This window comes from Aethalodelphis obliquidens, unplaced genomic scaffold (assembly GCF_003676395.1).
Source record: "Aethalodelphis obliquidens isolate GAN/ISIS:26980383/991018 unplaced genomic scaffold, ASM367639v1 scaffold88, whole genome shotgun sequence".
NCBI lineage: Eukaryota > Metazoa > Chordata > Mammalia > Artiodactyla > Delphinidae > Aethalodelphis > Aethalodelphis obliquidens.
The window spans coordinates 1,480,788-1,624,966 of record NW_020838032.1 but is presented as its reverse complement, the minus strand read 5'-3'; the positions used below and the strand labels follow the sequence as shown (position 1 = coordinate 1,624,966).

Below are 144,179 nucleotides of genomic sequence, written 5' to 3'. Positions count from 1 at the left end.
ACTGGTGGGCTGGGGCGGGGGTGGGAGTGGGGATGGGGGAGGGGAAGAGCATTCTCTCTGCTTGCAGGGGGAAATTCTCCACCAGCTCATTCCCAGCTGAACGCAGAAAGGGGATGCATCCTGATACCCCCTCCAGTTCCCAAGGGAACGGGAGGCAGCTTGAGCCCTCCCCCTCAGTGCCTCTTGGTTCACTGAATGCAGTGGCCTCTTCCCTGGGGCCGGGTGAGAGATCAGGGTGGCCCACCGCACCTGGAAAAACTTGTTTGCTCCTGTCCTGCCCTTCACTGCAGGCGCAGGTGGAGTCTGCTCTGAACCTGAGCTGAGCCCATTTTCCTGATCTTACATAGGGTGTTCAGAGGGAGGGGTGAGGGCGGCAGACTGGGATATGGTACAACCTGGAGTGGGGCACAGAAGACAGGAATGGGAAGGACAGATCCCTGGGCCCCTGTGATGTGCCAGGCCTGTGATAACTGCTTTCCAGCAGTTCTCTCATTTATCCTCATTTTTCGTGGAGGACGTGGGGGCTCGGGGGCAGTAAGCAGTTTGTGGAAGCGAGGTGTCCCATCAGTAGAAAAGTAGGATTGCAGCCTGTGTCTGTCTGAGTGGCACGGTCAGGAGTGTCGCTATCGGCTTTGGCCCAGAAAAGCACCCGCCCTCGGCCTTAGGAAGTAACTCAAGGCTTCAGGTGTGATGGTGTCATTTCCACACAGACAGGGATGATCCTGTCAGGCCTAAAAACCTTAAATGTCAGAATTCTCACCTTCGGCATGAAGGGAGAGGCTGAAGTCTGAAATCAGACTTGGTCCCAGGTTCGGATCCCAGCAGATTTGCATTCCGTGGTTCTGTTGGGGAGAATTCTCGGATCTGCGTCCCTGGAGGAGAAGGGAGGCAAGCAGGACTGCACAGAGGAGGGGATGCGTTGCTAGACAGTCTCAGCAAAGGCCTCAGCCAACCCCAGCAGCTCTGGAGCTGAAAGTGGCCTCCAGGGCTGGTATTTCTCACCCCTGCCCCACTACTTATTAGATGCGAGCTATTCTGGGGGAGGGGCGTGAACTTGGGAAAGGTAGTTCTTCTGAACCAAAGGCAAACCATAAAGAGGGACTCAGGTAAAAGCTGTTGGCAGCCAACACTCAGCACAGCTGAGGGAACCGGGGGGCCTCAGTCCTAGAGGGGCCTCTGGTGATGCATTCACAGTACAGGTGTACCCAAATACCAAAGCCGTCAGGCCAAGAGGGAACAAGACCAAAAAACAGGGCATTTCAAAGTATCCCTCAGTTGAGAGATACACAGTCTTCACATGTTAATATTTCTGAAATTGGGATGCATTTCGCAATTCATGTGAAAGGAGGCTTGCCAACTCTTCCCCACCCTTTCTACTCCAAAGCTGTTATTAAATTGATGGTGGATATTAGAGTAGAAAATCTTAGAATTGAGGAAATACTATGATGAACTGACTGGCTGATAAACAGGACTCTGGGGGCAAAGGGATCTTAGGTCTGCAAATTGCTTGAGAAGAGGGACTCTGGCTCCACTCACAGTCAGGAGGTAAGTGCTCCGATCTTTTCTTTGCTTCTAAGCTACTTTCAAATTTTGTTTGTTTGTTTGTTTACTTGTTTTTAGTCTGAACCTCTGAAAATAAGGAAAGAAATACGTGAGTAAAGAAAAATTGTGGAATCTGTCCTGTGTGTCTGTAAGGCCTCTTGAATTAATAAACCTTATTAAATTGCTTCAGATTTTTTTTCCAAATTGCTCTGGAAATCTCCCTAGAAAGTTGAACTCTACTGCTGGAAAGTAATAATGTTGCCTTGTAAATAGAATTTAAAGTCCACAACAAGTTTTAGGTAATTTTTATTTTGTCAGTGCAGTACATGCACAATATTTATAAAGTGAAATAGTATACAACAGCTTGTGCCAAAACCGTGGTATCTGCTCTCCTCATCCTCCACTCCTGTCCTAGGGACAGCTACTTTTTTTAAGCTATTTTTTCCTGCCAGTTACATGTCCATGATTCTAAGTAATGTATGTATGTACTGAGTGAATTATTTTGACTCATCTGTTTTTTGGGGTTTTTTGGCCGTGCCCCATCACAGCATGTGGGATCTTAGTTCCCCTACCAGGGGTCAAACCCATGCCTCCTGCAGCGGAAGCATGAAGTCTTAACCACTGGACCGCCAGGGAAGTCCCTTGACTCATCTGTTTTATCTACTGACTTCATACTACAGTAGAGGAGCCATCCCCTCAGCCTTCCTTCCTTTGTTCCCCTGATATAATTATGTCACAAATTTTAGAATTAGTTAATATTTAGTGTTTACATTACTATGGCTATGCAAATATTCTCAGCTGAGCATTGTATTCTTCCTTATCTTTTCTCTCCTGAAAGTAATGATTGCCTTTCTTTTTCTTTTGTTTAGTTTTCTTTCCCATACCTATTAATAACCTCCTGGTACAACTTTCCACAAGGAAAGGCCTCAGGCTTCCTCATGAAGGAATCTATGCATTCCATTTATTTTCTTGGAGGTCCTACAGACCTCCACTCTCCCTCTATCTGGGCAAATGGTACAGCTGTCATCCTGCGACTTCTTTTCTGTCATCCTTGTAATTGCCTTGACTTTGTCTGCGATTGTATCCCCTAGTTCCTAGATCTTACATCTTCTCAAGGGAGGAATGGAAAGGAGTGGGGCAAAGCACAGATACATACACATACATTTGTATACACACACATATATCACATGTTAAGTTTATTGAGGTATCATTCACACTCAGTAAAATGCATAGATCTTAATTGTATAGCTCAGTGGGATTTGATAAATGAATATCCCTGAGTAAGATATAGTATATTTCTATACCCCAGAAAGTCCTCTTGTGCCATTTCCCACTTAGTCCCACCCCACACTCCCCAAACAACCATTGATCTGATTCCCATCACAATGATTAGATTTGTTTTGCCAATTCTAGAACTTTATATAAAAAGTATTTTTGAGGGTCTGGCTTCTTTCACTCAGCATAATATTTCTGGGATTTATCTATGTTGTTGCACATAGTTTTGATTGCCAGGACAACTGTATTTTATTAATGCCTTTCAGTACTATTTGGCTTTTAAAGCTATGTGTATGTGTTTGAAGATAACAAGCAAGTCGTACAATGGCAGAGGGCATGGTGATGAGTGTGCTCCCCCGTGCTGTTCCCTGAGCCGTGTTGTCTCTGTCGGGATTGGCTGCACTTGGCCTACAGCTGTATCTTGGGCTCTCTCTTCACAAGCATCCTACACTCCCTTCGATTCTATGCTATGTAGAATTTCCTGTTTTCTCTATCTCTTATCTTCCTCTTTCTTGGTTTACTTCCTCATTGTTGTGAAAGTATCCTCCAGTAGCTTCTTGAGAAATGGTGTGTAGGAGATACATTTTTTGAAACCAGGAATGTCTGAACTTGTCTTTATTTAACTCTCAGTTTTAATTGATAGTTTGTTGTACATAGAATCTAGATTGGAGATCATTTTCCTTCAGACTTTTTTTCTGAGGCATTGCTCCATTACTCTTAGTTTCCAGTGTTATTGTTAAGAAGTCTAAAAGCATTTTCATGTCTATCAGATTGTGACCTTAAAAAATATTCTCTAGAATATTGGAGGTTCTGAATTTCACAGTGATGTGCTTTGGTGTGGGTTAATTTTCATCTGAAGGCCTAAGCCCTTTCCATCCAGAAACTTGTATCCTTCAGTTTTGGGAACGTTTCTTACATTATTTCATTGTTAATTTCCTCCCCTTTATTTTCTCTATTCTTGTCCTGTAGAACAACAATTATTTGAATGTTGGATAACCTGAACTTTTCAAGATCTCTTACCAAAGAATCTAGACTCAATACGATAGCCTGCACAATTGGAAGTGGTCTTTATGGTCTTCTCGGGTGGTTTACTGAAACGTGGACTCAATGGGTCAGCAGGACATCGACGAGGAAAATCTTCCTAGTTTTATGAACTTTAATTGATACAGCTCATTGTTTACTTTTCCTGAAAGGTGAGATTGCCTGAAGTAAGGATCCTTATTGTTTCATAGGCAGTGGCTATCATTTGGACAAATGATCAGAGACTTGGAAGGACCAAGACTGGAGGACTGTAACAAGGAAGCTTGGAGAAGAAGATTTTAAATGGACTTTTTTTGCAATAGTGTGTGACAATATTTTTATCCCATGTGATTGGCCACCCCAAAGCTCCTATCACAGAGGTGGCTACAAATATGCAGGTGGACAAATGACCCACCCTGTGGACATTAGTTAGCCTCTTTCAATAGCCTCCCAATTGCTTGTTCAATGGCCTTTTAAAAAAGTGGCCACAGTAGTAGGAAAGAAGTCTGTCAGTAAACAAAACCATGTCACTTCCCTTCACATCATTCCTGAGTTCCTAACTTGCCAACAGCAGTGACCATGCCTGAAACCCTGCCAAGGTATCATGCCTGGGAGGACAAGCTAGTCACCTGTGGTAGGTGAAGAGGGCATGTAATAGATTTTTTCATTTAAAAAATAGGCTTTATTTTTTAGAGCAGTTGCATGTTCATAGCAAAATTCAGCAGAAGGTAGAGATTTCCCATATACCCCTTCAGCCCATCTATGCCTAGTTTCTCCATAATCAACATCTCCCTCCAGAGTGGTGCACTTATTACAATTGATGAACCTACATTGATACTTATTTGGGGTTTGGCTTTTTTTCCCCTACCCACCATGCTTCTTCCAGCAATGACATTCATGAATTTACTGAATACCTAAGCATCTTTGTGTTTTTGACAAAGAAGCTCACTTCATAAAGAAGTAAGGTAATGGAAAAATAAAAATGGGTTTCACCACCCACATACCCAGAAGCATCTGAATTCATAACAAAATAGCCTATAGAAGATAGGTGTGTTGCTAACAACACCTTGTGACGTTGGCATTTTGTCTCGTGAGACATGCTGTTTGCTTGGAATCAGTGACCAATGTGGTTTCACCCATGGCCAGAATTAATGAGTTGGAGAGGGCATGGCACCTCTTATTATTACATTCAGTCACCTACTTAGAAAATTTTCCCTTCTTGCCCTTGCAAAATTTTTGTTTATTGCCTCTATGACTCTGGTCTCTATTGATTTAGAAGAGATCTTAGAGCCCAAGAGAGAAATGCTTCCCTTGGGCACACAATTACTGAATTGAAAGCTGTGACTTCCACCTTGACTGTTTGAGGCTCTTCATATTATTAAGTGATCAGGCAAAAGTTAGATTAAGTGTTGGTTAGGTTGATTTATACTAATTGTCCAGGGAAATAGGGTTTATGCCACCTAACAAGAACCGGGAGGAGTATGAGTGGAACCCACAAGATCCACCTGCTGGTTTTACCATATTCAGTGATAAAAATTAGTGAGCGACCAAAGCAACCCTGTGCAGTGAGACCAAGGGCTCAGATCCATTTGGGGTTACTCCATTGGATAAATAACTCTGAAATGTAAACCCTGAATTGAAAGGGAACATGGAATGTGTAGTGGAGGGGGGAATCATAAATATCAGTTAAAATCTTTTAACCAGTTACAGACATGAGGATTCTAGCATTTAAGTCTCCTCTTTTATTCTGGGCTGGTAGCACTTTAGCCAGTATAAATATTAAAAAAAAAAAAAAAACTTTGTAGGCTTCTAAGTATTTGATTCCAGTCCACCAATTGCAAAAACCATGCCACGATTCTTACGCCATTCTATCCAGATTTAATTACTGCTAATTGAGACATATTGGGCTGTTGTGAGATCACACACCCCTTAGCTTCTAGGAGCTGTTATACAGCTTAAAGGGTCTCCTAGATGCTAACTTGTGTATCTGCATGGAATAAGAAATTATAAAACATGACAAACATGTATACATATGAAGATGAGTCAAACAAAACCTGTAAAAGTAAAAAATACTTTTATAAAATAAAAAACTAAAAGACTTGTTTAGCAGCAGAAGACAGAACCCATGAACTGCAATACAAATCAGAAGAAATTATTCAGAATGTAACACAAAGAGACAATAAATATGGAAAATACAGAAGAAAAGGTAAGAGCTGTGATGTAGTGAGATAAATATAACAAATACTTGATTTCCAAAAAGGAGAGAAGAGAAAGAAATAGAAAAGGCAATATTTGAAAAGGTAGTGGCTAGGAATTTTCTAGAACTGACCAAAGACATCTGTACACACATTTGAGATGCACACTGAGCCCCAAGCGTGCTGTTTTAGTTTTCTGTGGCTGCTGTAACAAATTACCACAAATGTGGCTTAGAAGAACAACAGAAATTTATTCCTTCACACTTCTGCAGAATAGAAGTCTGAATTCAAGATGGTGCAGAGCTGTACTCTCTCTGGAAGCTCTGGAGAAGAATCCATTCCTTGCCTCTTCTAGCTTCTAGTAGCTGCCAGCATTCTTTGGCTTGTGGCTACATCACTCCAATCTTTGCCTCTGTAGTCACATTGCCTCCTCCTCTGTGTGTCTGTCATATCTCTCTTTACCTACTTCTATGAGGAAATTTGTGGTGGCATTTAGGGCCCACCTATATAATCTTCTCATCTCAAAATCCTTAATTTAACTGCATATGCAAATATTCTTTTTCCAAATAAAGTAAAATTCAGATGTTCCAAAGATTAAGACATGGACATATTTTTTTAGGGGCGAGTTTTCAACCTACCACACATGATAAATGTAAAAAAAAAAAGAAACCCACATGTAGTCACATCAAAATGAAAATGCAGAAAAACAAATTTAAAAAAAGAGAGCAACCACAGAATAAAGATAATTTCTCTTCAATGGATTAGTAGTTAGATTAAAGGCTCATTAGGAATCATGGAAGCCCAAAGTCAGAGAGATGATATTTTCAATGTTTTGCAAGAAGGTAACCATCACCTAGAATTCCATACCCAGGAAAACTATCTTCCAAAAAGGAAGGAGAGAAAAAAATATTCTCAGAGAAAAGAATTAAGAAAGTTTGTAACCAGTGGGTACTTACTGACTTTAATTCTAAAGGATATATATTTTAGGCAATAGGAAATTATTCCCAGATGACAGGTCTAAAATACAAGAAAGAATGAAGAGCAAAGAAAGTGGTAAAAATATGGGCAAATGTAAATGAACACTGACTATTAAAAAACAGTAATAATAATGTCTACTTGCGAAAAAAGAACAAGATAGAACTAAAATAAAGACAGTAATAACATACATTGGAGTAAAAGCTTTCAAAAATTCATGGAGTTAAAGCTTTCAAAAATTCTTGTATTATTCATTCAACAAAAGTTTTGGAGGTTTTGCTATGTACCTGACACTGTTCTAGGCACTGGGAATGCACTGATGAACAAACAGACAAAACCCTTGTTTTTAGAGCTTATTTATATTCTAGTGTGAACAGAGAAAATAAACAACAACAAAAAAAGTTTTTAAAAAGTATTGTATAAAGTGATAAGTACAGAAATAACTAAAACAAGTATGTATGTGTTGGGTGGGGCAGGGAGAGGGGCAGATGGAGAAGGAGAGCATTCCAGGCAGAAAGAAGACTGCAAAGGCTGTGAGGTGAGAACAAGCCTAGAGTGCTCAAAGAACAGGGAGGATGCTAGTGTGGCTAGATCTGAGTAAAAGGGGAGAATAGAAAGAAATGCAATGAGAAAAGGAATAGGGGCCAGATCCTGTGGGCCTTTTATGTCATGGTAAGGACTTGGTAAGTTTCACCGTGAGTAATATGGATGCCTTCAGAGAGTCTGAGCAGAGTGACATGATCTGACTTGAGTTTGAGCAGGATCACTTGGCTCTAAATTGAAAATTCAGGCAAAGGATAATTGTGACTTGAACTAGGATAGTGGTGGTGGGGTGGGGGACAGTGAGAAATTGTCAAATTCTGGATCTATTTAGGAGGGAAGCCAATATGATTTGCTAATGTAATAGATGTGAGGCAAGAGGGGAAAAAAAGGGGTGAAGTATACATCAAGGTCAGGGCTGGTTGCACAATTTGCAGGGCTCAGTGCGAAATGAAATTGTGGGGTTCCCTGTTCAAAATTTGTGAAGAATTTCAAGACAGCTACTGCAGGGCAGTAACTTAGTCTCAAGGCCCTTTGAGTGTGGGATCCTGTGTGACTGCACAGGTTACAAGTCCATGAAGCTTACCCTGATCAAGATTTTAGGCCTGAGCAACTGGAAAAATAGAGTTATCATTAACTGATACTGGGAACTCTGGAGAAGTGATTAGAAAGATATTGATTAACTCTACCTTTCATCAATTAAATATGCATACTGTAATTTTTAAATTAACCATAAAATAGAAACAATATATATAGCTTCTAAGCTAACAGAAGGAGAAAAATGGGATTGATATAAAATAGTCAATGAGAAAAAAAGGAAGAAAGTTTAGGAAGATGTACAGAACAAGTGGGATAAATAGAAGACACATGATAAGGTGGTATATTTAAATGAAAACATACCAAGAATCATATTAAATGTAAATGGACTAATTTCAGATAAAAGATTGTCAGTCTGTCACATATTTTTTAAAAACACTCAACTATATGCTGTTTAGGAGAGACACATATAAACGATGGAAAAAAATACCTGCAAATATTAACCAAGGAAAGTTTGTATACCTTTATGAATATTAGATAAAATGGACTTTGAGGCAAAAGGCAATATAAGAGTTAAAGAGAGCTAGCTCATAATTACACAAGACAGATTTGCAAGAATAATAATTTTAAATTTATATATGCATATATTATTGTTTAGCCTTAATATATTTAAATTAAAAATTCACAACTAAAATGAGAAGTAGACACACTTATGATTATAGGACAAAATTTAACATCATTCCTCTCAGTAGTTGAAAGAAAAATTCATGATAGAGATTTGTGCATGGTTAACAAACTCAACCTAAATTATGTATAGCACCCATGTCCAACAATTGCAAAATACACAGTCTTTTTAAGCAAACAGGGAACATACAAAAACTGATGATCTAGTGAGCCATAAAAGTGAATCTCAATAAATTTTACAGAGGAATGTTCTCTGACCACAATGAAATTATGTTAGAAATCAATCATTAAAAGTTAAATCAATTAAAATAAAACATTTCCATTTGGTTGGAAATGATCAAAGACACTCCTAAAAATGTTACTGGTCAAACAGGAAATCACAATGGAAATTAGAAAATACTTAAACTGAACTAAAATGAAATAGTACATATTAAAACATATAGGACATAAAATATCTTAAAAAAGATAAAAGTCTGAAAATCACAACTGAAGTATACACCTCAAAAATTAGAAAAAGAACAGCAAAATAAACACAAAGAGCATTAAAAAAAGGAAGTAATAAATATAGGAGTAGAAGTTAGTGAAATACAAAACAAACATATAAAATGAGGACCAATAAGGTCAAAAGTTGGTTGTTTAAAAAGATTAATAATTGACAAATTCCTGTCATGACTGATCAAGCAAAAAAGAGAAGGCACAAAAAACTCAAATCAGGAATTTTATGAAAATAGAGACATCACTACAGATGCTGTAGACATTAAAAAGATTATAAGAGAATATTATGGACAACTTTAAGCTAATACATTTGAAAATTAGATAAACTGGGAAAATTTTCTAGGAAAAAATGTAACTACCAATTTTGAATTAAGAAAAAGTAGAAAAACCAGATAGTTCTAGAACTGTGCTTGTCCAAAAGAAATATAATGACAGCCAAAAATATGAGTCATGTGTGTAATTTAAATTTTTCTAGTAGACACATTTTAAAAAGTAGAATAAAAACAGGTATGATTAATTTTAATAATAATGTATTTTATTTAGCCCAATATATTAAAAATATTATCATTTTAACATGTGATCAATATAACAATTATTAACAAATATTTTTCATTCTTTTTGGGTACTGTCTTTGGTGTGTATTTTACACTTACAGCACATCGCAATTTGAACTAGCCACATTTCAAGGGCTCAATAAACACATATAGCTAGTGGCTACTATATTGGACATGCAGATTTAGGCCAAGGTTGGAGAAGCTGCTCTACCAGATATCAAGATTTTATTTTTTAACAATGTAGTCATCAGGACAGTATAGATTTTGTGCAGAGCTAGACAAATACACCAAGGGCTGTGTCATCAATAACCAAGAAATGCAAATTAACACCACTTGATTTTCAGAAGCCTCAGAGATGCAGTGAATAGTCATGTGTGTCGAAATACTAAAACAGTCGAGAAAGCTGAAAGGTCTTAAACATTAACATTTATCAAGAAGGGTTATCTGAGGTAGAGTATGAACACAATGGGAATCTAGATCTAGAATTTTTAAGACTGCTTTATAATGCTTATTGACTTCCATAAAGAGAATAATTTTTTTTGTTGGTAGTTCATGGATATGTTTTGTGTTATTGTTCTTATTTTAAAAGTAATATTTAGAAAACACTAAAAGCATGAAGAACATAAAAATCACTCCAATTCCTATAACTGTATACTTTTAGTATATTTCCTTTCAGTTTTTAGTGTGTGTGTGTTTAAAATAAATTTTGATCATGCGGTTTTGAGAAAAGTAATACACAGGCATTGCAAACAATTTGGAAAATATAGAGAAGTATAAAAAAAATCATCCATAATCTCAACAGCCAGTGGAACCCTTCCAGCTTTAATCATCTTGCTTCTTTATAAACTTTTTTATACAACCCAAGCAAGGCAGCTTTTTAGCTATACATTTAAGATGAGGGATAGTGAAACATTTTTCCACTTCAATGAAGCTAGGAAATCAGACAGGGTCTCCCTCGCCCAGTCATCGAAGGAAGCTGGAGCCGCATAATAAGAGTCTACGGTGCCATGTATAATTAAGGGGGTATGTTGGTAAATGTATTACGAGCAAAGAGAAATGACAAGATCTAAGGACCCAAGCATGATGGATTGCTTCAAAGAAGGCTGCTTACCAAGTGGGGCCTATATCATGATGTGCAAGAGAACACTGCAAAGAAAATCATATTGCTGAGGACCCAGAGGATGTATTTACACACACATATATATATATATATATATTTAAAATCCCTTGGATGGACATTTGACCTGTGTTACCCTCTTTGTCTTTCAGAATTTCCATATGGAATGTTACCTCACCAAACCAAACTACTGTAGGGTCAGTGAGTTTGAAGTCTAATTAATTTTTTTTCCCATTACCAGAAGGCAATCTTGGAATAAGATCTTCAAAAACATTGTAATCTTTCTGTAGGCATATTTATCTCTTTCCATCAAAACAACATACCAGAGTTTACAAAAAATTCTTTCAGATGAAATTCAAAATGCTATGAGTGTTTATGTACTCGTTGACAGACATTCCATTCTAAGCTAGTTAGAAAACTGAATTTTTTTCCAGGCCCATAAAACTGTGGTTGAGCCTGTGATGCATTGAAACAGAGAGATGAAAAGTAAAAATGAAGTCAGATTTGACATTTACCATCCCAATGACAGACACATAAAAATAATGAGTTGCTTCAATGTCTGAATCAAAAATCTAAAGGTATAGACAAAAGGTATAGACATAGACAGTACATTGGACTTTAAACTTTTCATTAAATTTTTTGAGTGTTATGTAGACACAGTAGATGCTCAGAATTGAAATTGGAGGCAGAAGGCAGCAAGGAACTGGGAGTCCAGCTACTTCAGGGCAGAGTCTATGTCAGATTTATTTCTTCTTTCCATAATCTTTGGTCCAGTCCCTGGAGCTTGTGCTCAAAATATTTTTGTTAACTGAGTGACTGACCAACTGACTGAATGAATGAATGAGCATGTGAACATATGGAGTGGTAGTCTGTGCTGTAGATTGTATGTTGTAGCCTGTGTGCTTTACTGAGTCACTGATTCTATGATTGTGTTAAAAAAAAAAAGCTTTTAAAATATAAAATCAAAATCAAATCAATAAATCAGCAACTTTACTCATGAATCTAGGCTAGATATTGTGGTAAACATAAAGATGGTAAATCTTTACATGTGGAACATGTTGGGATGAGATTAAATAACAAACATTAAATACATTTGTGAATCCTGAGAGCCATGGGAACATTGAACAGCTTTTAACTGAGAACTTGCCCTATACTACTGTACACCAAAATTAAAAACAGCTTCAAATTGCTATTATTTTGACATATTTCCCTCCCTTTCCCTCTACCACTGCTACCAAAGGCCAAGTATTTCTGCCTAATTGCTATCCATTGAGGTCAGGCTGACACGAACAGCTGGATGAGACTTAACCTGAAGTTTTGGTTGGATCAATTCACCAGCCCCACTGACCCAGAATTATAGATATGACATTTGCCATTCACCGTATTAATCATTCTGACTAGATATTAAATTTGTGATTTACTTATTGGAGTACACAGACTTAGCCCAAGGGATAAGTCTCACCTGAAGTGAAGTAAAGTGAAAGTTTCACATCTTGTATCAATGTGACATTGAAATAATCAGTGAATATGATAGTAAAAAGTCAAGCCAGAAGGGTTTTCACGTCTGGGGTAATGATGGCTGCCTGAATCCAAATTTCTCTCTACGTATCCTTATACATCTACTTCCCAAATATAAAATCACCAAGTAGTACAAGTAAAACCACACATGGCCCATGCCTTCAGCATTACTAGTAGACAGAGAATACCACAACCCTCAAATTACCTGAAAATAGGGAAATAAACACCAAATTTCAGGAGAGTCCCACTACCACTTCAAGCCTGCGGAAGCTGAGAGTAAAGAGAGGGAGACTTAAGTGACTCACAAAAAAACCCAAGAGACAGAAGTGAAAGATACATGAAGCATAGGCAAAATCACCCCAGAAAAGCCTAACAGTAAGTGTCAAAATATTGAACCCATGTCTGGACTTAGTAGCTCAAAGCATCATCTACAGAAGAGAGGCTTAAAATGAGCAGCCCTGGAAGTGGAAACCTTGAAGAAGCATTGCTGCTTCAGTGGAAAAATCAGATAGGGAAGTGGTTGTGGCCTTGAAGATGTTGCCATGAAGAACCAAAAGGAAATAAGAGAGAAAATTAAAGAATGAAATTAGAACACTCCTTAATACCATACACAAAAATAAACTCAAAATGGATTAAAGACCTAAATGTAAGACCGGACACTATATAAAACTCTTAGAGGAAAACATAGGAAGAACACACTTCGACATAAACCGCAGCAAGATCTTTTTTGACCCACCTCCTAGAGTAATGAAAATAAAAACAAATGGGACCTAATGAAACTTAAAAGTTTTTATAAAACAAAGGAAACCATAAACAAGACAAAAAGCCCTCAGAATGGCAGAAAATATTTGCAAACAAAGCAACAGACAAAGGATTAATCTCCAAAACATACAAACAGCTCATGGAGCTCAATATCAAAAAAACAAACAACCCAATTAAAAAATAGGCAGAAGACCTAAATAGACATTTCACCAAAGAAGACATACAGATGGCCAAGAGGCACATGAAAAGCTGCTCAACATCACTAATTATTAGAGAAATGCAAATCAAAACTACAATGAGGTATCACCTCACACCAGTCAGAATGGGCATCATCAGAAAATCTACAAACAATAAATGCTAGAGAGGGTGTGGAGGAAAGGGAACTCTTTTGCACTGTTGGTGGGAATGTAAATTGATACAGCCGTTGTGGAGAACAGTATGGATGTTCCTTAAAAAACTAGAAATAGAACTACCATATCACCCAGCAATCTTACTACTGGACATATATCCTGAGAAAACCATAATTCAAAAGGACACATGTACCCCAATGTTCACTGCAGCACTATTTACAATAGCCAGGACATGGAAACAACCTAAATGCCCAATTACAGATGAATGGATAAAGAAGATGTGGTACATATATACAATGGAATATTACTTAGCCTAAAAAGGAATGAAAGTGAGTCATTTGTAGAGATGTGGGTGGACATAGAGTCTGTCATACAGACAGAAGTAAGCCAGAAAGAGAAAAACAAATATTGTATATTAAGAAATATATGTGGGATCTACAAAGATGGTACAGATGAACCTACTTGCAGGGCAGGAATAGAGACATAGACGTAGAGAATGGACATGTGGACACAGAGGGGAAAGGGGAGGGTGGGACGAATTGGGAGATTAGGATTGTCATATATACACTACCATGCATGAAATAGCTAGCTAGTGGGAACATGCTATAAAGCACAGGAAGCTCAGCGACGACTTAGATGGGCAGGATGGCGGGGGCGTGGAAGGGAGGTCCAAGAGGGAGGGGATATACATCTAGCTGATTCACTTCATTGTACAGCAGAAACTAATACAACATTGTAAAGCAATTATACTCCAATAAAAACAAAAACAACAACAAAAGAGAAGCATGATGTTTAGGAGATATAATGGCTCACAAGGACTGATAGCATCTCTTCCTAACCCTGTGTTCAATGACATCCCATTATTAGCTTGAAATCCACCATGGAGGCAGTATACATACCACAGAAAGTAGCAAATGCTACAAATCAGGCTACTGATGCCCCTGGAGATCTGGTTGTTAAACACTTATCAGCAAGCTGTTGAACCAATCAATCCCCTTTCTCCACCACCACCACCACCACCACAACAGCCAACAACATCATCCATTAAGGAAATTGCACTTCAATAAACTGGCGTAAGAAGGCACTCCAGGAGCCCTGCCCACAAAATGCCTAGAAATTGAAAAAAGTCAAGCTGATTTCTTAAGGAACAATTGTAACAAGAAAACAAAGTTAAGCTGATGAAAATCCACCCCCAAAACCATTCACAAAGCAGAAGAAAACTTAACACAACCCTGCAAACTGAATTAAGTATCCCAAAGCAAATATGTGGAGATAGATTTTTGTAAATCCTAGAAATCATAAATTAAAAAAACTAAGAATATAAATGGATGCAAAATAGGAAGAAATGCAATATGAGTTGATTAAACTTAAGAAACATATTGAGAAAAAGACTCAGTTCTCTCAGAAATTAAGAATAAATTACAAATCCCAATGGAGAATATATTTCAATAAAACTTTAACAAGTGGTGCTGAAGAAAGCTAGACAACCAACCAAGAGAATTAAAGTGAGACAAATAAGTTAAAAGGGTCCAAGAGAAAGTGGCTGAAATGAAAGGCAGGCAAAAAAGGTCCAACACATGAACAACTGTAGCTCCTGAAGGAGCAAACAAAATACTGGAATGGAACACTAGCATTTAAATGTATATAACTTCCTGGAAATAAAAGAAAAATTCAGTCTATATATAGAACAGCTTACTGTGTAACTATGAAAGTTGACATGAGACAATGATTTCCAAGACATATCCTAGTAAAACTATTAGACTTTAGGACAAAGGAAAGAAATTCTTAGAGTCTCCAGGCAAAAAGACCCAGTTACTCACAGGAAAAAAATCAGGCATGGCATCAGCTTCTCCTGAGCCCCACGCAAATGAAGACAACAGTGAAGCAGCATGTTCATGAAACTCAAGGAAAGTGCTAGTCAAGAATTTTATATCCATCTGAGCTATCCAAACCATGGAATACTTGATACATGGGAGAATATACTAGAGAATGAGCTTCGTTCAACTGAGTGATAATAGAAGAAACTTCAGCAAAATAACCAATGGTGAGTCCTTCAAGTAGTTAATTATAGAACTAGGAGTAAAAAAAAGGGAGGGAACATGAGTGGCAAGCATATAAAAATTGTATTTTCTGATAAAGTAGAAATAATGCGACTAAAAAATGGAGGAGAAAGGACAAAGATAGGGGAAAGCAGAATAAGATCCCTGCCTGTTATAATAACTGGGAGTCACACGATACCACTGAAGGGTCAGATAATAAGAGGTTAAGTAGGAAAAAAGGAGTTAGAGGAACTATAAAATATATAAATCCAAAAGTAATAACTAGAACAAAAAAATTCTTAAATACCAAAAGAAATTTTAAAATGAATATAGATGATATTCTAAATAGGGAAAGAACCACAGTAAATACAATATAATATACACTGTAATTATAACGTAAAATAGTATGATGAAATTGAGACCAAACATATGTCATATTGTTAATACGAATAGCTCTAACTTGTCTATATATTATGACAAGATCTTCAAATTAGATTATATAGCACCACCAACTCTTTGATGTGATCAAAAGACACACCTAAAGCATAATGATTCAAAGAGTAAAAATAAAGAGACGGACAAAGACTTACCAGGCTAATGGAAACAATAAGAATTCAAGGATTGTTATTGTGATATAAGACAAAGTGGAATTTAAGCCAAAAATCATTAAACAAGATAAACACTTATTAAAATTAAAACTATAATTCACAAAGGACTGGAACCTGTGTTGGAAGGGAAAATGCTATAAAGAAAATTATTGGCATAATTGTCAAAACTGCAATATGGACTGTAGTTTAGATAAAAATGTCATAGCAAAGTCATATTTCTTGAGTAAGAGAATGGCCTTGCTCTTAGGAAATATACATAGAATTATTAAGATGTAAAGATACATGATATATGCAACTTGTAAATGGCTAAAAAAAGTAGTGAATCTGGGTAGAGGGTAAATGGGAGAGCTTTGTATCATCCTTGCAACTTTTTGTTAAATTTGAAATTACTTTTTTAAGAAAGCAAATTGTATGCATTTGTTAACACTCATCAAATGAGGTCCACTTTAAATTTGTGCATTTTACCTTAAAAATTCCACAAATCACAAATGAATGTTGAACTCTAATTAATAGATATATGCTAAAGTGTTTGTTTAAGAGTGATGTAAGCAATTTAAAACTCTTAAAAAATAAGATGACTCGATGGACAGGTAAGAGCAATGTATAGATGGTTACTAATGTGAAAAAAGCAAATATAGCAGGTGGTGGGTATATGAGTATTAATTGTATGATTATTGCAGCTTTTTCTGTATGTTTGAAAGTTTTCATAGTAAAATGGGAGAAAAAAAGGTAAATCAGTAGTTTGATGCCATGTAGACTTTATAAATAACTAGAGGACTGACTAGATTTTCCACCTTCCAGCACTTTCTCTTTTTACTCGGCCTCTTTTAGAATCTAACATCCGGTCCAGTCACATAAAGTCTTGGAAACACAGGGAACCACTACCTGTGTCTTACTTGAGTCCTAAAGCTCTATTGGATGGGCAAGTTTGTTCACGAATCGAACCGGCCCTCACAAATCTAACTCCAATTTCCTTTTTCTTTAACTTGGAATAAACTAGGCCAAGGCCCCCTCATACATTGAATTTACTTCCTTTAAAACATACTTTGAATTTGCTTCCTTTGTGGGTACATATGCATCACACACACACACACACACGCACACGCACACACGCACACACACACACACACACACCTGTCTTCGCTGGGTGAGGCAGAGCCAGTTCCCACTGCTGTGGAAGTCTGGTTCTGGTTTATTTTTTAGGGTAAGAAAAAGGCCATTAAAATTCTCTCTGACGGTTGAGTCAGTCCTTGTTGGGGGAGGGGAGGGACAGAACCAAGGGAAGAAATTTCCTGGTAAGCAAAGCCCCACTTAAAAATTTTCCCTTTCTTTTTTTTGTTTCTCCTTTTTTCCCTCTTGAAGCGGCTCTCTCTGGAGTCAAAGCATTTTACAAAAACAAACCACTCCAAAGCTTTCAAGTCCAGGGAAAGCTCAAGCAAAGTTAATTAACATGAAGGTTCTCACAAAAGTTAATTAACATGAAGGGACTCACAAAAGCTGTCTGTTGGCATCTGCTCGCCTCCCATGTGCAGTGGTTCCTTTGTCTGATGGCAGACTCTAGCCCAGCCCTGCCGGCCTTGCAGCATCTCCCAGGGCCCAGGCTGCCTTCATTTCTCCCAAAGCACGTCTGCATCCTCCTCAAAGTTACACGACGTTCTAGGAGGCTCTTTGCTTCCATGATGGATCGTGGCTGCTTTAAGAAACCCCCGAAGAAAGCTAGTTTTAAAAATGCTAGTTTGAAAAGGAAAAAGAGGAAAGAAGGATAGGGAGAGAGGGAAAGAGGAGGGAAAGCAAATGAGAAAGGAAGATTAAAAAAAAGTCCTTGTAACAGAGAGATGATTTTTTGTAGACCTATTAAAGAATACAGATACACGCAAAATATAAATCACTCAAAGAAATAATAATATAATGAAATAAATAACATAATAAGTAATGAATAATGCAAAATATTAAGTAATAATATGTAACTATCAAATAATATTACATTAATATTGATACATAATATTGAATACCATTTGCATGAACACTATAATGAAAATGTACACCCTCTCGGTCTTTGCCTCTGTTCTTTTTTTTTTTAATATAAAAACTCATTAAAATAATTTTATTTCTTTTTTGTGCCTTTACCTGAATGGTTATATTTTCTATAATGAAAATATATTATTTTTTTGCATAAGGACATTTCAATAAAGGTTATTAAAAGATTTAAAGTCTTGGGTTTCATTTCTTTTCCATTTTATTTTTAAAAATTATCTTCATTTTACATATGGTTTTCAGATTGCTGTAATTTAGCTTTTTTTTTTTTAAAACATCTTTGGGTTTTTTTTTGGTTTTATATATTTTATTTTAATTATAAAATAGGTTGACATTCTAATAAGTTTTCTGAAAGTTGTAAAACATTTTGCTTAAACATTTTCTAAAGGTAACTAAAAGTATAAACCCAGACAACTTTAAACTCTTAAAACCAAGTACCAGTATTGATTGCAGGGTTCTCATTTCAGAAGCATCTTATGCATGACAGGGGTGTACAGTCATATAAATCTGTGTTTTTATTGTTGTTCTTTTTGGGATCCTGTATGTAGGCTACATTTTTTTTTTTTTTTTTTTACAGTGGTTTAGCTCACAGTACATTCTGTCCACAAAATACTGTTCAAATTACTGTTGAAGGTGTGTCTGGCCTTATCTGTTTAGTGCTACCCAGAGTATATAAAATCAGAATGAATTTAGTATTTCCTAGTAAATTCTTAGCTGCCTTCTTCTTTTTTTTTTTAAACATCTTTATTGGAGTATAATTGCTTTACAATGGTGTGTTAGTTTCTGCTTTATAACAAAGTGAATCAGTTATACATATACATATATCCCCATATCCCCTCCCTTTTGTGTCTCCCTCCCACCCTCCCTATCCCACTCCTCTAGGTGGTCACAAAGCACCGAGCTGAGCTGATCTCCCTGTGCTATGCGGCTGCTTCCCCCTAGCTATCTATTTTACGTTTGGTAATGTATATATGTCCATGCCACTCTCTCACTTTGTCCTAGCTTACCCTTCCCCCTCCCCGTGTCCTCAAGTCCATTCTCTATGTCTGAATCTTTATTCCTGTCCAGCCCCTAGGTTCTTCAGAACCTTTTTTTTTTTTTGTAGCTTCCACATACATGTGTTAGCATACGGTATTTGTTTTTCTCTTTCTGACTCACTTCACTCTGTATGACAGACTCTAGCTCCAACCACCTCACTACAAATAACTCAGCTTTGTTTTCTTTTCCATTGTATATATGTGTCACTTCTTCTTCCATTCATCTGTTGATGGACACTTAGGTTGCTTCCATGTCCTGGCTATTGTAAAGAGAGCTGCAGTGAACACTGGTACATGACTCTTTTTGAATTATGAGTATATGCTCAGTAGTGGGATTGCTGGGTCATATGGTAGCTCTATTTTTAGTTTTTTAAGGAGCCTCCATACTGTTCTCCATAGTGGCTGTATCAATTTACATTCCCACCAACAGTACAAGAGGGTTCCCTTTTCTCCACACCCTCTCCAGCATTTATTGTTTGTAGATTTTCTGATGATGGCCATTCTGAAGGGTGTGAGGTGATACCTCATTGTGGTTTTGATTTGCATTTCTCTAATGATTAGTGATGTTGAGCATCCTTTCATGTGTTTGTTGGCAATCTGTATATCTTCTTTAGAGAAATGTCTATTTAGGTCTTCTGCCCATTTTTGGATTGGGTTGTTTGTTTTTTAGATATTGAGCTGCATGAGATGCTTGTATATTTTGGAGATTAATCCTTTGTCAGTTGCTTCCTTTGCAAATTTTTTCTCCCATTCTGAGGGCTGTCTTTTCGTCTTGTTTATGGTTTCCTTTGCTGTTCAGAAGCTTCTAAGCTTCATTAGGTCCCATTTGTTTATTTTCATTACGCTAGGATGTGGGTCAAAAAAGATCTTGCTGCAATTTACGTCAAAGAGTGTTCTTCCTATGTTTTCCTCTAAGAGTTTTATAGTGTCTGGCCTTACATTTAGGTCTTTAATCCATTTTGAGTTTATTTTTGTATATGGTGTTAGGGAGTGTTCTAATTTCATTCTTTTACATGTAGCTGTCCAGTTTTCCCAGCACCACTTATTGAAGAGGCTGTCTTTTCTCCATTGTATATTCTTGCCTCCTTTATCAAAGATAAGGTGGCCATTTTTCATCCATGTTCATCAGTGATATTGGCCTGTAGTTTTCTTTCTTTGTGACATCTTTGTCTGGTATTGATATCAGGGTGATGGTGGCCTCATAGAATGAGTTTGGGAGTGTTCCTCCCTCTGCTATATTATGGAAGAGTTTGAGAAGGATAGGTGTTAGCTCTTCTCTAAATGTTTGATAGAATTCACCTGTGAAGCCATCTGGTCCTGGGCTTTTTTTTTGTTGGAAGATTTTTTAGTCACAGTTTCAATTTCAGTGCTTGTGATTGGTCTATTTATATTTTCTATTTCTTCCTGGTTCAGTCTCAGAAGGTTGTGCTTTTCCAAGAATTTGTCCATTTCTTCCAGGTTGTCCCTTTTATTGGCATATAGTTGCTTGTAGTAATCTCTCATGATCCTTTGTATTTCTGCGGTGTCAGTTGTTACTTCTCCTTTTCATTTCTAATTCTGTTGATTTGAGTCTTCTCTCTTTTTTTCTTGATGAGTAGGGCTAATGGTTTTTCAATTTTGTTTATCATCTTCTCAAAGAATCAGTTTTTAGCTTTATTGATCTCTGCTATTTTTTCCTTCATTTCTTTTTCATTTATTTCTGACCTGATCTTTATGATTTCTTTCCGTCTGCTAACTTTGGGGTTTTTTTGTTCTTCTTTCTCTAATTGCTTTAGGTATAAGGTAGGTTGTTTATCTGAGATATTTCTTGTTTCTTGAGGTAAGATTGTACTGCTATAAACTTCCCTCTTAGAACTGCTTTTGCTGCATCCCATAGGTTTTGGGTTGTCGTGTTTTCATTGTGGTTTGTTTCTAGGTACTTTTTGACTTCCTCTTTGATTTCTTCATTGATCTCTTGGTTATTTAGTAGTGTACTGTTTAGCCTCCATGTGTTTGTACTTTTTACAGTTTTTTTCCTGTAATTGATACTTAGTCTCATAGCATGGTGGTTGGAAAAGATACTTGATACAATTTCAATTTTCTTAAATTTATCAGGGCTTGATTTGTCACCCAAGATATGGTCTATCTTGGAGAATGTTCCATGAGCACTTGAGAAGAAAGTGTATTCTGTTGTTTTTGGATGGAATGTCCTATAAATATCAGTTAAGTCCATCTTGTTTAATGTGTCATTTAAAGCTTGTGTTTCCTTACTTATTTTCATTTTGGATGATCTGTCCATTGGTGAAAGTGGGGCATTAAAGTCCCCTACTATTATTGTGTTACCGTCGATTTCCCCTTTATGGCTGTTAGCATTTGTCTTATGTATTGAGGTGCTCCTATGTTGGGTATATAAATATTTACCATGGTTATGTCTTCTTCTTGGATTGATCCCTTGATCATTATGTAGTGTCCTTCTTTGTCTCTTGTAATAGTCTTTATTTTAAAGTCTATTTTGTCTGAAATGAGAATTGCTACTCCAGCTTTCTTTTGATTTCCGTTTGCGTGGAATATATTTTTCCCTCTGCTCATTTTCAGTCTGTATGTTTCCCTAGGTCTGAAGTGGGTCTCTTGTAGACAGCATATATAGAGGTCTTGTTTTTGTATCCATTCAGCCAGTCTATGTCTTTTGGTTGGAGCATGTAATCCATTTACATTTAAGGTAATTATCAATATGTATGCTCCTATTACCATTTTCTTAATTGTTTTGGGTTTGTTTTTGTAGGTCTTTTCCTTCTCTTGTGTTTCCTGCCTAGAGTAGTTCCTTTAGCATTTGTTGTAAAGTTGGTTTAGTGGTCCTGAATTCTCTTAACTTTTGCTTTGTCTGTAAAGGTTTTAATTTCTCCATCGTATCTGAATGAAATCCTTACTGGGTAGAGTAATCTTGGTGGTAGGTTTTTCCCTTTCATCACTTTAAATGTCCTGCCACTCCCTCTTGGTTTGTAGAGTTTCTGCTGAAAGATCAGCTGTTAACTTTACATACTAGGGGATTCCCTCGTATGTTATTTATTGTTTTCCCTTGCTGATTTTAATATTTTTTCTTTGTATTTAATTTTTGATTAATATGTGTCTTATTTGCCTCTGTTCTTATACAAAGATAGCCTTTTTTTTTTTCAGAAACAGGATTATAATATACCTACTTTTGGTAACCTGTTTTTTAATTGATGAATAGATTGTGAACTTTTTCAATGTCAGTAAACATTGGTCTCTGCAGACCCTCAAGGATTTTTCTGATTTCCAGATAATCAAATTGTCCCAAATAAATGTGTATATAGGTTTTGCTATGTCACTTATCAGGCCTCTTATATATACGCATATAGTCAAATATAGAGTGTGTGTGGTATATATTGAACAAATCACATGAAGAAAGGTTATGTCTCTTAAGGGCTTACTGTGGGGATTCTTCCTTAGAAAGAAGTGTACACTTGTTTAGATTTATAAGATTTTGAAGTTATGTATCATTCACCTAGAACTTTGATACTGGGAATGTTTGCAAAGAATGATGATTTGATTCCCTTTAGAGACTTTATAATATCTATTTCCAAGTTCCTAATGGTTATGAAAGAGTCATACTGACCATGTGTAAATCTTTCTTCATTCAGGAACTGCCCAAGTGGACGGTCATGGTCCTTTGACGCTTTGTGCTGCTGCATTGTTGTCCCTGCCCAGGTGTGTTCACTGGGATTTATTTAGGAATTTTGACATGTGGGACTGATGTAACTAAGACCCAAAGGCCGAGGAAGGCTTGATTCCCATTGCAGATATCTCCTATTATCATTGCCAGAAGTCTGTTTTGTTTTTCCAAATACTTTTTATAATTCCAAGCGTCACTAAGACCCCTGGGTTTACACCAGTTACCCCAGTAACTGCTCTGCTAGCTTCCATAAACAGAAGCATTTTGAAGTGACTGGCTCAGGAAGAAAAGAGGGCTGTACATACCACAGCCTTCCCAATGCCTGAGGTGATGTGGACAGGCTAGAAACAGGGTTGATTGCTTTTATTTTCTCCAGTATAGGCTATATCAGAAAAGTCTGCAGCTGATGACAACAATGGAAACTGTGGATATAATAGGTAAATGCAAAATTTAGAGACCAGAAATATTTCTAGACAAGCCCCAGACAGCAGTGAAAGACCATTCTGGATCTTGGGAGGAAGTGTGGGGTTTAAGAGCATGACCTGAGTTTGAATCCTGGCTTTGCTCCCCAGTGGCTGAAGGCGGTGGTGCATATAATGGCTGCATATTATGTGGTGGATTGGTGTCCTGCATCCATTTCAACCATAGTACATTTCAGAGGTGAAGAAATAAAAACACTTCCTAGACTCCCTTGCAGCTAGGGTAACCCTAACGGATGTGGTTTAGTCCCACCCATTAAGTGCAGTCAGAGAAAGCAGAAGTGCATTTGGGGGCCATATTTGTGTTGTTTCTGGTGTTTCTCCTGGGAAGCATGGTTGTGGTGGTGTGGTTCAGAAGCTGCCAAGAACTTTCCAGTTTGACTGGTGGCTTCTTGATCTTAAAAGAGGCAGAAACCCTCTTGGTAGTATGTTTCTGTGGCATTGGCATTGCTCTTCAAAACAGCCCACAGCTTTCCTTCTCCAGCCTTCTCAATAATTCTGTTATTATTCTCAATCATTCATTACCTCGTAATACATCTCTTTTTGCTTAAACCAGCAAAGAATGGATTCTGTTCTTTGTAATGGAGCCAACAGAGCTGCTTAACCTCTCTGCAATGGCTTCTGATCTGTCTCCTTGGCTAGGCTCAATTGCAGTCCCCAGCGTTCTCTTTCCAGTGTATTTCTGGTTAGGGTCATCCTCTTTCCAGACTTGGAGCATGGAAGGGAAGCAGTGGTCCTTTTGTAGCATGCACACACCTTCTCCCAGGTGTTCAATCAAACACTAACATAGGTGCTGCTGTGAAGGAATTTTGCAGATGTGATTAAAATCGCTACTCAGTCACCTTAAGTTCATTAAACTTAACTTCATTAAAAAGAAGATTATCATGGGTGGGCCTGGCCCAATCAGTTAGAAGGCCTTTAAAAGAAGGTACAGGCCTTCCTCAGCTTTAGAAGTTCTCTCCTGTGAACAAGCTTCAGCTCACGCCTGTGGGGTTCCAGGCTGCTCATGTTCCTTTTCTCCTCTCTGCCCAAAGAAGGACCTTGGACTTGCTTAGCCAGCTCCACAATTGCATTTGTCAATTTCCTGTAATAAATCTATCCATCTGTCTATCATCTTCTGTCATCTCTTTTACTTCCTCTGCTTCTCTGGTTGAACCCTAACTGATATGCTCTCTGAGCCTCAGTTTGTTTGACTGCATAATGAGGCTTACTGTCTCGCACTAGGCTTGCTCTCTAAGGGTTACCTAGAGAGTGAATGTGAAGCACAGTACCTGACAAAGATGTAACTCTATTTTGCTCCCATCCAATCCTGGACATTCATTCATAGGGTGGCTATAGCTCTGCCAGGTATGTAATCTCAAAAAGACCAGTCCTCTCTCCGCAGAAATATCAAAATGACTCTGCCAGTTCACAGTGATCCTTCCAGCCTCTGAATTTCTAGGTGTTGCTTACCTCTTCCTGAAGCTTAACCCCTATCTACCTTTTACTATCCTTTTATCATCTGATACACTACACTATGCAATAGTTGTTCCCTCCCTAGCTCCCACTAAGGTACCCAAAAAGATTGGGGTATATACTGGTTAAATTGAATCCAACTGAGACATTTTTGTAAGCTGCATAATACTCTTTGCAAGCAAAATATGTGTGTTATTGGGATCAATGGACCCGACCTATTCTTCCTTTCCTCACCCCACCCCCAACAGGTGGTGATGGGAAAGGGTGGGGATATGGTTAAGTCCGTGGCTACTCTGAGAATGGAATGGGGCCTCCCTTTGGTACTGAAGAATTAGAATCTCAGAGGTTAGATCATTCCTTAGGATGGTCATTTGCTTGGTTTTATTATTACCACATATTTTCACATGGGAAACACTCACACTCATCCTGTGTATCTCTCTCCTCAAATGACTAAACATAGGGTTACCATGTGACCCAGCAATTCTACTCTTAGGTATATACCCAAGAGAAATGAAAAAATATGTCCACACAAAAACTGGTACAAGAATGTTTGTAGCAACAGTATTCCTAATCACCAAAAGGCAGAAACAACCCAAATGTCCCTCAACTGACCAATGATAAACAAAATGCAGTAGAGCCATACACTGGAATTTTATTTGACCATGAAAAGGAATGAAATACCGATACCTGCTACAACATGGATGAACCTTGAAACATTATGCTGAGTGAAAGAAGCCAGTCGCAAAAGACCACATACTATATGATTCCATTCATCTGAAACATCTAAAACAGAGCAGAAGGTAGGCTGGTAGTTGCTTAGGGCTGGGGGAGGGGGAGGGGTGGATAAGGGAATGAAAGCTAAAGGATGACGAAAATGTTCTAAAACTGACTGTGGTGATGGTCGCGTAACTGTGACTATACTAAAAACTATTGGATTGTACACTTTAAATAGGTGAACTGCATGATATGTGAATTATAGCCCAATAAAGCTATTAAAAGAAAAGGAATCCAGAAGGTGGAGATAAAATTTATTCAGCAAACACATGCTATGACTTTTATGTTTTAGTCAGCAAATACACATGCTTCAAGTACACCTGCCTCATGCCCAGATTCCAGATTTAAATGCTGTAATCTAAATGCTCATCAACTGATGGACCCCCACCCAACTCACTGGGCGTCACCTTTTTAAAGGGCCACATCCAGAAATGAATTAATATAAATTAAGAATGCGGAACACAGTAAGTCTTCACGGTCTGGCACAGAGTAAATAGCCTGTATGTATTTGTTATTATGACTGTTATCGTGGAATTTGCAACACTTCCCAGTTTATGCTACTTATTCAACTGCTTATTCCTCCCTTTGTGGGTTTCTTTGCTTCCTCTGCTCCCCAAGTGGGGCGCTCCTCAGGCTCCGTCGTTTTCTATCTACACCCTCTCTCGCCAGGTGCCCGTCAACTACGGTTTCTATTCCAATGGTTCCCAGATTGACATCTTTCTGGACCTCTGGGAACATCTTTTCAAGTGTTTAAATGCTACCAGTTCAAAATTAAATCCATCCTCCCCCTGAGTCCACCTGCCCCTCCTCACTCCCTCATCTCACTTGCAGGCGTCCATGTCCTCATGGCGCTCACTCAGGCAGGAAACCTAGCTGCCATGCCTGCTAGGCTCCACCCATGCCAAACTCAGCATCCTTTCCCCAGCTGCGGGAGTATCGGTGACTGACGTCTCGGCTCAGTCCCTCTTTGGGAGTTGTGCTTGATGGAAGAGAGACACCTGGCCCAAGAGCGTGTCTTTTTCCTCACAGCAGCCTGCATCCGATGACTAGTCAATGTGAGAATGTCAAGCTCTGGCCTCCTTGCCATCATTTGAGCCATCATCTCGGCTCCCCACGGGACCAGCTGCATGACGGTTCAACTTCTCCCTCTGCTCAGTGCTGCTTCTTTCACTTTCCCATAGGTTTTGACCCCGTACACAAATCTCCTTCTCAGAGTCTGCTTCTCTTGGAATCCGACCTTCCGCACTGTCAATCGCTTTTGACTTCCCCAGTCTCTTCTCCTTTTAATGACAATCTAAAGCCTGTCGATGTCCTGTGAATCTGTGACTCCCATATCAAGTCCGATGCCATGGCTGAGTTTAGATCGTTTGGAACAAAAAACCTGATTCCCGTTGGCCTGAGCACAAAAGCCGTTTCAGAATTGAAAATTTCAGTCATAGATGTAGCTTTAGGTACAGCTTGATCCAGGTTTGAAATGATGTAACCAGTCTTGACTTCACCTTCTTTCTTCCTTGGCTCTGCCTTCTGCTCTACTGACTCCTTTCTAAGAAAAACTCTCGAGCTTCCCTGGTGGCGCAGTGGTTTAGAGTCCACCTGCCGATGCAGGGGACACGGGTTCATGCCCCGGTCCGGGAGGATCCCACATGCCGCAGAGCGGCTAAGCCCGTAAGCCATGGCCGCTGAGCCTGTGCGTCCGGAGCCTGTGCTCCGCAGCGGGAGAGGCCACAGCAGTGAGAGGCCTGCGTACCGCAAAAAAATAAATAAATAAAAAATAAAAATAAAAAAATGAAAAACTCTCTACCCCTCAATTTGCAAGGAAGCTCACTTCTCCTCCTCGCTGCCCCACCCCTCTCTCTTCCTCATCTTTTCTGTTTCCTCCTGCATTTTAGTGCCCTTTCCTGCTCATTTTGAGTCTCTGTTAGGGTCATATTTACTGGGTTTATTTGGTGAGTTAAGTTAGGGCCTGACACATATTAAGCAAGAAACTGTGGTTTTTATTGCTAGTAGCACTGCTACCCAGGGTGGAGCTCCACCTTTAGCATCTGTATTTTGGATAGACTTCTGTTGGCGTTGGTGCTGAGAGAGTCTGACTCCACTGAGTATGCGAGAGGACAACCTTCTTGTGGGAGGGAGAATGAGAGGAAGGAATTCAGAAGGGGTCAATGGTGACAGGTCAGGACTTTCTACGCATGTGGGTATGTTTGGGCAAGCACGTGCATGCATGATGTGTGTTTTACAGTCCAGGGTGGATGCAGGCTATGTCCTCAGCAGTGGAAGAAGAATTCATAAATACAGGCATCCTCCCTTACTTACACTTTGAAAAGCCCACCTTAATTGTGTGCGCCTTACGGTTACAGGCCATTAGAGACCATTAGTAGATGAACTCTGAGATTTCAATCATGAAATGCAAACTGTCTTGTGAAATGCAAACCTAGTTTCACGTAGTAATCGCTTCTAATTAAGGAGGAACATTTTAGCCAATTAGCTTTTGGAATTTAAGTGTAATCAGAAGGCTACTTCAGAGATTTGCTAACCGCTTCCCCCCTTGCAGTTGTTTGCATTTAGTGCAGATATATACCCTGTGTACATGATTATGCATGTACCCATGGTGGCCGAGAGGCCCAGAGCTCTTTGGTTATAGTAGTTATGTGGACGGCAGTCACCCATACCTCTGAAACTATCACATAAAACAAATGGGGGAAGGAACGAGGGCAATAAGAGAGAATAACATCTGACTGAACTAGATCCACCTTCTAAATCTGACTTGACCGCTGAAGGTGTTGGCTCGTGTTAGGCACCAGATTTCTTGGATACAAGATGACAACAGTCTCATACAGCTTCAGTCTTCCAGGATTCGTGGCCAACTCCCATGATTCATGATAACCTCCCATGATTCCATGTAAGGCGGGAGCGGTACAGGAAAAGGTAAAGCATCCGCTGATAGAAGGGCCAAGTGAGCTTATTGACACTTCAGCATCTGGCAACTGCTCTTGTAGCCCATGGGTGTTCTGACCATCTCTTGACAATCTGTCTCACTCAATCTTTTTCATGCCTCTTCCTCATTTTAATGGTCTTTTCCATAGTATCGGCCTCACTTTCTGGACATCTGACCATGTCCCCTCTGATGGATAGCTGTTCTCTCTCGCAATCCATAGCAGGGAGCCTCCTGCTTCTCTCTGTTCCTGCCTCATCTCGCTTCTTCTCTTGCTCAAAAGAGGCTCTCACCAGGAGTCTACCTACCACTGCTGCTGCTTGAACTTTGTAATTACAAAGATTATTCTTTTGGCATCTTGGGCTAAATGCTGCAATCCTATTATATAATAACTCACCAGTCAGAACTTGCTCATCAATTTCTCCTCCATCTGTATGATTTTTTTTTCTTTATAAACATAAAACAGGTTCTTTTCTACCACTCCCCCTTCCACAAAAATACAAGCTGTTGTCCACTGTGTACAAAGATGGCGCTACTGCTGACAGAGGTTATTTCCCGGGATTACTTCAGTGTGAACTTTTTTTTTTTTTAAGGAATTTTGCCTTTTTATTTTAAAATTTTATTTATTTATTTATTTATTTATTTATGGCTGTGTTGGCTCTTCGTTACTGTGCGAGGGCTTTCTCTAGTTGCGGCAAGCGGGGGCCACTCTTCATCGTGGTGCGCCGACCTCTCACTATTGCGGCCTCTCTCATTGCGGAGCACAGGCTCCAGACGCGCAGGCTCAGTAATTGTGGCTCACAGGGCTAGTTGCTCTGCGGCATGTGGGACCTTCCCAGACCAGGGCTCGAACCCATGTCCCCTGCATTGTCAGGCAGATTCTCAACCACTGCACCACCAGGGAAGCCCCAGTGTGAACTCTTACCTTTATTCTTTGCCCTGTTGGTAGCTTACATCACACTCCTATACCTTCAAGTTCTGTGGATAGGAAGGAGATGAATGAAGAGGACACTTCCCAGGGAAAAAAGGAATATATATACAGGGGTTTAACTGACTTTGAGAAAGATTTGGCTGCGGTTGCCTCTTCTGATTGCCACTGCTCGCTGGGGTGTGTCTCATTCTCAGAGCAAATGCTACCTCTACAGGCTTTGTTTCCCTTCACAGCATCTTGGCTGAAAGGTCTCCTTCCCTTTGTCCCAAGAAAGGAAATCCCTAAGGGAGAAGGCATACATCAATGATTAGAACACCCTGCCATGTAGAATGTTTTGCTTTGGCCATGGCAAGCTGAGTTTGGGTTATCGCTATCGGTCACTTCTTTTTGTAGCAGAGTTCCCTGTGTCCCTCTGTTTTCCTGAGGTCCACCACGTTCCCGACAGACCAGAATGTCCTTTCAAGATCCTTCTGATGGCAGTTGTAATTTCCTGTCAGGGAACCTATGCAGAAAAGGTGTCCAACATGCCTTCCAACGTGAACAGTTAAACAGATTCATGTTCGAGGCATGTTCTCATTAGGTGCAGGCTTCATTAAAAGTCATTAAAATCGGGCAAATATTCTTGTTGGATGATTAAAAGGTCATCTCCACTTCTCCTTTTGGGAGGTCATTGCCAGTTACCAAAAATGAACACCTGCCTTTACATCAACATGGCTGCTGCCTGCAACTTAGCAGCACACAGCATTCCCGAAGCCGTTAAATATGTCTGTTGTGACAAAAAAAGTGGGGCCTTACGTTTACCTAAGTCCTGAATAAATGTGGTGGATTTTGGGACACAAATCTGATTGTTCTCCTTAGGCCAATATTAAAAACTAAGTTAGCTTACTTAGGTGTATGTAATTTCTAAAGAATATAAAATGGAATGGCAATGAATGGTCATCTTAGTGGTATAAAAAACACACCGAAAAGAAAGTGTCTCTCAAAGTGTCTCTGAATCCCAATTAACGCAATTAGTGTTTTCCAAGCTCAGTTTCAGGGAGTACAGATTCCCCATGACTTCGGAATGAACCAAGAGAGCATTACGGATGAAATTCACCACTGGAGGGCTGAGGAACACGTAGCTGATTATACCAGGAGGTAGGAAGATGAGGTTATATATGATAGAAAACCCTGCTGAATACTTTATCTTTTCCAGGTAAAGTATCCGTTAAGGAGGACATTGTATTACCCGAGCACCTTATTCCTTGGTCGGTGTACTGTATATCCAAAAACCTTCCCCTAGCTACTCTCACGCTTCTGTATGAGGGCCTGTGTTGCCTTGGAGGCTGAGAGGTGGTGATTGAACCAAACTCAGTGCAGGGTCCAGAGGCTCTTCTGAGTCTTTCAGTTGACTCTTCCTATCCCCTCTGGTCCAGACCTCTTCACAACCACCATTGCTTTCAACCTTCAGAAGTCTGCGAGGGACAGGCATCATCTTTAATTTACATACAGATGAGGACACAGAGGCCCCAAGGTTTCAAACGACTTGCCCGAGTCACAGCTGGTCAGCTGGAGCCCTCTCGGTGGGAAGGGTAGAAGAGGGTCTGGCCTGGCATGGACCTCCCCTTCCCCCCCACCCCCACCGGCCTGTTAGGTCATTGGCCCACACCCTCCAATGAGGCCTGCCCCACAGCCGTGGCAGAGCACTAAGAAGGGAATTCCTCTCTCAACTCCCAGGCACAAACGCAGAATTCACGGGTCTCTACTCTCCCACAGATGAACATGTGTTTTTGTGGAAAGACCACACAGAGGAGTTGGGATCTCTATGCTGTTTCCAGATCTGGCCTGCATTGGCTGTGTAGCCCGAGTCAAATTATAGAACCAAGGCCACATTCAGCTGGAAGGAATTTAGAGATTGCCTCTGCTGGTGCGTCAGAACCACCAGGACAGCTCATGGAAGCACAGATTCCTGGGCTTCAGTCCCAGGATTCTGACTCAGTAGGTCTGGGGTGGCACTGAAGATCCTGCTTTTCTAGTAAACTTCCAAAGCATGAGTGCTGCCGATACAGGCACCCCACGTGAGTATCACTGGCCTATGATAACCTTGTCTTAAGATGGGTCAGCAAACATTTTCTTAAGGGCCAGTTAGTAACTATTTTAGGCTTTGCAGGCCGTACAGTCTGTGCTGCAACTGTTCAATTCTGCCGATGTAGCTGGTAAGTGGCCGTGGACGATCTCTACGTGCATATGGGCCTGTCTTCTGATAAATCTTCATATCCACAGGAGGCCCCAGGGCTGTAGTTTGCTGATTCCTCACCCCATGCTGATAGAACCTGACTTCTTCCCCACCACGCCTTGCTTTCAGCTGTAAAATGGGGATGCTATTCCTGGTCTTACTTTTCTCCGTGGCTACGATGAAGACAAGGTACGATAAACACTCAGAAAAAACATTTTGTATCAGGTTCAGTCAGTCCCATATTGTCAGCTATACTGTTTTTAAGCACAACACCTTCCTTTATTTTAATAACCATTGAATTGGACTTATAAATATCCCCCTGAATTATTAGGCATCACATAAAAAGAAACACAAAAAGGCTAAGAGATGACAGAAGGAATCATTTTGAATTTAGGAACTTTGTGTCAGAAAATAAAAATGTAGAACTCTTCCTATGTCAATAATGCCTCCATGAAGGAGAACAAAAAAATGAGTATTTCACAAGGTTAGTCAGACAAAAAACAAAGTTCATGATGGCGTGACGCACGACTACTGCCTTCGTAAAATATTTTAATTAAAAACCATTCCATACACAAAGATGTAACCAACAAGTTATATTATTTTTTATTCATGTTAGAATTTCTATCAGTGTTTGAACATTAATATTTAGAGAGTTTGTACATTTTTGCCTTCTGAGGTTTAAAATGAGAACCACACTAGGTCACAAATGGTAACTAATACACATTCCACAACTGCATGAAGATTCACTCAATCTCACTCTCTTAACACTGTTAAACATTTTCTTCTCCTTGCTGTACTTTACAATGAAAAGTGTGCCCCACTCATGTCTCAGCAAAGTTCCAGACATTATGGATTCATCACATATAAATTCTTTAAAAATATACTTCTGTCAAAAGACTTGATGACTACTATGTACACTACAAAAATAAATTTTCATATAAATAAATTATATGGCATACTTTTATCTTTGTAACTGAAATGACACAAACCCATTTCTGCCCAAATGGGCAGACAATGAGACCCAGTTTGAATATTTCCTTTAAACTCCTTACACTAAAACCTACCATGAGTCCTTAATGAAAATGTTATATACTCTGAACTATTTAACATTAGTAAGCACTCTATACAAATAAAAATTCTGTTCAAAGGTAAAACATAGCTGTAATAGTGTTTCCAATAGAAATAAAATCCCTGCATTTTTCTGTTATAAACTGGCATGACAAATACTGTAGGAAAACATTCTTATGATACAAAATTATAAATATCAGCAAAGATTTTTTTTTTTAAAAATTAAAACATCCAAATGAACAAACAAGACAGACAAAATAAAACTATTTTAAAAAAGAGAGAGAGAAATTCTGGTTGCCTGCCAGCCCCCGAGTTCTCCCTTTGCCAATGTGACTACTGGAGAGAGCTCTACGCTGTGCAGAAAGCAGGGGCCAGCCAAGCAGTCAGGCACCATGCAAGCTGGGCTCAGGAAAGGAGTGAGGGCACTCCTCGAGCCAGAGGGAAGCAGACCTCTGAATTTTGCATCATCTCTCTCCTGAATGCGGGATATTGAGTTTTCTGAGCAGAGCTGAGTGTTAGGTAGACAGACAGTGTGGCTGACAGAGGCACCAAACAGTAGCAGTGGGGCCACTTGGGACCCTGGCATATGAACACACCCATCTGGTAGCCACAGTCTCGCGGCGAGTTTTACAGTCTGAGGTCACTACACTGCTGGTACTATTGTGGGCCGTTGCCTTTCGAATAAGATTTTCCATGTAAAACAGGAGGCATAATGGGAGCTGCCCTTTGTGCACTCCTACAGTAGCTTAGTCTGGGTACCGAGTGCTTCCCCAACATTTGTTGGTCTCTGGCTAAGAGCCTAGGAAGACCAAACCTCAGAGCAAGAAAACAGAATTGATATGGAAGCAGATCTTTAAAAATAACACCTGGTTGAGAGATATGTCTCTATATACATTCTTCAGTGGGGGTTATGCAATTAGCATCTTCCTGCTCTTCAATAAATGTCACATTGAAAGAATACTAATGATGGTGAGAAGAGGGGGATGAGATACTTAGGAAGCGTGCACCCATCATGTTAATATTAACACTTGGAGGATCAGCCTTCTGAAGCTCATATCCTATAGAATTTCTGATTCCGTATCACCATATTGGATGCTCACTATTTTAAAGAGGAGGCAGACAGATCCAGAAAGCCCCAACCGTGCCATTTAGCAAGAGAGGGAGTTTAAATTGTAGGGACTCAAAACATCACCTCTGGGTCTGTTGTGGACCCAGAATTAAGAGGTCATTGTCTCCAGAAGATTTCCAATCCACTCTTAAATTTGGGTGGTGATACTGGTGGTGTGTGTGTGTGTGTGTGTGTGTGTGTGTGTGTGTGTGTGTGTGTGGTGCGTTGGTTACAAGAGAGGTACAATGAAGGCTGCGTACTTTAGAGGATACGCTCACGGCCCAGCTGAGGCTCCCACTGGGCATGTTCTCTAGGTCTTTAATACCAATGAAGTTGAAGAGATGTGAGCTCTGTACCCTGAGGTTCCAACATCCACCACAATGGTCCATGCGAAGGAACTTATCTCCTCTGAGGCACGAGTTGGGGTGTCTGGATGGCAGCCAATAATCTTAAGAGATGCCCTGAACTTGAAGTGAGTCTGGCAAAAGGATAAAGGAGATGTTTAGGGCTAGCCCTCCACCAGCGCTAGCACTAGAGATATCCTGACTCTTCTGGCCTAAGGTAGAGCCCACCACGGGTTCACAGACAGTAAAAAGAAAAAAAAGAAAAAAAATCACAGTACAGTACATTGGGAAATCACACACATGTTCACACACACAGCCAAACAAGAGAATCTCATCCAACTACACCTAGAGAAGCCACCGGGGTTAACGTGCTTTCTTCATATTTGCTCATTAAACAACAACAAAATTATCACGCATAGCGTGTTTGAAAGTTAACAGTAACATTTCATACTACCACAGGGTTGTGATATGCAAATTTAAAATATTTTAAACAGAAACCTTTACAAAATAATCCTATTACATAAGCAATATTTGCATAGAATTATACAGGTAAATTATACAATATTTAAGCAGCAGCAACATATGCTGAAATTTAAGACTAAGTTAAGCTTGGCTGTGGTACAGAGACCAATGTACAAATAGGGAGGGGCTCCGCTGCGGTCTCCCCACCGCCTGCGCTGGAGGCGGGAGTGCAGAAAACCCAGATCACACTACTTTACATCCGTTCCTTCGTATATTACATATGTGTACACCTCTTAAATATTTATAGAAGTATTTCACAAAATAATACAATCAGTTACAGTAACAATGAACTGCTGTCTGGCACAGCACGCCTTTCTAACTCCGCAGCTCTCTTCAAGCAGTTCTGGTGGGGCAGGGTAGGGGTAGGGAGGGGCTTCCAATCTTTGGCCTCTTTGCTTCAGATTTTACTCACCCTTTAAAAGAAAAAAAAAAAAAGGAAGTCAAAGTAACAGGTCTACGAGTCCCTATGTATAAAGCACAAACACAGGCAACACGGGTCTGGGGTACAGAGATCAGGACGGTGGGGGATGGGTGAGGGCATGAGGGGCTTCCAGGGGTGGGTCATGATCTCTCCCTTGACCTGGGGGCTGGTGACAGGGATGCGCTCACTTTGTGACTGTTCACTGAGCTGTGCGTTCATCAGACATACCTGCTATGGCTTTAAAAGACTGAAAAATAGGTGAAAGGGGCAGCTGTCAGTGTCTCTGTTGAGATGCATTAAACCTCCACAGGCTAACTGTGAGGGACAGATCCAATCTGGAACTCAACTGGTTCTCCAAGGATGACGAAGCTTAGACAGGCAACCCTGCCTGTGGGTAAGAGGTCACTGCGGTTCAGTAGGGGACACATGAGTGCCCAGGGCTCCAGGAGGATGCAGCCATCTGCGTCCCTCTAAGTCCCTGAGGGGTCATTGAAGAGCAGCGCCTCAGAGGCCCACCCACCTGCCCACCGGCCCCGCCCACCTCAGTTGGAGCTGCTGCCCCGGCGCCTCTCCTCACATTCCACGTCCTGTAGCTCAATGACCTCCACCTTGGGATCCCTCCTCTCGCAACGGACGTTAAAAGGCACATGGGGGTCCTCAAACAGCCCGTGGTCAGTCTCGGGGTAGTCCTCGTAGCCCGGGCGAAGTCCCCCTCGGGGGTTCCGACTGGGCCCGGGCGGGGGGTGCACTGCAACAGTCACGGACGCTGAGGCCGTCACGGTGGTGATGGGCTGGCAGTAGCTGGGCACGGAGCTGCCCGTGGCAGTGAACGCTGGGTGCCGAGGGTTGTGAGAACGGGTTCCCCGGGGGCCCGTGCGGTCCCTATTGCTAGGGCCAGAATGCCCTTCAGTAGAAATTTCGAAAGCGTCTCTGCGCGGTCTGTAAGGGGGCGGCCTCAAGCATTCTCTGGGGGCCTCTCTTCTGGGCTGCTGGCCTGGCCGTCCGGGTGGCAGGGACCCTGAGTCCAGATGGGGCTGCTGTCGAGGGTTGGAGGGTGGGTGCTGCCTCGGTTCAGGATGGACCACCTGCAGAGGGCAAGGGCAGGCTGAAACAGGCCGGGTGCTAACCCCAGGCTGGGCATCGGCCCCCGCTGCCCCAGCCCTCCCTTCATGGCTCTGACTACCGCCCGGCCACCCACACACAGCTCTTTCTGAACTAGACCTTAGTCAACCCCACAGATGGCCGGGAGCGCCCCAGGGAGCGACCAGGGGCCTTCCACCCACAACGACGTGGCAGAGGTACGCCCTGTTTGGACCCTATGCCTAGGCTTTCTCCAGCACAGCTGGCCGGACACATACGGCTGGCTGCCCATAAATGCAGGGCTGTGGTCTAAGTACCGGAGCTGCCTCTCTCCCACAGTCCGCCACCCCACCCTGCTGGGTAGGATCAGATCTCGAGCTCCCTCTTTCTTCTAAAATGACTAAGTGTCTGGCCCTGGCTCGCCCAAATGCAGGACGTTACCCGGACGTTGCCTACACTGTTGAATACGGTAGCCATGAGGGACACGTGGCTATGTACGTTTAAATTAACTAAAATTCAAAATTCAGTCCCTTAGGTCGCACTAGTCGCATTTCAAATGCTCCACAGCCACATGTTGCAGTGGCTACTGCACTGGAGAGCATTCGCACTGTCACAGAAAGTTCTACCGGGCAGTGCTGCTCTATCCTGTCGTTAGGAATCTGGTTTCTGGGTCTCTGTACAAAGCATGGAGCAACACAGTGGCCACATCAATCAAAAGGACCGTGACCAACTTCAAAGTCGTTCAGCTTGTACCTATTTTTAGGCTCCCGCTGAACAAAACCAGATTCACACTGCAGCTCAGCAGGCATCGTCACGGGGGGTAAGAGGAAGAAAATTTAGGTTATTTGGTTGGCCTCTCTCTCTTTCATGGAAGGGCAGCTCCAGCCTGGGACTGGAATACCCATTTCCTGGAGGGACAGCAGGAGGCCCCCTGTCAGAGCAACAGGAGCCTTAGAACATTCCTTGGGTTTTGTGTGCTGTGCTCCAGGCCTGGGGGGCCGAGGACATCCTGGGGAGCACAGAGAGGGGAGAATGCAGTTGGGGCTCTCAGGGCCTCTGAGAAGAGGCTCCGGGCTGCTCACGGTTTTCCTGAATTACTGAAGGCTGGTTCTCAGCTTCTCTGCTCCTTCCCGCCACCTAGGATACGAGCTTGGAGCCACAAAAGCTTCTGGTGAAGTCTTAGACAATAACGATCGAAAGAATTTTATACCAAGGGTAATTAAAAGGAACAGAAGTGGAAGGGAAAAGAAATCACTTCTGCTGGCAATAAAAATACCATTACATTTTGAAACAGGTATCCTCCTACAATGATACGTAGCTTTTAAAGAAGGGGGGCAGGGGGAGCAAGGCATGCTTTACCTCCGGTCCTTAAGCTCAAACGTGATATATGCTGACGGATGTTCTGTGTAGCCACCAATATTGGTCCCTGCCCTTTTCAATCTGTATGAGATACAGCCACATGAAACTGACATTTTTATAGTTTAAGAAGAGCCAAATATTGGCCATTTCATATGAGTCCACCTAACCTATACATTTTTTGGCATGCTGTCTGTGATTTGCTGTTCAGAGCAGGCAGGGGCTGCCTCCTGGGGTGACTTATGACTTACGGTGGAGCGGGCGAAGACAGGGTTCTCTGTGGCTTCCACGATCACTTGGTGGGAAGGGCCCCCGGCGCCCTGCTGGGCCTCGTAGTGCCGAAGCTCCTCACTGATGCCCGACACCGTCGTCTGAGAACTGTACTCCGAGTCAGAGGAATCAGACCCGTTGTTCGTGTGACCAGGGGGCAGAGCGAACCGGACCACACTGGGGGGCGGCTCAGGGGAAGGGGTGGGCAGCCGGTTCAGCCCGTTGGCTGGAGACACCTATTTAAGGGGATTCAATATTACAGGTGTTATCAACCATCTACCTGGTGGCCACACTTAAGGTTCAAAGCACAATATTGTTCAGGGGTCGCTGCCCCTCCCCCGCCGCCGGCCTCTCACGCTACCCTGTATTCACTTGGCCCAATCCCTGCCACTCTGAAGACCCTTGGGCCTGACGGCTGGAGCAAAAGACCTGCCCTCTGCTTTCACACTCTGGAAAGGCAGGCTGTGCCCCTTTTACTCCTGTTCAAGCCCAGATATTCTTCTTGAGTGGAAAGTGCTTCATTGATAGAGACCTACAAGACTCAGGTTGCCAATCACTAGGTTTCAAAAATAAACAACCTCAACCAAACCAAACCATTCCCCCTACATCCCCTAAGACTATTAAACTGAAGAGAAAAAAAGCCAGAGTTATTTGAGCTGTTTACTGAAAAAGTAAACAACCAGCAAATGTGGATATACTTAAATATCTAAATTAAGAGTGACACCAGGAAAAACAATATTCAGGTGGTCTGAGGGCTGCACATTACACTGGCAACAATTACTGACCTCAGGATACGGTCCGAAGAAGGACAAAAGGACTGGCAGCAAAACCAGTCCATTGAGAACACCCAGGATTGTTAGGATTGCCAGGACAGCAAAGAAATACCTTGAAGATAAAAGGGAAACAGGAACATTTACCATGGCAAAAGTAAATTAAGCTACCCTTCACGTGCCCAAACGTCAGAGCCAAAAATTAACAAAACCCACACCAGTGAAAAGGCTGTTACAACACTGCGTTTCAAATTCAGCACAAGATTAGGTTTTTTTTTCTCTTTTCTTTTAACCTTATGACTTTGAGGACTACATTCTACAACCCAAAGTGTTAGTTCATGAAGGGAAGAAAAAAAATTAGGTTTGTTAATTTGCTGAAATCTCATGGCATGTAATGTTATTTATGAATGTGTTACACAAACACAAAAATATGGAATGTGAACTGAATGGCCGAGCAGACTGAAAGCACAAATACAATGCAGAGGGGCCCCGTTCATGAAAACCCAGCAGAAGCAAACAAATGAAGTGAAGGGTGTAGAATTTAAACAATTTAGCCCAGGAGGAAAAGCAGCCCACTTCTGCAGGCAGCTAATCCACTGTGAAATGCTTCTGCATCTTAGAGCAGAATCTCTAATTAAGTCTCCAGCGTAGCAGGTAAGGCTTTCCCCGGGCTTTCATTAACCGCAACTTTCTGCCCAGAATTCTGTGAGTTCCAGTTTTACCAAACAGTTCCAACTGCAATCTTTTTAGAACACTGGAACCAGCTTTCGGCAAAGAAAACACTGCCCATTCTGTGGTTGCTGGGGCATTTTCGGGGGAGGGCGGTCCACAATGACGGGCTGCTCTGCCGGCCAATCTTTTGTTGAACAATTTAGCATCTCTGAATACTCTTGTTTTGCGTCAGCCAATTCAAACATAAAGGCCGCAGCACCATGAAGAAGAGGAGAGTGCACAAGTGGCCCTGCTTTCCCACCGTTGAGGGCTAAGGTCTGGGATCCTTCACGAATACCAAGGTGAACCTGTCAACCAGGGAGAGTGGCTGGAGGATGTTGCACACAGCTGGAGGCAGCGGGCTCCACGCAAGCATGCGTTTCTGTAACTAACGGTTTCTAGGGCAATTCTGCTGGAAGTGGGCTGGGGTGGGGGAGAGCTCAGGATGTTCTGGGAAGAGGGAGGGCAAGATATCTATCTGCTAATGGTCCTCTTGATCATAAAACGGAACAGGCACCAACCTTTGCTGTGCCTATATATGTTTCAACATTAGATGAAAGGAGAGAGAATCCCTATAAAAATACAAATACCTCGCAGCTATTGTAAACATTAGAAACTTCTGAGCTGCATTAGTAAAGACCAAGCAGCCGATGCCTTGCACTAATGTAAACTGCTGCAACTTTAGGCGGAGGCATATATCAGCAGCAGGCATTAAGACATTTGCATCCCATCCATCTAACTGTAGAATAAACAGACCAATTAGATTTCTGACAGCTTAGTGTATACAACGTCTGCTCATTTAGTCGACCTCGGTGAGGGCTTTATCAGGTTAATCCATCCAGTTCTAGAAAATGGGAAGCCCCTTTAAGTGCTTGAAACAAGAACCCTGATATCTCTGGGAGAGAACAAGACGCCATGGGTTAGATGAGAGAGCTGGGATCCTGCTCTCCACCCAGGTCCCAGATGGTTGTTCTAATTCAGGCTACGTTTCTTCTCTGTGGCTCCCTTGGCAGCCCCCACAAGGCTGAGTTAGATCCTCTGAGATCCCATCACACTCTGTTTCCCATGGTTTTGAATTGCCTGTGACCTTGTCTCTCCCCCCATGTACAGGGGGACGGGGTCTACATTACTTGCAGTTGTGTGAAATGGCACTTATGAGGTGCTCACTACATTGTGTTGAATGAGACATTACACAAAGAAACTCTATTTGACATAGGGTTTTTACATCACAGAGAAACAACTACTCATGCCCGAGTAACGGAAAAGTCAAAATCAAATTAAGAGCTTAAAACAAAACCCAGACCAAAACCTTCATCTAGTTTAGGCATATGTCTACCTGATATTGGCAAACAGGGTGTACTAACTGGGCTTGTTAAGTGATCGGTCATCTGTGCTGAGAGGATCAGCAACGTGGCCATCATCTTGGGAGCTGGCTGGAAACGCAGACTCTGCTCCCCACCCCCAACGAAGTCCGATCTGCACTTACAGAGAGCCCCAGATGACTCACGAGCACGTTACAGCTTGAGAAGGACTGGTCTACACCTCTCCACTCATTCTCTACCCAAGCGCCAGTGAGCCAACCCTGGCACTCATTCTAGCAAGGCTAAATCTCCATGATGCCGACCCGCCCAATGGGGTAACGTCACAGACCCGTGGACTGATCTTTTCTCGTAATAAAGAAACGTTGGCTACAACTTAAAATCCTCTTCTTTTCACTTGGAATTGAAAGGTCTATCGCAACATACACATCAGAAAAGCCTGTTTAGAATCTCTCTCTAGATTATCGAAACGTCCCTAACGATCAAGTCATTTCTCACATTTCATTCTGCTTTGCCATGGTCCTAATTCTGGACTATCTTTTACTTATTGATGATTCTGGCCTCGCCCCTCCACGGAGCAACAGGGTTACATCCAAGGGCAGCTTTGTCAAAAAGCTGCGGAGGCTGTTCAGAGAAGAAAATGGTCTTTCCCTGCAGTTCTCAAATTCTTTTTAAAAGGAAAACTTGCTCTCCTTTTGTACTTCACAAAGTCAAATCCTTAATTAAATTCACCAGAAACTGCTTGCCATGAAATCCAAATTGAAAGATGTATCCAACTAGGCTTGGATCTCAAAAATTTATTGGTGTTAAGTCACACGTTAAATGCTTCTTAAATCTTAGTGGCAACTCAAATGTGAAATCAAGGCATGTCATCTTCACTTCTTAAAAGAATAAAATCTATGTGAAAACTGTAGGTATCTGTACGTTTTCCTTTCTACAGTTTTGAAGGAGAAGTAAAGGTCAAATTCAGTCAATTAATGGGAACCAGGTCATTTCTTTCTGTTGGTATTTCTAACCTCAATAGCAATAACTGGGATATCGGTTTCAAGTTGTAGAGTTGCCTTTGTTGCTAGCCCCAAACCCTCCATCTTTTCTCCCTAAGATATTCCCCAAGACAGCTCTAGAAGGGAGCTTGCTTTTATGCCTCTCAGGATACCTCTGAGTTAATAAACTCAAAAGAGAGTGGAGTCACAGATTGTGGCAATCACTTCACAATGTATGCATATATCAAACCACCATGTTGTACCCCCTTAAATATATACAATTTTTATTTGTCAATTATTCCTCAATGAAGCTACGGGGTTAGGAGCGGGGAGTAGAGTCACAATGAAGACATGCTGCAATCTTCCAGAGGCAGAAGGGAATAAGCAACAGAGGTCCCATTAGAAACGAATGCTTACCTGACAATGAAATCAAACTCGGATCCTGCAAGCATCAGCACTCCTAACAGAGTGGAAACGGCACCGTCCAGAACGGGTGCAAACATGTGCTCCAGGGCGAGCATGGCCCTGCGGTTCTTATCGCCAATGGCTGTTAGAAAGGCCTGCGCAACGAGGAGAGGTCAGATGATCAGATGCCTGGACTTGACTTGGTCAACAGCCAGCTTCGTCTTCAATGCTATTAGCCACTTTCATCTGCCTCCACCGAACCTCTCAGATCCTACCCTCTATCTACTGGCATGTGTAACTGGGGCTGCTCAACTAGCTAAATCTAGGCTTACGCTAAATTGACCTGTTCACGATAATGGGTTGTATTTGGTATTGATGTAAATCTTGAACATCAAGAAGAAAAGAAGAAAAGCATATTTACTTTAAATTTAAAAACCATGCCAAAACTATACAAATGAGCAAAATGTTCCCTTCTTTTCACTGTTACTCACGCTTGAGTTTACTCCCCACACTTAAATGATCTAGCATCATTCACATGGGAGACCTCCAGTTGTGAAAGCGACAGCATTTTGCCCGATTTTTTAAAAGGTCAAGATCTTACTTCCAAAGGGGCTTAGCACCTGGGTGCTAAATACATATTTCCTCACTATTATGCTGAGGTTAGAAATTCTGTCACCGTGTTCCAACTAATGTGTTTGTAGTACATGTAAGTACCATGAAGGTATCACAAGAAAAACACAGGGCTGTAAATTCAGTCAAGCCTGTTCTAAATATGTGTGGATACATCTCACCTCTTATGCATTCTCTAAAGCTCTTCTAGGTCAAGGATACTGTTGATACCAAATGGGACCTTTATGGAGATCTTGGTATATCAGACTATTGGCTTGAGAGTGTGACCCAGGACCATTTTAATGTGGGTTAGTTACTGTTACACCCTGTCTGCTCCCCCAGTGGGGGGAGGGCTGAGCCCGGCAGAAGCTTGCTCTCTGAAAGTTAAGGCTGCTCTAGGATGTGCTGAGAAGAGGGCTTGGGGCCCTTGCAGGTGCACCAGGGAAGGACAGGACGTTATTCTACTTAATGGATGAAGAAATAAAATGACACAGAAGTCTGCAAAGGTGCATTGTGAATTCTCATATTTTTCTCTGAAGTGGGGTCTATGTATGGATGGTCTTTCAGAGCTGGGAGATTTTAGTGTCAGAGTAGTTGTCTTTTTCTCCTGGGAGGAAAGCACCAAGATGGTTTGGAACCATGGTGCTCTGTGCTGTATCTGGGCCGTGAGGCCACAAGGGTCAAAGTTGGGTTGATCTTCTTGCATAGAACCTATGCTACTGAAACAGTAAACTGCCAGGCGCCCATCGATTCCTTGGCGACTTTCACGTACAGGACACGGTAAAAACACCATGTCCTGTGTGTGGGTAGTCTCTTGATGAAGACCTGGGCTAGCAGCACAAAGCCAAGCTGCCTCTTGAGACTCTTTCAATTCTCAGGAGTAAATCTTGCATGAGGAATAGAGGCGTTCCTTCACCGTTTATTCAGCACCGGTATGGATATTTATGTTCATACTACCCCAGAGATCCAAGGGGCCGCTACAGTTTAAAGACTGTCGTTAGCATTTCCACCGCAAAAATCTGTTCTAGGACCACCCTTGTTTGTAATGCTAGCTACCAAGAAGAGTGGTTTTCATTCACATCAGAATGAAATGATTTGTGGATTTTTAACTCGCGGGTAATTTTTCTCCTTTTTAAAAGAAATGATATCGTCATTATGTGTTCTCGAAGCTCTAGGCTCTTCTTTCTAAAAATCCCCTCTCCTTCTTCCCAGCTCAACTGAGGAAAGTAATTAGGGTAGGCTCAAAATGTAGAAAACTGTTTCTATATATTATGGGCTTTTTATTATACATTGGGGGAAAAAACAGGTTAACTGCAACAAAACATTCCTTCTGAAATATAAACATTTATCATCTCTACGCAGCATAAATATGGCCCTGAAAGAAGACAACAGAAGGTAGAAGGCAGAAGCATCTGTCTAGACACCCATGTGTGTAGCTATGCACGTGCCATGTGTTAAGCCCAAAGAAAATCAATGCTAGAGGTGCAAAAGCAAGGCTTTTTGCAAGAGCAAAGGCTTTTACTCAAAGTAACTTGATCCAAGTCAAATGCTTGGTTTCCTAGCTAAGCATTCCAAACATCAGTATTTATTCAGTCAGTAAGTATTTACTGAATGCCTACATAAACCCAAGGACGCAGACTATAAACACAAGTGTGTACGGAACATAATTTACGCATCGCTATAGGGCTTTTGAATGATTCTCTGATAAATGTATACGATGGGTTTGTCTCTTGGGTTAGACTCCTCTTGAAGTTTACTTTTCTCCCACAAAGATTCACAGGACTGTGCATAGAAAGAGCCGGGTGGGCGGGGGGGTGGGGTGGGGGGATTCCTATTGAGAGCAACGCTAGTTCTCCTACTTTCTGCTGTCATGAATTTGGAAGCTGGGAGGTCGAAGGAGCTGGGTGGCCTCAGGTGGGAGAGCTAGTTCATCAGCCCCAGGGTATTTCCTCAGCTGCCAACTCACCTCACCCTCCACTATGCCATCCCCACCAAATCTGTGAGTGTGGTCTCATTTTATCCCTGCTTTATGACTGTGATTTTAAAAATTGTGTGTATTCGTGCACACGTATACACCATCTGTCTTAGGAACAGCAGACGAGTTCAGGACCCGTGGTGACACAACTGACGACACCAAATGAGCAGAATCCTTCCTGGCCCACTCGGACACACCAAAGACACTGCCTACTGCTGATGTGGCCTGGCTTTCACCTTTGACACCCTCTTTCTTAGATTTCCCCCAGAGGGAAAGGAGTCCGGCTGAACTTCAGCCACTCCCAGGGAACGTCTGTGCTCTGAAGCCTTTTTGCCGTGATGTGTGTCAGGTGTGTTCCTTGATGTTGGAGAAAATGAAAAGGTTCCCAACTTGGAAACTAAAAAGAGCTAGAGGAAACAGGTTGCCTTTCTAGTGAATAGCTTTCACTCAAAACGTCTCCCATACCAGAGCAACATGAACGGTGAACTCCACTCCAATGCCGACGGAAGCGATCAAGATGACCACAGGCACGGCACTCAGCTTGATTCCAATGAGGCCCATCATGCCAAAGAGCTCGACCGTCATCAAAGCCAAGACTGTCACCTTGAAAAAGACACACAGGATGAGCGGCTGGGCACAAACACACTCTAGGTGTCGCAAAAATTTTTTCAAAACTGTTCCCCGAGCGCAATCTATAAGGAATTATAGAAACACGCACTCATTGCTGGCTACAAATTTAATACAGTTTAAAACAAGGTGTTTCCTTCTGTTTTGATCTTAACCATCAGAGACCATCCTTCAACTTATAACTGAGTTGCAACTAGAGTTTTTGGTTGCCTTGCCCTCCATCCTTAAGAAAGCTGATCGGACGGGGTGAATAAAAGTTCTTTGACGTAAAAGTAGCTTTGCTTTTGCTTGGAGAGTCCATGGACTGAGTGAGGATGACTTGGGAGAAAGGGGACGTGTGGTCAGCTGATGTGGGTCAGGTTACAGCCCCTTCACTTTGAAGAAATGTGGAGTTACTGGGGTGGACAAAGCAAACAGTCAAATCCAAGGAAAAGCTTTTATTTGCCTTTCTTTCATCTGCCTTGTAAAAATTTCTAGGGGGATGGAAAGAAAATCTGTGTGGCAGACTTTGGAGTTTTTGGGGCCAAAGAGGAGAAAATACAAATAAAACAATGAACTACACAGAGACAAAAGAAGGAGAGAACGATCTTTCCTTCTGGAGGTGGGGGTCAGCAGGCAGTGAAGGGGGGACAGACAAGTACAATAAAAGTTCCCTTTGCTTTCTTTTAATAAGCTAATGAAAGATGGATAACATCAATTGCTTAAGTACCATGAAAACTCCTATAGACTAAACATTTACCTTTAAACATACCTGTTGCACAGACTTATGGTGCAGAAACAAGACCTGGTCTCTGTTTTTATAATTCTGGCATTTTGAAGGCTATACCACAGTTCATGGAATTTAAATACTGCCATGATTTTATTAGACTCTACCCAAAACTTGTTTCAAATCTGAGAGTATTATACTTGGAGAAAGAATGCAAAAAACAGGTTGGTAATACTCGTTTATCAATTCTGCCCAAGAGTTAAAACAAACACACCACACAAAACCATCCCTAAAACCATTTAACCATATACCACCATCCTAACTTCTCGAATTATCGCTCCATTTAGAAGAATCTTCTCTATATTTGGTCCGGGATGTAGTAACAAAATGACACTTGAACTGAAAAAACAGTTACGCTTTGAGTGTTTGCATTTAATAAATGCTCAGCTCTATATTATGGAAAGTGTGCTCAAAAACTCCCCTATCTTTACACAAAAAGTTTAAAGGAGAGGGGACAGAAGATTAAGGCCATTAAAGGCTCTACCTAACCATGAACCTCACCACCTCCAGTAGAATAAATACAGTATGGATGATGCAATCTATACCCTCCTCCAGAGGCCCAGACATAAACAAAACTTCCCGGCTGCAGAAAGAGCTATGCTGAAAGGAATGTGACTTCCACAAAGACCCTTAGAATAAACTCACAATGATCCCGGCCGTCCAGGGGTTCAGGAGGAAGACAGCACACACGAGGAACGTGCAGGCCAGCACCACGCTGATGGACAGGAGAAGCCAGTGGCGGAGGCCGATGTACTGCTCCCAGAAGAGGAAGGGGTAGCCGTTGGGGTAGCTGGAGAGCCCCAGGCTTGTGTAGTTGTTGCAGATCGTTCTGACTTTTTCAATTGCTTCAACGAAGTCTGAGGTGTCACGCAAGCCGTTGAGGTAGAAAGGGAACTGAGCGTATTCGATGGGCTCTGCTGCTGGGACTGGAGAGAGAAGGCAACAGGGAGAGGGCCCATGGATCAGGGGCTCCTGGCAATACTGAGAAAGGCAAACGGACGCCATCCAAGGGTGGAAGAAATGCAACAAGCTCCCACCGTTAGCCATCCCAGACGTGCATCCCCGGGTTCTCCACAATTGCAATGAGAAGAGAAAGAACTCGGCAAGAAAGTCCACTTACTGCACCTCTTTCAACACGAAGGACAAACAATACCAATGATGGTCTTCAGGTCTTTACAGTTTCAATCTTTGGTTTAAGAAATTTTAAACAATGATCAACCTTTGATTTTGGGGTGTGTGTGTGTGTGTGTGTGTGTGGAGGAGGAGCCCGTGATCTCTGTATTGATTTACCCTTAGATTTTAATCTTCTAGAAGCAGTCACTCTTTGGAATGGGTCTAAACAACTTAAGAATTCAATTGTGGGAACATTTTTTTTGTTCAACTGACACAAGTGAAAATACTAAGTTCAAACTGTTTTACTCAATCACTTATGAGAACAAAATAACTCGAAAGTCATGCTTTACTGAGAAAAACGCTTGACTTTCTTATCCTTTTAGTGATCTAACACACTTAAACCTTCCATGCTTCTTTTTTTTAATGCAATGCTAAGTCTTCAGCAGCAGGGGAAGAAATCCTTACACAACAAGCATTTAGTTGCTGCCGTTGTGTGTTCCAGACCCTCTGGGGTCATTCAGTTGACTTGCTAAACATGATTTGCCCTATTATAATCTCAACTATAAATTTTCATTAAGACAAGCCTTGGCTGCTTGCCACAAGGCTCTGAGGTTTAGATACAGGGAAGCACAACCCGCCTGCTCTCCAGCCATGTTCGCAAAGGGACCTGTCTTCTTTCTCACGTCCTCCCTTGGACTCGTACCCAAGGTATACGCTACTAATATCTCTAACCCAAATGCAAATTAAATCCATCCAGAACCACCTTTCAAAGTCGGGGCTGAGAGGTGAAAGGAAGAGGACGCTGTTGTATACAGACTTTTCTGCTCCGGTTTAAACAGCTTTGACAGAGTACAGGTGCTTGGTGGCTTATAGGAATGACCCAACTTGCCAAAAATCCCTTCAACACCAGAGTTGACAAAGTTAAGATAAACATATAATCCCCAGCGATAAAACTCTGCAACAGTAACACAACACTCGACCTGGAGGCGTCCCCAACTTTCACATGGAACAGCTGGCATTAAAGAGAGAGGCCTGGTGGACGTTTTCGAGTCAAAGGCACGAAGGGAGATTACAGACTCTTATTTCTCAGTGTGATAGAGCATGAGTTGCATTCGATTACACATCCTCATCTGTCTCCCAGAGTTTTAAACTAAAAGAAATATATTGTTCTGTTTACACTGTTGAACCCTGCGTAGTGTCGACGGATGAGGGCTGGGACTGAGCCTGGAGGTATGGCGTGTAAGGAGCCCCATAAGCTTGCAGGCCCAGTGGAAGGCTACTTACTTCTCAGCCTGGTTTCTGGCATGTAGTCGGCTTTGTCGTGGACCCACTCAGGACGGTGAGGCCGGATGTTGGCTTGGGAGGCGGCGTACGCCACGGGGTCGTTGCTGACCCAAGCGGTCAGGTAGATGTAGAAAGCGTTGGGATTAATGATGCCGTCTGCATCCACCAGGCGCCGTTTAGTGAGCTGCAAAATGGGCAGAGCAGAAGCCTTTCAGAGGGGTGCTTGGGGTACGCACACTCCTGCCTAGAGAGAATAGGAGCGGAGCTCTGCACCAGCATTTGCAGCAAAGGAGAGAATGCCCACTGTTTGCAAGTACAGAAAATCCCATCAGAACACCTTTGCTTTCTTTCAAAATGCACTTATCGGAGGATGCAATAACCGGCATGTTTATAACACACACACACACAGTTCTGCAGACGGCCCAGGAATGGACTGAACCAATTAAATCTGAATGCTAAAAGACTGTCTGCTGCCAGGGCGGAGAATGAACAATCTGAAGAAACATATTTATAGGAGAGGAAGGGGGAAAAAAACCTGGCAAGAATCCCCATACACGTCTGTGTGCAGTTAACCTCTGCTGTTAACACTAAAGGAAATGCCACCCAGTAAATGGAGGAGAGCTATAAAAATAAAACAACATCTGTATAAATTTTGCTAACACTAGCCTCCTATGACCTGTGTATTCAAAAAATGCCCATCGCCAGAAAGTGGAAGGGACGGGTGCACAGCCTTGGTCTTTCTTGGAATCTTATTCTGAGAGAGGTGGTCACACATAGTACGCCACATCCTGTGAGGATGCCAAATGCTATGCTCCCTCTAAAGTGGGTCTGTGGGCCTTGCATAGGTGAAAGGCATCAGATGACAGATATACAGAGACCCACACGTATGTGTGCATATACGTTTTCCTGTTTACTTTAGATTGAGAAGCGGTTCCAATGCTTTTGGTCTTTTTTAACAAAATGAAAACACCAATGACAGAAGTTAATAGAGAAAGAGTGAAGGAAGAAAGGGGAGGAGAGTGAGAGAACTAAATTTTAGGGATCTGGATTCAATTAATCCACAGGATATGTAACAACTGTACGTCTTCAAGCCGTCTCTGGAATTACATAGTACAGCTCACGGCCTCCGTGCACACAGCACGCCCTTCTCCCTCCCAGGCGGAGGAAATGATGTCCGGGGGCCTGGCCCAATCACATTTGTTCCACAGTGTCCCTGGTCCCTAAAACCCAACCCAGCCCCCCGGGCATCCCCGCTATCTCTCAGACAGACGCCTCTGCCCGCAGCCCTGTCAAACCAGACAGCATGCCCCATGTGGCCATAAAGCACCAAGTTCACACTCCATAATAACTCTGAACAATGTACTTTGTAAATCTGTCACCTTTAATGCCAGCAAAAAAGGGGAGACAATAAACAGAGCTGCTAGGAAGATCATTAGCATGACGGTTTTCTGCCTGCAGTAAGTAAGCAAGTAAGCTACAAGGGGAAGCCAGTAGTGGGGCTGGACTCATTTGAAACCTGAAGGGTCCAAACGCCCTCCCCAGCATGCCCAAGGAATCAAAAGGGATATGCCGGAATCCAAGTGTCACAGCCAAGAGGCAAATGCAGCTGGAGAATATGATTACCAAATAGAAACAGCTCTTCTTACTTAGGGGGTAAGCACAACAGTGAGTCCACTCAGATTCCAAGGATTTCCATCTGCCTCGCTGATGAGAGAGCAATCCGTCTGTCCTCCTCTGCCCCTTAGGCCACAGCAATGCAAAGGAATCAAACACAACAAATCTTCCTATCCTTCTCTCCTTCCCTAACCCATCCATCCACGCCAAATTCTATTCTTTCAAATTCTGCTCCCCAATGGATCCACCTTTCCAAGTTTGGATAAAACCAAGACCGACACGGTAACAAGCACAAGAATTCGAAAGAGAACAACGCAACACAGTATGTCTAACATCTGAAAGAGTCTGCATTGCCTCAACTAGACTTTCTTCTGACAATTGCTCTGAAGGTAAGTAACACACTCGTCCCCACTTGACAGATGAGCAAGGTGAGGCTCTCTGGGTTGCCTGCAGTCATCCGATCTGCTGGTGGAATGAAGAGAATTAGAGCCAACTCAATATTCATTCTTCCAGCCCCCGATGCCTTGGATCTGCAGAGAGCACAGGCTGGGATCGCACGCTGTCAAGCAGTCTTCAGTGGCAGTTGCCCCAAAGCCCTGCTCAACGACGCTCTCCGAAGCTCCCATGGTATAAGGCAGTGAGCGTACCTGGCTGATGTCGATGGGCTTATCACGGCTGCCGGTTTGCACCAGGAGTTTGTAGGCAAGGACCCCGTCATCTGATCCATTTTTGTAATTGTTTGGCATGATTTTCCCAGTTTCCCAGTCACTGTCAAATGCATCCTGAAGTCCTAGAAAAGGCAAATGTGTGTAATACATTATAACTCTTATCCAGAATGATCCTGGTCCTAACAGGGTGCTCTGAGGACAGCGGAGCGTTTGCCATCAACCCCAAACACTCTGTATTCTAGTTGTATTTGACTTCATGTGACACTATTAGATTTTTCGTGAATGAACTTCAAGTTGCTGATAATCACTGCCTCGAAGGCAGAAGGGGAGAGTATTCATTTCTAGGAAACAAATACACATGTTTTACCTCAAAAAGCACCCCCCAAACTCCACTTCTTCTCCCCCATGACAAAAGAAAGCAAGAGGGCTGGGTGAGAAAGACACGCCAGGCCCATTCAGTGTTTCGTGCCACTTCAGGTGCTAAGCCATGGGTTCTTCGATACAACCAGAAATTCCACTCAGAGCAGGAAAAACACATTCAAACTCCCAACTTCAAACAGCAACTCAGTTGCTTCTCCAGCCCTGGGTGAGTGCACATGATTCTGTCAATTTGTTCCATCTGTTCGACTTGTGGAGCTAATACAAGCTGTGGGATCGGCTGCCAGGTTGTGTAAAGATCACAGCCGACACCTATTCACTCTGGACTGTTCTCTTCCTCTCTGCCACCCTTCCTCCAAGAGGGGCTGTGGAGGAGAGAGGAGGAGGGATCTTGTGTGCATGTGTGTGCAGGGAAATACCTCACAGGGTAAATTTGGATCATATTGAGAACAGGAAGCCACAGGCCAATAGAAGGGGGCTCTGTGAGAACAGATGACAAACCGCAAGGCCAAGGAGGGGAAGGAAAGAGCTTTCTGGGCTTGGGGGATGGGCGCGCCCACCAGCCCACCACACACAGCTGCGCTTGGCTTCTGTAATCAAAACCATCATTACAGACCTGACGGTTTGGCTACAGCTGTAAAGAGATAAGCGTGTTGGAAGAGAAAACAGGGCCCTGGTGACCCGGCCCTCGGGTCTGAGCAATTGCTGGCTTGCACACACTCTCCTCTGACACCCCCCCCCCCCGCTCTTCCGTCGCCCTGCTCCCCCAAACCACCTCCCACGTTGAGCTCCCAAGCCCCAGCAGCCCAGGAAGCCACATCTTCTGAACCAGCTGCACGTGCACGGGTTAGACGTGGCCAGTAAGGAGGGAGGAGGGGTTGTTTCATTTCACGACACGCCCCCGTTCCCCACAACACACGGAACTGGTTCCGTTTGTACTCAAAATAGTTAAACTCTTGGGGTTTGAAGTTGGGGGGAGAAGGGAACACAGGACTCTCTCTCTCTCTCTCTTGTTCTCTCTCTCTGTCCCAACTAAACCTTCCTTCCGACGTTGCTGTGGGCGTTGTTTTCACAGGAACAATTTGGGGATGAGGGCCTCGGGCTCGGTGGTGAAAGGCGGCCCTGTTCGGGGAACGTGGAGTGGCCGCGGGGCCGGGCGGGGAGACCACCGGGATGGCTGCGCTCCCCTCTCACACAGACTGTTTTTCATAGCGAGGCATGCATACAACCGTCAGTACTGAACAGATGTTATTTTATTACCTAAAGCCTTTTTTTTTTCCTGTTTTTGAAAAAAATAAACAGGAGAGAAAAAAACAACCCCTACCAGAAAAGAGGCCTGTTTTGTTTTCCTCACTATAATAGAATTTCCATCACTTTGTGGCCTGTAGGCACTTTAACCCTTTCCTCTCGACCTGCTATCCTGAGGAGCAGAGCTCACGCTTATTGTGAGTGTGGGGCTGTCTAAGCATTTTACATTGATCACCCCACGTTCAATTCTTAAAACGACCTCATGAGATAACCTACTGGTATGATGGTTCCCACTTTACAGATGAGGCTTGGGAACGTGAAGTAACTTGAGGAAAGTCACCCAGCGGGTAAGTGCTGGAGCTAAGCTTTGAACCCAGGCAGCCTCTTCCAGGGTCAGCTGGAACCACGAATGCTCTGAATCTCCCTGAATGCACTATGGTGCCCAGGAAACAAACATCTGTTGATAGAGTTAACGTGGACACCAATGACATCTGGTGGCAAATAGAGGGCCCCAAAAATCTGAGTGCGGTTTTATGATATTTATACTCTACGACTCTGGGGACACCCTAGAGTGAAACAAGGAAAGAAAGATCTGATCTGGGGAGGTCAACCCTGTTGGCAATTCCACTCAACTCGTCACCTACGCTGCTGGCCCCCTACTCGCCATTCACTCTGCTGGGGGCTTCACGATGAATGAGAAATAATCATTAACTTCACAGAAAAGTTAAGTTCTTTCATAATTAGTGTATTATTTTCTGATTAATTATCAAAAGGCTCAAGTAACAATGGTTTGGCCTAAGTGCACGCACACTATACGGTCTTGACACAAAACAAGGAACAAGGATTTGCTTCTTCCCTTGGCCAAATATTTCACATTCCAACACATGCATAGTGTAGGAAAGAACTGTGACGTTTCACTTATTTTATGGCAAAACATGAAAGTTTTAGCTAGAACTTTTTCATTTAAAATATTTTATACTAGAAATTATTTTCTAGTGTGAAGTTCTGAGTTAATTATCTCAACTGCCAATTTTTCTTTGATACAGGACGCTAAAAAGAAAATGCTAATCTAAATTTTATTTGCATATTTCAGTGTGTAATATAAACAAATACCATGTGTACAGTGTGGTTTTTATCTCCAGGGTCACCTTATTTGCATGTATGCTTAAAGGTGACATTGGAGATAATTTCTGTATCACCATTATACATTTTTATGAGTAAATCCCTCCCCCCACAAACTACTGGAATGTTGCTAAAGACCAATGGGATGATGTGGTTTGTAATGGTCATTCCATTAAAAACTAATGAGGGTCCCATCACTTAGCAACCACACAAAGTGCTTTGAAGGAAAGCTGACTCAAGGATAACTACTTCCTAAGAGGAAATGTTCAAAGACCAAATCAACCACTCAACAGGCCTGAAAAATGTCTAGGCAGCCGGTGGTCCCAGTATCTGGCCATCCCGTGTACACTGCTCTGCCGGACCTTGGTAGAGTCAGATGCAGAGGCCTAGGGCTGGCTGGGACGCCGACCAGTGGGCATGAATGGATCTTACTTGGTCTAGGTGGGTGCTGTTCACTTAGCAATCAAAACATGATTCAAAGGCACCTTTTAAAAAGATTCCCAAGTCCAACTGCTTTAGGTCTTTAAAGGGATGAAAGCATGGGGATAATTTACAATAGGCTATAAAAAGGTTAGCCCTCTGCACTGCCTGGAGACAATGCCCCTCTACCCTCTTCCAAAGCTCCGCCTAACATGCCATATTGAACATTCAAAGGAATGGCCGAAGACACTGAAATCAATTCCAGGATAACCCTTCTTTGCTCAGATACTGGCAGTGCTCTGCAGATCTCTTTGTTATTTGTGGCAAGTTATTTGCATGTCTTTGGCCAAAGGGGGAAAAATGAAAAGCAGGGAATCTCTCAACTTTCTCGTCTTCTTTTGATTCATCATCTGAAAAAAAAAAAACCCACTGCTTCCCAAACTACTGTAAAAAAATAAGACTGGGAACAAATTCAAGTTAATCTCACGAGCATGTTAAAAAATAATGTTAATGTCATGTAGTTCTCTTCGCCTTCCTCAGAAAAAGAGGTCAAATCTGGTAACACATGCACGAACAAAATTCTAGGAACACGAGTCAAAGACAGAAACCGTACTGAAGAATTTTCAATCAAATTCAAGTTGTTTACCATTTCATGCAAACTCACAGGGAAATTGGCTGCTTAATCTTTACATACAAGTGTATTGACTTAAGACCAAAAAAGGCACTTAAATCTGTGTTTAAACAAGCCTAATTAAGTGGGAAATTAAGACAATCATTTGGATAACTTAAGCCAAAAAATGTTGGGGCCATAATTATTTGGGTATTTCAGTAAGAGTATTTTTGCTTGAATTGTGTAGATAATTATCTTGATTCTCCACTTTACTTTGCATGTGTCAACACAAAATAAATGAACAGATGTTCTTAGAATCACTGAATACATTCATATTCAGTCAGCAGTTAGGAGCAAGTTTAGGCCGTCTTTCTCTCCAGTCGACTACTATTTCCTAGAGATGTTTCTAAGGGCAAGGTCAGAAGCTAAGAAAGCATTTTAAAGCAGAAATTGATTATTTATTATATACTATGAGATGTGATCAAGCGATTAAGCTTACTCCATATGGTAAGTCAAAAGATGGTCAAAAGACGGAATTTTAAATTATATTCACCAATGATGCAAAACTACTGATGTAGTAAGTTACAACTCGGCAGTGAGTCAGCCTAGAAATTCCATTAACACTTGGATTTCACTTGGTCACCAAACTAGCCACCATTAAAAAAAAAAAAAAAAAAAGAGGACTAGAAGCATCGAGCTCCGTCTTTTATAACCTACTTTCCCATTTCCTGCTTTAAAATGCCTTTCTCAGCTTCTCACCTTGCTCTTAGAAACATTTCTAGGAAATAGTAGTCGACTGGAGAGAAAGAAGGCCTAAAGTTGCCCCTAGCTGCTGACTGAATAGGGATGCATTCAGTGATTCTAAGAACATCTGTTCATTTATCCTGTGTACTCATAAATTCTTACAGAAGTTCCTGAATCGGCCATTTGAACTGTTTGCATCGTTTTACAGGTAAAAACCAGATTTGGGAGCTGCCCCAGAAAGAGTCTATATAAGGATTTTCAGCAACAATTAGAAGTCAATGAAACATGTCAGTGTTACATTATCATCTAACACTTTAATAAAGTGAACAAAGGGAACTTGTAGACGCTGAACACACCAAAGACCAAATGGTGAATGTTTACCAAGGACAAGGGCCCTCCAGCAGCATCTTACCTTGGAGCCAGTCTCTGAAGTAGTGCAGCCACATTTTGGGAAGCTGTTTATTTTCTTCCAACATGACATACTTCACATTACTGAAACTCTTATGAAGGTCGTAAAGTAAGTGCTGGATATTGGGGTAGTCTGCCTTCTGAGTGACTATATACATGTTGTAGAAAGAGAAGTATTTGAACTGTGCAGCAATAAAGTCATATTCTCTAGTTTCCCGAGGCACAATGTCTGTAAGATCCAGCCCATCACGCACTCGGGTGGTCCCATAAAGGCTGACCCCCAGCAGGCCCAGGAAAAGGAAGATCACCACAACCTGCAACAGAATAAGGGGCCCGAGATCAGACCCGGAGGAACATAACCGACTCTCCCTTGACAAAGATGAGCTGTTTGGTTTATACCTCACTCTTAAACATCACACTATCCGGATGTACAGTGTAGGGGTCGTTTTCCCAGAGGAAAAAACATAAAATCATGGTAATTTTGCTTTTTTTTTTTTTTTTTGGCGGTACACAGGCCTCTCACTGCTGTGGCCTCTCCCGTTGCGGAGCACAGGCTCCGGGCGTGCAGGCCCAGCGGCCATGGCTCACTGGCCCAGCCGCTGCGCGGCACGAGGGATCTTCCCGGACTGGGGCACGAACCCGTGTCCCCTGCATTGGCAGGCGGACTCTCAACCACTGCGCCACCAGGAAAGCCCGGTAATCGCATTTTTTAAACAAGCTCATTTAGAATAAAATCTTTAAAATGCAAGGAGTTGACGTAAATTGAAAGAAACATTTGCCACATAGAGATGCACTCCTGTAGAAGATGAGCTCATTAAAATGGCCTCGAGCTCTAAATGGACTGACTCGTTAGGAGGCCTGAAATACATCACATCTGAGGAAGCAATCGGATGAATTCCAAAGGTGCCTGCTCTGTTATTTTTTGCAGACAGTAGGAGTCTTCTGTTTTGGTAATTACCTTGGCTTTTGGTTTCAAGAGGAAAGGGGCATAGTGCTTCTCGGCAAAAGATGAGAGTGTCCACCTGCTGCAGGGGGGCTCAAGGCAGTGGAGGCTAGAGTCAGAGAACTGGGAGAGCAGGTCCCTCGTGGAGCTGGTGCTCTCGGGGCTCTGGCAGCTGAGCGTGTCCTGGGCCACGGTGACGGGCTGCACGGAGATCTCGGAGCGCGGCTCGGCAGTGGTGTAGTACACGTGCGTGTGGGGGTCATACTCTGTGCGAAGCTGCACCGTAGACTGCATGGTGATCTGGGTTTCGTGGGCAAAGCTGTGGCTGCTGTAGGGGGGCGGGGGGCTGTAGCGGGTGTTATTGTGAGTCTCTGTGTAGGCCTGGGGTTCAACCTGAATCACTCTGCTGACACAGGGGCTGAAAGAGGGGGAAATATGTTGGAATGGTATACCGAAACAGGGAAACGGTGCTTTCATTTCTGCCAATGACTGACATTATTCACTTTACACAGCTCTGACTTAGGAGCAAAACATAGCACGGAACTCCACAAACACCATCCGGTTTATCTATTCGGACACAGACATGAGTCAATCAAAGGAGGCCAAATGGATGGTTGGTCCTGAATTTGGCTGACAAAAATCAAGTTACATGCCGATGAACCTCTTAATGCATAATTCCTTTAAAAAAAAAACCCAAAACCAAACCACCCAAAGGGTGATATGTTTTCCAGATGGTGGTTTTCAACCTTCGTTCTGCCCTAATCCATAGAGATACAACACATTCCCAACAATCAGCAATACTGGTGTGTGGTAAACAATGATCCTGTGTATCACAACCTCGGGGCTGTAAGAATGTTCAGTTGAGGGAGGGGAGAACCCCAGTGACTCCGATGTCCCCCAGAGGAAGCATCCTCTGTCCGTTATCTCCCCTGCGTTCAGCACACTGTTAACTACGCTTCCTTCTAAGTTCACAGACTGAAAATTTCTCTAAACATGACCACTCTGCTCCCAACAAATAAAGGCCACAGGGGCCAGAAAATGTACCTTGTAAAACAGCAGAAAATATCCAATCTCCTGTCCTCACGTCGATACAAATCCATGCTGAGAATTGCAGGAAAAATCAGCAGAACCATAGCAAAATTGAATACCACTACTACAGCCGCCTGGGAGAAAAAAAAAAAAATGTAGAGGTCACTAATACATTTCCTCCCAGTCAGAGGACTGCTTTGAAAATAAAGATGCTTTAAACAAAATCTTTCTTTCACTTTCCTAACTGAGGTGTTTAAGCCTGAAATAGATGCTGGAGTTTCTCATCACTTTGCTTCTCGTCCTTCATTAAGAGACCATTTGATTAGAATAGAGGCCCCCATCATTCCTTTCCATCTCTAATAATTCCATGAGCCCATAGGGTACAAACACAGGAACTAAACTAAACCAAACTGACAAAAGCAGAACAGAGAATATGCTTGAAATGTTTTACTTTAAGATAAAAAGAAACATTTTCCTCTTAGAACATTTCTAAGAGTTCACGTAGCCCTGATTTTACACTTAGAAAATTTATACATAAAGTGGATCGAGTATATCCAAATGTCACCTTTAAAACACAAAATAAAAATTCAAACACGTCCCCCGAGGTTTTTAATAGGCACATTCCAAATAGCCTCTGGAGTAGCCTGTGGGGTGTGCCAGCGCAGTAACATAAAAGGTCAAGGAGAGTTAAGCAGAAATTCCTGTGTGTGATTCTAGTACGCAGAATAAATAAGTACGGATTCAAAAGTCACTCCATAACCTAGAATAAACACAGGGCTAGATTCTGTAGCGCTTTGGCAAATCTCCTGCTGACCTAGTAAAAATTACACAATTGGGCTGTTAATAGGGGAAAGTCAACAGAGGACAGTTGAAAGGGCTCTCCCGTACAGAAAGGCATGGAAAGCAGCAGCATGATGAAAAATGCAACTGGAGTACTAAGTAACCGAGAAATCATCAGAAAGTTTTTTTGAAAAATAAAAACTCTTACAAGGTTTTTCAAAGAACTGCTTAGTTCTAAAACCTTCTCAAACTGGGTAAACGTTTCAAGGTGAGAAAAGAAAACCCGATTACAACTGGTACCGAACAATACCAGAGGAGAACCTTGCAAAGGTCTCTGGATAGTAATTTGTGAATTTATGCTTGAGGTGAAATAGCAAGCCCAAGTTCCGGAGAGATGCTTTTTTCGATAATTAATTCCCTGTCAAGTCTACAAAACCAAAAAATAACCAAGAGTCTCCTAAAAATGACCCAACCCCTCTCTTCTTCGTCTGCCTTGAAAATTCCTCATCAATTCAAAATATATGAAACATGTTAACTGGCCACTCTAACGTATATAACGTACTTTAAAGACCTGCCTAACATGTTATAAGCAAATCACTATTTCGACTAGAGGATTTATCTAAGAGGCAAATAGAAAAAAGGAAAGTCAGGGCAGCGTATTGGGTACAGAAGACACAAAGATAAATAAGACAAAATCCTGCTCTCAAGGAAAGACACAGCCAGAACTATAAACAAATTACAAGCTAGGCTGACAAATGTAGTAATAGAAGCATGCCAGGGTTCCAGAGCGGCTCAGAGGAGGGGAGCATGCAGGTGGGGGTACACGGGGGTGGGGAGAGTGGCCAGAAAAGGTTTCTTGGGAGATGGAGAAGACAAAAAAGGATTTGGGGAGGACCAGGGAGGAAGGATGCATGGAGGAAATCCGACAGGCCGTGTCTGAGTTTAAAAGCTATGCAGTACTGCTGGGTTTAAAATTCTGTTGAGGGAAGAGAAAGGAGGAGGAGTGATGGGAGGTCAGGTAGTTAAGTTACACACGATCCGTTCGATTCTTACAGCAACCAGGAGGCAGACGTTAGTCCTGCTGTCGACCCTTTACCTAATAAAGACCCGTGGTGCAGAGGAAGGTCACCTGCCTGAGGCTCCCAGTAAATCGGATTCAAACACAGGCTTGATGGCCTAAGCCCCCAGCCCAGCTGGGACCTGGGAGTTCTCGTTAGATCTGATCACCTCCTGAAGGGACAGACACGGGGGGAGGGTTAGGATTCCTGACCAATCGGAACATAGGGGAGAATGCATCTGCTCCTCAAGGGTTTTCCAGGAAAACTTAATCTTGGGGGGTGGAATCCTGTCAGCTTTTCTTTTTATTACAGTCATGCTTAGAATTCAGGAGTATAATTGCAGACAAGAAACTCTGGGCATCTCATTTTGAACAGAAGTTCCTGAGGATGAGGACAGAGACTGTGAAAAGATAAGCCATGCAGGTGTATACAGGTGGCCCAGATGTTGCGGCCAAAACAACACTGATGCTTTCTGCCATGGCTGGGGAATGTATCTGATACCAACCAGCCTCATCCATCAGAGAAATCTGATGGGCATCTTGCTTGGTCTCTTTGTGGTGGAAATGGAGAAACGAAAGAAGAAACCCAAGGTAGCTTCCCATCTAAACTTACTGTCCAACAGCTTATTACATACATAGGTAGGACATTTACTGATAAGAAAGTTGTAAAACTTCAACATCCTCTGAAGTGCACTGAAATAATAAAAACAAACGGCAAGGATTGCTCAGTAAGAGAGAAGTGTCACTGCTAGAGCAAAGAGCACTTTAAGAAATTTCAAGTAAATGTGAAAAGATGATGGGGATGATCCTGCACCGTCAATCAATTCTAATTGCTGTGCTTTAAGGAAACGTCCCATTCCCCTGCAAAGCATCTATGGGTGGCCCCACTGAGACACTTGCAGAGCAGAGAGGAACTGGCCCTGCCTAGAGGGGCCCTCGTCTAAACCCTCTTACCATTTGGAACAATAAGGCATTCTGTTCGGGGACTTTTCATTGAAGAACAAATACCATTCAGTTACCAGCAAAGCCCCAGTGTAGGGCATTCGTTTTCAAAGAATTATAAACAGTGCCACTGCTTTCTGGTATAGAGGTGGCATTTGGACAGATGGATAAAGATTGACAAGGAGGTTTCTTTGGGAAAGAAATTCTATTTATTTTGGCAAGGTTACAAAATTGGAAAGGCTCCACAAGGAAAAATTTTAACGTGGGTTTATCACTGGACAGAACCATTTTGGATATGTCCTTCTGATGCTTAACCTAGAGTATCCTGAAAATACAAATACAAACGAATACCCAAAGTTACAACTTAACACAGTTACTAACGTAAAGAGAAACTATATAATGGTCAATTTCAAACGTCAATACATTTTAAAGGGAACCAAGTGTAAAATTCCTGATGGCTACTGCAAAAATCATGGCATGCTCTTTTTTCTTAAATTTTCTATTCTTCTTTTTTACTTTTTGTGTTTGTTTACTGAGAATGAACCAGTATCACAGGAAGCCATTCTCTAGCAAATGAGCACTTCTAGAAGCTGTAGATGCAATTCCTAAAGTGATACTCCAGTGCCTTGGAATAGAAATGCAAAACCAACAGTATTCATTTCATCTCAGTAAGGTGCTTACCTTGGGAGAACTTAGCGTACTGGATTTTCTAAAAGGCGTAAGGAAAACTCATGTAGCTTTTCAGACCACCACACCATAGGATATCATTAAAGGACAGTATGCCTTGATGAATCATCAGTTTGTACTGAGAGAGGAGAGGAGAAAATGAGAGAGAGGGACAAGAAGAAAAGAAGGAGCGTGAGGTAAAGCAGATAAAGAACAGCGAGGGAAAAGGCAGGCAGAGAAGGACAGAGGAGGAGGGAGGGCCCCACTGTTAAAAGACTCTAGAACAGTTTCTCAGTACCAGAATCTGCTGTATACGAGACAAGAGCAGGCTATCAAAGGGTGCTGCACACGTGCATGGCTGTGCAAAAGGTGTCCTAAAACTTCAGTTGTACCAATAAATTAGTAGGCATCTTTTATTTACCTTCCATATTACTGAGCACTTCTTAGATATATTTTCATTTTCTTTGAACTTTGGTCCCACTTTCAGATTTAATGTATTCATTTATTCACTCACTACTTCCATTTCTACTTTCTATATGTTTATAATAAAATGAAAATAAGCTTTTTTTTTTTAGTATTTTTCTTTTTGGGGGGCCTGGTGGTCATAGTGATGGGTACAAAACCTTACACCAAAGAGTAAACAAGTCTAGTGTCCCAAGTGCAGTAAGATCACTAGTTGCTTAGGCCTTTATCGGTAATTAGTGAAATAAGATTCATATCTGAAGGCTAGAGAAGAGCTGAGTGTGTTGACAAAAATATAAATAGAAACCTAATCTATGACTTGTCAATTTCTCTTCCTGGTCACAATCCTTTGAACCTTTTGGTGATTAAAAGGAGTAAAGCAGTATGAATAAGCTGGATGGATGTAACAAGAGTTTAAAAAGTGACACCGAAAATAGTTTCCTTTAAAAACCTGGCCATCTCAGGAATTACTATCCCATTGTAAGAGAGGAGGAAGAGGGAAAGCCACTGCTCCTTTAGTCTTTCTTGGAAACCAGTTGGAGCTTTAAAATTTGAATTTCATTCACAAAACCTCAATAATATCCTTGAGAAATCAAAACCCTAAACCACTTCAGGCTTAGGAAGACCACGCCACAAACTGGGCAAGGAGCCTCCTTTATCTACTGCGTTGACCAATTTCAGGATTCCCCACGAGTTTCAAGCAGCTGAAGAGCAATGCCAGTACTTTACACCAAGCACAGAACTGACCATAGCTGCATCCCCAGTCGCGGGAACTCTCCATTCTTACAATTCATGTTAGCTGGCTCTTTGGAAACATATCTCAGAGGCCTCTAGATGTGAAAGGGCCTGGTTTGGAAGGAAAGAACAGAACAACGATGGACCAAATTGCTCTGCGCAAGAAAGGGAGAGGAATTCTGTGTTTTCTTGGGCAGCCTCAGGGTCCGATAGGGAACCAAAAGGAAGGAGAAGAGGGGACAGGAAGAACAAGGAAGGAGAGGTGGCAAGTAAGGGCTGGCCAATCCCTCCTCACACAGTGAGGAATCTAACGCTCAATTTTAAGGTATGGCCTGGCGTGGGCTACACTGCAACCTCATCCTCGTGTCCGTGAAGTCTGCTCCGCGCAGCGGCTTTGTGTTGGGGGCTGCTTTAGGGAAATCAAGAGATGGTAGCCAGCAGGGGAAGGGGGTGAGCACAGAAACTGAGAGTGGAGTTTAGAAGCAGGGACAAACAAGAGCTGGCTGCACCAGGGCCCAATCCAAAGGACTCCTGATTATCTGCAGTACGGGCTTACAGGCGTCCCACGTGGAGTGGCCCTGGGCCATGAGGATACCCAGGCCTCAGGCTTCTGAGCTATAGGGCTTTAAAGGAAAGAAAGAACCCTAGAACTTTCTTTCAGAGGGAGCGTCAAGGTTATTGCTTACAGAAGCATCCAGCCAGATGAAAGAGTCCCCAAAGCTGGCATGCGGCTCTACTTCACGGTGGTGGTACTGTAAGCACATCACTGGAGAAAAGTAGACCTGGAAGGCTCGCTGCTGAGCGCAGCGCTCACAGATCCCCCCCGGATCTAGTTACTGGAAACTCACCTGCAGGGAGAACGCCCGCAGAGCGGGAATCGGGATCAACGCAGCCATGAAGAAGGCTGTGACGTTGCTGATGGATGTAAGGGCCACGCTGGCTCCCGTGCGCTTGAGACACTCCCCGGTCCTGTCCTAAGGATGAGAAACCACAGTGCTGAGAGCTGCACAGGGCGGAGTCCCCGCAGACCACAGACTGTGTGAAATAAGACAACTGGTAGTTTACAATGCTGACGTGAGGGGATAAGAAAGGGATATCTCTGCCTTTCCCTCTAACAGCAACACTGAAATTCAAGTTTTCAGTGCTATCTACACAGTCATGTGTTGTTCATGGTTATTACTATCCAAAGCACAAAGCTGCAAGATAATGATTTAAGTACATTTTTAATATGGTTAAAAAGGGGCAAGGAGAAATGAGAACAAAGTAACCAAAAAACCCAAAGAAACAAACGTGCACTTTGGAACAAGTCTCCTGAGATGCTTTTAACTTACTTCACTTATTTAGAGTCAGTCACGTGTCATCTGACTTGGGACTGAAATATTTACTGGGCCAGATAGAGAAAAGTGGAAGGACAAACACTCAGGAACAGAGAGGGGCTTCTGCTGTCCTCAAAGGTTTCTTCTTTTGTTTTTCTATTACCTCAAAAGGGATTCTTTTATTCTGTCCCGTTTCACTAAATGCATGCGCCAGAAGGAAGACATCATCCACACCAACGCCAAGAGCAAGAAATGGCAAAACCTGTAGTGAAGACACAGCACAGTGACATGAGACACGTGAGGTCCAGTTCTGAGAATTCTACAAAGCCATTTAAAACACTGCCACCAGCACCCCAAGGAGCTTACCCAAAGGATGGCTTACATGAACTCATGTGAAAAATTTAGTTTTATCTGATAGTTAGACCCCAAAGTCTAGCAGTTGTGGCTCACAGCAGATCTTGTCCATTACTATGTCTAAGCTCCACGTACAATAATTTTTTTAAGTTAACAAATGAGAAGGAATTATACTCCAATAAAGATGTTAAGAAAAAAAAAGTGAGAAGGAATCCATCTCATTTAAAGCAGTGGTTCTCAGAGCGTGATGCCTAGACCAGCAGTGTTGGGAGCTGGCTAGAAATACAAATTCTCCACCCTCACCCCAGATGGACTGCATTAGAAACTCTGGGGATGGGGCCCAGCAATCAGTTTTCACAAGCCCGCCAGGTGATGCTAACGCACACTCAAGGTTAAGAACCACTACTCGAATAAATGATCTAAATTCCACCGATAAATGAAGCATCTCTAACTAATCAACAAGCCCATTCAGACCTGCCACTGTCAAGTGGTCCACTTAGAGACAGCACCCCCCTGAGAAATGGGGCATCTTAGTGGAAAAGGCTGGAAGACCCTTTAGGTGACATGGACACACTGGAGGCCAACTGGGCAAGCCCGGAGAGGGGTGTTTGTCAATGAACAGCAGACGGATGGCTCCTTTAGTACCTGAGTTGTTGCAGCATTAAAGGAAATCCCGATCAATGAGCACAGGCCCAATCCTGCAGCCACTGACAGTGCAACCAACAGGACACCAGCCAGCCCCACGGCACCCTGGGACTTGGAGCAGTCCCAGCGCAGCATGGTTAAACAGGCATAGGCAAGCTACAAGCAGAACAGTTGGGCAGGGTGGTGGGGAGGTGAAGGAATGAAGGGGAGTTGGAGGAAGGGGGGAAAGGAGGAAGGGGGAGACACAAAACAAAAGCCAAACATTAGAATGTGTAAAGATTCTAATGTTTTCCCCCACCCATCACCCCAAATCAAAAGGTAGAACTTATTAAATCGAACAACAACAAAAATTTACATTACAGACATCATACGAAATGATACGAGTCAAAGGTGGGCAAACTGCAAATGGTAATAAATGCTTTACACGACCACTTTTTAAACCGTTACGAAGCCGAGCTCTCTCTGTCTTGGCTGCAAGTGTGTGTTAAGAGCAGTTAAAAAGCAGGGGCAGTCATGGAAAGGTAAAAACTAAAAAACAAAACAAAAACGCCCCCTGGGAGAACCGAATTGATTGTTACCATCAGTAAATAGCCACTGGCCACTCGGATGACGCTGACATCAGAGAAGGACTTGAGGATGTCGTCCAGGGTCGTCGTGGTAAAGGAAAGCACCTTCTGAGTGGAGTTCTGAGCGACGCTTTGATGAACTACCTGCGGTCACAACGCAAGGATAAATTCCCAGATGGGATTAAAGCTACGGTGAGCTTCAAGAGCACAGACCTCTCAGGTGACATGTCCCCTTTACCCAACCCCCACTTTTTTCTGATGCCTTGAAAAGAGCTCTCCATGATTGGGGTTTGAACTTGGACTAACGTTGAAGGACCTGAGCCTGGGACAATGAAGGCTATTACTAATCAAACGAGAATGTGGTGCTGTGGTGAGCCGGTGAGCCTGCGTAATTGAAGTTTTCTCCGACAGCCTTATTTATGCTATGTCTAAGACTACTATTCTCCTCTCCATAACTCTACAACTGATTTGCGGGCCCATCAGTTCCCCCCTAATCCAAAACAACTCATTCTTAGGGGCACTCCTCCCCCTCTTCATTCGCTGGCCACTTTTAAAAGGTCACATGCAGCTCAGTAGAGGTCACTGCTTGGGAAACAAAGGCCAGCTCCTGTCACATGACCTAACCAAGGGGACTGCAGCTGTGAACAGATTCTATGCCTTGCTAATGTTTTCCAGACACCTTTTTTTCGCTAACCAAGTGTTTTTTTTAAACACTGTTATGCCTTAGCTCTGGGGTTCACAATTGGTTACTCAAAATGTTTCAGGGCATCACAATTAGAATTAGCATCACCCAGATAGTGAGATTTTCAATATAAAGAGAAGGAAGAAGTTTTCATCCCCCCAAGTTCTCAGAATTACAATCAGTTTTGAAAATAAATTCTAACGAAAACAATGCTTTAAAACGTTAAAACGAAGTATTTAGTAACTAAGGGGTTTGTACTCAGGTTCAAAGGGCGTCAGAAGGCCACCCATTTACCTCCACATACGTCCTCTGCCAAGCCTCCAGGATGGCTGCTGCCTTGTCCTCGTTCCAGTTGATGTGCGAGACATACTCATAACCCTTGAAGTGTTCGTACATTTGCTTGGGAGTCATTAACTGAAACATGGTCTGCAAGGCGTGGGCGCTGTGATGGGGTGGAAAAGGCACACCATCAGCCTCTCCAGGAAGCAGCTCTCACTGTGCAAAATCCCCACCGAGCACCCCCGACTCACTCGCAGCCATTCTGTCCTATGTGAGCACATGTTTCCATTAAAACGGGACCTGGATGGTTATTTTATTTAATAGATTGATGTACCATATTAAAGGTGTAACCTTACAAACCTTTTACAGATACACCCCCAAATTAAATTAATAGGCAATTTCCTTTCTCAGTTTCTAGTCAACGAAACAGGAAGGGTAGTGGAGTAGATAGCCTGATCAGATATGCTGGGCTCCGCGCTGCACGCTTGCTTGTGCAGAAATCCCAGACGACAGCTCTCCCAAGGGAGAAATCTCAGACGGAGCGCCTGACACTTGACGGAGCGGAGTCCACAAGTGCACAGAGGATAGTTCTCATTTAGCCCTCAGTCGTTGGTCTTTCCCTTGAACAGTCTGTGATGGAGTTCAGCTCATATCATTTAACTCCACATGGTATGACCGATTCCTCTTGCCTACTTTATAGTTGCCCTGATTTTCTACATCACGGGTAGATCTTCTAAAATCCTACAATCACTAACTACAGTCTCAATGAAAATGATAAATCTTGAAAAATTCCCCATAAGGTGCTTTTCTGAGCCGGTCTAGTCCACTAATATTTCCTAATATTCTATTACACCAGACAGCTAGCTAGGGTAACAGTTAAGTATTAATACAAATACACTTGCAGACGTCAGAAGGGAAGTGGTTTCTGAGGAAAGGACAAAAAATAGACGGCTTGGATTTTCCTCCACGTGTTGGATTACCTGACAAGCTTTCCAGTGCTGTTCTTGACTGTGCCACCCACAATCAGTTCCTCCTGCCAGTGCATATACTTTCTGGATAATCCATGACACCCACCATTCAAAACAAGGGCCATATCAAGAGGCTAAAAATAAAGAGACAGCCTCATAATTACAGGAATTAGTAGGCAGGTCACATGCCTTGTTAAAATCCAGTGCATTAAGGGCTTGTTTGTTTCAGTGAGAACATTAATAACGAGGCTAATGAGAGGCGTATGGCAAATCTTACAGCAAAATTTAGCTCTTTAAACAAACTTAGTTCCATAGACCAAAAAAGTCATCGAGAATGCAATCTTAAAAATAAAAATAATAGAACTAAAAATGGGGGCACATGGCAAGTTTCTCTCCCTTCCCCGCCTGAGGAGCAATCAATGGCTGTACTTACTTTGGTTGCATTTTTGTTGGGGGCTGTGGCAGGGCAGTCCGGATCAGCCGGATTGAGGCAGGGCCGGTCCATGTAACCATGACCAACTTCAGCCTTATTCAGCATTTCCTCCCAGCTGTCCACTTGATAGTTTATTTTCTTTAACTCTTCTAGGAATTCCAAAGGGTCAAAGTTTGTCCACTGCAAAGGAGGCTTACCTCTGTGAAAGAAATTAGGAGGCAAGACGATGAAAGAGAGGCTTCCGAGCCCTTAGTAAAATAACAAGACTGAATCTACTGCATCTGGATTGTAGGATGCTTTTTGGGGAAACAACTGTAATTCTGGGACCTTGGCACAAAACCCAAATGCTCCTTTCCAGTGCACCTATATGCAAACCTAAGTCAGGAAAATAATCCATGAATGAACATGGCGAACAGAGAGCTTATAAATTAACAAAGGTACCAAAGAATCTTAACTTGCTGATATAGTATATTTAATACCTAACACCCAAATTAGCCAAATGGGTGCTTCTAAGCATAAGACTGAGACCCAAAATTAAGGGGTGGGGGGCGCAGAGGAAATCACAATGTCAAATTAGCACTTGCCAGCCTAATAAATGCTTTGTAAATGTCATCAATCAAAATATTTGATCTCCATTACCTTTAATAATCCCATACTTATGAGCTCTCTCTGACAGCCTGGCAGTCAGCCCCACGAGCCCCCTGCTGCCTCTGCCATCACCGCCATCAAGGCCACTTCCCCCCACACTCACTTTTGAATTTGTGCTGCTGACAGACCAGAAAGGCTTTTGGCTGCCTGTTATGTGGTTCAAACCACACTGTAGCTGCTTAACCAGGCTGAAGTCATTATTCAGAATCTCCCAACCAGAAAACACAAAACCCCTTATTTCCCACCTAAAACTGTACACTGAAGGTCAGGGTATGGCCACTGCAAATTGCTTTTGCAGATATGCGTAAGCTAGGAGAGAAACAATAACCCAAGCACTAACTCTTGCATAATTAACTGAAAATGTCTACACTGATTAACAATTATTCCTTAAATGATGCCGTGTACATAATATTCAACTGCTAAACTGCGAAGCATCCCCTACCATGACCTTCACAGATAGTGGATTTCCCTCTTAAATGCCATTAATGTGATCCAAAGAAAGGTCAGCATTTCACTTAACAGGAAGATCTTGAACTTCGACATGTACCCACTAATAAATTCTCTCCTTAAAAAATAAGCTAAACCCACGTTAAGTGCTCGGTGTACAAAACTGCAAATATTTTAAAGAGTTAAAAATCACACATACTCTGAAATAATTTGCATTTTATTTGCATATAAATGGGCTGGTAAAAGTGAATGAAATTTAATGATGCCTACAGAACTTTTTTTGAAAAGAGGAGAAACATTCTGCCGAAGTGCCCTCTCCCCCAACTATTCACTCGAAACATGCACATGGAATTTCAATGTTTTTATTTCTTGTCCAAAACTGAAACAGAATAAACAATGATAAGGTAACATCAGAAACATTCTAGAGTTTAGAAATCACAGACATCAGAAAACAAGATCACACACTTACAGTAGGTATGCTGTCCCAGACTGTAACTTCGCCCCTTCCCAGAAGCAGTCCAAAGGTGTAATAATTAAACAAGGGTAAAGATATTCTATTATCTGTCAAAGTTGAAAAGTATAGGCCACGCATTAGGCTAATGTATACCACTGGGCTATTTGAGAATTTTTGAGAATTTTTTTGCAAACAGAAAGAAAATATACCTGATCCATGTAACCTGTTTCTGTGATAAGTTCTCCAGATTTATAACACAAATGTTCCAATTTCCATTGCCTATTAAAATAAAAAGCAGAGACAAAAGTTTCTTATAGTAATAAAGGAAATGTGTGCAAAATCAGAACTATAGAACATACAGAGAGAACTGCAATTTTGATCACTTTTCAGTATCTGTCAAAATGAGCAGAGCTTTGCCAAATGGATTCAACAAGCTTGCTTTAATGAATAGATAATACTCAACTGTAATTAACATGTGGGGTGTTTATGTAAATGAATGCTACCCAAAGTACTTGAAAAGTCTTGTTTTCTTAAGTGTTCTCCCAATAATCTTGTTTACACCATTAATCTGCTTTTCCACATACATTAAACAACTTCAGGGCAGATAATTCAGAGCTGAATTATCACAAATTCAAAATAGGTGGGGACTAAATTAGTAAGGTTTATAATGTATTAACATATATTGAGGTGGGAAAATATTACTTTTTTTTTTTACTGGTAAATTATGTCCTTATTAACAGAGAGTGTTCAAAACGAACTTTCCTGCTCTTAACCACAAATGCTATAAAGAACATTACCAGGTAGATTGGTTTCCCACTTTACATTCTTCTATTCTTGTCCTACAGAAATTATATCAAATATACTGATCAACAATTACCTATACTATCCATCATCTATTATTATAGCATTTTGTTATCCCTAGAAGAGTGCTGTATAAGCCCAGGCCTTCCCAAGTGTATTAGGGAAATGAGTCTAATTTGAAAAAAGAGAAAATTAGGAAAAGGTGGGGATGGGAACTCCAGGAAAAGAAAAAATATAAAACTCCTTCTAGACTGCTCTGTTTCATTGGTCTACTTTTTCTTTTATTAGTCGCCCAAAAAGAACGTTCTGGACTTCGTCCTCTTCCTTGTGGAACCTTCCCATCCATCCCTCAGTGCCCTGCTGAAATGCCACCTTTTTGCTAAGCTTTCTTTGATCAGTGCTGTTGAAAGTGACCCCTTTCTCTTGAACCCCAGAGCAATGCTGGTTGGCTCTCCTTCTTGACACTGGAGCACCTGTAGGAGGGACTGCCTGTGTTTGGCTTTGTACATGCTTCTCTGTATTGTCTTTCCTCTCCCTAACTTAGGCTGTGGTGGTTTCATTCCAGAACTCCTCCTATGCTTTTACTACATCCACAGCATTGCTAAATTAGCTACAAAGCTAAAGGGTAGTATTTGGTCAAGGTGTGTGAATCCACCTTACTCTGCCTACCTGTCCCCAGGAATTCACCACAGTGGCTCAGCTCAACCCCCTATTTTTTGGTGACACATACCAACCACTAACATCTGTAATGAATAAAGTAATGAGAAGTAACTTCTTTTTCTTTTTTATTCTTTGTGAGGTGACTAAAGGCGATTCAAAATGTAACTGTTCCAAAAACAGGTTAAGCAGTGAAACATCTTCAGAACGGTGGACAGCCATCCAAACGGCTGCTTGAAGGACCATACTCATTTGGGTACAGTGCCAAGATACTCACTGAAAATACATTATAAAGTAATGTAGTTCATACGTTACTAAACTTTAGAGACAAATCAAGATTTTAAAAATCATTTCACGAGAAAACTGTTTGAACTAACACTTCCGCTGTATTTCCAGGGCAACTTTATTTGCTAAAACAAAGGGGTCTAAACCAGCAGCCTCTCCCCACCACCTTACCTGTTATACATATATACATGGACCCGGCTGGCCTGGAGCGCCGAGTCCAGGTGCTGTCGGAGTGCCTCCGTGGTCAGGACATTAGCACCGTCTTCCTTGGGGGTCTGAATCATGAGTTGAGGATTAAACATAGCCTCTTCTCCAATCTTCTGGCGAGTGTAATTTAATTCACGACTTACTCGCCCACCAACTGGTAAACACGTACAGGTTTCAATTAGAACAGCAAAATCCCCACAAATTCACATTCTGTTACCTCACTAACAGGAGCAGGGTACACAATAAATGAACTCTGGTCACAGAAATGTATGGCTGATGTCTAAGGGGTAACATTCACTTTATTATGACTGGCAATGTTAACTCTACCAATAACAAACATATAAAAAATACTCACTAAAACCTATTAACAATGGTCCTGCCTGTCACACACGCAAACCTAATGCATGCGTGCTTTGTGCACCTTCTAACTAACACACCATATGTATAAAGGGGGAGGGGGAAGGAAAACTTGAGACACTTTTCCTTGCAGACCAGACCAAATACCCCGTTACAATTTCTTTCACTTGTATAAACAATGTGCCCCTGTAGCACATTTCAAGATAAATGGCTTCAATTTACACTCTTCTCCTAAATAATCTGGCAAAGGTAACAAGGAAATGTTTCTTCTTGTTGGAAAAAGAAACAAGGAAAGGTGGCAAATGTGTATTTAGCACAAAACTTGCCAGGAGAAGATAAATAATGTGATTTATGTCAGATGCACAAGGGGAAATCCCACTTGAGAAGAACCAAATGTATCAGCCATGGCTGTCTTGGGAGGCCCTGGAACCTGCTCTCTCAGATTCACCTGGTCAGCATCCAGAAAGCACAGGTGCCAGGTTCTGAGTCACCTGGGGGCGGGCTGCCTGTGTTCTGGAAGCTCCCCTGGTGATTCGGAACCCCTGCCCCAGCTTCTCCAGCAGGCGGCCGAAGCTGGGCGTGAGAGAAGCCAGCACAACAAAGCACGAGTAATGTTGTTACTAAAACCTGCTTTTTTGGTCTTCTTCCTCGGGCTCTAAGCTGTATTTCAATTAGGGTTTTAGAACGCGCCAAGCTCAGGATGCTGCACTGTCTGGGACATGTGGAGGGAAAGGAGTTTTACTTCTCAACAGGGCCCTGATGGGAGCTGTGAAACGAAGCTCTGGTGAGGCTGCTTTGATTCAACACGGCGAACGGTAAGGACTTTGAGGGAAGGCCCGCAGGGACAGCTAACAGAAGAGAATCCTCGAGCACCCTCACCCCTACACACTCCAGTTCCAAAAGGCACTGTAAGCTGAATGTTTACTGAAAAGCAGGCCTTCAGTTCTATCTTTTAGAAAGAACCCTCAGGGATCATCTTAGCTTTCCCACGAGGAGAAATCCTTTTTCTTCAAGTTTAGTATTCAAGGACATAAACATTTGGTTTGAGCAAGTAAATAAGTACTGGGAACAGCGGGTTGTTTAGTTCTCTTGGCATATTTTATAAACAAGGGAGCAAGCTAAAAAGCAAATAATGCCCTCATTAGGAAAACTAGTCCAGATTCGCAGACTGGCAGAGTCATCTGTGCAGGTTCACGCAGATGGCCAAGGCCACCGTGGAACTCTGTGAGGTGAGGTTGAACATACTGTGGTGTGTTGGAGAGACAAGAGGAAGAGGGAGGGGAGGGGCAGGGGGAGGGAGGTGTAGGAGGAGAGAGAGGGAAATGATCATTGGCTATAAAAACTATTTAGATGCTGCGGAAAACTTTGGCAGATAGCCCAGGGAACTGCTGAGGCCCCAGTAATCAGTTTGAAGTTAAAGACCATAGGAAAAAATAGGAAACAACTTGCAGCAGAGCCGGCATTTACATAAGGCCATAGGCCTTCTCAGGATGCTACATAAAAGCTGCCTGCAGGCAGGGTCTGGCTCCTTCTGGCAGGAATCACTATGTATTATGTCAACCAATTAGTGAACTGAATTACACTCAATCCACATTCTCTAGAGATAGAAAAGCTGTTTGAGGTCCCCCTCCCAAAAAAAGCCAATTATTAGTCCAGAGGTCACTCCTGAAAAGCTACAGAGCTGCACACCAAGGAGCTCCAAATAGCCTTTTTGAAGAAAAGCTCAACTCCTCCTTTTTTCTGGCTATCAGACATCAATGCCCCGTGCCTATCAGACATCAATGCCCCGTGCCTATCAGTCATCTGTACCTGCCTCCTTAAGCACTGGCATAGCACGTGACTTCTCATGCTGCTTACAAAGTCGGAACGCCAGGTGAATTCAGACCATGAGGTAGAAACAACCACCGCCAAAGCAGGACCATAGACCTCCCCGCGGCCCACTGCCCCCCGGCCCCTGCCTGCCCAGCAGAGCGGCTGCCTACAACTATAACCAATAAGGCGATGACCCAGGAGAGAAGTGCACGCAGAAATAAAAACCAAATGCAAGGTTCATGCTGCTAAGAACTAACTAAACTCTTCTAGACCAATCTCATAATGGTTCGATTCATTTACCTCGGGGGGTTTCAGAAATGATGCTATTTCCTACAAGATATAAGATGTGCCTCAGGGATTCCATACTGTCACCTTTTTAGAGTTTTTAAGATGTGTATTTAAATAAACACCTATATTCTAATAAAGGGGTGCGTTTTCCACATCTCTAGAACTGAAAACCTTCTTGCTCTTCCACCTCTTTACGCTAGAGATCAATGTGAATATTTTGCTGACGTGACAACCAGTTTCAACGAAGACAAGACTATTATCATTCGTCGATCTAGCAACTAGAGTTGAAGGATCCTGAATTCTAGCTCCCACAACCAGCTATGCTGTATCCTACTTTTGAGTACTGTTAAATTAGATTTACTTTTCCATATTACATGACCATATTTTACTTAACACTTCATCTTTTATAAACAAATATGAATGTTTCTGCAAAACTGTTCAGTAACGTTTTAAAAAGTTTAGCTGATATCCACTTTCTCTGATAAATAGTTGTAACATGACTCATTCAGCCAGCAAGCATTTGTGGGGTTCATGCTAGGTGCTGTGTATTGGGGTGTGTGGTAGATTAGACAGCTCCAAGAGGCTCGCTGGCCAGTGAAGCAAACAGGCAGTACACAAACAAACCAATGTGGTAGTTTCATGGCATGACAAGTGCTATGGAGGAAATCAAGGTGGCGGTGCCATGTGAGTTACCGGGTGGTGGGGCAGGGGAAAGGCCACTTCAAATGGAGTTGCCAGGGAAGACCTAAGAGGAAGAGATACTTATGTTGACCCTGAAGACCTGGGGAAACAGCATTCTGGCCAGAGGAACTAGCAACCACAAAGTCCTCAGGTTTGGCTTGCAACAGGGAGAGAAAGAAGGCAAGAGTGGCTGGAGCTGGGTGAGACCATAATCGTGTCATTCACTTGGTTGCACTGGTAGACTTAGCTCCTTCTCAGGTGGACCTGTGTCATAAACTGTACAGCATTCATACGCTCTTACATCAGTATTCACCCAAGTCACTCTAGAACAAGCTACCAGGAACAGAAGTCCTTCTGGACAGGGCAGTTTTACAGATTCACTGACTTTTGCGACTCTAGCAAATGCCTATCCTACATCACAGCTGAGTGACAGGCCCCGAGCTTTCCTTATCTTGCCGTCTTCCTTACCACGCAGGAGTGTGAAGCTATGGTCTCAGGAAGCCCTTTCAAGTACTGAAATTACAGGTGTGGTTTGGGGGAAATGGTTTGCTCCCTTCTCTTTACCATTATCAAGGTCAAAGTCCTTTTTTAATTGAAAAGTAATCTCATATTTATGAAATACCGCGTAGTCATTTTTGACTACTGAGCGGAATGACCTGTAAGGTCCAGCATTTGTGATATAGATGTAGGTATACAGCCATGTGAACAGTGGTCATTACTGTGCAGTGGTTTATGAATAATATTTACTCACTTTACTTCTTGGGGTTTATCTCTATTTCTTAATGCTTCTGCAGTAAACACGTATAATTAAAGACCCCCATGTGACAAAAAGAGAAAAATACGAAAGCTACTTGACAGGTATCTGAATTAAAAACAAACTCAATGCAAAAATATTATGCATCTCTATCATATTCTGAAGTCCTCTGATATTTTTTTCCTTCTTCCAAACCGAACAACTGTAACAACAAAATTAACAACCAAGCTTTGTGAACAACACTCAGGAAAACTGTTACTTAGGATCCTGGACACAAAATAAACGTTTACATGTGTGTGGTGCTTTCCACTTGCAAAGCCCTTCACACTCATTATATACTTATTTTTAAACATTTTGCTTACTGCTACTCCCCAGTCAAGATGGGGCAAGGTGGAATGGACAGGCAATGGGAACAGATATCAGAAGACCTGGGTTCTGAGCCCCAGTCTTGCCACCCGAGGCACTGAAATTTGGGATACAGTTGAGTCTCAGTAACCTTCTGTGTAAAGTGGAATAAAAATGATACCACTAACCTCACAGGATGGTGTGAGCACTGACAATTATATGAAATTTCCCAAACCCTTAACCAGGTGCCGAGCAGACATCCATTCATTTATTTGTTTATTGCAGGGCATGCATCATCGCCCTTATTTTACAGAGCAGGAAACAGAGCTGCAGAGTCTGGGTGACTTGCCCAAGGTTACCAGCTGATACGAGGTGGAATCAACCTTTAACTCTGAGCCCAACTGTCCTGCAAGCCTCAGGGCTTCCGTGCACCAGCTGAGATTATGAGTTCAGGAGCGCCAAATGACACATACCGGACTAAGTAAGCCCACAGATAAAGAGTTTTCAGAATGCACAAAAGTATTGCACAGGACAAATAACTGGTATCTTTATTTAAAGGACAACAATGTTGCTTCTCAGATTGTTCACCACCACTGAAAAGACAGGTTTTTTTTCCATAGGGCCCCATGGGCAGTCGTAGACAGGCCCCGTTTGCCTCTGGTCCTCAGAGGTGCCTGTCTTAGAGGGGGCAGAGAGAATGAGGGCACACGGGGAACAAGCAGCCCTAAGCCTCTTTACCTACAAATTCTGCCATTTTGTTTTCCAGGAATCGGAGGCTTAAACCAATTCTTTGAAAGAGGCAGGGTAAAAAGCATCACTTCTGCTGATCCTTTCCTCTGCAAATCAAACCAAGTATAGTTTTCCAAGGTGAAGAGGGGCCGACATAGGTAGGAAACCATTCCGCTCAGGGGTCCGTACCCCCAGGCCAATGGCATTCCAATCCATGGTAGACACCAGACGGTCCCCATGATGTTCTGCTGGATTGTTCCTCAGCACGGCCTTTCACACAGAGCTTAATAAACATCTGTGGCATTCATGCAAAAAGCTTTTGGCAAAAGCTTATTGTGATTCACATAAAGATGTTCTGAAGGACCAACCAAAGTGTTTTTCACAATAAATTCCAAGTCCTTTCAGGGAGGCACTGTCCGCTGCCCACTCACCTCGGTGCACACTCAGTGTGTCGGATGAATAAATGAATGAACAGCCTCAATACAGAGCCTTGGGAACAGGCAGTCATCTGTATAAGATATTAATTCTCCCCAAAGCCTCAAAAGTCAATCAGTCAAAACAAATGACCCTTTCAGCCTGAAAAGTACCCACTCAGAGTCCAATTAGGAAAATGGGGTCTGTGTATATGCAAGTGGGGCATTTGCATTTGATTAATCCCATGAATTATCTAACAGCCTCTAGACAGATTTTCCCCCCCTTTAGTTGCTTCAGGTCCTTCTTTCAATCTTGTGATTAGTTATTGTGAGCATGAAAAAGTGCAAATCTCTAAAAGGGTGTAACTGTAAAATTATTAGCACCAGCTCATTTTCTAAACTGAAAAAAATGAAGATTCAGTAATTTGGGCAATTGGCTGAGAACTCCTGGGCTGTGAGTTTTAGTCACTCTTCCACCCATCTCTTTTATTCATGACTAGCCAACTGCTGCTTAAGCTTCTGGGCTGTTTTTCTCCTGGTGGGATTGTGCCCTTGGGCGTTGCCATGGGAAAATGCTAGAATCATATAGCCCAAAGAGAATCTGTCTTCATGAAGTGAACCCAGCGCGATGAAGACAGCAAAAACAAGAGCAGGACAGACACACTGCGACGCCTCCCCAGGGACTGTGAGGGGGGAGGAGGGCCAAGCGCAGTGGCAGTAGCGGCTCTGAGCATGTGCCTGCTACTAGCCCCCGCACCAGCTGTTTGCGGTACCATCTGTTCCCACCCGGGCTGCTTCCTCTGAACGGCGTTCCCTGAAGCCGCCAGCTCGCCCTGTCGGACACGATCAGGTCAGCCCAGCACCCTGCCCACACTGGACCTGCTGCCTGCCACAGCTCCCCCGACCCGGTATTTCTCACAGGGCCACCAGCTCCCAACATGACACTGCATCTGTCAGGAGGCCCATTCTTCACTGGTCACTTGCTGCTGTGGCAAATCAGGGCTGGGGTCAACCCCACCTATGACAGGCTGAGTGAAGTCAAGACTGCAGAAGGATGTTGCTGGCTTCCAGCAGAATGTGGCAGCGTAGAGCTCGGCTCTATCCCTAACTGCATACTTGCCCGGCTGTGAACTGTCCCAGGTCCTACCGTGATTGCACCCAATTGCTCAAGTGCTACAGGCAGGCAGCTGCAAACCCCAGACCTGTCCTTCAGCAGGAGCTGAGCAAGCCCAGGAGGGTCCGACAGAGCAGCATGCTTGCTCGGAGGCAATGCTGGACCAGGAAGTAGAACCCAGGGACCAAAGACAGCATGCTGTTATCAAGTTCTAAGTTCTTAGTGAAGGCCTCCTCATGTCTTCATAAGGACACAAAGCAACTGAACGACAACAACAAAACCAAACGCTTGCAAGGGCTGTGGGCTCTCTATCTAGTAGTCAGGCTGTCGGATGACATCAACCCCGGTTCCCTTCTCCCAGCTTCTGTGGGGCGGATATCACCTCTCTGCTCTGAACAGTCTTCTTGCCATGATCCAGCCTGGGCCTCTTTTCACTGGCCTCCTGCTTGAGTGGCCTGGGGAGCGGGGAGACAACGTGAGTCCCCACCTTCGCATACAGGCTCCCTGGCCCCTGCGGAACTCCACGCTGGCCCGATTTATCTCCTGCACCGACCCTTCCCTCTGCATCTGTGTGGGGAGACGCATGTCACTGGTCACTTGGGGCCACTTTCATGATTGTGTGGCCATCAGGATTAGCTGGATTAGGGGCTGATGCATAAGGAGGAAGTTTCGTCACTAGGTCAGCATGGTGTGAACTATGTTCTGTCACCACCACCACTCCTAGAGTCACCAACCGAAGAAAAGTGGGGGTGGGGGGAGGGTGGCAGAAAAAATGCTTCCAGAGCAAAAATGCATGAACTCCTCATAGCAATAAATTCCCCCATCATGCATTTCGAAGGACATGAACGACTGAAGACTGTCTCCCTTTTAATCAAGAAACCTACAGGATTCTTTTCTTACCCATAAAGAATTTCATGGGTCTGAGAGTGGCGGTAGGTGGGATGGTAAGCATAGCTGCCATAAGACACAAGGGAACTTCTATTCTAGCCCTTTGCTAAAGCCAGTCAAGCAGTTTGGGAAGAGAGTCAAACTGTTGGAACCTTATTATGTTCAAGGCGAACTAACACCTCCACAATGGTCAATTCTCATTCTTCTAAAGATGCTTGCACTAGCTCACCTAAGGGGGATTCCCCTGTTTAATTAGAAGGAAAAGAATATGGACAGGAACAGTGGAGGGGATGGGAGGGGGGCAGGGGGAACAAGAGGATGGGGAGAAAACCAGAGGCACAACTCTTAACTCCTTTTAAAAATTCACTAACTGAAAGTTTTCCTCCCAGGAAATCATTTGGCCCATTCACCTACCCCAACCTCCCATCCTGGCCGCCACTCATGTGGACCCTGCATGAAGTAAACACAATTTGTAGAGAAAGTAATGGGATTTCTGCAAGTGTGTGTGAGTGTGTGTGTGTGTGTGTGTGTGTGTGTTTTATAGAATAGTCCCTCTTGCACAGAATCGGGCTGTCCCATCAAAGCCGTATCTGTTATATTTCTGTCTTTCTCTTCTGTTTGGCGTATTCACCAACAAGAGAAAAGGAGGTAAGCTTTGGCGGCCCTGACCTGCAGCTGGAACACAATACTTTCGCACAGCCCTGCCGACCCCTGACATAAATTTTACACCGCAGCTGGCATTTACACACTCAGCATTACCATATGTATAGCTGCTCGGTGCTAATTATGCTAATCACCTGTCTAACTCGCTGCTGCGAAAAATGGTTGTATTTAGCAGTCCAGTGCCTACCAATGCAGCTTACTGTGTGGCTGAAATGTACATTCAGACGGCCCTGAATGGCAAGATTTTTCCACGTTGCTGGCTACATTCAGGCCTCAGAAAAATTTATTCAAGTCAACTGGTTTCGGTCCGCAACAAAAAAGTTACGAGAAAAAAGTGAGTGTGTTCTTGCCCTAACATTCTGGATCTGCTTGCAAGCAAAATGATAAATCAATTGGTGTGGGAAACAAAAAGGGAGAGAGATTTCTTTTGGGAGCCATGTGAAACTGTAGCCTATTTAAAAAAAAAAAAAAGAAAAAAAAAAGGGTCATCCTATTCCCCAAATCTCTAGAAAGAGCAGTTAATAGATATTTAGCCCTAATCCCAATTCTCTCAAATTGCAAGCTTTGTTTGCAATTAAGCCAGGTATTAAACATGTGCAGTTTTTTTCTGGATCATGTGTGACAAAAATGATGGTATCGTTTTTTAACTTATTACAACACTGTATGAACCTCATGGGGAAAAAATCAGGTAAGAGGAAAGGAATGATGGCTTAGGTAGTCTCGGAAAATTATTTCATTACTTTATCTTTTAGAAAGCTTCTACTTAAAAAGACACTGTGTGATATTTACATCTATTTTGTGAAGTTTTCTGGCTTCTCCACTAGAGGAGCAAAAGAAATCAAGGGAATAGGGGTGGGAAAGATGGGAGAATTCAAAATAAGAAAAAAAGTGGTTGGGGAGGGATGGAGGGAGGGAGGGAGGGAGAGAGAGTAAAAAAGTCTACATTTTCCTTAACCTCAAAATTCCTGTTTTTATCATCAATGTTTCTTAAAGCAATTTTCTCAGATCATTCTATAGAATGGATTTCTAAAATCAAGATAATATTATTACAGGTTGTTTTAACAATTCCCCAAGTCCAAACCGAAACCCCATTTCCTCCTAACTCACAAAATACTTCCCTATTAATTTTTAAAAACCCTGAATCTAGTCATCGTAAGGACTGCTTAGTATTTGATTACTTGCGTGTACAGATATGTCTAGGCATTCCAATTTCCACAGCACATAAGACACATTCTACTGGAGGGATGGCCCAAAGTGCTTAGTTACTTTCTCACCTCTAAATGATCATCATTAGATTCTTTATTTAAATTTAGAAACTGGAAGCAAACTGGAAGGCCATTCATTTTGCAGGGTAACTTGGGTTACCCTCCCCCCAATGCTACAAAACACCAGAGCAGCTCTGTGATAAATCTCAGGTTTACACACAGAAGGTGGACCGACCCAGCAGGAAGGGGCTGTGAAAGAAGCTGGCCTCTCCTTGCCTTGCTTCACTCAGCTTTCAATTTAACTCGCAGCTGATAAAAAGGGTGATGCTCATAGTAACTTGAAGATGCCGCTCTGAAGACAACAGCTTTCTTCCTAGCAGCTCACCCCACCATTCTGTTCTACATTTGATAAACTTATCTGACCCAATGAAGCAACATTATCCAAGCCACATCTTGCTCTCTTTGGCATCCCAATTCAAGTTGCTTTTCCTTGCCCGTACAAAGTATTAATTCAACTGGGTTTTTGTAGTTTCAAATCTTGACTATGCAGCCAAAAATACAAATGACACAATCACTACTGTGCTCAATGCAGAGGGCTTACCCCTCTCATTCCCTCTCAATCTCCTGCTCTTCTTAAACAGAAGATGGACCACCCTGCCTCATGGCACAGAGCAGTGTTTACATTGCAGTACTTGACTGTGTAATACATCTGGCATTTTTGGGCAGGATTCCTGAGCTAGGGGCCAGAAGCCCTTAAGCAATGATTTAAGGGGAAAAAATCGTGCATATGTACTTAACAAAGCCCACTTCCAGTTCCTTTTGCTTACTTTCCTACATGTTTCATCAATAACTGAAGACGATCCTGGTTGATGAATTGGGGACGTCTACTGTTTTTCATTTATTTTAACTCTAATAAATAAAGCTTGTGCCGCGGTATGGAGGCTTGCTTCTCACTAGCCTTGCCTTCATAGCCAGTTTTGGGACCCACAGGCAGTGTGGATTATTTGGGCCAACTCACACCTGGGTTTCTGGATTGGTAATAAGGCCCTGCCGCCACATTATAAACCTCTCCAACAACACACTTGTCACTCATTAGCAGGTACCTGACTGCCCACCAACAATACAGTTTCCTTAACACATGACAGCTGTTTTTCCAGCTATGCTCTAAACCCCCAATACAACAAAATGGTCACAGTCCTGAAGGAACTGAGGACAGGATGCATATTTCTGTACATACGACTCCCCAAATCTCCACGATGGTCAAGCAGTTTCTCAATGGCAGCATTCTAATGATTTGAAAGGCTTATTTCTTCTGTCAAACTTAAAGATACATGTAGAAAAACTGAGATATTGCAGTGTAAAGGAAACAACAATCCTAAATCCAGTTTAAGAGGGAAAAAAAAATCTAAGAAGTATTACCATAAAGCACCTAAATTCAGAGTTTGGAAGCAAAGAGTAAAAAAAGTGTTTATATTTTGGTGGCCCTGATGATGTCTCTGTAGTCAACGGAGGTTTTCCACTGAGGAAATCCCAAGGAGCTTCCTTCCCCCTGGACTGCCAGAAACGCCTTCATGAGCAAAGCTGTCTGCTTTCTGGGACGTCAACTGACATTTCTCATGTGGATGGACCATCTAATACTGTGGCATCTGCAAAATTTGGATGTGGAAACCTGTCCTCTTCCATCTCGATCTAAGCTCCATGTTCCCTTTGGTTTTGATGTGGGTTTCACCCAGGGAAAGCCTGAAGGTGGAACACCTGGGCTGGAATGTCACGGTGCACGTTTCACTTACTATCTCAGAAATGCTATGGGGCCCAATTCTTCCACATTTCATATGGTACATTAAGCACAGGGGACCGAGACTTGTTTCACAGTCCACATGTCAATGGATTCTAAAGTTACGTCAAAAGCTCATTAAAATGCCATGACTCTTCAATAGGGGAAGCACATCTGCTGATAAGACCCCATCAAAGAGTATGGTCTTGAAACAAACCCTCACCAACCTACGAACCCCAAGGATGCAAATGGCAGCTCTGCATCTAGAATCTCCTACAGCTGATTTGAAATAATACATTTACTAATTTCTCCCTGTCAGTTTGTGATTAACCAGATTTACTACCATTTCAGATTTCACACTAGTAAATCCAGAGATCCACTGCGAGGAAATGATTTGGGCAGTTTATGAATAGGTGGGTAGAAGGAAGGGTGGGAGGCAGAGGGAGAGAAGAGAGGAGGGGAGATGAGCAAAGGGATATAGGTGAGGGAGGAGGGAAGGAGAATGGAGAAAAGGTTCTGGGAACAGGTGAGCAGCAAAGGAGATAACAGTATTATACTAATAGAAAAACAGTGCTAAGTTAAAATACTGTATTTCTGCAAAGTGGCTTCTATTAAATCTGGTCTCCTTTCAAGTAATTTAAAATATTTCCATACTTGTTTTTAAAGCCAAAAAAATTTTTTTTTTAAATAAAACATCCCCCTCCTCTCAACCAGTTGAATAGACTGCTCCTCAGGGGCTAAATCTGGGCAGATTGCTGGCATGGACAAAGTGTGTGTGAGGGGGGGAGCCATATAAATGGCCCCTTCCACTGCATCATAATTGTGACCCCCCCCCCCAGTAAGAGGAGGAGGGCAGACAAGTTACAGCTCAGCCCGAGTGGACAGAGCTCCAGGGGTCACAGGGAGGTCAACTTTGAAGGAGAAATCCCAACGAAATATAAACATGGCATTGTGGAAACCAGACAAATCTCCCATAGCTTGTCCAGCCTGCGTTAATCTCGCCATCAGCTGTGGCGCATAATGCAAACAAACCGATCCAGCGGTTCATACATCTGGAAACTGTCATCTTCTGGAGCCTCCAAGCAGCGTTCCGTGTATCTGAAACACCCCCTCACCCAACCCGACTTCTAAACTTGTCGGCAGGCAGCAAAGAGATATGATGATTCACAGGGTCAACTACCCTGGGAAGAAGGCATCTGAGGCTACTTGTTATTTTTAAAGCAATTATTGTTGGGCATTAATTTTTTTTATCATTTTTCTCCAGATATGAAAGATATGCCACAATTGCTTCCACCTGTATGTATGTGCCCACTATCAGAATCTAATCGATACCTATCTAAAAAGCATATTCTTGACTTTAAAAAGTGCCTAGGCAACCACGGAGCAGCAAGGAGCTTCTGTATTTCATTCTTTTTGTCCCTTGTGACATGCCCAAAACCCCAAACTGACAGCCCCAGAAAGCAGAAACTGGGTGATAACCTTGGAAAGGGCAGTAAGAGCAGAGCCCACGCACCGCCTGTCTGAGTGACGTGCCTCAGTCCCTCGCTGTCTCTTTGGTTCTGCTGCATAAGAGCAAGCACCTGGGGAAAAGCGGTGTGTGACAGGAACATCTGGAGAACTAGACCACCAAAGAGCCAATGTCCTACGTGGGCTTCGGAAAGGAGCCGTTACTACAGTATGAACAAAGTCCAGTGGTGTCTTTTATCGCTTTTTACAAAGTCACGTTCATGCTAAAAACCTTCAGCCTACTGTGTTTGAAATGCACCGAAGTCTATCTGCAAAATTAAGTTACCTGAAGGAAAAGGAATAAAAAGTATTCGAATATAACACTTCTCCTTTCTTCTATGCCTACCCCCACCCACTCTCTCTCAACTTCATGATGTTTTTATTTGCTATGTAATGTAATTCTACGAATCATCAAAAATTTAAATTATTTGCATGAAAAAAGTTAGTTACCTGGGTCAGTAAATACCGGGATGGGGAGGGAGGGGTATTTTGAAAATAAAACTTTTGCATTTATAGCAATGCTTTAGCAGTCACAACTCTGTCATAATAAAAGCCTTCCATCTGCACAGCATGGGGCTTCCAATTGAAATCTATTATCTAAACCAGTGGTTCTCAACTGGGGCAATTTTGCACTGCCGCCCCCCCACACATTTGACAACGACTAGAACATGCTGTCACAACTGGGAGAGTGCTACTGGCATCTAGTGGGTAGAATCCAGGGATGCTACTAAACATCCTACAATGCACAGGACAGCTCCCACAACAGAGAATTATCCAGCCCAAAATGTCAATAGTGAGAAACCTTGCTCTAAACTGAAAAGGATGGTGAAGCTCAATTATCTCCTCTAACTGCCTGACTTGGAGCCAAGAACACCGAAGGCTTATGTTAGCAACTACAAACTCTAGCTACAAACTCGAGAGCACTTAGAAACATCAAGCATTTTTTAACAAAACTTACCATTTCCCTTAAAAAAACAATCAGTCACAATTTGTGTCCTCTCTTGATACTGGCCTCCAGAGATGTTAATAACCAAACACAAGGCAATATGGATTCATTTCAAGGCTGTTAGTTTTTGCAGTAAAGGAGGCTGGGGGCTGGGCAAGCTTTGAGAATAAAACCAAAAAGCTCAAAAAGATAAATGAACATTCTGTCACTGGAGAATCATGACAATAAACTTGTGTCTGAGAGAGGGCTGGAGTGGGGGGCAGATATTCAGTGAGGCAGAAGCATAAAAGTGCTAAGCAAAAAATGAAAAGCCAACAGAGAAATGGGCAAGGTTAAAAAGAAGGCATTTCCCTTCTATGCCCAAAAGGATGAGAAGCACTCTGGTACCAGGGAGGGCGCTGGAGGCCAAAAACACCAGTGTAAATCTTGAGGCAGACAAAGAATGGCTAAAAGGAAGAGCTGGCAGCCCCCTCAGCCAAACACCCTGCACACATCAGAGACCTTCCTGCTATGCATCTGGACCTTCCAAGCCTCAAGGCTTTCCACATCAAACCTGATGCCCCAACCAAAGGCAAGCACTGGGAGTTCTCCCAGAGGCCACACCCCTGTCCTCTGTGCCTTTGCCCAGGCTGTTCCTTTGGCCTGGAATGCCCCACCACCCTCACCTCTCCAGCCCTGGTCCTGACTCAGTCACCCTCCCTCAGGGCTGTCCTGGAAGGTGCCCCTGCCATCCTGCCACTTGTCTGTGTGTCCGGTGGGTGGAAGTCCTCTGAATGTATCTGGGTATAGATGTACACAGTTGCCTTTGTGTTTGTGTATATGTATGTCAATTTTTTACCCACAGGAGAAATAACATTTTCCAAACTGTCTGTCCCTCAGCATTCTCTCCCCTTAAAATCTCTTATGCTTTCCTTTCTTCTGTTGCTTTTTAACTAAGGAAATATCCAACCTCTATGCATTTGGTTTCTTTAGTGTAGCAACCACACGTGTTTATGTCCAGAACATCTGCAGTCTCTATTAAGAAAAGACCATCTAACAGACTTCTTTGCTGATAGCGATGAAGAATTTATCTGACGTTAAAGTACACAATGAACCTAAATTCCACATTGCTTCTCATTCTACTCTACTAAAGTCTAGGATAGCAGAGCATTCTTACTCTGAAAAGTAAATGCTTCCACTACTTGCTGTTAACAAGAACACTAAGCTCACTATGTCAGGAACAAGACTTCCTCATTGTTACCTCTACTCTGAATTTAAATTAAAATTATAAAATGGTATGGTGGCCTCCCTGGTTGGGTTCACTTGCATTTATAAAACTGTCGCTTCTTCTACAGGGGAAGAACCTAGCATGCAATGAATGAATGAATGAATGAGAAATCAAGGTCAGGGCAACAGGAGACCAGGTTTACTTAAGTCACTAGTAGGCAAAGTGGACATGGAGACATAGAGGATCCATAGCTTCTCATTTGTAAAATGGGACAATAATTCACTTACAAGTTAAAAATGCTACAAAGGTTATCACGTTATAAAAATAAAAATAATAATAGATAGCTACTTTACTGAGTGGTAAGGCATGTCATGATATATAATAAATGGTAAGGGTAGCTGCTCAACAAGTGATAGTATTGAGTAAATAATACTTGGCCAAAGAACCAGTGTGCCACACTGAAACTGGCAAAACAGAACGGGAAGGAAAATAGCTCAGAGGCCCAAAGTAGGCAAAATGAGTCTTATCTCAGGTGTGTCACTCCCCAACACTCAGTCACTAAGCTAGAGCCCAGGTGAGAAAGCTAATAAGCAGGTTTCTCCTTCCGGGACTTGACGTGAGTTGTGTAATGCAAAAACATAGTTAATTCTAGAAATATTTATAAAGTGTTACATAAATAAGTTACATTAGCTCTCTTTTTTTTTTACATTCGTTCTCTTTAAACTTATTAACAATCTACTGAAAAGTCTTGCTCAAAACAAGATACAGTCTTTTGTCATCATCATGACACCCAACAAATCTGTTGGCCCAAGTAGCAGAAAGTGAACATTTGGAGAGAGCTGGGAGCCCCCTTTGCTCATCACCTGCTCTGTCTTAGAACCTGTGGTAGCTCCCCACAGTCTAGTCAATCACATCGTTTCCAAACTGCAGTCCTGCGGTCCAGGGCCCAACCTGCTGCCCAGGGCCCAATGGAGCCACTGCACCCTATCCCTGCCACACTGGGGATCTCCCACTGCCGGCTGTCCACTCAAGCTTGGGCCTTTGCTTGACCCCCTTCCTGAGCTCTTGCCTACAACTCCCTCCCTCCTCCACTCTGTAGGTCGCTCCAATTTGCCTCACCACTTCCATGGAAGCTTCTTCCTTTTTCCATTTAACTTTCATGGCTTACTGCAATTGTGAGCTCAAATTTAGTGCAAGTCTGACATTCAACTCTAGTAGTTTGAAGTGCATGAATTTGTGCGCTTGGAGTGCCTCACATCTTTAGTGTCACTTACAGTGCCTGGACAGTGCTAGGGCCATTATAGATGCTCAGTAAACTTGCAGCTAGGACATCACAGGTGCTTATTAAAACCCTTCCTTATCTATCAATGACAATGAGGTGCTGAGTTGAGGTAAATTACCCCATGGATTCAATCCAAAGAACACTTGTATTAATTACCAAGCTTCTTAAGGCAAGAATGTTTTCTGGTCTTAATTATTTGAACTATTATTTTGTTACTACTCAACGGAAGACACCACCATATTCTTGCAAAACACTGAAAGCTGAATCTTCACAAACAAGGCAAGATTAACAAAATATTCTCCAAGGTTAGTTCTCCAGCAGCATTGAGAGGGATCAATTATGCAATTATGCATGCAACTCTTAGGCTTCCAAATTCTGTCTTAGATAGCTTTCACTAGGAATGCCTCAGATATTCTGGTGTGAAATATCTACATAATTACGGCAATCCTTCCCTCCCAGCTCATCGTAAGAGATTCCCTAAGCAGTGTTTAGGGGTTAAAATGTTTCCAAACAGCAACTCTGCTACTTTCCAAAAACAATAAAAAAACAACGAACAGAAAATAAAAACAACCGCTCCTAAAACAAAACCCCTGAATTAAGAGAGTCACCAGAAAAAAAAAAATGTAAAATGTTTCCGTCTGGGGTGTCAGGGGTGGGAGGTGTGATCTATTTTAAATTTACAACCACTTAAAAAAAGGGTTCAAGAACCCCCAAATTGAGGAATGTGGATAAAAGACTAGCATAACCCCTAGGAGAGCTCCTGCGGCCCCTCCCTCCAAACCCGCTTTCTTAAAACACATTTATTCTTTCAGCCTCTAAAACGCAGCCTTCCCCCAGCATAATTCCATTTTAAAAGCCCCCACCCGCGAGGAAACATTAATCTACTTTGCAAACAAGCGTTCTAGTCTGTGCTTTACTGCTTTTTTTCCAACTCCTTTCCCCCCACCCCCCCTTTTTTTGTACCTTGAGACAAATGTTTTTTTCCCCAAGAGTTGAAAGCTGTCCAAAAACAGGACCACACACGCCGCCGCCTCCGCAGGCCCGCGCTGTGCCCGCCCCCCGCCCTCCGCACGGCGGTCGCGGCCGCCGGGGGCGCGCACACTCCCTCCAGCCGGAGGGGTGGCCTCTCTCTGCCCCCCCCCCCGCCCTCCTTTCTCTTTGGACGCGGTGGGTGGGGGTGGGGGAGGGAAGGAAACCGAGGAGTACAGCCCGGAGTCGAGAGGCCTTCCTCTGGCCGCGTCTCGGCGCGCGGCGGAAGCGAGCGGCGGTGGCGGCGGGACCTGGGGGCCCCCTGGCCTTGCGGAGTGGTCTGTCCCGCGGAGGGGCCCCCGCGCCCCCGCCGGCCCGCCCTCGCCACTCTCTCCCACAACACCTCGCAAAGCGCAGCGCCCCGAGTAGATTACAGCGCGGCCTTTGTCGGGCGGGCCTGGCTCCCGGCCAGGCGCCCAAACAATAAACAATTCCCCCTGTTGCGGGCAGGGGGTTTTCGCTCTTCACAGAAAGGATCTAGGTGTATGCTGGCAAATATCTTCATCAATTGGAAGGAAGGGCAGGGGGCCCGGGGTGGGGGACGAGAGGGCGCTGCGGCGGGCGCTGGATCTCTTACCTTCCACCCACAGCTCCTCCACGTTGGTCTCGAGATTAGCTGCCTTTAATCCCACAGCGAAGGCCCCAAATATGAGGAGGCCTACAACCAAGAACTTGCCGCAGTTTTTTTGAATGTAACAACCCAGTTTAAATAGGAGTCTCTGAAACTTCGCTCTCAGCCACAGCGGCGCTTTCCGGCCAGTAGCTTTCCCCTGAGGATGAAGCAGAAAGGAGGAGTGAGCGCCGGGGAGTCGCGGCCCGCGCGCCCACGCCAGCTTCCGCGCACCCGCCCGGCATCCCGCGACAGCCGTGAGGGGTGCCCTTTGGGCTGGACCCCAGGTCGGCCCAAGGAAACACGAGCGGCGTGGGGGGGCCTGGTCTTAAATCAAAGTCAGGCTGCAGCGTGGCAGCTGCACCTTGGTCACAGCAGGGGCGCCCCCACGCGCGGCCTTCGTAGCATCCCCGAGTGTGACTTGGAGGTCTGGGAGGAGGGGCTGCAAGAACAAGGGGAAGCCGAGGCAAAGAGGAGAGGCACCATTCAACACAGGCAATATTCACACCAACCTGGGAAGGGAGGGTCTGCGTAAACCCCGCGATGGAGCCCAATGTTTAAGAACCAGCAAACCACGGCGCCCTTCCCTGCAAGTCCTGCCCCAGCCTTCACCCTTCTCGGGGTGCTCCGGCGAGGACAGAGGCTGGTGGACGAGAGCACTTTGGGAACAATGTTTGGCGGGCTCCCGCATCCTGATCCCCCGCCCGACGTGGTAGTAAATTGGGATACACGTGGTGAGCGTGGGCGCCGGAGCTCACTCGCGACGTATTTCCATAGCGTTGGGAGACGCCGTGTGAGCTGAATTAGGAAGTGGGGCAGCCATCTGCAACTTACGACAATATTTGTGATCGGAAGAGGGCAGCCACATGGATCTTTCCCTCCTCTCCCTTCCCTTCTGGTTAAACGTGAAAAGCAGCAGAATGCACAGGGGAAGAGCCTGGGCCGACGCAGGCGGGGGTCCTGGCTGGGCGCTGGCTGCTCCCGGCGGTGGCGTTTCCCCGGCGCTGGCCGCGGCCCCGGCCGGCCCCTGTCTGGGTGCTCGCCTTCCCCGGATTCCACACATTTCAGCGAACCTCGTAAACACAATGAACCCGGCCGCTCGGCAGACCCGCACCGCGGATTTAAGGTGGCAATTTGTTTACAACTTTCCCTTTCCCCACAGGCTCTGAGAAGAAGTGGCTCAAAAACTGGAAAAGAAGAGGGGAGATACCCTCTTGCGAGGATAATTTTTAAGGGAGCAGAGATTTCATGCTCAACAAAAGCAAAACCGGCTGCCAAAAAAGGAAACCACCTTTATTTCGGCTCCCTCTCCCCCCGCCTCGCTCCACTCCGCCTCCCCCTCCAAGAGGTCAAGAAATGTGGCAGTATTACAGGGGTTTAGGCTGCAAATAGGGGCAGGGGCGCGGGAGTAGGGGGCTCAGGAGCAGGGGGCACAGGGCAGTGCCGCGCTGCGGCGGCCCTGGAGGTGGTCCACTGTGGACCTCTTCCCAGTGCTCCGGAAAAGGCACGCCGGGGAGGGCGCGTGCACACACACGCACACACACACACACACCCTCCACCCCCCACCCCCTGCGGACTTCAGACAGCCCTTTCCTCCCAGGACCGGAGGGAGGGTTTGAATTTTTCAATCCCCACTTGTCTGGTTTTTTTTCCTGGAAAGGGGTGTGTGTATGTGTGTGTGTGTGTGTGTGTGTGTGTGTGTGTGTGTGTGTGTGGCGGGGACGATCCCAAAGAGGAAGAGGAGGGAAGAGAGAGTGGGAGGAGAGGAGAGAGTCTGAAATGCACCTTGGAAATCTGCTCCAGAGCGAAGGCGGCGTCGCAGTAGCTGGGCCGGTGCAGATAGTCCCAGTCCGGCGCGGCGTTGCGGCGCAGCCCCCCGGTCCTTCTGCGCCTCCCGCCACCGGCCGGCCGGCCCGGGGTCCCGCTGCAGCTGCCGCCGCCGCCGCGGTCCTGGGGCTCGGCAGCGTTACCAGCCGAGGCCATGTTGCCGCCGCCGCCGCCGCCGCCGCCGCCGCCGCCGCCGCGGGAACCGAGGCTTCCCGGGCGGCCCGGCGCGCTCCTGCCGCCGCTGCGGGCTCCTGGCTCGCCTGGGCGCTCGGCTTGCGAGGACGCTGCTGGCCGCCGGCTGTTCGGGCTGGGGCTCCGGTTGACAGACCTGCTGCTGCTGCTGCTGCTGCTGCTGCTGCCGCCGCCGCCGCTGCTGCTGCTCACACTGCGGGCGCTGCTGCCGCTGCGGCCGCGGCCGCTGCCGGGGAGTCAGACCCTGCGCCTTCCATTGCCACATTGCGCGGGGGTCCCGAGGTCTCTGCGGCTGCCGCTGCCCACATCCAGTTCTCCGGAGAGCGAGAGCCGGCGCGTGGAGCCAGCCTGTCCTTCGGGCGCTCGCGCGGCGCTCCTCGCTGTCCCCAACTCCCCCTACCCGTCCCCCGCCCCGCGCCGCGACCCCTTCACTGCAGAAAGCGCCAGCAAATCCCCGCCGCTCCCGCCGGCCTCGCTGACTCTCTCGGCGTCTCACGGGTCGCCCGAGCGGCCGCGGAAGGTAAGCGCAGAGCCGCCGCCGCGGGGTCCGTGGGCGCCCGGTGGGTCTCAGCGCTGCCGGGCCGGGGCAGCCGCCGCCGCCGCCGCTGCTCCTGCGGCAGCTGCTGCTGGCGGTGGCGGCTCCTGAAGCTGCTGCTCGGACTGCTCGGGCTGCTTGGGCTCTGGCTGCTGGGTTCTCGGTAGCTGCTTGGTCCCGGACTCTGCTTTCTTGTGCTCCTCGCTGTCCCGCTGGACCATTCTGCCCCAGTGCAGCGCGCCTCTCTCGCTCCCGGGACCTGGGGACTCCGCTCTGTGTGTGTGCAGCGGGCAGCGGCCGCAGCAGCTCCTTGATTCAATAGATGAGATGGAAGAAGAAAAAAAAGAACTCTCTCCATTTGGAGAAAGAGGAGGAGGAGGGGAGGGGGTGGAGGGGGAGAGAGAGAGCGAAAGAGAAAAAGGCTGGAGCTCCCGCCCCCGGGGCTGTCAGATGGCTTGGGTTTCTGCAACATGATTGGCTCGCGGAGGGCAGAAATTACTCAGCAAACATGACTATTATTAGCTGCTTAGCAACAGCTCACCAAAGTAGAGAGACCACCCAGGTAGGCAACCCCAGTGTGTGCATCCCCGGCTTCGGGGGGAGCCTCCGAGAGCGCCAACCTTCTCGCATGCAATACTTCCATTAAGGAATGCTCCCCCTCCCTTTCTTTCTTATTCCTTTTCTTTTCAACAGTGTCTTCTTTTTGTAAGATGCTTTTTGCGCGCGCACACACACAGACACCCACGAGCATTTGCCTCGCGATAGACACGGGGGAAAATGTAATTTTTTTAAGCGCTTAAACAATTTCAGAAATTCCTCAAAGAAAACCCTTTCAGAGGCACCTTGGCCTCAAGCTGCAGCAAATACTGGGAGGTCCGGCTTGAATTCCCAGGCCTGCACCAATAATGACAGGGTGGTGGATAGTGCGCCAGTGTGTGCCAGATTTTTTTTTTTTTTCCCTTCTCTCTTTTCTTTTATAACCAAAGAGAAGACTTAGGCTCTTGCAGGGAACAACGACTCGCATTAAGATAAACAAAATGGAAAGTTAAAGAGGAAAGTAGGGACATTGGGAAAAGCCACCTTTCTTAAAGTTCGCTCCCCCCCGCCCCGCCCCTTTCCCTCTCAAAACCCCTCGGCAGCACAGCCCTGGTTTGAAGGAGTCAGTGTTTTATAAACGTGGAATCCAGACACCGAAGTAGTCTCGTGGAGGCAGAGGAGTTTTTATTTGAACCTTTAATGCGACATAGGTAAAGGAGAAACAACAGAATCCTTTTAACAACCCGGAGAAACAGAAATGTTTTCTCTAGAAAGAGAAAAGTTTTATTTTGGATTCATTTGGACCCCCCCCCTTTTAATTAACCACAAGTCCCTATTTATTTAAAGTCTGTTTTAAACGTTCCCTCCCCAAACTGGTACGCATCGTGTTATATTTAATAGTAGCGTGACATAAAGGAGAATAAAGGCTTTGATGCTGGATTCATTTGAAACAAATTGTGCGCTGATTGCTAGGACTTGTCCGGACACTGCAGCCAGTGTCACCGAGACATGCCGGGGATTCGCTTCCCCTGGAGAAGAAAACACGCGACTCTGAGGTGGATCCTGGGGCCAGAGACAAATTAAACTGTATACACAGCTCCGACTTTTACGTAAAAAAAATTTTTTTTGAGAGTAATTTTCTTTTGCAAGTTAAGTTCCTCCCTGAGATGGGGACCAGATCCACAAACCCTCGATTCTGTCTCGTTTTAGTATTTTTTTCCTTTTCTTCTTTTTTAAAAATTGGGTTGAACTGCAGAGGGACTCTCGGCAGCAAGTAGCTGACTGAAGCCGTGAAATGGGGCAGTGTGGCTTTAAGATGCACACGGTGTGTGTTCATTGAAAAAAAAGAAAGAAAGGAAAGGAAAGAAAGAAACCCAGATGGAGGGAAAGGGGGAGGAGCGGGGGAGAAGGCGGAGCCCGTGCGACCACGTGACCCAGGGCCCGGCCGGCGCGCGCTCTAGGGCACGGAGGCCTATTAACGCGCGCGCGTGTCCGAGTGCGCCCGCTTGCGCGCGCGCCGGAGCTCCGGACTCCCCACGCCCGCGCAGCCCTGGTCAAGCAGGTAGGGAAGTCGTTGCGCTCGGCTAGCGCCAGGCGGGCTCCAAGTCTCCAGCGCTGGCTCCTGGGAGCCCAGGCGAGGCGCACTCCCCGCCGGCGCGGACGGACGTGCCGGACGCGCCGTAGTACATTCCTGAAGGCGGTCGGCCCCCTTACGTTACCCAATGCCTGCGCGGCCTCCCCGCGGCCGGCCAATCGCTGAGCGCTCGGGTCCCTTACCATTTAGCTGCCCTCTACCGAAAGGGACTGCAGCCGGGCGCGCCGGCCACCCGGGCGACCCACGCGGCTCCCGCAGGGGGTCTGTCGGCCAGCCCTCCCCGCCGCCTTACTTTCTCTTCGGCGGCTTACCCCTGCCTCCTTCTTTCAGTCTCCCCTTTCCTTTCTCCTTCCTCTTTCACCCCTTTTCTCCCCCATCTCTCTCCTCCCTACCAGCCTCGCCACCTTCCCTCTAGCTTTTTCTCCTTCCTGGTTTCACTGGGAGGCCCTGCCCTCTGAATCCCAAACCGGCAAAACGTGTGCAGTACCCTGGGCAGGGTAGGGTGTCCTGCAGAATAAAGAGACAAAGAGAATAGAAGTGTCTGGGGGTGTTCACGAGATCAGGAGGAGGACCGGAGTACCCGGCCAGCGCGGAAATTCAAAACTCAAACTACGAAGGAGCACGTGATTTTGTGCGCGGCTCTGGGAAGGGCTGCGAAAATGCAGAAGGGAAGACAAGCAGCGTGCATTTAAAATGACAGTAGGTTAATAAATAATATCGCAGGAATATTGGGCTCGACACAGAGCAAGCTTAATCTTTGAGCAATATCCTGGTCTTCATTATGTTTGGTAAATAGTATAAATCAGGAAACGTGATTTTTTATTCTGGTTTTTCTCACTGAAAGGTTCTACAGACGTTTCAAGTCAAACCATTTTGTGCTTTGCCGCTGGAAATTAATTTTTAAAGATTGGGGGTGGAATCCCTAAAAAGACACGTCAGTCTTTTTATATTTGAGGCGTGCTGTATAGCAAAGGTAACCATGTAGCTATAGGCAGGGTGCTGTGTCTGTACAAAATTCTTTACAACGTTTTAGACCAAAATATTAGTTTTTCCACCCAATCTTTTATTTATAGTAATTTTAGTATAGCTACTTAGATTATGGAATTCTAAAATGAAATTATAGGCTATTTACACATAATGGTTCCCTATTACTCTCCGCACGCAGCTGCATATCCTCTTGTTTTGGCGCTGCTACATGTGCACCATTTCAATGGCAAAGCCTCTTCCACTCGGGCTCATTTCCCTGGGTTTGACTTAATTCCTAAACGTTTTGAACATTGATCTCAGGGGTTTTCAGCTCCCTGAGCTCCCTCACCCGCTGTTTGATAGGTTAACTTTTCAGCATTTCAGACAATGCTCTCGGCCTGTAAATTCTACCCATCGGTTCCAGGACGCAATCCCCAGCCTGGGCTCTAACAAGCGCTATCTTAATCTCCCCACCCCCACCCGCCGCTTCCCCTGTGGTCTGCTTTTTTCATACACAGAGATGAATTACTTTGAGGATCTAATTGGCCTTGTTTCTGTAACGTTTTAAGAAAGGGAAGAGGAGCCAGTGTAAAAGCCTGCTCGACTTGGGTGGTCAGGGCTGAGCCTGCCCCCAATTTGCCTCATTGCTGATGCATGTGAGTTCGACATTCCCAGTGATAATGTTGTTCCTAATCAATCTGCCCTTATTTACATTTGTAAGCATTGTCGGCTTTAATATGCATGCCCTGTGCAGGGGACCGCTGCGCCACACCGGGTTTGTTAACTTCAACTAGTATTCTCCAGACCTGAGATGAGGCTGACAGGAGGGGCCAGGGCTGTGAAGGTGTCTGCTGGGAAAAGTCCCTTTAATGGTCTTTCTGCAGCATGGCTCCCCCGTGAGAGTTACCCAACAAGTGAGAAGCTGGATGCCTTTTCAACCAGCAGGAGTTGCTGGCCCTCTTTCTTGAGTATCCCATTGTCCCTTTCCAAGTAAAGTCCATCTCAACGCATTAATTGTCATTTTGGTCTCCCCATCATGACCCAAGACTTCATTGGAATGTGTAGTTTCAAAACACATTCCTTAAACTCTTAAAATATGATTCCCTCATATCTTCTCTCTTCTCTGCTCCAATAGTCAAACAGCCGTGGCCACGCCACACACATCTCAGAAATGACATCTGATTATCCAAATGATGACATTGAAATAAAACATCTGCCCTTTGTGTTTGGACATTCCAGTGATAAGCAATTGTGGGAGCTGCACTTGGTGGAGTAATGAAAAACCACGATAGGACTTGACTTTTCACTGGTTTCCCAGATCCAACTAATTGGGTCTTTAAAATGTAATGTAATTTAGCTAATATTTGCAGAGTACAAATGAATGAAGGAGTAAATATATCTAGTAATTTGACCCTTGGGCCATGTTATAATTTTGTCTACGGAGTTTAATACTCTTTTCCACAAATGCAAAGAACTGCAAACATTACATTAAGTGCCACAAGTATTCCTGTTGAGAGGCTATGATGGGGAGAGGAACTGGAGATTTGATGTAATATTCTATTTATGGATGGAGAGCCCAGGGTACAGGATATGAGTGATGGCCCAGAGCCTGAGCAGTTCAAAGCAGGTACCTTGGATAAGAGTTGATTCAATTCAAGCCATTTCTTGGCTCCCTAAGAATGCCTTATTATTTTCTCATTGGCAGCTTTTGTATTTGCTTAAAGGTGATGGTAGAAAATGAGTCTAAAACGGGGAGGGAAAAAAACGATTCAGCAGTCACAGAATGTAACCCCCTTAAGCATGACTCCCCTCCCCTTCTCCCTTCCATCTTCTGTTTCCTCCCCTATCCCCCCTCCCCAGAACTGGAGGAAAGGGAACAGCTCTAGCCAACTTGTCAAAATAATGCTGCTAATTACCCCTGATCTCCTTTAATGGGAAGCTGCTCCCAATTCTACAAAAGAGTAAATGAGGGGTCTACAGCACAAACCCGGGAGCACTGGCATTTTTTGAGCTTACAGTGAGCTTGGTGGGGGGAGGGGGTGGTAGAGGGAAGATGTCCTGAGAAGGTCCCAGAAATCTCCCCATTTATTACTCCAGGTTCACATACTAGTTTGAAAAAGGGAATTAGACTTTATGCAGTGCCAAAGCTATTGGTATTCTTTTGCTGGGAATGTCACCAACTGCAGAGAAAACGTTCAGTCTACAATGAACTTGAAAGAGAACAGCATTGACCCTTCTATTGATTTCCTCCCTTGTCTGTATATCTTCTTAGCCACATGACTTTAAGCAATAGGGATGTATTTCTGGAAAGACCTAGACTTTGAACATTTTTCCCTGCGTCTCTCTCCTCGTCTCTGTCTCCCCATCTAATATATCCACATCAAGCTCTGCATTTGGCAGAAGGCACGCCATTCACTTCCGTGATCTCTGCCATCAGGTCTTACATGAAAAAGAAGCTGAGCAACATGATCCCTTTGACCCACTGCTGGAGCAACAAATTTATTAGAGATATAGGCATGAGAAATGAAAGGGAAGTAAAACAATTCCAGCTTATTGTGTGTCTTTCTTTCATACTGCTAATCCGGTTTACACATCACGCCTACACGTCTCAATAGGGCTTTATACACTGTGGCAGAGGCAGGAGAAAATAAAAGGTGTGTGTGTGTGTGTGTGTGTGTATGTATGTGTGTGAGAGAGAGGAGGATAAAATAGGGAAGACAGATATTTTAATCCATTCAATACCTATTGATTTGCCTCATTAGTTTTTCTATCTGTAGAAAGTTGAAGATAATTTGTAAAAAAAAACAGCCTTTTTTTTTTCACCAAATAATTCCAAATGGTGCTAACTCCTATTCCGATAGCTTGTTACATTATGACAAGATTATAAGCAGGAATTAGATACACTTCTCAGTGAGTTTGAAATGAAGCTAATACCCCAAATTCAGAATGGGCCCATTGGTGTCTACCTCGATTCAACATTTTAATATAAAAAGATCTTGGACTCAAAGGTGTTTTATAGCCTTGTGGAAGGAAGCTGGGTGACAACTGGAACACACACAAACTCACAATTGAAAGCCCTTATTTTACAACATGGGTTCACAATGCACCTGAGGCAATAATTCATCCTGAGGTACCACCCAGAAATAATAGGTGACAGTGACAAAAGGTAATACCAAAAAGCATTGTCTTTCTTTGTGGAGGCAATTTAATTGCATGTTGAACTACTAGAGCCAAAAAAAAAAAATCGAACACACAGAATGCTGAAAAAGGATTATTGTAGTAGTTCAAGACCTCAGTTATCTAATTATTAAATACTTAGAGCCACCCACGGTGGGTCTTTATGATTTACCTCTGGTTCTTTTATATTTTTCCTCCCTAGGGAGGAAGGAAGAACAGAAAGGGAGGAAGATGGTCTTCTCTCCCATGTCTAGGAAAATAGAGGTCTCTAGGTGTCTTCCATAGACATCAATCCATATGGTTCTTCTTAAGTGATGGAAATTGAGATCTGAAAACTCATTGCTCACCCACCAAGTAGGGGTAATTTTTAACATGAACTTAAATACCTAGAGACATACTATATGTCACCCCCCAAGGTACAGTCTCTGGAAGTCCTGTGGTCCCAGTGTTGGCACCGGGTCTAAATCGGTTTGGATCAGTCTGGCCCACCTCAGGGCTCCCCTCAGGCCACACTCAGCCCTCTCAGCATTGGGCTAGCCGCCCACCTCTTTAATGGTTGGCAGGCACCAGAATGCCCGATTCCGTGGGTGCAAGGGTCAACACATAGCGCTCCTACCCGTGGCCCCTTCCTGAACTCAGGAAAGCCCCTTTGGCTCTTCTTCCCACCAACTGCGGCCAGGAGGAGGATGTTTGCGCTCCGGGTTTTGATAAGGTGCTTCTCTCCTAGCCCTAGGCGTCCCACTCATTCAGCGTCCCGGCCCGGGTGCCGAGAGCACCGGGTGTGGGTGCGAGAGCATGTGCCCAGCCCCTCGGGCAGACCTCCCCGAGCTCCCGGGAGACGAGAGAACTCGGCCGGGTGCGCGCGCGCTCTCGGCCCGCACCCTCCCCCCGGCGCTGTCACTCTCCGCACCAGCCCTCCATCCCCAGCTCTGCCTCCGCTGGCAGTCAGTAGCCACCACCAGGCTGATGAGCGGAAGCCAAGGTGGCGACCCTTTCAAGCGTGAAAATGGGATCCCAGGCGACCCCCTCCGTGAGAATTCCCCTCGGAGCCGTTCCCCGGCCGGGCCCCGCAGCCAGCCCCCTCCCCGCCCCGCTGGGCCGGCCTCGGGGGGCGGGGGCCCGGAGCGTGCGAGAGAGCGAGCGAGCTGGGAGACGCGGGCCAGCGCCCCCGCGCCCCGCCGGCGCAGCCCACCCAGCCCCGCGGCCCCGGCGCGCCGCCCGCCCGGCCCGCCCGGCCCTCCGGCCGCCGCGCGGGGCGCCTCGGCCCCGCAATCCCGCGTCCCCGGGGCGCACGCCGCGCGAGGGCGAGGTGGCGGCGGCGGCCAAGACGGCTGCACTCACCATAGCCGGCCGTCAAGCCCTGCCCGGAGCGCGGGTGCCGATGGCGCGGACGCTGCGCTTGGATTTCACATCAATTCCTTTTTTCCCCCGTGCCCCCCTTTCCTGGTCCTCCGCTCCTCCGTCTTCTCCCCGTCTTCCCTGGTCTCCCCCTAGCCTTGTCGCCGCGGATCTCTTTGTCTTCCCTGTCGTCGTCTTTTTCTTCGTCTTCGTCTTCTCCTCCTCCTCCTCCGTCTTTACAAAAGGAACGGAAAGTGTAAAAACCCCGGCGCGCTGGGCCGCCGGAGGCTTTCGGCGGAGTGCAGCGCGGACTCACAATTACAAGCCTGTTTCTATTAAGCAGTTCCATGGCCCTCGGCGTGGGTGGTCTGCCGCGCCATAGGCAGGACCTGTCAGGGTCACGTGACAGATCCGAAAACTTTACCCCTTTACAATAAACTCAAGGAAAGCAAAGTAAACTCGAGGAACGTGCTATCAGCACAGCCCTCCTGGGTAAACAGGCGCTCCCCTCCCCTCCTTCCTGGGAGGCGCCCCGCCGAGCGAGCTCCTGCGAGCCACGGCCGCCCCTCCCCGCCCCCCGCGGCCCTGTCTGCGGGGGGCCGCCGGGCGGGGGGGTCTCCGCTCGCCACCTCGGCTTCCCCATCTAGTGCTCCCCCACCCTACACACGTTATTTGCTGACATTTAGTCACTTGCCCGAACCCCCGGGTGGGGGGTGCTGGGGGAGCAGGGAAGCTCATTTCAGCATCCCCAGCACTTCGGGAAGTGTGGGGTGCCCAGAGCGCTGCAGAGGAACACCACCTTCCTGTCCGCAGTTCTCAAAGCCCTTTCCTGCTCGCATTCCCACGGAAGCCCCGAGAAGCTGGGAGCATTCTGGTTGACAGGCCCACAGGCTGACAGGGAGGCAGAGAGCCAGGGGAGCCGGGCAGATAACAAGAGACTCCCGGGGAGGGGTGGGGGGGGGGGAAATGTTCAATGTACTAAGATGTATGTGGATTCGTGCAGCTTCTGTCGGAGGTCCCTGGGAAGCTGATTCTTCTGAAGAGACTTTGGTGGAGTCCCTTGGAAACCAAGATTGGTAGCTGGCTGAAGAATCACTAATTGATATTTGCTCTTTTCCCTTACAATTACTGTGGTTTTTGGGGTATGCCACCCAAACACTCCCACCCACGCTGCCTTCCCAAATGAGGCCAGCTTGGGTGATTGGGCTAGACGGAAGTGCTGTGGCTCTCAGGCTCTTACCCTAAATGGAAAGTCCTATTCAGGAGAGACCTTGCTACAATGTTTACCATTTTATCTACTCAAACTTGCAGGGTAGACTGTTTCACACACAAGACAACTAAAAGGTGCTATTTTAAATGGACTCCGTTTTGAATAACGATGAATTATAGATACACGGGGAAGGGGTAAGATAATTTACTGAAACTACCGAGAGTTACCTAGCAGATCTTCAAGAAAAGCCAGACTTTCCTCACCTCATTCTGGGCTGACAGTGTGATTACATGTGTGTGTGTACCCGTGGTTATTAAAACAAAATAAAACAAAACAAAACCTGAGTCACAATTCATCTCCTTATCCCAAAGACGACATACCGTTCTTTAACAGTGTCATTTGAGTTTACAGGGTGTTTGTGTTTGAAACACATTAAGTAATTAAACGTTGGAATGCTGGGCAGCCCTATGAATTAGGCTGGTCCAGAAAGCCGTTTCATACCAATTGACTTTAGTATAAAATGGTCTCAAATGGATACTAGTTGAGCATGGATCCTAGGAGTAATAATAATTGGAAAACCAGACTCACCAATATTTCCCTCTGAAACACTACATTTTGGTGTCATATCAAAGGACTCTGTTCATATCCTGTTATAAACTTGGGTGGGGCAAGGAAGAGGAAGGTATAAGTACATCTCCAAATAGAGTGGCCTAGAATATGACAGAGAAAGAGGGATAAGAAAAAAGAAGAAACAGCTTAGCAAAGGACATTTAAATGGCCCATAATATAAAGTTGTTTGGTAAGCTAGTTTTGTGGGGAAATTCCAGCAGAATTTGTGGAGTTTGCTTTTCCCAATTAAAAAGAAGACCCTCATGCAAGCCCACTTGGCTATGTGCTCCCTGAGTGTGGCCAAGGTTTGGTGGGGTCTCAGGCATATGCAGTTTTTTTTGGGGGGGGGCTTCTTTAGGAAGTCAAAATTACAAACAAAATCAACTACAGGGTCGTGGAAGGGGGATTGTGCGATACGGGGCCCTGAAGCTGCATGAGCTTCCTGTCAAATTGCCCCCTTTATAGTACAGAACAGTAAGGTTACAGAGCTGCCCAGATTTTGTGGTCTCCATTAGTTAAGACTGAAAGTATTAATGTCATATTTCAGTCAAATGCTTTATAATTGGGAGCAAAGACGAGCTTGGTTTGGGTGTGAATTACTGGAGTTGGACAGTGGTGGTTTAGTGAATCAGGGAGATAAAACCTTTGGTGTAGGAACCTAAAAGCTCAGGAAGGACGGGAACACACTTGAAGAGCTCTCGCTCAATAGCAGCTTGTCCTTCCTTTCCTTCCTCTGAAATCAGGCTTTGAAAATTATCTCAGTGCCATGTCCTCTCTTCCCTCTGTTCCTAGATGTTAGAAACGTTAAATCATCAATTCTGAGACATGTGTTCTCCAGGGCCCAGAACCCCATACGTTGTTACCTTCTGGCATTTCTCTGAGACTCTCTGCCAGGGTGGGTGGGCTCTTTCTCATCAAACAGCTGTGTCCACCATTCTAAAGTTGCCTGTGTTTCCCCTTCCTGCAAAGCCAGCTCCAGTGTGGCCCAGTCATAATCCTCTTGGCGTGGAGGTGTCAATGACTGTCAAGGCTTCCAGGCAGCAGAGCTCAGTTGTAGCCTGCCCAATCTGATAAGCCAATTTGCGTCAAGATGTTTGTTAGTGGCTTAAGGGGCTACTAGACAATACTTTTGCAAGTTAACTTGGACTTTTACAGCCATGCCCAGAGGGATAATTCCCAAGTTGGAGATTTCAGGGCATTAAGGCAGGACCCAATGGAGACATGTGGGGCATCTGAGGAAGGGACAATGGAGGGACCTTTCGAAACAGGTCTGAAAACAGACCACATGGGCATGATCAACTCTGTTGATGAACAAGATCATCCCTGACTCTGTTTGTTTCTGAATATCTGCTGCTACTTGAGATACAGCTGTTACCCTTGTCTCACACACACGCACACACACACACACACAAAGGCACATGCATGCATGTACATGTTTCATTCTATGCTCCCCTCTTCCCTGTCCAGTAAAAGTGGGTGCCTAGGCACTTTTACTCATCCCCTCCCTAAGAGCAGCCTCTAGCAGCTGGAGGGCTTCAAATGAATAACTGAGGGTTCAGAAGAAACATTTGTCCACATTTGAGAAACTCTCCATCTCAGGATGAATGCCACTCTCATACTCAGTCAGTCACCCTAGGTGTGGCCATTCTTTAATACTGGATCACACAGATGAAGCTTTTATAAAAAGCAATTTTGCCCAATGTAGGGATTTCCATTCTAAAATGACTACCCTCCCCCCATTCCTGTCAGGAAGATACCCCAAGCCAAACCAACTTGTAGAATTGGGGCTTTGAGGACAGAAGGGTAAGAAGTATTTGAAGGTGGTTGGTTGGAATTAGGAGACTGAATGAACAACTGAATTACAGTGCTACCTGCAACACTGAAACAGAAAAAGAACTGTGTAAACAACAGCAAGAAGTAAAACAGGATTGAAGAACAGAAAAACCTGCACAGACAGCTTGGAAACAAAGGAGGTGGAGTGAGATGTGGAATGTAATAAACCAAAGTCTTTAAGGGACAAAATTACCAAGTAGGGAGGCACATGGAGGAGTTATAGTATTCAAAGATAGGACAATAATCTCAGGAGAGGAAGAAGCAGGGAGAAAGATACCTGTGAAACCCCCTACCTCAAAAAATGAAACTGATCCAAGTTGCTTACTCTTGTAACAGATGTTCACATAGGACTCCCTCTGATGAGAGGATTCCCTTTATGGAGACCTGCAGGGGCAGCCTTGCAAATGAAGAATGTGGTATGAAGTGAAATGCCAAAGGAGATTTTTAAACTGTGGGAGGCAGGTGTGCCCAGGCTGGCTGGTGATGATGGTGATGGTGATAGTAGCAGATCAGGGCCAGGAGAAATAGCTTATTGCAATCAAGCAGGTCAGAAAAATAATCAAAAGGTTCAAATTATATCTAAGAGGACTAAAAAAGATATTAAATGTGGTAAATATAAAAAATAGCCTCTGTCTGGAAAAAGAACAAAGCTGGAGATATAATCCTTCCAGACTTCAGACCATACTATAAAGCTACAATGATCAAAACAGCCTGGTATTGGCACAAAAACAGACATATAGATCAATGTAACAGAATAGAAAGACCGGATATAAACCCACGGACCTATGTCAATTAATCTATAACAAAAGACACAAGAATACACAAGGGAGAAAAGAGTCTCTTCAACAAGTGGTGCTGGGAAAGCTGAACAGCTACTTGCAAATCAATGAAATTAGATTGACTGCCTCACATCATATACAAAAATAAACTCAAAATGGTTTAAAGACCTAAATATAAGACATGACATCATAAAACTCCAAAAGAGAACATAGGCAGACATTCTCTGATATAAATCATAGCAGTATCAGTCTTCCAAGGCAAAGGAAATAAAAGTAAACATAAACAAATGGAAACTAATCAAACTTAAAAGCTTTTTGCACAGGAAAGTAAACTATCAACAAAATGAAAAGACAACCTACAGAATGGGAGAAAATATTTACAAACAATGCAACCAGCAGGGGTTGATATCCAAAATACACAAACAGCTCATACAACTCAATATTGAAAAAACAAACAGCTCAATCAAAAAATGGGCAGAAGCCCTAAATAGATATTTTTCCAAAGACAACATACAGATGGCCAACAGGCACATGAAAAGATTCTCAACATCGCTAATTATTAGAGAAATGCAAATCAAAACTACAATGAAGTATCACCTCACACCACTCAGAATAGCCATATCAAAAAGCCTACAAATAAATGCTGGAGAGGGTATGGAGAAAAGAGAACCCTCCTACACTGTTGGTGGGAATGTAAATTTTTGCAGCCACTATGGAGCACAGTATGGAGGTTCCTTAAAAAACTAAAAATAGAGCTACCACATGATCCAGCAATCCCACTCCTGGGCATATATCTGGAAAAGACAAAAACTCTAATCAAAAAGATACATGCACCCCAATGTTCATAGCAGGACTATTTACAATCACCAAGACATGGAAACCACCCAAGTGCCCATCAACAGACGATTGGCTTAAGAAGATGTGATATATATATACACACACACACACACACATGTATATATATACACACATATATATAATTATATATGTATAATGTGTATATGTATATATATGTGTATATGTATATATATATATATATTAAAAAAACAGCCATTTTAAAAAATGAAATATTGCCATTTGCAGCAACATGGTTGGACCTAGAGAATATTATAATTAGTCAAGTAAGTCAGACAGAAAGATAAATACCATATGATATCACTTATCTGTAGAATCTAAAAAAAAATACAAATGAATTCTATATACAAAACAGAAACAGACTCACAGACATAGAAAACAAATTTATGGTTGCCAAAGGGGAAAGGGTGGGAGAAATTAGGAGTATGGGATTAACAGATACAAACTACTTTACACAAAATAGATAAGCATCAAGGATTTACTATATAGCACAGGGAATTATGTTCAATATCTTGTAGTAACCTACAATGGAACATAATCTGAAAAAAAAAAAACTGAATCACTATGCTGTACACCTGAAACAAACACATTATCATAAATCAACTATACTTCCATTTTAAAAAATGGCAATGCTTACAATTCCAATTTTGCATGTAGTGGTAATGGCACTATCGCCACAGGGATACAAAACAAAGCTATGTCCTTGGAAAATATATGTATTCATATATACTTGTATAATTTATATTTTTATTTAAATATGAAAATATTAAAGTTGGCTGTCTCTGAATAAAATAGCCTCTGTCTGACAAAAAGTGCTGTTTTACACAATTAAAGTTGTTGCTTCTCAGAATTCATCACGTGTCTTAAGACTGGTGGGAAAATGTGCAGAACCAAACTTTATTTATTTGAGCTACATGATTCAAAATTTGGAACAGTGAGCCAAATTTCATTTCCACTCTGTGAGTGAAAGAGGCTGTGTGAAGGCGAGGCTCCGTGCGGGTGAGATTGTGGGGGAAGGTTTGAGGTGTGAGGGGAAGGCTGAAGCCTCCCTGAGCCTGTCATGACGTTGTGTTCTGAGGCCGCTCAGCTGCAGGTGGGCCTGCTGATGGCTCTGCGGACCCCTCATGTATATAGACAGCAGCACTCCTTGGGCTTGTGAAACGTACCCTCTGAGGAACAAGGGCCTGGAGAGGATGTGTGTTTCTGTTTCCTTGCAACCCCCATGGGGAAGGCACTGGGCAGTGGCGCCTTCTCCGGCAACTCTGACCAGTTGTGGATGGAGGCCTGCTCTGTGGGGAGCTGGGGGGGCGGGAGCCTGGGTCTGCCTGTCCTGTTACCCGACTCTAGGCTTAGTGCCTTCCCCTCCACACCTGTATTAGTTTGCCAGGGTTACCATAACAATGTTCCACAAACGGCGTGGCTTAAACAACAGAAATTAACTTTCTAACAGTCCTGGAGGCTAGAAGTCCAAGATCAAGGTGTTCTCAGGGTTGGTTTCTACTGGTGCCTCTCTCCTTAGCTTGCAGATGGCCACCTTCCAGGTCTTCACACGGTCTTCACTCTGTGTGTCTGTGTCCAGATTTCCTCTTCTTGTAAGGACACTGGTCTTATTGGGTTGGAACCCATCATATGACCTCATTTGAACTTAATTACCTCTTTAAAGACCTTATCTCGAAATATGGTTATATTCTTGAGATACTGGGGCTTCAACATATGAATTTGGGGGGGATACATTTCAGCCCATAACAGCACCCAAATGTTGACAGGAGCTGGCTTGCAACTGAAGGGCGAGTTCCTCTCTCTGCCTGTGATATTCAGAGGGAAGAGTCAAGATGGACTGGAGCCAGATCCTTCTTGGCTTCTAGTGCTGAGAGGACCTGGCCTGCCACCTCCCAAGAACCTGTCCACACCTTTGCAAAACTGATGCTGGGTGACACATTTCCTAGGAATGCTGGTGAGCTGAGAAAATGGCTTTAGGCAACCAGCAGAACTTTTTCCCCACCACAAAGGATGAACACTGTTGGGCTAATTATAAATCTGTCTTTTTCATTTATTGCAGCAAGTTCCTTCAGGCTGTGGTTTCCAAGGCAGGCTCCTCAAAATCACCTGGGGAGTTTAAAAACAAAAACAAAAACAAAGAAACAAAGATAGATTCTTTTCTTCCATTTCAGAGCTATAGAATCAGAATCCCAGCCTTGGAGCAAGACATTTTTCAAAAGAATCCCCCTAGAGCAAGTATAGTAAAATGCTAATGGTAGGATCTAGGTGCATGCTTTCACTGTGAAATCCTCCCAAACTTACTGTATGTTTGAAGTTTTTTCATAATGAAATGCCAATGATAAAATAAAAGGATACCCAGGTGATTCCGTTGTGCAACTAGATTGGAAGACCAAAGGGACACATGGTTAATTTACAAATATATTCTTATCATCCTTCTCTATAATTGTACTTGTCACATTGCATTATTGCTGTTCATTCGCCAAATAAAAGATCTGTGAGCTTCCACTAACTTGCATCATCCTCTGTTAGGTGCTAGGAATTGGGGAATGAAAAAGAAGTCTTCCTTAAAAACATCATGACATTTCATTTTATACCCATCAGATTGGCAACATTTAGAAGTCTGACCATAGCAAGTGTGAGCAGACTGAAACAGTGGGAAATTTGGGGCACTGCTGGTTGGAGTGTAGATTGGGTTCATCGCTTTCGGAAAATAATTTGGCATTATCTAGAAAGGGTGAATCCCATTCCTAGATATATCTCTAAGAGAAACACGAGGTCCAGGATGTTCATTCAAGAATATTCACATCAGCATTGTTTGTGAAGGCATAACACTAGACATGACCAAAGTGTCAATCAAAGTAGAAAACATAAACTGTGGAGAATACACACAATGCAATTCTACCAAGAGGTGAAAATAAATGAGCGATAGCTACTTTGTAACAATATGAATGAACATTATCTTGGGTGAAATACCTAGGTCAGAAGGAAGCTCCATGAGAATGCATATATAAAGCCCATTTTTTTTAAAGTTCAAAATCAATACTTGTGAATAACCCATACCTTGTGAATAACCAATTCAAGGACTGTTACCTCTAGGGGTACAGGAGGTGAAGGGATTGGGGAGTTCAAAAACAATTCATTTTTTTGTTCTTTAAAATGTACATACAGGTGATAAATATACTTTTGAAGGTATGATCTATTTCATAGGAGAAACTTTTTTTTTTTTTTGCAGTACGTGGGCCTCTCACTGTTGTGGCCTCTCCCATTGCAGAGCACAGGCTCAGTGAGCCCGCTCCGCGGCATGTGGGATCTTCCCTGACCGGGGCACGAACCCGTGTCCCCTGCATCGGCAGGCAGACTCTCAACCACTGCGCCACCAGGGAAGCCCGGAGAAACATTTTTTTAAAAGACACCATTGTAGCCCTAGAAAAACTGGTGGCCTGGTGGGGTGTGAAGAATAAATAACTCTAGAATAATGTGACAGGTGCAGGAGCCACAGCGTACAGAGAGTGTGTGCCTGAGCCCCACCTCCTGAGAGGTCAGGGAAGGGGGAGGGGGACCCTGAAGAAAGGAAGAGGGACTGCTGACCAGATCAAAGGGAGAGAGAAAGTGAGCTCCTTGGGAAGGGACAGGGGAGAACCAGAGGCACCCCAGAGCAAATCCTGTTGTTAGAACCCAGGCCCCTATTTCTGGACCTGATCCTGTCAAACCTGTGAGCGACTGCCTTCATGCTTTCTCTATATCAAGACAATGCCCTAGGTACAGACTAGAACCCCACATAATCTTTTCCTAGGGAATGAGGATATATAAGCTTAAAGTCAAGTCAGAAAATGTTGTGCAAAGGTACTGTTACCTTATGGGCCCAAACTTGGGTTAAAAAAAATCAGTAAAGTCGATATATAACCATTCCATGGGGTCACCTTATAATGACATTTCAGTGGTTCTTTGTGTATAAGGTGATAACATTTATTTACTGTAAATACTATTAGGAGCTATAAATGAGAGTAATAGTAAAAATCCATAAAATAGTGAATTTGCATGTTGATAGGATGTTTTATTATGAAGTCACTCAGCTATGGATAAAGTGACAGACAGACTGCTTAAGAAATATTCAGTTACAAACAAGCATTGACCTGGCGGAAGTGAAGGAGAAGGTAGCTTACAAATTGCAGCTCATCATTTACTTTGACAGATGAACACATCTGTTTAACCTTCATGGATTGAAACAGGCTACCAGCCTACCCTTCACTGAGTGGCCCACCCATTTCCATGCCCCCACTTCTGCAGATATAAAATTAATTCCATTTGGCTACACTAATACTTTTTTTTTCATTTTTTCTTAATATCTTTATTAGAGTATAATTGCTTTACAATGGTGTGTTAGTTTCTGCTTTATAACAAAGTGAATCAGTTATACATATACATATGTTCCCATATCTCTTCCCTCTTGCATCTCCCTCCCTCCCACCCTCCCTATACCACCCTCCCTATCCCACCCCTCTAGGTGGTCACAAAGCACCGAGCTCATCTCCTGTTTCTATGTGGCTGCTTCCCACTAGCTATCTATTTTACGTCTGGTAGTGTATATATGTCCATGCCACTCTCTCACTTTGTCCCAGCTTACCCTTCCCTCTCCCCGTATCCTCAAGTCCATTCTCTAGTAGGTCTGCCTCTTTATTCCCGTCTTGCCCCTAGGTTCTTCTGGCCATTCATGTCTTTTTCTTTTTTTTAGATTCCATATATATGTGTTAGAATACGGTATTTGTTTTTCTCTTTCTGACGTACTTCACTCTGTATGACAGTCACTAGGTCCATCCACCTCACTACAAATAACTCAGTTGTGTTCCTTTTTATGACTGAGTAATATTCCATTGTATAATGTGCCACATCTTCTTTATCCATTCATCTGCTGATGGACACTTAGGTTGTTTCCATGTCCTGGCGATTGTAAATAGAGCTGCAATGAACATTTTGGTACATGACTTTTTCTGAGTTATGGTTTTCTCAGGGTATATGCCCAGTAGTGGGATTGCTGGGTCATATGGTAGTTTTATTTGTAGTTTTTTGTTTTTTTTTTTTTTGCGGTACGTGGGCCTCTCACTGTTGTAGCCTCTCCCGTTGTGGAGCACAGGTTCCAGACGTGCAGCCTCAGCGGCGATGGCTCTCGGGCCCAGCCGCTCCGTGGCACATGGGATCTTCCCAGACTGGGGCACGAACCTGTGTCCCCTGCATCGGCAGGTGGACTCTCAACCACTGCACCACCAGGGAAGCCCTATTTGTAGTTTTTTAAGGAACCTCCATACTGTTCTCCATAGTGGCTGTATCAATTTACATTCCTACCAACAGTGCAAGAGGGTTCCCTTTTCTCCACACCCTCTCCAGCATTTATTGTTTCTAGATTTTTTGATGATGGCCATTCTGACCGGTGTGAGATGATATCTTATTGTAGTTTTGATTTGCATTTCCCTAATGATTAGTGGTGTTGAGCATCCTTTCACGTGTTTGTTGTCAATCTGTATATCTTCTTTGGAGAAATGTCTATTTAGGTCTTCTGCCCATTTTTGGATTGGGTTGTTTGTTTTCTCGATATTGAGCTGCATGAGTTGCTTGTATGTTTTGGAGATTAATCCTTTGTCAGGTGCTTTGTTGGCAAGTATTTTCTCTCATTTCTGAGGGTTGTCTTCTTTCTTGTTTATGGGTTCCTTTGCTGTGCAAAAGCTTTTAAGTTTCATTAGGTCCCATTTGTTTATTTTTGTTTTTATTTCCATTTCTCTAGGAGGTGGGTCAAAAAGGATCTTGCTGTGATTTGTGTCGTAGAGTGTTCTGCCTATTTTTTCCTCTAAGAGTTTGATAGTGTCTGGCCTTACATTTAGGTCTTTAATCCATTTTGAGTTTATTTTTGTGTATGGTGTTAGGGAGTGTTCTAATTTCATTCTTTTACATGTAGCTGTCCAGTTTTCCCAGCACCACTTATTGAAGAGGCTGTCTTTTCTCCACTGTATATTCTTTCCTCCTTTATCAAAGATAAAGTGACCATACGTGCGTGGGTTTATCTCTGGGCTTTCTATCCTGTTCCGTTGATCTATATTTCTGTTTTTGTGCCAGTACCATACTGCCTTGATTACTGTAGCTTTGTAGTATAGTCTGGAGTCAGGGAGCCTGATTCCTCCAGCTCCGTTTTTCTTTCTCAAGATTGTTTTGGCTATTCGGGGTCTTTTGTGTTTCCATACAAATTGTGAAATTTTTTGTTCTAGTTCTGTGAAAAATGCCAGTGGTAGTTTGATAGGGATTGCATTGAATCTGTAGATTGCTTTGGGTAGTAGAGTCATTTTCACAATGTTGATTCTTCCAATCCAAGAACATGTTATATCTCTCTATTTGTATCATCTTTAATTTCTTTCATCAGTGTCCTATAATTTTCTGCACACAGGTCTTTTGTCTCCTTAGGTAGGTTTATTCCTAGGTATTTTATTCTTTTTGTTGCAGTGCTAAATGGGAGTGTTTCCTTAATTTCTCTTTCAGAGTTTTCATCACTAGTGTATAGGAATGCAAGAGATTTCTGCGCATTAATTTTGTATCCTGCTATTTTACCAAATTCATTGATTAGCTCTAGTAGTTTTCTGGTAGCATCTTTAGGAGCCTCTATGTATAATATGATGTCATCTGCAAACAGTGACAGCTTTACTTCTTCTTTTCCGATTTGGATTCCTTTTCTTTCTTTTTCTTCTCTAATTGCTGTGGCTAAAACTCCAAAACTATGTGAAATAATAGTGGTGAGAGTGGGCAACCTTGTCTTCTTCCTGATCTTAGTGGAAATGGTTTCAGTTTTTCACCATTGAGGATGATGTTGGCTGTGGGTTTGTCATATATGGCTTTTATTATGTTGAGGAAAGTTCCCTCTATGCCTACTTTCTAGAGGGTTTTTTTTTTTTATCATAAATGGGTGTTGAATTTTGTCAAAAGCTTTCTCTGCATCTATTGAGATGATCATATGGTTTTTCTCCTTCAGTTTGTTAATATGGTGTATCACGTTGATTGATTTTCATATATTGAAGAATACTTGCATTCCTGGGATAAACCCCACTTCATCATAGTGTATGATCCTTTTAATGTGCTGTTGGATTCTGTTTGCTAGTATTCTGTTGAGGATTTTTGCATCTATGTTCATCAGTGATATTGGCTTGTAGTTTTCTTTCTTTGTGACATCTTTGGTTTTGGTAACAGGGTGATGGTGGTCTCGTAGAATGAGTTTGGGAGTGTTCCTCCCTCTGCTATATTTTGGAAGAGTTTGAGAAGGATAGGTGTTAGCTCTTCTCTAAATGTTTGATAGAATTCACCTGTGAAGCCATCTGGTCCTGGGCTCTTTTTTGTTGGAAGATTTTTAATCATAGTTTCAATTTCAGCGCTTGTGATTGGTCTGTTCATATTTTCTATTTCTTCCTGGATCAGTCTTGGAAGGTTGTGCTTTTCTAAGAATTTGTCCATTTCTTCCAGTTTGTCCATTTTATTGTCATAGAGTTGCCTGTAGTAATCTCTCATGATCCTTTGTATTTCTGCAGTGTCAGTTGTTACTTCTCCCTTTTAATTTCTAATTCTATTGACTTGAGTCTTCTCCCTTTTTTTCTTGATGAGTCTGGCTAATGGTTTATCAATTTCGTTTATCTTCTCAAAGAACCAGCTTTTAGTTTTATTGATCTTTGCTATCATTTCCTTCATTACTTTTTCATTTATTTCTGACTTCATCTTTATGATTTCTTTCCTTCTGCTAACTTCGGGGTTTTTTTGTTCTTTCTCTAATTGCTTTAGGTGTAAGGTTAGGGTGTTTATTTGAAATGTTTCTTGTTTCTTAAGGTAGGATTGTATTGCTATAAGCTTCACTCTTAGAAGTGCATTTGCTGCATCTCATAGGTTTTGGGTCTTTGTGTTTTCATTGTCACTTTTTTCTAGGTATTTTTTGATTTCCTCAGTGATCTCTTGAATATTAAGTAGTGTATGGTTTAGCCTCCATGTGTTTGTATTTCTTACAGTTTTTATCCTCTCATTGATATCTAGTCTCATAGCATTGTGGTCGGAAAGGATACTTGATACAATTTCAATTTTCTTTTTAGATGTTGGGGGTAGGAGTTTATTAATTAATTTTTGCTGTGTTGGGTCTTCGTTTCTGTGTGAGGGCTTTCTCTAGTTGTGGCAAGTGGGGGCCACTCTTCATCGTGGTGCGTGGGCCTCTCACTATCGCGGCCTCTCTTGTTGCGGAGCACAGGCTCCAGACGCGCAGGCTCAGTAGTTTTGGCTCGTGGGCCTAGTTGCTGTGCGGCATGTGGGATCCTCCCAGACCAGGGCTCGAACCTGCCTCCCCTGCACCAGCAGGCAGACTCTCAACCACTGCACCACCAGGGAAGCCCAATTTCAATTTTCTTAAATTTACCAAGGCTTGATTTTTGATCCAGGATATTATCTATCCTGGAGAATGTTCCATGAGCACTTGAGAAGAATGTGTATTCTGTTGTTTTTGGATGGAATGTCCTATAAATATCAATTAAGTCCTCTTGTTTAATGTATCATTTAAAGCTTGTGTTTCCTTATTTATTTTCATTTTGGATGATCTGTCCATTGGTGAAAATGGGGTGTTAAAGTCCCCTACTATGATTGTGTTACTGTCGATTTCCCCTTTTATGGCTGTTAGTATTTGACTTGTGTATTGAGGTGGTCCTATGTTGGGTGCATAAATATTTACAATTGTTATATCTTCTTCTTGGATTGATCCCTTGATCATTATGTAGTGTCCTCCCTTGTCTCTTTTAATAGTCTTTGTTTTAAAGTCTATTTTGTCTGATTTGAAAATTGCTACTCCAGTTTTCTTTTGATTTCCATTTGCATGGGATATCTTTTTCCATCCCGTCACTTTCAGTCTGTATGTGTCCCTAGGCGTGAAGTGGGTCTCTTGTAGACAGCATATATATGGGTCTATGTCTTGTGGTTGGAGCTTTTAATCCATTTACATTTACATTTAAGGTAATTTACATTTACATTTAAGGTAATTATCGATTTGTATGTTCCTATTACCATTTTCTTAATTGTTTTGGGTTTATTATTGTAGGTCTTTTCCTTCTCTTGTGTTTCTTGCCTAGAGAAGTTCCTTTAGCATTTTGTTTTGTTTTGTTTTTATAAATTTATTTATTTATTTATATATATATTTTTATTTTTGGCTATGTTGGGTCTTTGTTGCTACGCGTGGGCTTTCTCTAGTTGCGGTGAGTAGAGGCTGCTCTTTATTGTGGTGCATGGGCTTCTCATTGCAGTGGTTTCTCCTGTTGAGGAGCATGGGCTGTAGCTGCACGGGCTTCAGTAGTTGTGGCTCGTGGGATCTAGAGCGCAGGCCTAGCAGTTGTGGCACACAGGCTTAGTTGCTCTGTGGCATGTGGGATCCTCCCGGACCAAGGCCCGAACCCGTGTCCCCTGAGTTGGCAGGTGGATTCTTAACCACTGCACCACCAGGGAAGTCGTAGCATTTGTTGTAAAGCTGGTTTGGTGGTGCTGAATTCTTTTAGCTTTTGCTCGTCTGTAAAGCTTTTAATTTCTTCATCAAATCTGAAAGAGATCCTTGCTGGGTTGAGTAATCTTGGTTGTAGGTTTTTCTCCTTCATGACTTTAAATATGTCCTGCGACTCCCTTCTGGCTTGCCGAGTTTCTGCTGAAAGATCAGCTGTTAACCTTATGGGGATTCCCTTATGTGTTATTTGTTGTTTTCCCCATGCTGCTTTTAATATTTGTTCTTTTTATTTAATTTTTGATTGATTAATATGTGTCCTGGCATGTTTCTCCTTGGATTTATCCTGTATGGGACTCTCTGTGCTTCCTGGACTTGATTAACTATTTCCTTTCCCATATTAGGGAAGTTTTCAACTATAATCTCTTCAAATATTTTCTCAGTCCCTTTTTTTTTTCTCTTATTCTTCTGGGAGCCCTATAATTCGAATGTTGGTGCGTTTAATGTTGTCCCAGAGGTCTCTAAGACTGTCCTCAATTCTTTTCATTCTTTTTTCTTTATTCTGCTCTGCAGTGGTTATTTCCATTTTTTTTATCTTCCAGGTCACTTATCCGTTCTTCTGCCTCAGTTATTCTGCTATTGATCCGTTCTAGAGAATTTTTTTTCTTTTCGGTATGCAGGCCTCTCACTGTTGTGGACTCTTCTGCTGCAGAGCACGGACGTGCAGGCTCAGCTGCCATGGCTCACGGGTCTAGCCGGTCCGCGGCATGTGGGATCTTCCTGGACTGGGGCACGAACCCGTGTCCCCTGCATTGGCAGGTGGACTCTCAACCACTGCGCCACCAGGAAAGCACCCTTCTAGAGAATTTTTCATTTCATTTATTGTGTTGCTCATCACTGTTTTTTTGCTCTTTAGTTTTTCTAGGTCCTTGTTAAACGTTTCTTGTATTTTCTCCGTTCTATTTCCAAGATTTTGGATCATCTTTACTATCAGTATTCTGAATTCTTTTTCAGGTAGACTGCCTATTTCCTCTTCATTTGTTAGGTCTGGCGGTTTTTTGCCTTGCTCCTTCATCTGCTGTGTGTTTCTGTGTCTTCTCATTTTGCTTAACTTACTGTTTTTAGGGTCTCCTTTTTGCAGGCTGCAGGTTCGTAGTTTCCGTTGTTTTTGGTGTCTGTCCCCAGTGGCTAAGGTTGGTTCAGTGGGTTGTGTAGGCTTCCTGGTGGAGGGGACTAGTGCCTGTGTTCTGGTGGATAAGGCTGGATCTTGTCTTTCGGGAGGCCAGGTCCAAGTCTGGTGGTGTGTTTTCGGGTGTCTGTGGCCCTATTATGATTTTAGGCAGCCCCTGTGCTAATGGATGGGGTGTGTTCCTATCTTGCTCGTTGATTGGCATATGGTATCCAGCACTGTAGCTTGCTGGTCTTTGAGTGGAGCTGGGTCTTGGCGTTGAGATGGAGATCTCTGGGAGATTTTCGCTGTTTGGTATTACGTGGAGCTGGGAGGTCTCTTGTGGACCAGTGTCCTGAACTTGGCTCTCCCACCTCAGTGGCACAGCCCTGATGCCTGGCTGGAGCACCAAGAGCCTGTTCTCCACACAGCTCAGAATAAAAGGGAGAAAAAGAAAAGAAAGAAAGAAAGAAGAAAATAAAATAAATAAAGTTATTAAAATAAAAAGATAATTATTAAGAAAAAAAATTTTTTAAGTAATAATAATAAAAAAAAAAAACCCAAAACGGACAGACAGAACCCTAGGACAAATGGTAAAAGCAAAGCTATACAGATAGAATCACACACAGAAGCATACACATACACACTCACAAAAAGAGAAAAAGGGAAAAAAAAAATGTCATTGCTCCCGAAGTCCACCTCCTCAATTTGGGATGATTCGTTGTCTATTCAGGTATTCCACAGATGCAGGGTACATCAAGTTGATTGTGGAGATTTAATCCACTGCTCCTGAGGCTGCTGGGAGAGATTTCCCTTTCTCTCCTTTGTTCGCACAGCTCCTGGGGTTCAGTTTTGGATTTGGACACAACTCTGCATGTAGGTCGCCTGAGGGCGTCTGTTCTTCGCTCAGACAGGACGGGGTTCAAGGAGCAGCTGATTCGGGGGCTCTGGCTCACTCAGGCCAGGGGGAGGGAGGGGCATGGAGTGCGGGGCGAGCCTGCGGCAGCAGAGGAACAAGCCTGAGGAACGCCGTGCATTCTCCCGGGGAAGTTGTCCCTGGATCCTGGGACCCTGGCAGTGGCGGGCTGGACAGGCTCCCCGGACGAGGTGTGTGGATAGTAACCTGTGCTCGCACACAGGCTTCCTGGTGGCTGCAGCAACAGCCTTAGCGTCTCATGCCCGTCTCTGAGGTCCGCACTGATAGCCGTGGCTCGCGACTGTTTCTGGAGCTCCTTTAAGCAGCGCTCTTCCCTCTCCTTGCGCACCAGGAAACAAACAGGGAAGAAAAAGTCTCTTGTCTCTTACGCAGCTCCAGACTTTGTCCCGGACTCCCCCCCGGCTAGCTGTGGCGCACTAGCCCCTTCAGGCTGTGTTCACGCAGCCAACCCCAGTTCTCTCCCGGCGCTCCGACCGAAACCCGAGCCTCAGCTCCCAGCCCCCACCCACCCCGGCGGGTGAGCAGAGAAGCCTCTCGGCATGGTGAGTGCCGGTCGGCCCCGATCCTCCGTGCGGGAATCTCTCCGCTTTGCCCTCCGCACCCCTGTGGCTGTGCTCTCCTCCGTGGCTCCGAAGCTCCCCCTGCTCCGCCACCTGCAGTCTCCGCCCGTGAAGGGGCTCCTAGTGTGTGGAAACCTTTCCTCCTTAACAGCTCCTTCCCACTGGTGCAGGTCCCGTCCCTATTCTTTTGCCTCTGTTTTTTCTTCCTTTTTTTTTTTTTTTTTTGCCCTACCCAGGTACGTGGGGAATTTCTTGCCTTTTGAGAGGTCTGAGGTCTTCTGCCAGCGTTCAGTAGGTGCTCTGTAGGAGTTGTTCCACATGTAGATGTATTTCTGATGTATTTGTGGGGAGGAAGGTCATCTCCGCGTCTTACTCCTCCACCATCTTGAAGCTCCTCCTCCAGACTCCACTAATACTTCTTGATACCCTCTACTTTAGTGCTTCTTGTTCTTTCCAACTTTTTATGTCATGGTACACATAGAAAAAATAATATTGGTACAAAACAATGGAATAAACTGGAGGAGATTGGAAGGCACCTATCTGTGGGAATTAGTGGAAAATTTGCATCTTCTTTATATTATAAAATTATGAGATAAATAAATAAATGGAATATTACAGTGGAGTATTATTCAGCCTTAAAAAGATGGAAATCCTGAAATTTGCAACAACATGGGTGAACCTAGAGAGCATTATGCTAAATGAGATATGCCAGGCAGAGAAAGACAAATACTGTATAGTATCACTTATATGGAGAATGTTTTTAAAAGTCAAACTAAAGAACCAGAGAATAGATAATTGGTTGTCAGGGGTTGGAGGTGGGGAAAACAGGGAGAGGCTGGTAAAAGGGTATAAACTTCCAATGACAAATAAGGTCTGAGGATCTAGGGTATAATATGGTGAGTATAGTTGATAACACTGTGTTATATACCTGACATTTGTTAAGAAAGTAGAACTTAAACATTCTCACCAAAAAAAAAAAAAAAAAAAAAAAGTAAATATTTGAGATCATGGATGTGGTAATTAACTCAATATCTTCACAATGTATATGTATATCAAAACATCATGTACACTTTAAATATCTTACTATCTTATTTGTCAATTGTACCTTAATAAAGATGAAAAAACCCCAAATTTACACCTGTTGAAATTATAGTCAAAGAATCTAACAAATTCTTTGTTGCGCAAATTTGTTTTGCTTTGACAAATTTCATATTGAAATGTCTTATGATAATATGAATGGATTTCTAATTTTCCATGTGTTTGTTTCCTAGAGCTGTTATAACAACATATTACACAAAAGGCGGCTTAAAATAACAGAAATGTATTCTCTCACAGTTCTGGAAGCTAGAAATCCGAAGTCAAGGTGTTGGCAGGGTTGGTTCCTTCTGAGAGCTCTGAGGGAGAATCAGTTTCAGGCCTCTCCTAGCTTCTGGTGATGGCCAGCAATTCCTGGCATTCCTTGGCTTGTAGATATATCCCTCCAATTTCTGCTCCATCTTCCCACGGTGTTCTCCCTCTGTGTGTGCCTCTGTGTCTCTTGTCATCTTCTAAGGACACCAGTCATAATGGATGAGGGGCCTACGCTACTCCAGCACAACCTAATCTTAACTAATTACATCTGCACTGACCCTACTTCCAAATAAGGTCACATTCTAAGGTACTGGGGGTTAGGACTTCAATATATCTTTGGGGGCAGGGGGCACAATTCAAACCATAACATCATAGAACTTTTTCAAAGCAAGCATTTCAAAATAACAGTGAAGCTCCAACTTGCAGTGTAGGCAAACATGGTTAGACAGTCACCCTGAGCCAACTTGGACACCATTAAAATAGTGTACCAGTTGCAGAAAGGAGAGACACATTCAGTATATGTGTAGACAGATTTGCGATTCCTGGAGTCTGTTTTCTGCCTTCCACCCTCAGCACCAGCCAGCTCCACTTCCAGCACCTGAAACATGACCATCACCAGCTGACTCACTGAGCCTTACTCATGGGTGCACTTCAGCCGGTCACTGACCGTGGGTATCCCGAGGCTCCAGTGCACTGTCACCGTGGAGCAGCAAGTGCTGCAGGCCGGCGGGGATCTCAGTGGTCGGACCGCATTCCACTCTACTGCAGGAGTTCCAGCAAAGGCTGCTTTGTGGCTGGAGAGGCTGCCCTGGGGCTCCAGCCTCTTTGGTCAGCATGGCTGCCCTGTGGAGGACAGAGCGTTACCCTGAGGCACTCCTGAGGCTTCTTTGTGGCATGCTCACGTCTAAACTGTAGCACCTGGTGGTAAAGCTCTGTCCTCCTGCCTTGGCCTCTGTTCTGCTTCTACTTGTCTGACTGTTCCTCCCCAGCTTCCTTTGCTGGTTCCTGTTCTTCCACTTGCTCCTGAAAAGTTGGTGCTCTCCAGGGCCTATCGCTGACCTCAGTTCCTCTTGCCCGCTTACTTTTTTACCCTTATAGGTTGGACAGTGAGGCCACTGGCACCCAACTCTCCTTCCTGAGCTTCAGACTCTACATCCAACTGCCTCCTGGACATGGATGCTTCACAAGTGCCTAAAACTGAACATATTCCTGCCCACCTCCTCCAGCTGAATTCTTTGTCCCTTCCCCATTCCCCAAACCTGCTCTTTTGAATCAGTGGCTCTTCCATTAACACGTTGGCCAGTCAGAAATTAAGCTGCACCTTTGATGCTGCCTTTCTGTTGGCCAAAGGAGTTCCTCAGGCACCATGTCCACATTCCTTGGTGTGGTTTACACGGTCCCTGGTGGATTTCTTGGTCTCCTTCCCCTCCAGCCCTATCTCCTCGCCCTGTCCCTCTTCCTTAGCCAAACAGAATTACATGCAGTTTCCTCACTCCTCTATGGCTGTGCATTTGCTCTTCCCTCCATCTGCCTCCTATACCTTCTACCTTTGCATACATCCTTTAAGATGTAACTTAAATGCCACTTCATCGGTGCACACAGAGATGGCATCAACTCTACAAGAGGAGGGTCAGAGAAAACTTCACAAATAAGGTTTTCGTTTACAAAATTAAAATCTCTCAAATATTATTAGTCATTTTGATGGTAAATTGTTAGTAATTAGTAGAATTATTAGTCATTTTGTTATTAAAGTCTAGAGACGTGGTTCTCAAAGTGGGGTCCCTCAATCAGAAGCATCAGCATCACCTGGGAATTTGTTAGAAACGTGAATTCCCAGGCTCCACCCCAGACCTACTAAATCAGAAGCTCTGGGATGGGGCCCAGCAATCTGTGCTCTAACAAGTCTTCCAGGTGGTTCTGGTGACAGCTAAAATTTGAGCTCTATTAGTCTAGATCTGGCCAAAAAGGAAAGGGAAGATGCACTTGCATTGTGAATTTGGCCTCTGTAGGTAGCTAAACGGGGCTTTCCTTGGCCAAGACCTGCACCTCTCTCCTCTCTCTCCCAGGTACAGTCACTCATCTAACCAACTTAATGCATATTCAGGTTGGTTTCTTACCCAGCAGAAAGACTCGAAAATGCTCCCTGAATGGAACGAAATTGGTCTCAGTATCAGAGTGTTGGTGTTCATGGCCCACATTCTTCATCTCTTTTTCTTTTTCATTTCTTTGCTAGGTCTTCCTTTGTTTCAAATTATCAGCCTCAATTGCCTTTCATGATTTCTCATTCAATGGCAAACTAGCCAGTACCATATGACTGCTTCCCAAGAATACAAAACTCAATGTCACCAAAACTGCCTGTATTTTCCAACCTCCAAACTATTCATATGTGTCTGTCCTCCTTTGTTCTGCTTATCTTCCTATAAAGGACCTCAAGACAGGTTCTCTAGGCAGAACCTGGGTTCATGCTTATCCTCCAACTTGCTTTTAGAGCTTTGTCTTGCTTCTCCTAGTCATGAGGAAAGTAAGAGGTTAGTAAACTGGAATAGAGAACATAGGAATAGATCCCCAGTAAATACAGGAACTTAATATCTGACAAAGGAGATTTAATTCAATGGGAAAGATTTAATGGGAAATTTGATGGTGCTGACCTAAATGGATATCTCCTGGAAGAAAATGTAGTTAGCTCCCAATCTCAAGCATTTGCAAAAATTAGTTCTCGATGGAGTGTTTACATGTAAAAAGTAAAATAATAAAAATCATGTAATTTAGCATGACCGCGGATTGGAGAAACCTTTTTAACAGAGGTATGAAGTTAATTGTCTATAAGAGAAAAGAAATATTTTAAGCAAAAACAAATTAACCATTTTTGAACGGTAAAAAAATATTTAAAAAATTAAGTAACCAGAAAAATACAAGCTTCGTATAGGGGAAACACTAGGGAGTGATGGACAGTATGGCGAATGCAGAGTCCTGTCCAAAGGGGCCGGCAACTACTTAGCTCCAGCAGACGCATTGTTGCCATGCGGGGCTGTGGGCACAGTGCAGCCAGATATTCTTGTCCTTAAATCCCCTTATACTCAGAAAGTTTATAATTTCTACCTGAGTTGTCTACTGGTGTCCCAAACTCAAAATGTCAAAATAAAAATTATCATTGTCTCACCAAAATATTGTTCCTCTCCCTCTTTCTCTCTTCACACACACACACGCACACACACACACACACAGACATCAACATCCATTCATGCCTGGCACTTTATGTAAATGTATATTTTTCATTTTCTTCTCTTGCCCAGCTCACTCCCTACTCCAATTCAAGCTGTCACCACTGCTGTTTCTGTCCCACATCTTTACCCACTGTCATTTCTCTTATATTCCTTCGCATTCCTATACTCACAGGGGCCCTGGCCCTAGATACTCAGGACTTCTCGTGTGGACTATTGTTATAGTTTTCAAACTGGTTCCCGGCTTCCCACCTCAACCGTTCTAGTCCATCCCATCCACGATGGCAAAGTCCCATTCCTAAGGAACAGGTCTTTTCAACCAACTCCTGGACCAGAAACCTTCGATACTTCCCCATCACTAACTGAATGAAGGGTGAATTTTCAGCCCTCCCAATATCCTCAGCCTTCTCAACCTCAGCTCCTCTGCTCTCACTATGAAGCGCCCAGCTGAGGTGCTCTGTCTCCTAGGTGACCTTTCTCACCTGTGCTTATGCTATTTCTTTTATGTAAAACATTCTATACCCCACCTCCTATCACTCACTCAGTTCACTTGTCACTTGCCCCAAGAAGACTTCCCTGGTCCCTCACTGAAATAAGCTTTCTTATCTCTTACATCCCACAATACTTACCTTATCCAACCCTCTATTCTCTTTTATACAGGCCAGAGTGGACAGCTGTTATTTTTGATACCTAGCCTCCGCTTACCATTTCTTCAGCTTGCATCACCTCAGTTTCTCCCTGTTGAACTCCTATTCCCACCTAAGAGCTTCAGGATGAATTGACTTTCTCCCACACCCCTGCACAGGTCCTTAGACTGGCCCAGCTAATTGGAGCATCTCATTTCCCTGGTCACGGTGATTGGTTCAGAAAAGGGCATGTGAACCAATCTGTTAATGAAACGCAGTGAGATTTTCTCTGGGACCATTGAGAAAGAAATAATCTTACTTTCTCACTGAGATTCTCTAACTATAAAAATTACTATATCTGGATTTTGCTAGAAACACTAGCTGGGGCCTGATAATAAATTATGGACGACATGGACGACAGAGCAGAAGAATGGAGAGAAATTCCATCCTGATTACAGTTTCTGTCCCTGGATCAGGCATTGACTTTTTATTTACATGGCCCATTACATTCCCCTTTTTTGTTTAAATTAGTTAGAAGTGTACTTTCTGATATTTGCAATCTAAAAAAAATCTAGAATAACATGTTAATCTTCTGTTAGCCTGTAAGTTCCTTGAAGATAGGGACCATCTTGTTTATATCACTAATTATAAAATATCTTGCTCAAAAAGGTGCTCAATAAATATTTTTTATTGAATTAGTTAACTATTGATAACTCTCTCCTGGACTTCTCTCTGCTTTTCTTGGCCCCATTTTACGGGCATTTAATCCATGACAGAGGGATACAACAGAAACTAATAATCACCACCTAGGTATTTCACCACAACCTAGAAGTTAAAAAACTCTAAGACTTTCTGGGGCTTCCTCAATCTCTTCATGCAAAGAACAAAGGAGCTAGTGTAGGCAATGCTAATAGTAACTTCTCTCCAGATTGTTAAGCATCGGAAGAGTCTGTGAACCTCACTTTCTGGTTTCTGTGTTGTTGAAACGCGTCTCCTTGTAGGAAAGAATTTTCCTATGTTATCATATTGTCATATGCAACAGTTGCGCAAATACTTTTTAAAACAATTACGTTCGAAGATATTTAAATATTAAATCCTCTTTTAATCAATTTTTAACATTGTGATAAAATACACGTAACATAAAAGTTACCATTTTAACCATTTTAAGTGTTCAGTTCAGCGGCAGTAAATACATACACGTTGTTGTACAACCGTCACCATCACCCATCCACAGAACTCTTTCATCTCGTGAAACTGAAACTCTGTACCCGTGAAATACTAACTAACTGGCCTTTCCCCTCTCCTTTAAGTCCCTAATCACCACCATTCTACTTTTTGTCTCTATGAATTTGGCTACTCTAGGTATCTCATCCAAGTAGAATCATACATGATTTGTTCTTTTGTGATTGGCTTATTTCACTGACACAATATCCTCAAGGTTCATGTACATGGCAAGCATGTGTGATAAGTTCCTTCCTTTTTAAGGCTGAATAGTATTCTATTGTATGGATATACCACATTTTATTTATCCTTTCATCCACTGATGGACACTTGGGTTACCTTTACTTTTTTGGCTATTTTGTGAGTAACACCTCTATAAACGTAAAGGTGCAAATATCCCTTTGTCGGCTCAAAGATATTTTATGGGTTTATCTATTTTTCTTTTACTGGTTAGGCCACTGTTTGCTGGTATCAGCTCCTCCATAATAAATCCAATTTTAGAAGATAGGTTCTGACTGAATCTGCATATTCAAGGAAGTTCTATTTGCTTTGAACACTTAGATGACTTTATGATTGGAGTTCGTCTTCACAACATCTAGCCAATCAAACCTTTAGAATACTTCTCCCTACTTACCCAGAAACAGCTTTTGGTAGGAATTTTATGACATTTTGTGGATGTTAGAGTTCCAAAAATTACACAGATTAAAAAGAATAAGGGAGATGGCATGGAATCAGGATCCATTTTAGGAAAAATTAAGGCATTGATAAAATTGATGATTTTTAGGAGCCTCTGGTAGGCAGAATAATGGTCCCCCAGAGATATCCATGTCCTAATCCCAAGAACCTGTGAATATGTTACATTACCTGGAAAAAGAGACTTTGCCAATGTAATCGGGTTAAGGATCTTGATGGGTTGTTTACCCTAGATTATTTGGGTGGGCGGATCCAAACTAGAATTCTTAAAAGTAGGAGAGGGAGGCAGGAGGAGAGCCCGAACGCCATGTAAGAAAGACTCCACCTACCATTGCTTGCTTTAATGGAGGAAGGGGCCACAAGCCAAAGACTGTGGCCAGCCGTAACAGATTTTCCCTAGAGTCTGCAGAAAGGAACAAAGCCCTGACAACACCTTGAGACAGTGAGACCCATGTCAGACCCAATACAGTGAGACCCATGTCAGACCTCTAACTTACACAACAGTAAGATAACAGATTTGTGTTGTCTTAAGCCACTAAGTTTGTAGTAATTTGTTACAGCAGCAAGAGGAAACTCATACGGGGACTTTATCTTTTTCTTCCCCACTTTCCCTCTTGTTCCCTGAGACCACACGCAAGAAAGAAAACTTTTTTTTTTTTTTTGCGGTACGCGGGCCTCTCACTGTTGTGGCCTCTCCCGTTGCGGAGCACAGGCTCCGGACGCGCAGGCTCAGCGGCCATGGCTCACGGGCCCAGCCGCTCCGCGGCATGTGGGATCCTCCCGGACCGGGGCACGAACCCGTGTCCCCTGCATCGGCAGGCGGACTCTCAACCACTGCACCACCAGGGAAGCCCACCCCCCTTTTTTTAAAACACAGGATTGCTTACTTCTTGGCATCCTTTTAGCACAGCTTTGTGCTTTTTCACCAAATCCGTGCTGATCTGAGCAGGTGATGTAATTTGGTAGGCACAATTCATAATCAAAATGATAACATGGACGATGGGGACGGCAATACTGTGGGTTTTTCCTCACAGCACAAACTCTTTACGCACATTCATTTATTCTGACTGAGTCTTCAGGAGTCTCACTACTTAATGTAAACTCTGCCTAGTTCATCTCACAGTTAGAGCTATTCGTTTGCTTTATGGGTGAGAATGCTTTAGTAGAGAAGGGGATCCTTTAAAAATGAGTACAAGCCACAGTGCATTTGAGTCAGACTTCAGAAGAGCATGTGTCTAAAGGAAGCCCACTGTGACCTGGAGAAAAGGAGATTGTGGCCTTTTAAATGGGGGAGGACACTGCAGAAACCTTAGAGGTCCCTGTGGCTGGGATAACAAAACCGTCATTCCCAGGGCCATTTTCTGGTGGTTTCCTCTCAGGGGTTCCTTAAATGTTCTTTCATCTACTATAAATCGGCTCTTTTACAATGTCTATGTTAAGGGAACAAAAGTTCCTCTAGAAGAGATGATGTGAGGGGATTCCTTATTGGCTGGAATACGGAAGACCCTTATGTTTCATGCTCCAGTTTGATTTTCAAGTTGTTCCAGATGCCTTTCTGCAGCAACACTCTTTTAAATTAATTGTCGCAGACAGTGGACTCTGCTCACACTTTTTTTTTGTTTTTTTTTGTTTTTGCATCCAGGGTGTGTAAGCTGCAGTAGATAACTTTTCATGATAGAGATGACCAGCATCAGGTAGAACCTGGAAGTTTTGTGTCAGCTGAGCTCCTAGCTTCTGCTTCTCCTCCTAAACATATGGTCTTGTATTTTGTATAATTGTCTCTAGAGTATCTTTGAATAGTTTTGTAGTTTTAAAATGGATTAGGGACAAATGATTATTTTTCTTTGTAGTGGGCTTTCCATAGAAACAAAGAACTTAGGGAGATTCTTTGAACAATTATAAAAGATAAAATGAGAAGTTACAAATATAAAGAATTCAGGGTTTTTTCAAGACTAAATTAAAGTGTTGTGACTTTAATGTAGGAATATATAGGAGGTCATTGCTATAATTTCTCAGAAGGATGGGAATTTGGCTGGTTCAAATTCGCTTTGAGTACACACAGCAAGGTTCATCAAATAAACCCCTTTATTACTGCAACAGCCTATAAAGGGAGGTTATTTTAGGTAGGTAGGTTTTTCTCAGTTGGAGGGAAAGTCTCTGAAAATAATTTCATGGTCTATATCAGTGCTCTATCTAACTGGTCCAATTTTGCCCGCATGATGGGGGATAGCAGCTTTTATAGTGTGCTTCATTGTACAATTACCAGCTATTTCAGGAAATTCCTTTCCAACTTCAGATAAGAGTTACTTTGTGCCCCGTAGCACTGGGACAACCCCCTTATAATTGTATTCAAGCTCGGGTGGTTCGGGCGCTGCTTTTAGTCATACACCATGGAGATTCATTAGACCTTCTTTTTCACTGAGCACTTGGCCACACGGAATGTTCATTTGGAAGTTTCAGTCAAAGGCCCATAGAGCCCCACAACCCTGCACAAAGTTGTCCTGTATTTGGTCAACTGACTGTTGAATAATTGGCACAGCTCTTGATGCCAACGTGAAAGAAGCAGTGCAATGCCCGACAGTTAGGAAAGATACGCTGGTCTTGCATGAATTCCACTGTGTTTGGAGTTGGTGGTACGTATGTATTTATTGAGGTGCAGGGAAAGTCCTTCCAGTATAGGGTAGTGGTTCAGAACTTAGACTTTGGAGCCAGATATAGTGTGTTGCACATTAGTGCATGACCTTGGAGAAGTTAAATACCCTCCCTCTTCGGCTGTAAAATCTCAATAATAGTACCTACCTCCCAGTGCTGAGTTGAAAAATGAAATCATAAAAGTACAGGGCTCTGAACAGAGCAAGCACTCAATAAATGGGAATTAATTCTGTACTGTCCATCACTTTGGTAGATGCTATTGGTGCCCCTGCTATATTCCCTTGTCCCTACCACTACAGCCTCTATCAGCCCAACTTTTCCTTGCTGCTTTTTTTTTCCTTGCTGCTTTTCCTTGCCAGAGCGCTTTCTCTGGCCACTAAACCATTTCTGCTGTCCTCATACAGTTGGCTGGAGGAAGTGAAGAATGAATATGTCAGGAAATAGCCTTCAAGCAAGGATTGACGGGTGTATAAATACCCCAGCTCTCCTGCCTCTTGGTTGGAATAAACCTGACTCTGGAATTCCCCAGTGGGATTGAGTTACATTTATCTGAAGGGATGACTTTCATAATAATGGACTTTTATTGGCTACCTTCCCTTTCTTCCTACTGCACACCCCCACTTGCCACTCCCAAGTAAACCACTAGCACTCAGATCCTTCCTCAGGTCACTTTTGGGGAAACATACATTAAGACAATCACCTTCAACATGAGGAAAGAATTTTCAGTTGGACTCAGTTATGAGTATACATATGGGTTCAGGTCTCAAAATTCCTACAAGGAATCTTCTTGCAAGTAAGATTTGAGACCTTTTAACCAACTGAGTCAAAAATGGTCTTTTTCTTTTTTATCGTTTTTAAAAAAATTTTTGGCTGCACTGCATGGCTTGTGGGATCTTAGTTCCCCAACCAGAGATTGAACCCAGGCCCTCAGCAGTGAAAGCGTAGAGTCCTAACCACTGGACCGCCAGGGAATTCCCAAATGTTTTTTATTCTTAATCCGCACAATTTATCCAAAGGAAAACTCTCTAGGAGCCGCTGCAATAAAAAGGCTAAATAACTTTCAAACAGATTTGTTTCTTTTGCAGCGGTAACGCCTGATGTTCCATTTGCCGTTTTTTTTTTCACCTTTCAACAGAGGTTTCATTTTAGAAGGTTGTGCAAAGACATCAAAACTCTTTTTGAGTTTTGGTATCTTTTTTTTTGAGGCAAAAACAACACTAATACGTATAAACAGTGGATATTCAATCTTTGGACATTATTTTGAACTGGATGCCTTCTAGTTATTTTTGAAAAAAGAGGAAACATTTAATGAAAGTTTTGAAGCTGGCAGGGGCCTTTATTGCTAGTGGGTGGTGAGCATGTGGGCCTGAGCCCCGGCAATAAAAAGACGGGTAAGTCCTGCTCCTGCTACGGCTGAGGAAACAGCCATGTGAAAAACTAACTAAAATAGAGATGTGAGTTTGAAATATGTTTACGAAGTTTGTCTAACACTTTTCAAATTCTATAATATTTCATTAGCAACATCCTGATGAACTTTCCACCAAGTTATATGGAGTGTTCAAAGTAATATTTAAAAAATATTTTTGTTTTATTTCAATTTCAAAAAGTGTCCATGTTACGTGTTATGGTAAAGGGTAAAATGATGAAGTAGCTTTTTTTTTTTTTTTTTTTCGGTACGCGGGCCTCTCACTGTTGTGGCCTCTCCCGTTGCAGAGCACAGGCTCCGGGACGTGCAGGCTCAGCGGCCATGGCTCACGGGCCCAGCCGATCCGCAGCATGTGGAATCTGCCCGGACCGGGGCACGAACCCGTGTCCCCTACATCGGCAGGTGGACTCTCAACTACTGCGCCACCAGGGAAGCCCGATGAAGTAGCTTTTGACTAGACATTTCTAGCTGATTGCTTTTCTTAGTGGAGGTATGTCTAAGGAAAGGGACTCTGACATTTTTACATGAGTACAGTTTTAGTTTTTCAGTTCAACTTGTATAGTTACATCAGATGAATGAGCAACAAATAAACATTTTGTCAAGGATTATGTATACGCATATGTTGTTTAATCTTGTGTAATAACTAAGAGGTGGGAGCAAAAACATGTAGTCCTTATGCTTTGGGAGATATTTTTTGGTTAATAATTCCAAAGCCGTCCAAATATACAAAATAGGTATTTCAGAGAAAAATGGATATACACACTCATTCATGCATTCATTACTTCAGCAGATATTTATTGAGTACCTACTATGTGCCCTGGCACAGATCTAGGAGCTGGGGATGTAATAGTGATCAAAACACATATATAGGACTTATGGTCCAGCAAACAGATATTACTTATTTAATTGCACAAGTGAATGTATAATTATACAGTGAAGAATGTATATAGTTATAAAGTGAGATTGTGCTCTGAGGGGTAGCAGTGAGTTCCATGAACTCACCTAATAGTGGAATCTGACCTAAGCTGAGGAAGCAATGTTTCTGCTGTGATATGAAGGATAAGTGGGGTTACCTAGGCCAAATGCATTGGATTGGAGAGTGGGGAGTTGATGATAAGAATGTTCCGGGAGGAGAGAATAGCAAGTGCAAAGACCCTGGGGTGGGAAGGAGGCAGCCTACATGAGGATCTAAAGGAAGGTCTGAGCACAGATAGCTCAGAAGACAGGGGGCCAGATGAGACTGGGGAGCCAGATTGAGGCCATGTCATGAAGGCTTTCTAGATCATTTAAGGAGATGTCTTTATCCTGCGAGCCATAGGTAGACGAAGAAGGGCATTATATAGAAGGGAATTGTGATCAGGTCTGTGTTTTGAAAAAACAAAAAAACTCAGATTGGCATCAAATCCACCGGGGGCAGGGCCAGAGGGAATAAGGGGAGGGATGGATAATTAGTAAGCTGTAGCAGAAGTCCAGTGGAGAGACGACAGTGCCTTGGAATAGAGTGGGGTGACGCGGAAAGAAAGTGACTAGATTCTAGAGGTATGTCGGATGTAAAGTTGACAGGGCTTGGGGATGGTGTAGCTATGGAAAGCAAGAGAGAGGGAGGGAGCAAGAGTCAAAGATGACTCTTAGTTTTCTGACTTGTGTCTCTGCATGGAAAGTCGTGTGTTCACCATGAGTTGGGGGGAGAATATAAGTTTGCTTTTCAACATAACAATTTTGAAGTGCCTTTGAGTCTTCTAAATGGAGAGGTTGAGCTGGCATTAGTATATAGATCTGGAGACCAAGATGGTCTTTTTTATTATTATATAATTTGTTCTTTCCAAGATTTTAAAAATTAGATGAAATATGCAGGGTTTAGGTTTGCAAGTGCACATGTGTGTTTCTCATCCCTTTACAGTATTCACTTTAGCTCATAAAAATTTTTGAAAATACGTATAATGGATTTTTCTCCCCACCATAGGAGATTAGGAAAATCTTCTTCTTATCTCCTATTAATTTGGAGATAATTGCATGAAGGTAAGTCTGAAACTTTGACATGTAACCTTAATTGGGAATTCTTCTGTAATTTCTGTTAAACTTGAAACATCAAGAGCTGGTGTTCGGTGCTGGCAATGAGAGCAGCGGAGATGTCCAACGAATTACCTCTTCTATGTGATTGAGTGCCCTCTGACCACTTCTTCTTATTCTGCATTTCTACCTGGACAATTTCTTCACTCCCATGAGTTAAATTACTCTTCATCTAACAGATGTTTATGGTGTGTACTATTCTAGATGCTGGATATACAGCAGTGAACAAAATACATAAAAACAGTAACAAAAAATTCATACCCTTATAATGCTTGAATGTGCTAATGATTCCCAAGCCCATGTTTAGCTCAGCCTTCTTTTCAGCGATTTAGACACACCTATATTTAATTATTCCTTGGGTCCCTCAAACTCAAGATATCTAAAACCAAACTCCTATGCTTTTGTTCTATACCTGCCCTCCTGAATTCCTTGTTTGTCCAACAGACCGTGCATCCATCCACCTACCCAACTGCCCAATCCAAAGAACTGGGAATCATACTTAATTTCTCCTTCTCTCTCACTCCTAAATCCTATCGGTAACCCAGTCTTCCTATTGCTTCTAAAATAGTTCTCACACCTGTCGCCTCATCTAATTCCCAAGTGGCCCTTCCTAATAAAATTGGCTCTCACCATCTCTTGCCTGGACTGCTGTAAGAACCACCTTCCTAGTTTCCCCCAATCCTGTATTGTTTCCTTTAAATCCCTCCTCTATGCAGCTGCCAGAATGACTGATCTAAAAGCAAACATGCCATTGAAAGCCTTCTGTGATTGTCCTCTGCCCACCTCTCCAGTTCCTCTCCTCCCATCCTCTCCTTTCTCTCATATACAACAATACTGAGTCACCTGTAGTTCCCATTCCCCAAACATGGAGGGTCCTTCCCAGGACTCCTCAGCCAGCTACCCCTGCTCAACTTCTAAGTCTAGGCTCATGTGACATTTCTTCCATGAAACCATCCCTCATCCTCTAACCCCCTCCACAGGACTAGGTGATCTCCAGGGCATCGTGGGATAGTTCCTTTACATGTTGTCTTGAAACTTCCTGCTTAACATTGAAATTGCCTGTCTTCCTCACATTTTGAAAGTAGGAACTGTGTCTTGGTCTTGGGTGTAGCCTCAGTGCCTGCCACAATATCTGGCACATAGAAGGCCAACGATCAATATGTGTTGAACGGTGCTGCTGAATATGTCCTATTTAGAATACTTCTCTATCGAGGAAATTTCAAGAACGTGGTGTATGATTTTTCTTTTCTTAGAGGTACTAAGATAATGTTGTAGGAATCCTTTAATCTAAAGTATGTTTGAAATAGAAGGGGAAATATAACTTTCTGCAGAGAAAAGCTCTTTCATGCAGAAAAAAAAGTGAGACTCACCATGAAAATTCTCAGTATATTGAGACTCACTCAATATACTGTAGTTTTTTCCTAAAAGAAATTGTCTTTTACAAGTGTCTCAAGTGTAATATAGCAAAAGATATACCAAGCAAGGGAGTCACTGATTATTTTAAATTCTAAAACCTTCAGCTTACAGACAGGCTAACACTGTGTTGAATTTGGCATCCTCTCTTGACAATGCTATGTACACAATTGATTCTATCACCTAGTTCTTTCCTGTCTTCAACTTATTTTCCTACAACAAAGGATGGAAAATATTCACAACTCAGAACATATGTATATTTGGAATAGTTAGCTCTTTCTGCTTTTTTTTTTTTTTTGGTTCTTTGAAAAAATGTACTTTGATCTTCAGTGTACCACATGAAGGTCCTTTGAATGCAGTACCTAATGGGAAAAATAAATAAACCAAGAGCTGCTGTAACTTAAGATGTTCGCTTTGAGAACTATTGGTTTTTCTGTCAGTCTGTCAGCCCGCCTGTCTGTGTGAGTGAGATTCTCCATTTTGAATGCCAGTGTTTTGTGTAAGTACCTTAGAGGTTTTGTTTTAATGTCTAAACACTAGCTCCTCAGTGTTCTTGCCAACTGCTATAGAATTCTTTCATCACTTAGCAAGGGCAAATTTTCTTTTTTGTTTCTTATTCAGCTTGGCTTGCTAGACCTCTTAAACAGCTAAAGAAGACATCTCTACAGACCAAAAAGAATGATTTTGTCTCTTGATTGATTTTGTAAACAAACAAACAAAAAAACAACACAATTACAAATTGATTTGGTGAAGGTGGAAGCATTCAATGTATAGTGGATGCTGTAGTGTGCTGCCCAGATTCCCCCTTCAGGATAGGGATACTTATTCTCTAATTTGCTGGGAACATTGGCTTTAACAACCCACAGCTAAGTCCCTCTTTGGGAGTTGACTTCAGCCCAAGAAAACTACCTGACACAAGGATGATGCTTCCTTGCTCTATTGCAGGAGGGGGCAATTTACAAAAGTCTGGCCTGCTAGCCTGAATTTGGGACAACTTTCTAGGGCCATGTCAGCTCCAGGACTCCGCACAGTCCAATTTCTCACTCTGCCTCACTCACTTGGGTGTTACTCCTATGAACACTACTGCATAAACCTCTTGCCCACATGTATCAGAGTCCTAGAAATCTTTCCCAGGAAATCCAACCTAAGACATAAGATATTCAACAATGAATCAGTTCAGGGAAAAAAGACTGGTGTGTTAGAGTTCTTCAGAGAAACAGAACCAACAGGAGATACATTTCCTAATATATATCATATAATGTACATCCATCCATATATATATATATATATTTACATGCAGTTGACACCTGAACAACATGGGAGTTAGGGGTGCCAACCCCCCAAAAGTCAAAAATTTCTGTATGATTTTTGATTCTCCCAAAACTTAACTACTAATAACCTACCATTGACTAGAAGCCTTACAGCATAAAAAGTCAATTAGTACATATTTTGTATCATAAATGTATATCTACATATATTTTATGACATACTTTTTAAATTTTTTTTGATATTTCTAGGCTGTGTGGTTCATCTGTGAGTGTTTTCAAATTGTTGCAAATCTCCAAAAAAATTTCCAATATATTTACGGAAAAAAATCCATGTATCAATAAAAGTGTGCCTGCACAGTTCAAACCTGTGTTGTTCAAGGGTCAACTGTATATCTATATATCTCATCTGAATTACATATATGTAATAAACATTATCTATCTATCTATCTACCTATCTATCTATCAGTTATCTATCTATCATCTATGTATACTTCTTGCCTGGAGTAGGGGATGGATATGCAGGAACCAGGAAGACTGCTAGGTTGTACAGGGGACATAAAATGTTCTAAAATTTCTTTTGAAGAAATTTCAAAAGAAATCTCTTCAATCTCTTTTGGGGACATAAAATGTTCTAAAATTAGATTGTGATGATCTAATTCAGTGTAACTTTGAATCAGTTTAAGTGCCACGTCAAGTACAATTGCCTTTTTCAGCTTAGATTTTTGGAATGTTTGAACACAAACATGAACATGAACATTGCCTTGGAGACTGGTTGTTTTCTGCCTGGGAGACCATGGATTGAGAGAGTAGGCAACCCTGTTGATTGGCTGAGAAGATGAGGGCTGAAAAGAGCACTGGACAAGAAAGAGTCATCAGTTTTATGGTTGTTTATTCACAAAAGCACTTTACACTCTGAATTTTCTCCAGCTCCTTCACCTCTCTACGTAGGTACATAGAGCAGAGGTAGATACAGCCTTGCGGAGACAGCCACACAGCACAGTGAACAGCACACAGCCTGTTGGTATGTTAGGAACATGCTACCTTTACTTTGGTTCCCAGTATACTTCCAGCTCAAACATTTGAGCTGGCTGGTCTTCTTAGCTGTATCAGCATATTGGACTAATGTGTTTAGAGAGTAGTCTACTATAACAAAGGTTTATTGAGCACTTACTATGTGCCGGGTACTATTCTAGGTGCTGTGGATTTGTGGTGAGCAAGTTTGATAATGAATTTTAGATTCAACATTCACTCATCCAAAAACCATGCATTGAGCACCTACTGTTTTTCATGGCTAGTTCCAACTAATGATGAAAACTCAAAAATAAAATTGCAGCTATAGAGGAATCATGTTTCAGTGAATTGTGGAGTTAAATAAAGCCAGGTGGGCAATCCCAACTTCACCCCCTCCTAGTTGTGTGACTTTGGAAAAAAAATATTTAAGCCAAGGAACCTCAGTTTTCTCAGCTGTAGAAGTGGTAGAGAGAGTGTGGAAACTACCTATGTCCTTATATCCTGTAAAATTTATTGAGATAATATATCTCATTGAACATGCAGCTCAATGTCTAGCCCTTAGTATCTAAAAATAAATATTAGTTCTCTTTTAATTTTTAGTTCACTCCCATGGATTTAAATTATGGTTTATGTAGAAAGCCATTTGAATAACCCTGTAATTCATCTTCCTCATTTATAGGTGAAAAAATTGGGGCCTACATATCTTACCCAAGGTTGCATAACTAGTTAATGTGAAATCAGCACTGAATGCCAGCAATCTCAATTCTCGGTTCAATGCTTTTCTACCACATCACAGTAATTGAAGAGATTTGTTTGTTCTCTGTCTCTTTTACTTGCATTCTCCGTAGGGTTTACCGTTATCTTTAAACCTAGAGATTGCACTGTGGAGTCTCAGAATGGTTTTAAAAATGTCACTCACAAGAGAATGATACAGATGAGATGAGATTGGCCATGTGTTGGTAATTCTTTTTTTTTTTTTTTTTTGCGGTACGTGGGCCTCTCACTGTTGTGGCCTCTCCTGTTGTGGAGCACAGGCTCCGGATGCGCAGGCTCAGCGGCCATGGCTCACGGGCCCAGCTGCTCCGCGGCATGTGGGATCTTCCCAGACCGGGGCACGAACCCGTGTCCCCTGCATCGGCAGGCGGACTCCCAACCACTGCGCCACCAGGGAAGCCCTGTGTTGGTAATTCTTGAAGCTAATGGATGGATTCATTGGGATTTATTACACTACTCCTTCCACCTTTGTGTATGTTTGAAATTTCCCACAATAAAAAAGTTAAAAAAAATGTCACCCAAATCTTATGCCAATACCAATTCCGGAAAACCCCTACTTCTACCACTTCTCTATCTCAAGATGGTTTCATTTATTCTTCATTTTCAGTCTTCAGTAGATTCTCAATCCCTGACAGATTATTTATCCCATTCACAAAGGAGCTCGGTTTTTCAGTTAAGGTTTGGCGTTTAGAATGTCTAAACAAGATGGCATGGCCAATTTCTAATAGACAACCTCCTTGGCCACACTCAGTGGGTCACCCAGGAGCAGAGGGAGCTGGGTGTTGCTTGTTGTACTTGCTTCTCGTGGGGGCACAGGGGCCATGCTCCAGACTGTGCCACGTTTGAGCAGCTCTCTGAGGAGCCAGGGCACATCTGTAATGCTGAACACAGAACTGGTCACCTGCTAGAGCAGGGGAAGAGAATTTAAAAAGGGCACTTAACTTAGTATCTCAAGATATTGACATAACACTTTAGGTAGGTAATAAAACTCTGAGGCCTAGGGATGAGTAACTATTGTAACACAGAAAGCGCTGTTGAGTTAGTGCCTTCTTCCTTTCAAAAAACAAGAAGAGAATGAGAGTTTCTCTCACTGCAGCTGTGTTCAGGCCCCAGAGAAGCGAGTGCTCAGAGCAGAGAGATAAAGTAGAGGACCATGGTCCCTGGCCATGGATGGAGTGGTGATTTTTTAAATACCTTTAGCAGACATTTGGAGAGTGCTTTGAGAGAACACAAGTCTCCTTAGATATGCACATCAAATGGACTCATGGCTCTGCTGAGGACCCATGACAAGCTGCTTAAATTGTTAAGAAGTTGTAATGCTTTTTTATTGAAGTATAGTTGATTTACAATGTTGTGTTAGTTTTTGGTGTACAACAAAGTGATTCAGGTATATATATATATCTGAAAATGAATATATATATATATTCTTTTTCATATTCTTTTCCTTTATAGGTTATTACAAGATATTGAATATAGTTCCCTGTGCTATACAGTAATACCTTGTTGCTCATCTATTTTAAATATAGTGGTGTGTATCTGTTAATCCCTCCTAATTTATCCCCCCTTTCCCCTTTGGTAACCATAAGTTTGTTTTCTATGTCTGTGAGTCTATTTCTGTGTTGTACATAAGTTCACTTGTATCATTTTTTTTAGATTCCATATATAAGTGATATCATATGATATTTTTCTTTGTCTGACTTACTTCACTTAGCATGATAATCTCTGGGTCCATCTATATTGCTGCAAATGGCATAATTTTCATTCTTTTTTATGGCTAATATTCCACTGTATATATGTGTGTGTGTATATATATATATATATATATATATATACCACAACTTATTTATCCATTCATCTGTCAATGGACATTTACTGCTTCCATGTCTTAACTATTGGAAGTAGTGATGCTGTGAACATTGGGGTGCACGTAGATTTTCAAATTAGAGTTTTCATGTTTTTCAGATATATGCCCTAGTGTAGGATTGCTGGATCACATGGTAGCTTTTTTTTAGTTTTTTAAGGAACCTCCATACTGTTCTCCATAGTGGTTGTACCAATTTACATTCCCACTGACAGTGTAGGAGGGTTCCCTTTTCTCCACACCCTCTCCAGCATTTAAATGTAGACCTTTTGATGATGGCCATTCTGACTGGTGTGAGGCGGTACCTCATTGCAGTTTTGATTTGCATTTCTCTAATAATTAGCGATGTTGAGCATCTTTTCATGTGCCTGTTGGTGATCTGTATAAGACCTTGTAATAATTTGAGCAATTAGTTACGCCTGAGTCCTGAGTATAGCGTGGCCACTCAAGTTGTGCAGAGGCAGGTGGAAAGCAAAGTCAGAACAGTGTGTATTCATGGAGGGTCTCAGAACTGGCCTGGCAGCAGTAACAAAGCTAAGATAAGCGTGTGAAGGAGGTACTTAACTAAGTAGCGCAATAAAAGGACACCTTGGCTGTTATCTCTGAGCCCAGGCCCACACCTCCAGGAGAGATGTGAATTTACTTGTCCAATGTGAGCATCAGAGCCTGAAGGAGAACTCAGGTCTCTGACTTCTCCACTCAGCACTCTTTCAGCTACCAGTGTTCCTCCACCTTCGCTGCACATTAGAATCCCCTGGGGATCTTTAAAAAATACTAATGCCCTGGTACCAACCCAAACCCATTAGGTCAAAATCTCTGAGGTAGGGGCTTGGGTGTTAATAGTTTTAAAAAAGTTCTCAGGTGATTCTAACGTGCAGCCAAGGTCCCAAACTGCTGTGCTGTACTTTGCTGTTGCCTCCCCTCTGCCAGCTACAGCCTTGATCCGCTGGTCATGTCACATCTGCTCCCACTGCTTCATCAGCCCCGATCTAGCTGCTTGCTTTCTGGCTTGGTGGCCCTTCCTGTTTCGGAATGGCTGCATCCTTGCTTCTCTCCAGAGGTGGAGGCTTAACACTCACCATTTATTGTGGGCTGTTTACTGTCTCCAGAAGTTCTCCTTGGGTGGTGTGAATGGTGGCTCCCCAAAAGCTATGTTGTGTCCTGGAATGTGACCTTATTTGTAAAGACAGTCTTTGCAAATGTAATTAAGTGAAGGTTCTTCAGAGGAGATCATCCTGGATTTAGGGTGGGCCCTAAATCCATTGACAAGTGATCCTTATGAGAGACACACAGAGAGAAAGAGGAGAATGCCACATGAGGACAGAGGCAGAGACTGGAACCACAAAGCAAGGGATGTCCAGAGCTACCAGAAGGTGGAAGAGGCAAGGCAGGATTCTCCCCATGAGCCTTTGGAGATACCCTACTGCTACCTTGATTTCAGACCTCCAGGCTCCAGAACTGTGAGAGAATATATCTCTTCTGTTTTAATCCACCCAGTTTGTGGCAATTTGCTACGGCAGCTTGAGGAGACTAACAGAGATGCCATCTCAGTACCCTGCTTTTGGCTTGGTTGTATCTGTAGCAGACAACCATCCAATTTAACATGTTTCCGCTGGACTTGCTTACTGAACTCAACAAGTTTTGCCTTATCTGATTATTACATCTAGAAAGTTTTGAGGTATCTACTAGGGCAACACACCCCTCTTCCTGTCTCCCTTCCAGCCTTCTCCTCTCTATCCAGACTCTACAGCACCCATCAGAAGCCATCTCACAGGGGTCACATCCTAGCCTCTTCTTTTACAGGTTTTAATTTCTTCATATCATGCTTCTTTTAAAGTGAACAAGATTTGCATCTGGTTATTGTACACAGTTGAAACAACTTAGACGAATAAGTTCTGCCTTCACCTGCTACTTTCCTCCATGCAACTTCCCATACGCACCACTGCTAACCAAGAACAGTCTGATGAATATCCCCCAATCCTTCTTTCCAGGCGATAACTGACTCAGACAGGAAATATAAGCTATGATGCAGTTGGAAACAGCACTGCACTTGTTGAAGCAGGTAGGGGTGGGGTGCTTAGAGCCCACCGACTACTTCTCCTAGGATCTCTCTGAACAACCCACAGGCTGCAAGGAACAGAGACACATCGAAAACCACTATCTCAGCCCTCTTGGTGTCTGGCCTGGGGGCCAAGGTGGGGACCAGGGTAAAGCGATCGTGGCACATTTAAGGAGGCACTCACGCTCAGGGCTATGCACACCTTAAGAAATCTGCTGTTTGGGTGGTGAAGACCCCCATCCATGGCGGAGGAGGGGACCTGTCTCTCTCTACGTGTGGCTTCTAGGTGTTTCCAAAGGAGGAAGAAGCTGCAGCACTTATTTCTGGCTTTGTACATCAGTAAGTCAGATCAAGTCTGACTTGAAACCCTCTGATGTCTTTCTAGCTCATCTAAGGTGAAAGCCAACGTCCTTGCTGGTCACACACGGTCTGCTCTCCACCCTGTCCCAGGGGCTCTTCCTCTCTGATCCAGCTCCCCACGGGTATTCCCGGCACTCACCCCACCCCAGTCACACGGGCCTCCTTCCTTTTCCTTAAACACACCAAGCGTGGTCTATCTCAGGCCCTTTGCAAACTTGCCATCCTCTCTGCCCGCGACGCTCCTCCGCCAGGGATCCAGGAGGTTCACTTGCTTACTTCTTCCGGATCTCTGCTCAGAGGCTACCTAACCAGAAAGGACTTCCCTGACTGTTCTACACCAGCAGCACCCCCGGCCAACCCCACCACTCACTGTGCACTTTGTGCTGCTTCCTTTTCCTCTGATTATCTCCTGACTCTGCAGTCACAGAGAGACTACGACAGGTTTTGTGAGAAAAGGTACAAAAACAAGCTAGATGCTTTCTCCCACTGACTTCACTGTGGGATGCCTGCTGAGCGCAGGGTCCACTGTGTTGGGTTTTGCTCCTGTAGGAAGAGCCCCACAGACATGCCTTTTGGAAGTTGGACACAGGGAAGCTGCACATCCCTGAAAGCACTGGCCTGTGTCTTTGTGAACTTTCTATTCCAAGGTGCTAATTGAGTATCTGCAGGGCTGCCTTTTTCTCTTTGGCTTCCAGGACGTTGGGGGCCAAACTCGAGACTGAACTATAACAACTTTGTGAGACTTGAATGTCTTTCTTTCTGGTTGGGATTTTCCAGACTTATTTACATTTCCCCACCCCAGATTGTTCCTGTTACGCTGTGTTATATGCTATAGTTTGTTCCTTTTTTGTAATCCAGGGATGAGGTGGGAGAGAAACAAGCTAATTATTGGGGGCACAGATGAATCCACAGGCATGGTGAAAGCGAGACTCCTGGATTGACCGCACCACTGGCATGAGCGGGTGGGACTGTGGCCCGGCAGGCACTGTTGGAAATTTAATACTGCCTTGGACAGAGAGGAAAAAGATGGGTGGAGACAAGAAGCACAGTCAAATCCTGAGGTCAAGTTTTTGCTCATATAGTTGTTACTTGTAGTATAATATGAAGAATATGTATCCGTAAGTTTATAGAATTTCTGAGCTGAGAGAAATTGTTGGTAAATCCAAATATTTTCTTGTAGAAATGAGGAAACTGAAAACCAAGCAATTTGCTTAAGGCCCAAAACTATTTATTGGCAGAGACGAGATGAGAATCCTTTTCTCTCTCCTCCTGGCCCCAAGCTTTTTCCACAATACCACCCACAAAGTTGCAGTTCTTCCCATTTTGTGTATTAAGAATTTTTCATTTGAGATCCTTGGAAAATGTGTTAAGAGGTTATGCCTGCATACATGTAATTCTTTTTCCTCCACAGACTTTCCAAATTCAATAAAGAAATGGAAGGGAAGTGCCCCCTGATCGTTTTCCTCAAAGCCAGCAATGCTCTGATTTTCCCTGATTTTAACGCTCCAGCTCAAAAACACACTCGTTCCCGTGGGCTGTGGACAGAGAGTGAAGGTTAAAACACGGGATAGAGGAAACGACAGGCCTTGGGCAGCTTGGGACTGGAGGTGGGCTGTGGGTGAATTCCAGGTGGCAGGTGGGATCGGCAGAGGAGGGGGTTTTCAGGGAAAGCTGCCTGCTGGGCCCAGGAAAAGAAAGATGGGGATTCCAGATGTGCCCCAAACACGTCTAGTTTCGGTCAACATTGGAGGAATCCTCAGCGTAGGTTCTCAAAAATGCATAGAATCTGAGGGGGAGAGCAGGCTGAAAAGAGAGAAAGGGAAGCCCTTGCTGCCTGCAGAATCCCAGGTCTCCAGGAGAGTTTGAACACAACAAAACGCAGCACAGGCTTCTTTGGCGGGTAGCCTTAGGGGTTAGGACCTAACTTTGAGAGGAAAATTGTCCTGATGAATGGGTATATTTGTCTAGTTCCGGCTAAGTGGTTTTCAAGGATGACTTCAGCCTAGCGCCCTGCAAAGCTGAGCTGCAGCCACCTGGTGTCACAGCTGCTTTGTTTTACCAGTTAGTCAAGCACAGAGCCCTGGGGGAGGGTCGGGGTGGGGACACCTGGGAGAAGCTTAGGGCCTGGGAGCTGCCGCTGCCTGGAGAGACAGCTCTACCAAGCTTCTCGTCAAAAAGGCAAGGACATATTGGGCCTGCTCATTCCACCCTCTTGCATCACTCAGGTGTGTCTCCCTAGAAAACCAGAGCCTTTTCAGGCCCCACTTGTACTGAACACGAGCTCTTGCAGATTTAATGCCCGTGTCAGCATGGGGCCTTGTCTTCTGTATTGCACGTTGCAAAATGATGGCCTTTATGATGACAAGTAACCAGCAATGATCCCAACAATGATCGTATAGCTACTCTTTTAAAAGCTAAGAAAAGCGATCAAAGGTAACTTTGCAATGGTCAATCTTCTCATGAGACACAGCTGTGACCTTAGACAGAAATGCAATTCTGAACTTCACCCTCAGTTTGTTTTGAAGGTTACCTAAACTGTTTCTGGTTTTGAGCTGTCTTTGTATCTCTCTTCCTTATGATGGTACCATGCCCACTCAAAAGAGGACTTGAGGGAATGAACCTGAAGACCCTCAGCTGATCAAGCCAGAGCACTAAACTGGGAATCAGGGTAAGCTTCCTGACCATCCCTTAAATCTCTTTCCAGCTATGAGGTCATTTCCCCAAGCCTGGCCTGAGGACCACATATGTTAGAATCTCTCAAGCTCTTTATTAAGTGTAGCTTCCTGAGCCTGAGTCACGCTCATTGGATCAGACTATCTTGGATGTGAGACCAAGAACCTGTATTTTCAACACCTAATTCTTACGCATATTTAGTTTTTTTAAAAATTAATTAATTTATTTATTTTTGGCTGTGTTGGGTCTTCGCTTCTGTGCGAGGGCTTTCTCTGGTTGTGGCAAGTGGGGGCCACTCTTCATCGCGGTGCACGGGCCTCTCACTATCGCGGCCTCTCTTGTTGCGGAGCACAGGCTCCAGACGCGCAGGCTCAGTAGTTGTGGCTCACGGGCCTAGTTGCTCCACGGCGCATGTGGGAGCTTCCCAGACCAGGGCTCGAATCTGTGTCCCCCGCATTGGCAGGCAGATTCTCAACCACTGCGCCACCGGGGAAGCCTGCATATTTAGTTTTTTAAAAAAACAGTTCGATATTTGCCTGAAAGTGGACACTTATGTAGCTATCACCCTTGTCAAGAAATAGAACTTTATCAGCAATACAGAGACCCCCTTATGTCTCTTCCTTTCCCCAAAGGTAACTATTATCCTGATTTTATGGCAATCACTTTTCTGCTGTCCCTTTGCATTTACATTTAAGAATACATTGGTTTTGTCTGGTTTTTCAAGTTCTATAAGTGAAATCATAGAGTATATAGCTTTGGCCTCTGCTTTTCTTTTCTTTTTTTTCTTTTCCTTCTCACCATTATGTTTGTGAAATTCATCCTGTGGCTGTAGTTGTGTTCTACTGTATGACTAAACCACAATTTACTTATTTAGTCTACTGTCGGTGGACACTGGGTGGTTTCCAGTTTGGGACTGTTATGAATAATGCAGCTCTGAACATTCTTGCACACATTTCTGTTGGTTATACAGTAAGGGTGGGATTACTGGGTATGCTTATCTTCAATGGTAGTAGGTAATGCAAGCTGTTTTGCAAACTGGTGACTGCAGGTCCAATTTTAAGAACCTTTATCTATACTTTTTTGCAGACTGGTAGGTGGAAACAACCACGGAGCGAGCTTTATGTGTAATTAATTGTCATTTCCTTTTCCCCAATTTATGGAGGTAATGGCTAGATCTGTTTTCAACTGGAGTTTTGTTGATAAGTTGGATTTCTCTTTTGCTGATTACTGCTAAATCCTCCTGAATTTATATCCTAAGTGATTTCTTGATCTGTCCAGAAATTAAAACAGATATGCGTGAGAACCTGCTATGTGTCAGGCACCGTGCTAGGCTCTAGAAACACAATGGTGAACAAGACAGGGAAGATCTTGGCCTTGGAGAAGCTTAAAGTCTAGTGAGGGAGAGACATAAATGAGAAAAGACACATGTAAATATATAATTATAGATTGTGAGATGTTCCATAGAAAAAGAACAGGGTGCTGGGGGAGAAGGAGGGGCTGTGGGGAGGGGTGGTACCACCTAGATATGAAGGTTCAGGGAGGGAGTGGGAGAGAGCTTAGCTTGAAAAGTGACAGCTCAGACCTGGGTGAATCTGTGAAGAGTCAGTGGAGGATGTTCCAGGCAGATAAGCCATTCTCTTGTGTGGGCTCTTACAGAGAGAGGAGCTTGGTGCGCTGAAGAACTGGAAGGATTATGATGGATTTATGGCAGAGGAGGGTAGGCGGAGTGAGCCTGGTGAGGAAGGCAGGACCCAGGTGTGGGTGTGGAGGCGTGGGTGTGGTCTGCTGAGTGGTGCAAAAGGATGGCTCTGGCTACTGTGAGGAGAATGGGTTATAGGAGGCCAGGTGAGGGAGCAGGGAGGCCAGTTAGGATGATGATGTTAGGCCAGATGACGTTTAGCTGGACTAGGACGCTGCCAGGAGACTTGGAAGATGTGGATGAATTCAAGAAACATGCTAGAGCTGGAACTAAGAAGTCTGGTGAGGAGAGAGGGAGGGACAAGCAAGAAGAATGACTCCCAGGTCTGGCCTGTGAAACTGGGTGAGAGGAGTTTACCATGATGGGGGAATCTCTTCTATGGACATCAGATTCCTTTTATAGCACTTAAGACCTGCCCACATCCTCCTGTAGTTCCAGTGTCTTTCTACACTCAATGCCAAAATGAAAGAAGTCTCCTAGCTTTTGTTAACGAACTTCAAAACAAAACCAAACAAAACAACTTTTATTGGTATTTATTTTGTGCTGAATTTATTCTGGCCTTAAGTTTTTGTTTCTTCTGGGATATCTTTTTCTTCTGGGCAACTTCCTCCTCTGGTTTAGGAACAATCTGCTCTTTTTTAGTAAGGATCATCTCAGTGTGGCAGTAGGAGCTCACATAGATCTATAACCTCAGTGGTGCATCTTGGGGCCTTTGTTCACCTGGATGTCCTCAACGACCAGAGAATCTACATCTAAACCCTTAAGTTCAGCATTACTCTCTGCATTTTTAAGCATGTGCAGCAAAAATTCAGCACTGTTTTTGGGCCACTGACCCTACATCTAGCTCCACTCTTGGGCCTGGCACACCCACCAACTCTGCCATTGTAAGGATGGAATGGTACACATTGATTCCGTAAAACGACACCTTTTCAGATACACATAACCTTGATGGCTCTGGGCAGTTTCCTGGGTGTCCTTAAAGTGAACACAACAATTTGAATCTCTTGATTTACATGATTTTGTGGAGTTTTCCGAGTCAAGCGAATAGCAAACTATTTTCAGAGACTGCCACTTACAGGAAGAGCTTAACAGTCTTTCTTCTACCCTCTTCCACCATTATCACTTATTTATTAAGTGTTTATTTGTATGCTTATGGTGTCCAAAGCTTCTGGGCCATAGTTTTAAGGTGTGAATTAGTGAATGAGTTCTTTTTATTACATAAACCTACAGACCCAAGTCAACCTCCAGATTCTAAATATGGGTAGGCTGCCCTGATAGGGAAAATAGCAGATCTAAACATGATTCTCAGAAAAAGTGCACTTGCTTAAAAATTATCTTTTGAGGAGTACAGTTATGAAACATTGAAATATGATGTTAAAACCCAATAAAAATTTCTAAATTCAGAAATGTAAAAGAAGTGACAGAAAAAAAGAACTTACTTCAAACTCTTCTTTTCAATAATGAGTTGGACTAACAACACTTTCTTTTCAAATTTCTTTTTCTTAAAAGAATTTTAACTACATTAAGGCCATTTGAAGTGGGCTTCCTGTATAAAATA

The 144,179-nt window shown here is 43.4% G+C and overlaps 1 protein-coding gene across 6 annotated transcripts; it reads right to left on the bottom strand.

Annotated features, from left to right (window-relative positions):
* Positions 1-34,878: 34,878 nt before the first annotated feature.
* On the bottom strand, positions 34,879-99,391 carry PTCH1 (patched 1). Of its 6 annotated transcripts, none has more exons than XM_027094159.1 (24): positions 90,426-90,788; positions 88,608-88,800; positions 71,002-71,191; positions 69,297-69,366; positions 69,103-69,194; positions 67,539-67,737; positions 67,118-67,239; positions 66,153-66,300; positions 65,189-65,320; positions 64,611-64,766; positions 63,775-63,873; positions 63,144-63,269; positions 57,669-57,787; positions 56,640-57,042; positions 55,686-55,995; positions 50,731-50,873; positions 48,470-48,653; positions 46,718-46,998; positions 45,145-45,282; positions 42,108-42,250; positions 38,693-38,792; positions 37,889-38,143; positions 35,743-36,286; positions 34,879-35,193 (listed from the first exon to the last, which is right to left on the bottom strand). In XM_027094159.1, the coding sequence occupies exons 1-23, from the start codon at positions 90,621-90,623 to the stop codon at positions 35,744-35,746; spliced, it is 4,344 nt and encodes a 1,447-aa protein (XP_026949960.1). In that variant the 5' UTR covers positions 90,624-90,788; the 3' UTR covers positions 34,879-35,193; position 35,743. The 6 variants fall into 6 exon arrangements, 5 of the variants coding, with proteins under 5 accessions (XP_026949960.1, XP_026949962.1, XP_026949961.1 ...); XM_027094161.1 differs by lacking the exon at positions 90,426-90,788 and adding an exon at positions 89,475-89,886; XM_027094162.1 differs by lacking the exon at positions 34,879-35,193 and having other exon boundaries at positions 36,172-37,721; positions 90,426-90,652.
* Between the last annotated feature and the right edge of the window lie 44,788 nt (positions 99,392-144,179).

Coding starts and splice junctions, on each gene's coding strand:
- PTCH1 (XM_027094159.1), bottom strand. CDS start 90,623: ATGGCCTCGGCTGGTAACGCTGCCGAGCCCCAGGACCGCGGCGGCGGC. Junction 64,767..65,188: donor CCAGTGGCTATTTACTGATG/GTAACAATCAAT, acceptor TTCTGCTTGTAG/CTTGCCTATGCCTGTTTAAC. Junction 46,999..48,469: donor GCCAGAAACCAGGCTGAGAA/GTAAGTAGCCTT, acceptor TTCTCTCTCCAG/TCCCAGCAGCAGAGCCCATC.